The following is a 128,016-nucleotide window of genomic DNA, read 5'->3' as shown; positions in this document are numbered from 1 at the left end:
TATCTTCCATAAAGTTATCCAAAAGTAACTAAGAAACTTGGAATCCCGATTAGACGTAATGGACTAAGGAATGCCATGAAGACGCATCACCTCTCGAAAGAACAACTGAGCAATATGAGATGCATCCTATGTCTTACGATAAGCGACAAAGTGTCATATTTTCGAATACCGATCAACCACCACAAATACATAATCAACTCCACGCTGGGTTTGGGATAGACCCGACACAAAATCCATAGATAAATCTAGCCAAATATTAGTAGGGACATGCAATACTATGTACAAACTCGTGTTTTGGGATTGACCTTTGGAAGATTGACAAACAAAGCACTTGCAAACTATGTTGCCAACGTCTTTTTTGAGTTGTGGCAAGTAGTATCGCTTTGCCAAGCTTGCAATGGTTTTATCATGCCCAAGATGATCGCTTAACCACCACCATGCAGGTCTCTAATGAGTTTTTCCCACAATGAGCAATGTGGAATGCATAAGTTATGCCCTTTGAAAAGAAACCCATCGGTAATGTGAAAGTCAGAAGAAAGATGGGAGCGGAGACACTTTGCCCAAATATCCTTAAAATCATCATCCCCCTTATAAAGCTCATTCAAGAATTTAAAGCCCACAATCTCATGACTCAAAGTCACCAGTAATTGGGCTCTACTGCTCAACGAATTAGCTACGCGATTAAGCGTGCCGGATTGGTGCTTGATGACAAAAGGAAACATTTGGAGATAAGCCACACATCGCATATACATCTTGTTAACACTTTTCTGATTATTAACCCATTTCAGTGCCTGATGGTTGGTGTGTAGGACAAATTCATTCTGAACGAGGTAGTGTTCCATTGGCATAAAGCACGAATGACAGCATAAAACTCTTGAGCGTATGTACTATATTTTTGCCTCACTTGGCTGAGCTTCTCGTTGAAAAATGCAATGGGACATTTTTCTTGAGATAAAACAACTCCAATACCCACACCGCTTACATCACATTCAACTTTAAAAGCCTTATCAAAGTTGAAGGAAATATTTGTGAAAACAAGTTCATTTGAGCAACATCTATGGCATGCAATTAACAATTAAAGGTGGAATCATGCTTGTATGCACCCAAAAACAAAACTTAACCTATGAAATTCAAAGCCTAGTAGTTGGGTGAACCAAGACTCAGCTCAAGAACAAAGTGAGTTGAGAAATCTTATACCTTTGTTGATTCCTCTTTGCATAAGCAAAGGCTAATCACCCAAGGAGAGGGCCTTCATTCCTTGCTTCTTAGCTCCATGGATTTCTTGGAGGATGATGGTTGAAAGGATTATCCAAGTTCCCAAAATAGAGAACCTTTAATTTTTCCACACCAAGGAGAGCATTGATGAAAAGATGAGTGACCTAGGAAGATTTAGATGCTAGTAAAACCTTCCTAGGGTGGCCGGCTTCTTAGAGAGAAAAGGGAGCTTGTGTTCTCATCTTTTCTCCAAAAGAAACCCTAAGGATGAAATAGCTATAACGTTGCCTTTATACCACCTCACAATGTAGTGGCAAACTTGCAATTAAAGCAAGTTCACTACCCTTTCTCTATATGGCCGGCCTTAAGGGTTTATAGGGCTTACAAGCCCTTTGTGTTTTCAAGTTGTCATACAACTTGAGTTATTGGACTTGACATTCAAGTCCAATTGGGCATTGTGGCCCAAAACTAACCCGAGGTTTAAAACGAACTTATTCGTTTGATTAATCATCATATTAATTAATCCTTGCTATAAATAATTAAACCATTTAATTATCCTTCCTCATCTCCGTTATTTCTTCAATCTCTACCTTACATGGTGTACGATCCATTAGGTTCCTTTTAGTGAGGCAGTGGGCGATTATAACTCTTCATATCGATTGTGAATTGAAACTTACTTTCAATTCTCCCTTTAGTGATTATACACGTTTAGGGTTTCCACAAACCATGAGTGACACCAAGCAGTATGTGATGGTTATCCAAGCTAATCAGAAGAGGTAGAGAACCTATTCAATTTAGGATTACAATGCAATACGGTCTTTCTCTAATACAATACTCTTGACCACATTGTTTGGTTTGATAGTTTATTCATGTCTACTATCCAATGTGATTCTTTTACTTATAGGATTACCGTGAATGTGATTTGGAACGACGATCTAAATCTCATTCATACTCTGGCCAGAGATTCTTAATCATATCATAGAATATTCTCCCTCAAACAGTTTGAGTTTAAAAATGCTAATTATTTGAGCTATTTTACTATTTTTAATTATTATAGTCCACCCAATAAATAAAAGTTGTAACACTAAGACTACTTTTAGGAGAATTAAGAGTTAATAAATGTTAAATAAATTGTTTAGTTTAATCAATACCAACATTTAATAATATTATATTACAAATTATACGCACACGCGTCTTTAGAGAGTAAAATACAATACTAACCTTAAAAAATTGATTACTTTGTTCAATTTACAAAAGACACGTCTCCTGGATTTCCTATGGAGTAGTTAGTAGATTTTAATATTTTATTATTTTAGGTTTTTTAAGAGTAATAATCAACTTCTACAAGTGTGAAAGTTTATCGATTTTTCTCACCAATAGGTAAGTTTTTTACCACTTTATTCTTAATTCTTAATGAGTTTATTTGTTATTGCTTGAATTTTAAGAGTTCATCCATGAAAAACTCAGTTTAAAATTTAATATATTTTTTTTATGATAGATTTCTTAGAAATATAATTTATTATATAAAGTTGTATTATTGTTGCTCAATTTGTTATGTCAAACATTAGTTCAATGAAGAGGTTAAGAACCATTGATTTACTCTTTGGAAAAAGAGATGATGGTGATAAATTAGAAAGTGATGGACCTTCTGCATCTAATGGTAATCCACTAGTACCAATTGAGCAACCTTTAATATCTTCAATAATGCAGTAGATTTTTAGTTGGTAGAGCTAAATAGTATGTTTAGTGAGGAGGCAATGAAACTTCTTATTCTCAGTTCAACTTTATAACCAAGAGATGCTTTTAAGGTGTTTAACATTGATCAGATTGGCATGCTTGCAGAAAAATTTATCCCCAAGATTTCACTGAAAAAGAGCTACATATGTTGAGGATTATGGATTAGTTGAAACAAAGAGGTCTGAAAGGTACTATTTGATTGATAGGTTAATTTGACTTGTATTGACTCTTTCCATTTCTACAACAATGATCTTTTTCAACAATGAATCATGTTGAAACAAGATTTCACGACAAGATGGAGAGTGAATTTATAGCAGATTCAATGGTTGTCTAAATTGAAAAAGAGTTTGCCAAAAAGGTTGATTAAGATGAAATAACAAAGGATTTCCATTTCATTAAGGATTGAAGGATACAACTTGAATAGGTACTTTTTCTTTTTATTTGCTAGGTTGTTATGACAAGATTGATGATGTATGTTTCTTTCTATAAGTTGCACCTTTAAATGCTTTCCTTGTTAAATCTGATTTATTTAGAGTTAAATTTCTTACTTCAAATTATTACTTTCAAGTTTATTATTATCAATGTTCTAAAAATGATAGGTGCTAGTCGGGCAGCGGGCAAAGGCCTAGCGCCTAGGCAGCTAGGCGGGGCCTGGGCCGATTTATATAAATTTATTATATATCTTGTAAATAAGTGCGTATTTACACTTAAAACAAAAAAAAAATAGAAGTAGAAGAATACACAAAGTGCATCCATCCAACTAGTTCAATATTTAAAAAACAGTAAGCACATAATCATAATGATGAGTATTCTTGGATGATAGATTAAATTCTTCTTGTTCATAATCCTTGCATTGGATTGAACATAGACTAAACTATTTAACATTGTTGTATCTAGTTTATTTCTTTATTTTGTATGTATCCCCTTAAAAGTTCTCCAATTCATTTCACAATTGGATGAACTTATAATCAATCCATCCTTTGCAAATTCGGTACACCATTTCCATAAGTATACCACCATGAAACTAAACGATAAAAAAAGCACACAATTAATATAAAAACAAATCCGCCTAGGAGCTGCCTAGGACTGCTTAGGTGGTCGCCTAGCTCCAGATCAAATTTTCAAGACGATTTGCCCTAAATCGAGGTGGGTCTTCACCGCCTAGGGCTTAGCCTGATTTTTAGAACACAGATTATTATATAACTTTATGTAAGTAACAAAAAAATTTAAGCATTTGATTTTGTGGTAATAATTTTAGCTTAGCCCACTCATCAAATAATTTCTTGCTTTGCTATTAATTTAGAAGGATAAAATTAGTGAAGTCAAACAAACCTGTTCCGATGACAATCTAACATACATATTCCCCAAATCTCTACCAAAGTGTATATTTCAGAAGTTGGTGCATGATATTAGATTACGCCTGCTGATTAATCAGCTAGATTAGAGAATAAGGAATTAGGGGGAGATACAAAACAAGGGGAGCTGAGCAAATCAAACTCATACTAGGATGACAAAGTTGTTCTTTTCCCTTTTGATATTTAGTTTTAAAATGTTGCTAACCCCTCCCCTATTTGCGATGAGAAAAACAAACACATAAATGTATGACCTATCTCATATGATGAGGTCACTTAATATCCTTTTTTTTTTGCTTTGTAAAAAAAAAAAAATCTTTATTTGCATAAAAATTCTTTGCACACCCAAAAGTTTTAGAAAGAATACCTTTTTTTGGTCAAGCAAAGAAGATTGATTATATTAGTATTGAAAGTCAAGAGTGAGTATCTGGAGCTATTGGTTAGGTTGATGATTAGGGTGTAGTTGTCACCTTACTTCTAGTTATATCTTGTAAAGATCTTGTATCTTCTTTCCCATACTTCTAGGGTGGTTGTAAGCTTTTTGCCTTACCTTACTTCATGTTCCTTGTTTTATGGAGCTGCCGTGTAGGAGTGATTCAAGGGTGATCAGTTTGTTGATCACTCCTTGCCCTATATATCTTGTATCCTTGTGTTGTTGTTTCCCTATGAAAGATAATACAAACAAAACACTTAAAACTCAACATGGTATCAGTTCAGGAATAACATGTCTCTGTGATACTTTTTTTCTTTGTTTTTCAAGCTTTCTTCCATGGCTAACGAAAACCCAATCCTCGAGTCCGAGGCTGATGGCTTACTTGGAGCTAGTCACCAAAATCAACTCGAGATCGATGTAAATCCAAATCAAAGGTTGAGTTTTGTGCTTCTAAATGAGTTCAACTACTTACCATGGTCGAGGGAAGTTTCACTTGCCCTAGGATGAAGATCAAAGCTAGGGTTTATAAATGGAAGTATTGAAGCTCCTGATGCTTCCTCTTCCACTTATGAATTTTGTCTTAGTAAAGATCAGTTGGTCATGTCCTGGCTCCTCAATTCATTGGAGCAGAAGATAGCGAGATATTCAGCTACTTTGAATCATCCTTCCAGCTATGGAAGTCCGTGCAAGAGATGTATGGAAATCAGAATAATGCAACCCCTGTGTTTCAGCTTAAAAGAGATATCGCGATCATGCAACAAAATGGAAAACCTTTTGTTCAGCTTCTTGGAAGTCTAAAAGGTATGTGGAATGGGTTGGTGGTATACCGTCCACATACAACGGACTCAAGCCTACTTCTTAAAAGGACTGAAAAAGATAAAATCTTCCAGCTTCTCTCTAGTTTAGGGTATGAATATAAGGATATGTGTAGCCATATTCTCATGAATCCAAAGCTTCCCACCTTTGCAAATGTTTGTGCAACAATTGAAAGGGAAGAAGTGAGGAAAAAGGTTATGAACACTAGTACCACAACAACTGCCTTGGAAGCTAGGGCTTATTTTTTCAGTGATAAGAAGTACAAGGGAAGAAATCCTCATCTTAAATGCAAACATTGTGATGCCACCGGACACGTGAGAGACCATTGCTGGATTCTTCACCCTGAGCTCAAACCAGACTTCATGAAAAATGAAAGGTTTATTTAGAAGAAGCCTTTGTTCCCCAGTTACAAAGCTAATCATGCCTCATCCTTATCAACCAGAGGCTCAGATGATCTTCTGAATTTTACCTCCAATCCCACCACACTTATAAATGAGTTCGCTATGTACCTTCAACTAAAAAAGGAAGTCTCTGGGAGTGATGACGCTGGTACCTCTGGAAATGGCAAGTCAGCTGCTTTGCTGGGAAAGTTTACAGGTTTTCTAACCGACTCGAAAAAGCTCACTCAGGACAACATGCAAGGTATATTGACAACTTTCAAAACTACTTTAAATATAAATCAATTGCATGATTTGTGGGTCATAGATTCTGATGCCACAGATCACATGACAAACCAATTTTACAAGCTTCATGATTTTAAAAAACTTCCTACACCTTCACATGTTCCAGTTGCTAATAGGGAGGGAGCTAAAGTGTTAGGAATGGGAAAAATAAATCTTGTGTCTGACAATATAGAGTCTAAAGCCTTGTACATTCCTTCATTCCTTTTTCAACTTCTCTCAGTTGGAAAAATCACACATGCATTAAACTGGTCAGTTACTTTCTCCCTTTACACTGTCATTTTTCAGGATTATATCACCAAGAAGAAGATTGGTGAAGGTTTTTTCTTAGATGGTCTCTATTACCTATCCAAGGAGACTTCATTTCTCAAGGGATTTTAGGTCAAGTCTAGCCTAAGTCAAAGCTAAACTTTATGGCATCAAAGATTAGCTCATCCTTCCTAGCCTATTTTGTCAAGATTGTTCCCAAATCTGTGTAAAGAAGTGATCCAGTGTGATACTTGTCATTTTTGTAAAGCCACTAGGTTACCTTTTGGTTCATCCTCAAATAGGACCAAACAAGTTTTTGAACTTGTACATTTAGATGTATGGGGGCCATTTTTTTAATCTTTTGATGGCTATAAGTACTTTGTAACTTTCATAGATGATTCCTCGAGAGTTACTTGGTTATACCTTTTGAAATCTAAGAGTGAAGTTGTTGAAGCATTCATAGACTTCCATAATCTTGTCAAAAATCATTTCAATTCCCAAATCCAAACTTTGAGATCTGATAATAGCTCGGAATATATGTCACACATCATGAAACAATATTTAAGCAGTAATGGAATTTTGCATCAAACTAGTTGTGTTGGTACTCCATAACAAAACGGCCTAGCTGAGAGAAAGAATCGTGATCTACTTGAAAAGAAAAAAAAGAGCTATAATGTTGCACATTAAAGTACCAAAAAGATTTTGGTCCCAAGGGGCCATGACAGCTATATATATCATAAACAGATTACCAAGTTGAGTCTTGGAGTTTAAATCTCCAATAGAAGTGTTAAAAGGAAGGGATGTTAGTCTGTCACATCTTAAAGTTCTTTGGATGCATATGCTATGTTCATATTTAATCACAGCATAAGGATAAACTGGACCCTAAGGCTAACAAATGCATGTTTCTTGGTTACTCATCTACTCAAAAAGGTTACAAGTGCTATAGTCCCGAGTTAAAGAGAGTTGTAGTTTCAAGGGATGTATGATTTGATGAAACTAACCCCTTTTAAAACAAGCTGTCTGATGATTAGTCACATGGGGAGTCATGTTTTGAGTTTTTTCCCTTACTAAGGGCTGATGAACTATCTTTTGAGATAAAACCTCTTAATGCTCCTGCTAGAGCTGATGAAACTCAAGTTACTAATCACAATCCTGACCAACAAATGCACAATGAAGAATCTCCTCATGAAGAGCCAGAAAGCTAGACAGAAGAAAGATAACAGGTCCAAGGCAAAAGAAATCCAATGCGTGCTAGGCATCCTCATACAAGGCTTCAAGATTATGTGACTTATTCAGTAAGGTATCCAATCAGTGGTTTCATGTCCTACCAGAAAGTTTCAAAAACTTATGCTGCCTATTTGAACACCATCACCAGTCATTGCGAGCACCAAACATTTCAAGAAGTGTGGAGAAATGCCATGGAGGAAAAGCTTCATGCTCTCACTATTCACAACACCTAGAGTGTAGTTAGACTTCCACCAAAAAAAAAAAGGGGGGGGCAATTGGTAGTAAGTGGATCTACAAGATCAAATTCCACTCAGATGGATCGATTGAAAGGCACAAAGCTAGGTTGGTGGCTAAAGGATCACTTAAATATATGTCGTGGACTACAAGGAAATATTTCCTCCAGTTGCCAAGATGAACACTTTGATCGTGTTATTGTCTGTTGCTATGAATAAAAGATGGTCTTTATACCAAATGGATGTGAAGAATGCATTCTTACATGGTGACCTTGAAGAGGAGGTCTACATGAAACTACCACTAGGACATCCTCAATATAATAAGCCTGGCATGGTGTGTAGGTTGCATGAATCCATTCATGGATTAAAACAATCCCTAAGAGCTTGGTATGCCAAGCTCAGCTCGATTCTTAAAGAAGTTGGTTTTCAAAGAAGTCATGCAAACTCATCCATGTTTGTTCGAACATGAGTGGTTAGCGAACTTGTAGTGTTAATCTATGTTGATGACTTAATAAACACCGGGGACAATGCTGATGAAATCAAAAACCTTAAGGTCTCTTTACAACAGAAGTTCTCCATCAAAGACCTTGGAAGGTTAAAATATTTTCTGGGGATAGAAATGGCCTCATCAAGTAAAGGGCTATTGCTTAACCAAAGGAAATATATCATCGATCTTCTCACGAAATCAAACATGAAGGATGCAAAGCCAATTCAAACTCCGCTCGACAGCAAGCTCAAGCTTAGCATGGAAGGAAAACCTCTGCCTAATATTGGTTACTATCAACGGCTTATTGGTAAGTTAATTTATTTAACTATCACACCAGATATTACATTTGCAGTGAGCTTAGCTAGTCAATTCATGCATGCACCTACAAGAGAACACTTCAACCTTGTTAAGAGAGTACTTCGTTATCTCAAAGGATCGATTGGAAGAGGAATTCTCATGAAGAAGAATGATGGTTACTGCGATGTTGATTGGGCAGGAAACCAAATAGATCGAAAGTCTACCACAAGTTATTGTAAGTTTGTGGGAGGAAACCTAGTAACATGGAAGAGTAAGAAGCAAAGTGTCATTGCAAGATCGAGTGCAGAAGCTGAGTGTAGATCGATGGCATCCACATCATGTGAATTAATATGGCTTAAAGGTCTGTTGAGTGATTTGGGGTTTCAAGCAAAGCAAACTATGTTAATGTACTGTGATAATCAAGTTGTAATGCACTTAGCATCCAATCCAGTGTTCCACGAATGAACAAAATATATTAAGGTTGATTGCCACTATGTCCGTGCTCAAGTGCAAACTCAAATGATTCAAACTCTCTACATAAGAAGTGCTGATCAGTTAGTTGACATTTTCACCAAACCATTACCTCCAAATCAGTTTAAGCGTCTTCTATCCAAGCTCAGTTCCATCAACATTCTGGACCCAACTTGAGGGGGAGTATTAAATGTCAAGTGTGGGTATCCGGAGCTATTGGTTAGGTTGATGATTAGGGTGTAGTTGTCACCTTACTTCTAGTTATATCTTGTAAAGATCTTGTATCTTCTTTCCCATACTTCTAGGGTGGTTATAAGTTTTTTGCCTTACCTTACTTTCTGCTCCTTGTTTTATGAAGTTGCTATGTAGGAGTGATTCAAGGGTGATCAGCGTATTGATCACTCCTTGCCCTATATATCTTGTATCCTCATGTTGTTGTTTCCCTATGAAAGATAATACAAACAAAACACTTAAAACTCAACAAGTAGTTGCGAAAAAATTGCAATTCCACACTTAAGAAGAGACATAAAAAAAAATATATATATGAATTTCTTTTCTTATTTATATTGATTAAATAGACATAGCACATGCCACTGGTATTTATTAAATAAAATCACACAACTTTAATTATTTAATCGAGAACATAGTTTTTATATTAGTATGTATCTCCTTTTCAAACTTCTCTATGCGTGGCATGATTTTTGAAATAACGATAATGTAGTCAAGGTTCAATGAAGCGATCCCAATTTGCATATAATTACTCGTGCCCGGCTTCTTTTATAATTATTTTTCATTTTTCCTAGGTACACAATTGTGATGCAAAAATGTAGTCTCTTTAACATTACTTTTTATTTTAACAAAAAAAAAAATTACTTTTAGTTATTTCAGAAACACTTCCAAACATGCCATCTAGCATTATGGTATTGGACACTTTGAGAAGAAAAAAAAATCTAATCATTTTGTACAATTTTTTTTAAGAGAAGCGGTATCAATTTTATTATAATAGTAAAAACTGATACATGTATCACATAGGGGCATTCTGAATAACATCCAAAAGGTACTCAATCCAAAGAACCTGCAACAATCCTTCTACAGATCAAAATCTTAGGTTGGCCCTAAGCATTATGACATACCCCGACCGGAGTCGAGATATGTTGGCTGTCACCTGAAGGTGACGTAACCAAAAAGGAAAGTGAAGTATAAAAATATGGATAAATTTAAACCAAAACTAACTATTATTTAAACTAAAGTAGAGAGTGCGCAATAGTGGGAAGAACCCATAAAGCACAAATGTTTAGAGCATATATGACATAAGTAGTGTAGTCGAAACTAGTTAAGTACTTATTTCACAACAGGAACAAGTTCCTACATTATTTAGATATGTTAGAATCCACCTGAGTTTCCTCATATGCCATAGAGAATTCAACTATCGAAGACTTGGAGGGGCGAAAAACAGAAGGGTAAGTGGGCAAAAGCAAAGGTTTATGAAACACATACGAGTCAGAGTTGCCTACTAACACCAGGTGCAGCAATGATGAGCAGACTACATAAATATAAGCATGCCATAACTATTCAATAATTCTAGTCAACATAATAAACTTACATGCGCATCCCGTAGGATTATTTTAGCATTTCACAACAGTACAACATTTCTTGTAATGTTATTCAATCATGGCATGATATGCATAAATCAATCCAAAAGCATTTGTGAAAACTATAAAATATATAGATATATATCTGAAAACAAATGCCCACTAACTAATACGTGGCAGGATTGTAGCCTCCTTGCCTTGCTTGACCTCATACTTCCTCAGGATAATTTTCTCCTATATGTGAAATAACTAAAATAATTAATTAATTAACACATACACAAAGAGGTTAGGAAAAACCCCATAGTTTGCTCAAACAGAGGGTTTAAATATACGAAAACGTTCTACTCGAAATACATGTCAAACACTCGCCAGCCAGTGGCCAGACACACTCACGCACCACCAGGTCATGACCATAGGCGCTTGACAGACTGATAGACTGATAGAGGAATATTCTGTCAAATATGACGAAATATTCCGTTAAATCTAACGGGGTAAGTTAAATACCTTAACGGCGTTAAAATATAGTGCTCATTTTTCTCCGGTGGACCTCCGCTGCCACCATCTGGTTCGCCGGAAACTGGGAAAATTTCACCAGTTTCTAGAAAAATTTCAAATCTTCATATCTTCTTCATTTCTCAACCATTTTTGACAAAATTTATATGGAAATGAAGCTTATGAAGTGTAGAACAAGTCTATACCTTTTGGAAGTCCAAAAATGGATAGGAAATTAACTGAAAAAGCCTAAAAACCCTCAGCCTTAATTCAAACATCCCAAAACTTTGTAACTCGCATGGGAAAACGTTAGGGAAACTCTACTCGAGTCGGAGCTCTAAGTTGGACACTCAAAACTCGTCCATTTCGTGATCTGTTAGTATGGATCAGTTCGTGGGGATGTGGGGAACATGATCGTGGTTGTTTAAAGGTCAAGATGTGAGGTTTGATGCTGGTGTGTGTGTGTTGCAGTGGTAAGAGAGTCACAAGCGAGGGAGACTGAAGGAGAATATGAGAGAGAGAGAGAGAGAGAGAGAGAGATAGAGAGAGAGAAAGAGAAAGAGAAAGAGAGAGAAAGAACTTTCTAATTGGGCAGAAAGAAGAAAGAGGAGTGATGTCTGATTGGTTGAGAAAAGTGAGGAGAGTAATTGATTGGTGAGAAACGAGGCACGGGTCATATTTTTAAAAAGAAAAATGACAGAGTTTTGTATAGCGGAAATTATGCAAAATCTAATGTGTCTTATAAAAAATAGTGGTTTTCAAACATTGAATAATTAACACGCATGGGTACAAAATCTGCTCGTTGTTAAAGCATTTTGACTAAGCATAACTTTTTCGTTACAAGTCCGATTTGGGTCTAATTCGAGTGCTCATGTGATCGTAACAACGAGTACTATTCAATTATGATAACGAGAAAAATAAATTAAAGCTGAATAACCACGTCCATGTCAATTTTCACTTTTGCCAAAAAAGGCATAAACATCAATTTACACACTCGGGGAGAAAATTACATAGAAAATTAGGGACGAGTCGTCATAATCTACCCCCTTAAGAAAATTTTGTCCCCAAAATTTCAAAATTACTAAAGATCATAATTAAAGAACAGACGTGGATAAAGATTCCTCATACGCTCCTTTGTCTCCCAAGTAGTTTCCTCAATAGAGTGGTTTCTCCATAAAACTTTCACCATGTGAACAGTTTTATTCCTAAGGACTTTGTCTTTCCTGTCAAGAATCGTCACTGAAACCCCATCATAAGTCAAATCTGGGTTAATCTCTGACAGCTGAGGAGGGATCACATGTGATGGATCAGAGACGTATCTCCATAGCATGGACACATGGAATACATTATGCACTTATGACAACTCTGGAGGTAGATCAAGTCTATAAGCAACTTCACCAACTCGATCGATAATTTGATAAGGTCCAATGTAATAAGGACTTAGCTTTCTTTTCTTCCCAAAATGTCCAACGCCTTTCCAAGGTGACAACTTTAAGAATACCCAATGTCCAACCTTATATACTTTGTCTGTTAAATGTCTGTTGGCTATACTCTTTTGTCGATCTTGTGCTGTTTTCAGGTTAGCCTTTATCACTTGGATATTCTATGTCATCTTATCCACAATTTCAGGGCCCACCAAAACCCTTTCGCCTACCTCGAACTAACACAACGGTGTACGAAATGGTTTCCTATAAAGCGCCTTAAATGGTGACATACCAATGCTAGAGTGAAAGTTATAATTGTGGGTGAATTCTATCAAAGGTAAGCATTTGTGCCATGCATCTCTAAACTGTAGGACTGAAGAACTCCACATGTCTTCCAACGTCTGAATAGTTCTCTCTGACTGCCCATCGGTCTGAGGGTGATAGGCGGTGCTGTAGAGCAACTTCGAACCTAAAGCTTCTTGAAAAGCTACCTAGAATTTTGCAGTAAATCTAGGGTCCCGATTAGAAATAATACTAACAGGAACACCATGATACTTAGACAATTTCAGAAACAAAAAGTTTGGCTAACCGACTCAAAGAGTAATTTTCAAGAATAGGTAGAAAATGCACTGACTGGGTAAGTCAATCTACAATCACCCAGATACTGTCATAGCCATTACGTGTACGAGGTAGCTTGTACATGAAATCCATCATGATATCTTCCCATTTCCACTGAGGTGTGGAAAGTGGTTGTAGCAACCCGAATGGTTTCTTTTTTTCTGCCTTAACCTGCTTACAAACCAAACAATGACTCACGTACTCCACAATTTCTCTTGTCATTCCTGGCTAGTAGTAGAAAGGTCGGATAATATGATACATTTTAGTACTCCTAGGATGCATCGCATAAGCTGAGATATGCACCTCATATAGTATTTCTTTCTTCAGTACTTCCATATTCGGTACATACATTCGATCGCCTTGCATAAGCATACCATCAGGCCTTCAAATCCTGAGATCTCCCCAACTGCCATTTAACACTATCTGTTTTAACTCGTAGGATTCTTAGTCATTCGTCTGAGCCACGAAAACGCGATCCAACAAAACTAGTCTAACTTGAAAGTTGGCAAGTAGGGCTCCTTGTTGATCCACTCCCAAAACTGCCCTAGTCGATCTTATGTTGGTCAGAAGAGGAACACGACATGTATAAAGAGCATTAAGTCAGCTGTGAGATTTCCTGCTGAAAGCAGCAGCTACAGTATTCGCACGACCAAGGTGATATTCAAAAGTGCAGTCATAATTACTGATCAATTTCATCCATCTACGTTGCCAGAGATTAAGTTTTTTCTAAGTAAAGATATACTTAAACCTTTTATAGTTAGTGAAGATTCGACATGTTTCCCCCATAAAGATAATGCTACCAAATTTTCAAAGCGAAAACAATAACTACCAATTCGAGATCATGAGTAGGGTAATTCATTTTATAAGGTTTTAATTGTCCTGAAGCATATGCGATCACCTTTCCATGTTGTATTAGCACGCAGCCCAGACCATTCAGAGAGGCGTCACTAGAGATCTCGAAATTCCCACTATCATTGAGAAGTGCCAAAACAGGTGCATGAGTGAGACAGTACTTCAACTGTTGAAAACTCCGTTTACATTCATCATTCCATTCAAAATTAACTTATTTCCTGGTCAACCTTGTCAAAGGCAAGGCTATGGTTGAGAAGTTTTTCACAAAGCGTCAATACTAGCCCGCAAGACCAAGAAAACTCCGAACTTCAGTGACCGTTTGAGGTTGCACCTAATTCTTCGCTGCTGCTACTTTTTGAGGATCCACAAGAACACCTTGAGCTGATATCACGTGTATCAAGAATGACACTTGATCCAGCCAGAACTGGCACTTATTGAATTTAGCGTACAATTGATTCTCACTTAGCTTCTTCAAAACCAAACGTAAATGTCTAGCATGGTCAGCCTTACTCTTAGAATACACTAGAATGTCATCGATGAAAACAATTACGAACCTGTTAAGGTACAGATGAAATACCTGATTCATTAGGTCCATAAAAGCTGTTGGAGCATTAGTCAACCCGTATGGCATCATGAGAAACTCATAATGACCATATTGAGTTCGAAAGGCTATTTTCGGAACATCAGCACTTCTGATCTTTAATTGATAATAACCAAACCTTAGATCGGTTTTCGAGGAAACAAAAACACAACGAAGTTGATCAAAAAGATCATCGATACGAGGCAATGGATAAGGATTTTTAATTGTCACCCGACTTAGCTGTCTATAATCAATACATATCCTCAACGTTCCGTCCTTCTTCCTCACAAACAAGACTGGAGCTCCCCAAAGGGAAATCTTCAGCTGAATAAAACCTTTTTCAACAAGTTCTTGCAACTAGGTTTTTAATTCCCTTAACTCCATAAAAGCCACACGATAAAGAGTTAAAGAAATAGGGTCGGTACCTGGAATTAGGTCAATAGTGAACTCCACTTCACGATCCGGTGGTAGGCCAGGTAAATCGTTGGGAAAAACATCAAGAAAGTGTCTGATTATTCGAATGTCTTCCACACAAGCAGGAGTCTCCTTAGTTATAACTATATAAGCTAAGTTGCCTTGACAACCCTTCCTCAGCATCCACTTCGCTCTCATGGTAGAGATAACTCCATGTTTCAGACCATTACGTTCGCCGATAAAAGTTACCATCGACATGCTTAGTTAATGGAAGGTAACAATTTTCTGGTAGCAATTCAACATGACACGATTGTAATTTAACCAAACCATACCCAAGATAACATCAAAATCAACGATGCTAAGGAAACAAGATTATCTGGCATTACGACATCCTCGATAAGAACGGGACATCCTCGACACTCCCAACTAACATAGCAAATTTCACCCTTAGGCATCGAGAACTCCAACTCATAATCGAGGGGAGTGGGATAAGGTTGAGTCTTTTGAGCAAACGTATGGGAAATAACCAAATAAGTAGCACCCTAGTCAATTCATATTCTAGCAAAATGGCCATGTACATTCAACGTACGCATGATTAAGTCAAGGTTACCCTGAGCATTCTGCAAGGTGATGTGATTGACACAACTCTATGCCTGCTGTCGACTTCCACGACCCTTGCTTCTCTGGTTGCCGCATCCCTAATTACCTCGACCCTGATTGGTTTGATTAGTCTGCCTAGGCGAACTACCACTGCTAAAGGCTACATCAAGATTCTTGGACTGTCTTCCACCATACCACTGCACTCTGCCGCCTTGATACAACGTATAACCCCCTGGTACTGTGGATAGCCTCCCTGGTAATAAGGAACCTCATGCGGGTACTGATATGCTCCTCCTTGGTACTGGGGTATGTCACCCTGATAATGAAAAGTACCCTCATAACATGTCTGCTAATATGTACCAGGTCCTTGAATCTGCTGGAGAAGAACTGTTGGTGGTAGAGTAGGAGGATGAGGTTTCTGATTCATAGGACATTAAGTAGCTCTATGTCCTATCTGACCACAAGTATATCACCCATTATTTCCCCTTTTATACTCACCATAATGATGATTATTGCATCTACGACAGAACAGAGCACCAGAATTGCTAGGGTTCCTTTGATTTTAAAAACGTGAACGACTGGTGGAATTGTCACCCTTTCAAGGCATAATGGAACTTGAACCACCGTTCGACGATCCAGAACTATTACCACTTCTTTTGAAATTCTGAGTCATTCGAAGACCAAAGGAGGACTGCCACCTGTTATTATTCCTCTAGGCATTACTATTATCGTTTTCATCATCGTCATGATCAAGAGCATTCTCAGAATCTTCAACACGAAGCAAAACCTCAAAGAATTCTTGGTAGGTAGAGCATGAAGTAGAAGTTGCCAAAGAACGTAGTTGTTTACAAGTCCCCTTCTTAAAATAACAGCATCTCTCTAGGATTCCTAACGATCTCGGGACAATAACAGGATAAGTCAGTGAACTTTCTGTGGTACTTTGTGACTGACATTTTACCTTGTTTCAGCTTTGTGAATTCTTCTTTCTTTTGATCCTTGTACTCCTGAGGTGCGAATCTAGCCTCAAGTAGGCACCTGAAAACATCCCAATTTATGGCATCTTGAGAAGACAACGGGCGTGACTCCTGAGCCCACTATGATCTAGTTCCCAGACGGAAGAACCAAGTCATTGTCTCAACCCATCTCTACGCTAGAAGATTCCACTATCCCTGCATAACATGGAAAGTCTTTTCAACATGGTCGATCCAAACCTCAGATTTCCCGGGTCCCTCATTTCCAAAGAAATTATTTATCTAAAGATGGGATATGGTCTCTAAGGTAGTCCTCTGGGGAGAACGAAGTGTGGACTGAATGGCGCTAGCAATAGCCTTACTGAGTTGCCCAAAATTGGAAAAAATAGTCTTAGAAGGGACATCTGGCGCTCTACGAGGTGGCATAATTCTGATATAAGAGATAAAAAATAATTAAAACCTATAGCACATACGAAGGATGCAGGACTGCCAAACCTACACTCTGATACCACGCTGACACACCCCAACTGGAGTCAAGGTATGTTAGCTGTCACCCGAAGGTGACATAACCAAAAAGGAAAGTGAAGTATAAAAATATGAATAAATTTAAACCAAAACTAACTATTATTTAAACTAAAGTAGAGAGTGCGCAGTAGTGGGCCCATAAAGCACAAATGTTCAGAGCATAGATGACATAAGTAGTGCAGTCGAAACTAGTTAAGCATTTATTACACAACATGAACAAGTTCCTACATTATTTAGATATGTCAGAATCCGCTGGAGTTTCCTCGTATGCCACAGAGAATTTAGCTATTGAAGACCTAGAGGGGAGAAAAATAGAAGGGTGAGTGGGTAAAAACAAAGGTTTATAAAACACATACGGATCGGAGTTGCCTATTGCAACCTGTACGACAGGACTGGTACCTACTTGGATCCAAGGCGAGCATGCGGTGCGGATGTAAACATATATGTGAAAGACTGGCCCTGGCCCTGGGCCAGCACTAACACCAGGTGCAGCAATGATGAGTCGACTACATAAATATATGCATGCCATAATGATTCAATAATTCTAGTCAACATAATAAACTTACCTGCGCATCCCGTAGGATTATTTTAGCATTTCACAATAGTACAACATTTCTTAAAACTTTATTTAATCATGGCATGATATGCATAAATCAATCCAAAAGCATTTGTGGAAACTATAAAATATATAAATATATCTGAAAACAAGTGCCCACTCATTGATACGTGGTCAGATCGTAGCCTCCTTGCCTTGCTTGACCTCGTACTTCCTTAGGATAATTTTCTCCTAAATGTGAAATAACTAAAATAATTAATTAATTAACACATACACAAAGAGGCTAGGAAAAGCCCCCATAATTTGCTCAAACGGAGGGTTTAAATATACGAAAATGTTCTACTCGATGACATGGACCCGTACGTGTCAAACACTTGCCAATTGGTGGCCGAATGAACCCTCACGCGCCGCTAAGTCGTGGCCACATGAGCCGCCAGGTTGTAGCCACACGTGCCTGATAGACTAACCGAGGAATATTCCATCAAATCTGACGGAATATTTCGTTAAATCTAACGGCGTTAGAATATTCCGTTAGTCTAATGAAATATTCCTCCTTCTTCTCCAGTGGACCTTCGCCACCATTTGCCACCGCTAGCTTCGCTGTCTGGTTCTCCCGAAATTGGGAAAATTTCATCGGTTTCTAGAAAAATTTCGAATCTTCATATCTTCTTCATTTCTCAACCATTTTTGATAAACTTTATATGGAAATGAAGCTTAGAAAGAGTAGAACAAGTCTATACCTTTTGCTAGTCCAAAAATGGTTGGGAAATTGACTGAAAAAGCCTTCAAACTCTCGGCCTTAACTCAAACGTCTCAAAATTGTGTGTCTCGACATTGGCTTACCTTCGAACTTGAACTAAAGGCCTTGGAGAGTTGCGTAGGTACTTCCAAAACTCCCAAACCTTTGTAACTCGCACAAGAAAATGTTGAGGAAACTCTACCCAAGTCGGAGCTCCGAGTTACTCCTAGTTGGACACTCAAAACTCATCCATTGGGCGATCGGTTAGTACGGATGAGTTCGTGGAGATGTGGGGAACACGATCGCGGTGGTTTAAAGGTTGATCTGTGAGGTTTGATGTTGGTATATGTTGCAGAGGGAAAAGAGTCACGGGCTAGGGAGAGAGAAAGAGAAGATGAGAGAGAGAGACAAACAGATAGACAAACAGCTTTCTGATTGGGCAGAAAGAAAAGAAAGGGAGTGATGTCTAATTGGCTAAGAAAAGTGAAGAGAGTAATTGATTGGTGAGAAAAAACAAGGCACGGGTAAGATTTTTATAGAGAAAAATGATAGGGCTTTATACAGCGGAAATCATGTAAAATCTAACGTGCCTTATCAAAAACAGTGGTTTCAAATACTGAATAATTAACACACAAGAGTACAAAATCTATCCATTGTTAACACACTTTAACTAAGCGTAACTTTTTCGTTACAAGTCCGATTCAGATCTAATTCGCGCTCACACGATTGTAACAACAAGTACTATTCAATTACGATAATGAGAAAAATAAATTAAAGTCGAATAACCACGTCCACGTCAATTTTCACTTTTGCCAAAAAGGTCATAAATGTTAATTTACACACTCGGGGAGAAAATTACATAGAAAATTAGGGACGGCTTAACACACCCCGACCCAGAAAGTCCACTTGGACCCTGAATCGAGCTGTGCTGGCCGACACCTGGAAGGTGACGAAGCCATAAAATGTGATAGTGTATAAAAAGTGAATAAATTTGAATCTAAAAGTGTCTAAGTACCAGAGTGCGCTACGAGTGGGAGCGAACCCATTTCACACGCGATGTCAGAGCATAAGTAAGGTACAGTAGTGTGGGTAAGAATCATACCCTTAAAAGTAGCCACTAATACTAAGATTAGCTATATATCCTCATCGATACGAACCCAGCAGTTAAAACCAGAAGGGGTACAAAACAGAAAGTGTGAGTAAGCAATAAAACCAAGCTTCCCAAAACTATTACCTTTCTAATAGTAATAACCCCTCACTGTAATTCCCTTATCGTTTTCTATAGGACAGTACAACATATATACATATATCCAAACCATACTCAGAAATGACCAAAACCACGGTTTGCCATCAACTCCACCATACATTAATAAGTAGGCCAAATGAACTTAATCAATACAAAGTGATGTATCAGTCAGAGTCATCTAAAATGACATGTGCAACTTATCCATATCTCATCAATCATGGCTAGCATATAAGTCGGAGTCACCTATAGTGACCTGTACGACCTATCCATATCTCATCAATCCTGGCTAGCATATAAGTCGGAGTCACCTATAGTGACCTGTACGACTTATCCATATCTCATCAATCATGGCTAGCCAATAGCTCAATAAGTATACCTGCACACGAGTCGGAACCACCTAAAGTGGTCTGTACGACAGGACTGGGTGTAAATAAATACGCTCAAGTGCTACAATCACGTGAAGACTGTGCGAATAATCGCGGGTCACCTACAAGTCGGAACCACCTAAAGTGGTCTGTACAACAAGACTGTGCACTTACCTTGGATCCAAGGTGAGCGTAAGGTGCGGGAGGTGAACATCACGTGAAGGACTGTGCCCTGGCCACGGGCGGGAGCACTAACACCGGGGTGTAGGTTTATGAGCTCTCAATGCATCTCAATATGTGCAACTCATGGCAACCAGTACGACAATATTGAAGTTGCCTAACACATAACTGTAGTCATGCTATAATGTAATCGATTCAACTAATACCATAAACTCACCTGAACTTACCTGGGTGTCCTGAGTTCACCTTTGCACTTGAAAGCATTCCCAATAATTATATGCAAGTAATATACATATGGATATACCATGATGCAATCTAATACTCAACCATGTCGTAGCATTTTCAATTATAAACAATACGGTGTGAAGTGTACAATCAATAATGCCCTACTCCCAAACTACTTATTTTCAGGGATAATTATCCATGACAACCCAATTAACACTAATTTAACTAACTAATTCACAAAACTAAAACTTGCCTTTACTAATTTCTTTCGCATTACTCAATTTCCCAAGCAAGGCTTTTGTCTTAAATATTTTATGGCTGCATGTAACGTCTCGTTAGACTGCCTACGTACCCTAAACAGGGATCAAGCCATTCGTAATTCATATAGGTACTTCAAGCATTCACAATAATTATATGAAGGTAATATACCTAATCAATTTAAAAGTGTCGATAGAACTCTCAATAATATGTACGATAAAAAGGAAAAGATCCATTCACCTGGAGTCCACGCTATGATTCTCTAGCGCACGCATCGAGGCGTCCTGAATGATTGGTCTTTGTGACCAATTATCAAATCACATCTCAGAACTCTTATCTGTAGAATACGTAATTCACATAAAACACAACCTCAACGACATTCTAAAATAGTTTGAGACTCATTGACCACAAGTCAACAGTTGATCAAAGATCGACGGTAGGGTTTACAACCCTGTATAACTTGACCCGGAAGATCCGCATATCAGATTTCCAATCCGTAACTCCCAACGATCCACAATATGTTTCTAGAATAACATATTAAAATTTCGTTACGATCCAACGGTCAGATTTCCGCCAATTGCCTAAAACAAGTGGCCGTGAACATTTATTTTACTAACTTACAAATCCAACTCAGGAAGATCAATAAGTCGGATTCCCGATCCATAAATTCCTATGATCTTTAAATATTACGTATTATAATGTATCCAATTTTGGTGACGATCCAACAGTCGGATCATCGATTCATATTTTTATCAAGTAACGTATCGTAACGAATTTAGGTTCCAACGATCAACCTACGTCATTAAAATGACAAAACTGAATTCAAGACATTCGACATAGCCTAAAAATAGCATTGGCAGCCCACTGGCCACGCGCCGCCGCACGCACCGCCGCGGGTGGCGGTTGGCCGCCCCAACTCGCCGGAAAATCCAACTATTTCCAAAAATTCTCAAACTTCACAGAAATTAAGATCTCAGTGAGTGGAGCAACTTTCATACCTGCCACAAAGTCCAAAAGTGGATAGAAGATTGTCAATTTTGCCCACAAAGCCGGCGGGTGCCTAAAACTTCCCGACGTCAATTCGTCGTCTACGGTGGTCCAATGGGGTCAAGGTTGGTTGGGTTTTGCTCCTGGGATGATGGGCTACAAAGACCAAGTGGTGGCATTAGCCATCGCTTTGCCGATTTGCCAAAAAATCAAAAAGGGTGGTCGGAGCACTATTGATTTTCGTCAACTTTCGTGGCCTCAAACCGCCACATACCATGGTTAATTAAGGAGGTTCTTGGGTGGGTTTTGTAGAGGGGAATGAGAGCTTCAAGATGGTGGCGGTGGCATCGAAAAACTCCACCGGAGTTGGCCGGAATCGACCTTGGAAAATGGGAACTCGTGGTGGGTGCAGGTGGACGGGAAAGCCACTTCCTTTTCCCTTTTTTTTTTTTTTTTTCTTTTCTTTCTTTCCTCCATTTCTGATTGGGCTTCACCCCACAAAGTGGGGATTTAATTTAAATAAACACTAAACCTTGAATAACCAATTTCGAACATCCGTAACTATACCGTTATAATCCGGACTCGCAAACGGTTTTCGCCTATACGTTCGTACCAATGAGTACTACGAGGATATGCTAAAAGAATAAGTCCCACATCTCTCAAGTCGATGGTCAATGGAAGTCAAAGTCCTTACCTCTAGGGCAATTTCGTAAATTCACACTTTTAAAATAAAATAAAAACGTAAAATTTGGAACGGGTTGTCACACGGGTCATCACAATTACCTAAGATTATATTTAGGGTTTTTCGATCTGAATTTTTTCAAAGTGTTATGAACTTATTCTATAAAAAATTTTGAAAATTTTTAATAGTTATTTACTAAAATTAGGTATTTTGTAATCAAGTTTTTTCTTATTGGTTATTTTGGATATATATTATACGCTTATATATTTAAAAGGATATAGTATACCACAGAAATAATTGGATTTATACGTAAACATATACGAAATATTGAAAAGAACAATAAATTTTATATATGGAAAAGTTTGAGAATATTCAAAAACTTGTACAATAAATTTTGGAACTATCTTTCAAGACTTTTTAATTTGAAAATTATGCGAAAACCCTCGCTGTCACATCCCAACCCTCAGCTCCAACTATATTGTCCGCTTTGGCATTCCCTGCCCGAAGACAGAGCTACCGCACGGTTTTGTTTCTGTGGACCGGTACTCAGCCGTAGCCAGCGCCTGCTCTCCCCTCAGGGAGTCCACAAAAGGCCTAATTGAAACTTAAGGTTGGCAATGGATATATAAGGCCCAAAGACCACGCCCTCACGGGCGATGTGGGATACTACAATCCACCCCCCTTAGGGAGCCCGACGTCCTCGTCGGCACACCACGACCGTGAGTCTGGCTCTGATACCAAATTGTCACATCCCAACCCTCAGCTCCAACTATATTGTCCGCTTTGGCATTCCCTGCCCGAAGACAGAGCTACCACACGGTTTTGTTTCTGTGGACCGGTACTCAGCCGTAGCCAGCGCCTGCTCTCCCCTCAGGGAGTCCACAAAAGGCCTAATTGAAACTTAAGGTTGGCAATGGATATATAAGGCCCAAAGACCACGCCCTCACGGGCGATGTGGGATACTACACTCGCGCTATGCAAAACCCTTCTCACAACCCTGAGAAAAACCCTAACTATCCTAACTCTATTTGGACTAATAACACTGTGTTGACAACCTGTGACATCTTCAATTTAGACTAAAATCACTTGGGCCGTAGAATCAAGGAATGATCGACTATCTTTAGTTTGAACTAACATCACTGAATCTAGTTGGTTAGTTATCGATCAAAGTCTAGGCAGGTAAAGAGTTTCCAATTCTTTCACCTAAAGAGGTCATCTCATTAGCTTCTCTGTGAAGTGAGGTGTTACTTAGTTACCTCTTGTTCGGCAAAGTAAAAGCCAAACCAATTACTGAACTTTGCAGGGATCTAGTAACATTGTCTTCAATTTGAGAGTGTTCCTTCCTCGGTCATAATCACTTTTCCGTGCGAAAGTCAATAACTCATTCGACACCACCACTACATTTATTCTATCACCCGACTGAGCTCGGTTGCGAGTCGGCACGTTCGCATTAACAAGAAGGATGTAGTTAGCTCATAGTTTCTCGGCTCGCACACCATGTAGAATTTGTAATTTTTAAGATCAACATAATCATACACTTATAAATTTGAAAGGATATAGTATACCACCCAATTAATTGGATTTATACTTAAGCATATACCAAATATTGAGAAAGAACAATAAATTTTGTGTACATAAAAGTGCAAGAATATTAAAAAAACTTTGCAATATATAAATTTGAAAATTGTGATATGATTAGATCAAATTAGAGTATGAAATTTCAGAATGAAATGGAAAGGTTGATTCCGATTTCATTCGCCCGAAATCATCCTCAGGCGAAGAGTTTGATTCCAAAATTGATATGAAGAAAATAAAATCGACGAAAACGACCATTAATCAAAGATTAAAAGTAAAATGTTTGAATTTTCCTTCTATGCAAATATTATGATGGAAAGTTATCGGCATCGACCATATAATAAAGGCATTTGTAGGTTTGTCCCTCAAATTTGTATAAAGCTGTCAATTTCTCTGATGAATTTTAATTTTAACCAATTATCCTCCTAAACTTTTATAACTAGCCAATTACGCTTTAGAACTTTTATAATTAGTCAATTTCCTCTTGAACTTTAAATTTAGCCGACTATCACAAATAGCCAAATTTCAATTTTGCCAAAAAAGGCATAAACGTCAATTTACACACTCGGGAAGATAATTACATAGAAAATTAGGGATGGGTTATCACAATTACCTAGGATTATATTTAGGGTTTTTCGATCCGAATTTTTTCAAAGTGTAATGAACTTATTCTATAAAAAAACTTTTGAAAACTTTTGATAGTTATTTACTAAAATTAGGTATTTTGTAATCAAGTTTTTTCTTATTAGTTATTTTTGGATATATATTATACACTTATATATTTAAAAGGATATAGTATACCACAGAAACAATTGGATTTATACGTAAACATATGCCAAATGTTGAAAAAGAACAATAAATTTTATATAAGGAAAAGTTTGAGAATATTCAAAAGCTTGTACAATAAATTTTGGAATTATCTTTTAAAATTTTTGAATTTGAAAATTAAGCAAAAACCCTTCTCATAACCCTGAGAAAAACACTAACTATCCTAACTCTATTTGGACTAATAACACTGTGTTGACAACCTGTGACATCTTCAGCTTTGACTAACATCACTTGAGCCGTAGAATCAAGGAATCATCGAGCATCTTTAGTTTGAAATAACATCACTGAATCTAGTTGGTTAGTTATCCATCAAAGTATGGGCGGGTGAAGAGTTTCCAATTCTTTCACCTAAAGAGGTCATCTCATTAGCTTCTCTGCGAAGTGAGGTGTTACTTAGTTACCTCTTGTTCGGCACAGTAAAAGCTGAACCAATTACTGAACTTCACAGGGATCTAGTAACGTTATTTTCAATTTGAGAGTGTTCCTTCCTCGGTGGTAATCACTTTTCTGTGCGAAAGTCAGCAACTCATATGACACGACCACTACATCTATTTTATCACCCGACCAAGCTCGATTGCAAGTTGGCACGCCCTCATTAGCAAGAAGGATGTGGTTAGCTCATAGTTTCTCGCCCTGCGCGCCATGTAGAGTTTGTAATTTTAAAGGTCAATATAATCATACACTTATGTATTTGAAAGGATATAGTATACCACCCAATTAATTGGATTTATACTTAAGCATATACCAAATATTGAGAAAGAACAATAAATTTTGTGTACAGAAAAGTGCAAGAATATTACAAAAACTTTACAATATATAAATTTGAAAATTGTGATATGATTAGGTCAGATTAGAGTATGAGATTTCATAATGAAATGGAAAGGTTGATTCCGATTTCATTCGCCCAAAATCATCCTCATGCGAAGAGTTTGATTCCAGAATTGATATGAAGAAAATAAAATCGACGAAAATGGCCATTGATGAAAGATTAAAAGTAAAATGTCTGAATTTTTCTTCTATGCAAATATTATGATGGAAAGTTATCGGCATCGACCATATAATAAAGGCATTTGTAGGTTTGTCCCTCAAATTTGTATAGAGCTGTCAATTTCTCTAAGGAATTTTAATTTTAGCCAATTATTTTCTTGAACTTTTATAACTAGCCAATTACCTTTTAGAACTTTTATAATTAGCCAATCTCCTCTTGAACTTTAAATTTAGCCAACTATCACAAATAGCCAATTTCCTCCTAGCATAGGATTCTAAAAAATTTCATCCAATTTTTATCCGTCCATTCTTTTTGCCCTCATGCGTTTGTCATGCGTTGTCCACATGATAAACAAAATGATGAAAAACTGGATGAAAAATTTAAAAATCTAGCGTCAAAGAGAAAATTGACTATTAATAAAAGTTCAAGGACGAAAATTTACAACTCTATACAAGTTCTAAGGGTAAATCAAGAAATATGTGGTACAGAAAATAAACCTCTACGCATTCTTTTGCACTTTTTGAATATTCATCTTTTTAGTCAGGTAGTGAATATAACAAACAAATAAAAATCAATGTCATAGTTAGGAGGTGTGGACAAGATGAAATGGGTGTGCAAAAATGACAACCCAAATTCCATGCGTGACACATGATATGTGATCGTACCATGTTAGTGGTGGTGCTGAAAAAAGAGGTGAAACATAATTTAATCCGTGAGGATGATTAGCCGTAGGGACGGACCTATTAAGAGACTTAGATGGTTCCAGGATTACCCGAAAGTTCGAATAAGTGGCTGTGAGGGTCTCCGAGGACCACCCAAGTCTAGGCATGTAGTGGAGGGGGAGGAACGTGGCTGCACAGAATTTCTGGTATTCTGCATTCTGGAAATCGGAGGAAGAAGAAGACTAAATGGTTTTAAGCAAGTCATTTAAGTAAAACGGTGCGTTTGGTTAAATGGTTTGAAAAGACACCCTCCTTTGAGCCTATACTAAAGGCCGTTCTTTGGTATATAGTTTTTATCATTTTTTATTAAAAAATAAAAAAGATTCAAACTTTCAAAGAGATTTGACTTTTCCAATTCCAATACTAACAACCCTAATTGGTTATCCCATTCCCCAATTCCACACTCTTCCTCCACGACCAAGTCCACAGCCAACTAGTCAGCTGTCTTTTTTCCACCACTATTTAATCTCTTCATTTTTAAATTTAAGTAAATTTTTCATTTTATTCTAAATGAATCACGTAGAATGTTAAATTATAGTGATTGTTAATTTGTTATGATTTTTTTATATTGTTTGGATGATGTGTTGGTTAGTTCATTTATATTTTTTTACTTTATCAATTGATATGGTTTTTTTGTTTTGCTTAATTGATATGTGTAGAAATTAGGAGTATGAAATGATATTACAAGCGAAAATCATTAGAATATAAAACCTCGTCATAGAAAAATTTAGTCTTTGTAGCCTGTAATGTTGTTGGTACATATATTATGAATGAAAAATTGTAATTTATTGTTTAATTTTTTCAAAGTTATATTTTGTCCAATGTTCTAAAAAAAGTTAGGAGCTAGTCAGATGGCAGGCAGGGGCCTAGCACCTAGGCGGCCCTAGACGGATTTATGTAAATTTATTATATATCTTGTAAATAAGTGTCTATTTACACTTAAAAAAAAAAAAAAAAACTATACTTGTTTGGATAATAAAAGAATGACAAAATGCAAAAATAGAAGTAGAAGAATACACAAAGTACATCCACCCAACAAGTTCAATATTTAAAAAACAGTAAGCATATAATCATAATGAGGAGTATTCTTGGATGATAGATTAAATTCTTCCAGTTCATGATCCTTGCATTGGATTGGACATAGACTAAACTATTTAACGTTGATGTATCTAGTTCTTTGTTTTGTAAGTATCCTCTCAAAAGTTCTTCAATTCATTTCACAAGTGGATGAACTTGTAGTCAATCCATCATTTGCAAATTAGGTACACCATTTCCACAAGTATACCACCATGAAACTAAAACTAAAAAAAAAAACACACAATTAATAAAAATAAAAAAACCAAATCTATCTAGGACCACCTAGGTGCCGCTTAGGACGGCCTAGCTCCAGACCGATTTTTTGAAACTATTTGCCCTAAATATGGACGGGTCTTCACCGCCTATCTCTTAGGCCGATATTTAGAACACTGATTTCGTCCAATATTTTTTGAAGCATTTACATTGAGACCACCCAATATTAAAATCCTAAATCCACCGCTGATTAGCCGAGAGTCAGGTGACAAAGTAAAATTTGCCCCAGGTTGAATAAAAAGGGAGAAGGAGGGAGGGACAAGAGAAGGAGAGGGAGATGGAGAAAGGAAGAAGCCAACTACCAAGTTGACTAGCTAATAATATCCAATCATGATCGTGGAGAGTCGGAGACATGCCTTTCTTGCAGGCTATTTTTGGTTGAGGTTTGAGGAGGGAGCTCTTGTCCTCCTCCCTAATAACTCACCCACTTCCATCTTTTTTTATTTCTTTTTCTTTTCTTTTTTTCTTGGGAAAATAATATTCTCCCATTTGAAGATAATCTTCATTTCATTCATTACATCTATCTTTGATCAGCTTCCCTTAAAACCCAGAAGGAGATTTTCCATCTGGGTTTTAAAGATTTTGATTATCGGATAAAAAAAATATGGGGGATTGAGGAAGATTCTTTGCTTTGAGTGGAAACTGAAGATTTTTTATTTGTTTTGAATGGAAGATTGAATGGGTTTGAAAAGCTTTGATTCTGTGGAGGAGACAATGGCTTTGATTTCGATAAGGTTTTAACGTTCCTGTCTGTCTTTTGTTGGTTTTCTCCAAGTTGTCGAAATGTTTAACTAATCTGCAGACAACAACATCAATATCTGTATGTGTTGTTTATTGGATGGATTAAGGATTTGATGTCTGACATTTGAGGAAAATAAGGCAAGTGTGGAGCAAATAGCCAAAAATTTGGTGTACTATGTATTGCTCGTTGTAAATCCCCATCTGTTGGGTTTGTAATATTTTGAGGGACATGAAATTTCTAAGCGTTATGGGAAATTCATTTGGATGTTCAGCATCCGGGGAGCGGTTAGTTTCAGCAACAAGAGATGGCGATGTTCAAGAAGCCAAGGCCTTGCTGGAATGTAACCCTCGCCTGGCAAGGTACTCCACTTTCGGTGTACGCAATTCCCCTCTCCATTATTCTGCAACTCAGGGCGACCATGAGGTATAACTCTAATAAGATTTTGATTTCGTTGCGGTTTTGCTTATGTGATAGGATTGTGATTGTATTTTTTTCCTTGTGTTTAGATAGTCTCTCTATTGCTTGAGTCTGGAGTTGATATCAATCTCAGGAATTATCGTGGTCAGGTAAAATTATCGCAGATTATCTGAATGGCGGTATTGCACTTCACTTTGCTGCTTTGAATGGTCATTCTCGATGCATCAGACTCCTTCTGGCTAATTACATTACCGACACTCCGGATTTTTGGACTATGTTGATGCACAAAATCGGCGAGAACTTTGGTACAACAGAAAGTGTCAAGTTTGTGACCTTCGCTAGGTTGCTTTGGTCATTAGGGTGGATAAGTATGTAAATGAATAGAGATAGGGAAGCAAACAACACAAGATGTACATGGTTCACCCAGATTGGCTACGTCCACGGAGTAGAGGAGTTCTCAATAGTTGTGAAGGGTTTACACAAATACATAGGTTCAAGCTCTCTTTTAGTGAGTTCTAGTGAATAGTTTAGTACAAATGACATTAGGGATTATTGTGGGAGAATGATCCCTTTTATAGAAGAGAGTTTCTAGCTTTGTTCTAACATTGACACGTGTCGTATTGTGATTGGCCTCTGATATCAACACGTGTCGCGCTGTGATTGGCTTCTGATACCGACATGTGTCATGTTGTGATTGGCCTCCTAATTGGAGGAAAAGTCTTGTGGATCCTTGACGGTATGCTGTTGACCGGTGCTTAGTAGTTTCGGGATTGGTCAAGTATGGTACAAACAGTGCTCCCCTAAGTTCCCGAGTGAGGGAAGCTCCTCGGTTGGGGACTTGCAAGATCCAAGCCATTGAGTAATCACAAAACTTCCAAGTACCGAAGTGTGGTGTCACCTTCACTTGCCTTCTTTGTCCTGTAAGTAGATGTGGCATCTTCTCTTGGAAGTACTTTTCCTTCATCCAGGAATGGTATCTTTAGTTGGCGTTGACGCACAAGGTAATGTATCATTTTCATTTGAAGCTTACTTGTAGTTTCGGGTTTGGTCAAGTGCGATACAAACCATATAGTAGGAGTCCCCCAAGTCTCTAAGCGAGGAGATCTGCTGAAGGAGGTGACAGGCAAAGTAAGCAATCAGGGTTCCAAGCAATCAGTCTCAGATCGGTAAGTTAATCTTAGGTTCCGGCTAATTGTACTCATTCTTCCTGTCTCTCATTCAGCAACAAGGATAAAGAGAAGAAACAGGGAGAAGAAATGATATGAGGTATTCTTGTTTTTGGAGAAAACGAACGAATCGGCACGTGCTTTGTTGTACTTGACTTTCCACAGGTGTATTCTTGAACTGGGCTGGAGGGTTTTCTGGTTTCCTCCAAAGGAGCGAGCCGACTCTAGAATTTGAGGGTCAAAACAAGTCCATCAAACCTGGAGTATGTTCGATCCTGATGATATGGAATACTTTTGCTGTTTGACAAAGTAGTAGATGTGGTATGGTGAAGCTTTATTCTTCGACAACAGTGTTGGCAAATGGCTGTTGAGGCTTCTCGATCTCTTCAATTAGAGCAATGATGCCAAGCCTGGATTTTTTATTTTGTTGAAGTTTGCATGTTGAAACTTCGTGGGTGGACCCTGTAGGTTGAAGTAATGCTCCTTTAATTTCTTGAGTGAGGAAGATTTCTTGGTTGGGGACTTGAAAAATCCAAGGCACTGAGTAGTCGCAAAATTTCTGAGTACCAAGGTGTAGTGGTATATGGTAGGAGTCCCCTAAGTCTCCAATCGAGAGAGTTGAAGAGGGAGGTGTCTTGCTAGTAGGCAATTTTCCAAACAAAACTTCACAATTTTCCTTTCTAAGTGGTTGCCCAAAATTCCTCCTTCATATATATTTGGTATGAAAGTTGTTAGGCCCAAAGAAGGGGAGGCCTAGGCTCATTTCTTTCTTTCTTTCTTCTTCTTTTTTTTTTTTTATTTTATTTTCGAATTTTTGATATTTTTTTTTAATGGGTGAAGCTTTGTAGGTGAAGCTTTTTGTGTTGAAGCTTTTGTATTGAAGCTTTGTGGGTAAAGCTTTGGTGTTGAAGCTTTTGTGTTGAAGGTTTTGTGTTGAAGCTTGTTGGTGAAGCTTTTGTGTTAAGGCTTTGTAAGTGAAGCTTTTGTGTTGAAGCTTTGTAGGTGAAGCTTTTGTGTTGAAGCTTTTGTATTGAAGCTTTGTTGGGCACCATAACTTGATTTTGCTTCACATTATCTTGATCAAGAGTGTGTGAAGCTTTTGAGAATTGTTGTTGCCCTTCACTTGTTGAAGCTTTTGTTGGCACCATAAATTGATTTTGCTTCACACTATCTTGATCAAGAGTATGTGAGGCTTTTGACATTTGTTGTTGCCCTCCATTTGTTGAAGCTCTTGTGGTGAAGCTTTTGTGTTGAAACTTTGTGGGTGAAGCTTTGAGGTTGAAGCTTTGTAGGTGAAGCTTTTGTGTTGAAGCTTTGTTGGTGAAGCTTTTGTGTTGAAACTTTTGTATTGAAGCTTTGTTGGGCACCATAACTTGATTTTGCTTCACACTATCTTGATCAAGAGTGTGTGAAGCTTTTGAGAATTGTAGTTGCTCTCCATTAATGAAGCTTTGTAGGTGAAGCTTTTGTGTTGAGGCTTTGTAGGCGAAGCTTTTGTGTTGAAGCTTTGTAGGTGAAGCTTTTGTGTAGAAGCTTTGTAGGTGAAGCTCTTGTGTTGAAACTTTATAGGTGACGCTTTTGTGTTGAAGCTTTGTTGGGCACCATAAATTGATTTTGCTTCACACTATCTTGATCAAGAGTGTGTGAAGCTTTTGAGAATTGTAGTTGCTCTCCATTGATGAAGCTTTGTTGTTAAAACTTTGTTTGATGTTGAAACTTTGTAGGTGAAGCTTTTGTGTTGAAGCTTTGTTGGGCACCATAAATTAATTTTGCTTCACACTATCTTGATCAAGAGTGTGTGAAGCTTTTGAGAATTGTTGTTGCCCTTCACTTGTTGAAGCTTTGTTGGCACCATAAATTGATTTTGCTTCACACTATCTTGATCAAGAGTGTGTAAGGCTTTTGACATTTGTTGTTGCCCCTCATTTGTTGAAGCTCTTGTGGTGAAGCTTTGATGTTGAAGCTTTGTAGGTGAAGCTTTGAGGTTGAAGTTTTGTTGGGCACCATGAATTGATTTTGCTTCACACTATCTTGATTAAGAGTGTGTGAAGCTTTTGAGAATTGTAGTGTTTGCACTGTTACAGAGGAGAAATGTCTAAAGCAGATGTAAGAGGGCTGAAGAGCTTGATCTTCGTATACCATGCACTGAAGCCATTGTTGGCTTGCAATAAGACTTTGTTGGTGACTATAACTCTTGTTAGGCATAAGTGCTCCCCTAGTTGAGTTGTAAAGCTTGAGGGTTTTTGATTATTTATGAATGCTAGGAGTTCACACGTACAAGTTGTACCACTCGTCTTCTGGTTGGTGGAATGAATGGTGAGTTGCTTTCATCACTTGGTTAGTCGTACGAATGTGAGTTCCTTTATCACCTTTCATCACATTTCACCACCTGGTTGGTGGCACGAAGATGAGTTCCTTCTTCACTTGGTTGGTGGCATGAGTGGCAAGTTGCCAAATGATGTTAGAGTACGGGTTGTACATTTCATCACCTGGTTGGTGACACGAAGATGAGTTCCTTATTCACTTGGTTGGTGGCATGAGTGGCAAGTTGCCAAATAATATTAGAGTACGGGTTGTACATTTCATCACCTGGATGATGGCATGAAGGAGAGTACGAGTTGTACATTTCATCACCTGTTTGGTGGCATGAAAATAAGTTCCTTCTTCACCTGGTTGGTGGCATGAGTGGCAAGTTGCCAAATGATATTAGAGTACAGGTTGTACATTTTATCACCTGGTTGATGGTATGAAGGAGAGTACAGGTTGTACATTTCATCACCTCGTTGGTGACATGAAGATGAGTTCTTTCTTCACATTTCATCACTTGGTTGGTGAGAATAAGGGCGAGGTGTCGAGGCACATTGTAGCAAGTGTCGAATGACACAAAGTATGTTGAACCCTTTCGAAGCACAGTTAGCTTATGTATGGATGTGTTGGAATGTATAATGTTTATGTATGAATGTGTTAGAATGTATGATGTTCATGTTTATTGACATGAGTGATGCTTATGAATGTTTTGCTATGCATGAAGGGATCCATGCTTTCGATATGTGAACCATGTTGGTTGTAACACTTAGTATCACATACTTCGTGTCAAAGTACGCATGTTGAAGCTCTGAGTTAGAGTATAGGGGTAGGTCAGCGTAGACCAAGTGTTCTAGTGCTAGGAATGCAAAAGACTCAAAATAAGTTGTCTGAATTCCCTCTTCTTTAAATATTTGCCGAATGGCTTGTGTGACAAAAGATCTCAAGTGGTTGAAAGTTAAAACATTTGTAATGTGTATGCCTTCTTATAATAACATTCCTTTCAGTACCCAGTCTTCCACTTTGAAAAAATGAGGCTTGGCCCCATAGTCATAATAGTCAAGGGTACATTCACCCTTGGTTGTCTTCATACGAACTTTTATCCCTCTTGTTGTAATAAGTTTGCTAAGAGTAAAAATTCTTCCTTTTACCAAGAGACATATACGATTGGTGACTTAGCAAGTAGCTAAATGAGGCAGGAGATGATGCAATGGGTGTCTGAATGGCCATGATCTCCTTACTTGGTAGAACTTGACTTCCACTTCCCACTTGCTGATAGGGGTTAACCATATGGGGGTTCCCTTAGTATGTCCTTGCTTCGGCGGAGGCGTGGTTGTAAGCCTGTGCCATCACCCGAGAGTAAGTCTTCCAAGTGTTGGCATTGATCACGTACTTGAAGAAACAATCACGTAGGCCTGCTGTGAAGGCTTTGAGGGCGGTCTTGTCATCTGCCTTAGCGCAGCGAGAATACTTATGGCTGAAGCGGCCGGCATACTTTCGTAGTGGCTCGTCCGGCTTTTGGCGAATAGTGTACAAGTCATCTGCGGAATGCAAGCGATCTGTCTGGAAGATGTGGTAAGAGATAAACAGTTTCCTCAGTTCCTCAAATGAGTCTACTGTCTCAGGTGAAAGACGACAATACCAATTCAGAGCTCCACCAGAGAAGGTAGAAGGGAAGAAAAGACATCGTTCTTCATCGGTGTGCATCCAATATACCATGGCGAACTCAAAGAGGTTAAGGTGTTCAATCGGGTCCTCCCTTCCAGTGTTGAGCTATAAGCCAAGCTTCTGCTTTGTCTTTGCTTGGAGGGGGTGTCGAGGATCCTCCTTGTAAAAAGGCCAGGCCTAGGTTGGTTCCAGTCAGGTATTTTGGCCTGACGTTCGGCCTTCAATTTGTTTACTTCCTCAAGGAGTTGTAGGACAAGGGGTCCTGAGTGGAGTCAGGTACTGCTGGATCCTTCTTCCGTAAGTCTCCATCTCCTCTTGGAAGTAGGAAAGCTTGATCAAGGGCATGAGATTTTTCTTTGGACTCACCGTACTGACTTCCAGGGCAAGCCGGTCGAAACGCCCTCGAGTCCCCTATACCTTCATATTCCTCTAGGACATGTCGCTCATTCCCTAGATTGGCAGTTAGCTTGGGGCATGGGAGATGACTGAATCTTTCAAAAACCCTTGGGTTATTGACCTTCGAGCTTATGTGGATGGGGTTCTCTCGACGTTGCCTCAGGAAGTCCCGACAGTCACGATAAACGGCTTTTGATCCTTCTACTCTTTCTGCAAGAAGGTGCCTTCCTCCACTTCTCCTGCTTTGGGTCGAAGCAGCTGGGTCGAGAGAGGTCTCATGTTGATCAACACCTTGATGAGTAACTTGCTCCCCATTAGGGATATCCATGTTGAAGGCAGGTGATCCCTCGTGTTGGGGGACACCCAGGTGGTGGTTGACTTCCTCAGGGATGATGAGTTCGTGTGTTTGAGTATGCCTAGCTTCATGGAGCATCCTGAAGAGCTTCTCATACTGCTCCTGGAGGATCTCATTCTTTATCGCTATCTTGTTGTTATGAGCCTCTAGCTCATCTACTTTAGCCTGAAGAGCAAACTTCTTTCGTTCTTTCTTTCATTGCTTTGCACTAAGTGCGAGGGGGGTGTCGTTCTGCGTGCTATGGCTCCCTTCACTCCCCATGTTGGAGAGGGGTGCCTGGTCGAAAGAATGTGTACGAATGGTGGAAACCAGCTTGACAAAGCTGGAGAGAGTAGGAATAAGTGCGATTCCCACAGACGGCACCAAATGTTGATGCACAAAATTGGCGAGGACTTTGGTACAACAGAAAATGTCAAGTTTGTGACCTTCGCTAGGTTGCTCTGGTCATTAGTGTGGATAAGTATGTAAATGAATAGAGATAGGGAAGCAAACAACACAAGATGTACGTAGTTCACCCAGATTGGCTACATCCACGGAGTAGAGGAGTTCTCATTAGATGTGAAGGGTTTACACAAATACATAGGTTCAACCTCTCTTTTAGTGAGTTCTAGTGAATAGTTTAGTACAAATGACATTAGGGATTATTGTGGGAGAATGATCCCCTTTTATAGAAGAGAGTTTCTAGTTTTGTTCTAACATTGACATGTGTCGTGTTGTGATTGGCCTCTGATATCAACACGTGTCGCGCTGTGATTGGCTTCTGATACCGACATGTGCCATGTTGTGATTGGCCTCCTAGTTGGAGGAAAAGTCTTGTGAGTCCTTGACGGTATGCTGTTGACCGGTGCTTAGTAGTTTCGGGATTGGTCAAGTATGGTACAAACAGACTACATTAAGGAATGCTGATAGCAATGAAGAATCAATCACAGAGTTTAATCATGAGTACTTCCACTACCATTTCCTTTTGCACCCTCTTTTTTTTCTTTCCCTATACACTTTACTGATTCCTCTTCTATGTTCTGCGCACCAGTGCTTTGTTCCAGATAATTAATAGGCCCGCTGATGGAGGAATCGCTGCGCTGCATATGGCAGCACTTAATGGTCACATTGAAAGTGTACAACTACTTTTGGATTTAGGGGCATCTGTTTCTAAGGTAACTGCGCAAGACGGAGCTACAGTTGATCTAATAGGTAAGTTAATCTATTATTTGCCGTTTTTCAGCAATTATCATTATCTGGTCGCCTTAGCAAATCTACGGAGTTGTATTGTAATTTTGGAACTGGATCATGCATATAACGTATATTCCAAGTCTTCAGGTGAATTTAGTTAATGCATTTGCATTTCTGGTGTTGTTTAGAAAACTATAGCAGAGTCAGATGTATTCAAGTTCCTAATACTTTGCTTAACTTCCTGTTAATGTACTTTCATGTTTAAACATTAATGTTTAAATGTTTCTGTCAGTCCAATATGATTTTGCTGGTCTGGTCATTCGGATGTATTTCCTAAACCATTTTGACAACTTTGCAGGTGCTGGAAGCACAGCCCTACAATATGCTGCATGTGGAGGAAATGCAGAATGTTGTTAAGTATGTACTTTATTCTACACAGGACTAGAAGTAAATCTTGTTACATCTCATACTGACATTTATGTTTTTCTATTACTAATTTTATGCGTTGCTGTTCAGATTTTGATTTCCCAGGGTTCCAGTCTAAGTGCTGAAAATGCGAATGGGTATGTAACGGATTCCAATGACTTTTTATTTGTTTCAAACTTTGGCATATTTATATACTTTGACCTTTGTTTTGTGGACGTAAATGTGAGTGTTAGATTTGAACTTTGTATACATGTGCCCAATTCTCAAACTCATTAATTTTTTTCGTGATTGGGAGAAGTCAACATGCGACATTGGAGTCCTGTTGGAGTTATTTGTGATCAAACTATTCTTGATCATGGCAGGAGATGATCATTTAGCCAGGACCCTTGTTCACTAAAAGCCTGTCAGTACCCTTGTTCACTTGTACTTAAGGTGACAAGAGGTGTCGTTTAGCCAAAGGGCTATTTGCTCTGTGGCTTTTAAGTGCAATTGAGGCAGTGTTCCCTATAATTTCACACGTTCTCTCTGAGTAATGTAGTGCTTTTATTATGTTAACTCTGGCAAGTAACCTGTAAATTTGGACTGTGAAGTCAATAATTAATTAGATAGATGCACAGTTTTAATAATCAGCCATGGGGCTGTAAAATTTGTGTCTTATTATGATGGATCTTGTTTGATGTGATATCAGTTGTTTATCTGCAGTCACAATCTTAACCTTATGATTAAGACTCCCTTTTTTACTTTTATTTATGGTCCTTTACTAAACCACAAACTTTCAACTTACCCCTGGTGTATGTTTTCCCTTGTTTACGGGTGGACTCCTGTGATGGTGGCTCGTTTGTGGCATAGAGACTGGCTTGAGGAAATCCTTACCACTGAAGAAGAAGGCCAGTCTCAGATTCTTCCTTCACCATACCTATCCCTTCCCCTTATGAGCATTATGAAGATTGCTAGGTGAGTATAGGTTTTTAGATATATTGACCAACTTTTTTGCTACCCAATTATTTGTTATTTCTGAATTGGTTCCATTCAAAATTTGTTGTAATTCTGATTTGCTTCAGTCAATAAATCATGTTAAATATAGATAAAAAAAAAAACAACCCAACTATAAATTTATAGTGACTTTAAATAAATTGTGTAAGAATGAAGGGCTTAATTATGAATAACCCCTTAAGTTTTCTTTTGTATAAAATGAGGCTTTTTCCTGCCCTAACTTTTCTCTAGCAACCCCTTCAATAAATTCATTGCTAATCCCTGGTTATGCAAATGAAATGCATGGATGTGGTTGAAGCAGAAAATACTTTTCACTTGCCATTATATATTGCAAGTAGATTTCTTAATAACTTGTCTGCTTATTATGTTTCTCTTGTTTGGCTGCCGGTTACAGAGAATGTGGATGGAGGAACAATGATTGTTTATCTACATGTCAAGATCCATGTGTTGTCTGTTTGGAACAGAAGTGCACAGTGGCCGCAGAAGGTATGTTTCTCTTAAAAATGCATACTATCATGATTATCTATCTCTTTTACGTTTACATGGCAACTCCACTTGATTTGATCCGTATACAAATGGGAAATTTTTTTTTGGATTGTAGAGGTTGGAAGGTTTCTATTATTCGCGTCTGAATCTTTCCAATTAAGATTGTTTCCGGGAGAAAGGGAAAAACGGTGGAGAATGATTGATGTGGAACCAGCTTCATTTAGTTATCCCTTGGTGTAGTAAATTCAAATATATATCCTCACACTCCAAAAATATCCCTGATGATGGTTCATGGAGGTAAATAAAGTAGGGAACCAGTGAGGTACTATAGAGGTAGAGCTTTAGCATCGGTTTGGGCTGAAGAAGGTAGATGCATAAATGAATGCTCTGCTAAGTCCTCAGTACTCATATTAGAATCGAAGCCGAAAAGCCTAACGATAAAGTCTTAAGCAAGCCTTAAGCTGCCAAACCAACTTTAGCTAGGGCAGAATTTTGTGGAACCAAAGTAATTGTAGCCAGTTTCTTGGTGCCTAAATGAAAAGAAATTACAGAGAGATTTTAGTTCCACAACATTAACAGAGAGATTATATTCATACACCCCAAATTACTTCTCTCACACCTTTTTATTTTTTTTTAAATATTTTTTTGATATTCTACACACCACCGACACGTGATAGAAAAAAATTAAAAAATTAAGAGTGTGGGGGAAGTAATTTGATATGTGTGAATATAATCTCTTTAACATAATATCACTAAAAAATAATATTTGAGCGCAAGTCAATAATATTTGTTTAGTATGATTCTTTTTAAAAATGAGGATGGATGAGAGTGGGAGAAAGTGCCAAAAACCCAAAATTATATTCAATCCAAATCACATGCATTACACACATGCATACATATCTCAGTGCTAAGTGAACTCAAAACCAACTTGAAAAATTAGTTACTTATTGAAAACACAAAACATTAGTTTTTAAAGTTTTTTAAACTCATGTCTCTCTCCTCTTCTTTCTATATGATCCTTTTTATTTTTTCTCTCCTCCCTCTCTAATTCCCTCTCTCTTTCTATATGTTATGATTTTTCTCTCGCGTCTCACATCTTCTTTTCTCTCCTCTATCTTCCCATCCTTCTATCTCCTCCCACTCTCTCCTCTCTCTACCTATCGGTTCTGGTTTTTCTCTCTCCTCTCTCCTCTTCCTTTCTCTTCTCTCTCTTTTGCTCCTTGCCCTCAAGCCTCGACTTTCTCTGTCTCTCTCGTATTTTTCACTTTGAATTCTCTCTCCGTTTTCTCTTCTCTCTCCCCTTCTTATTTCTTTAATTGTTAATATTTAAAAGTAGTTTTGAAGTCATACTAAACAAGTTTTTGGATCTTATAAAAAATTGCTCTTAAGAAATGGTTTTAAGAAATACTTTTGGAAATGATGAATTTTTTTTTAGTAGGATACCAGACGACCTTTAGGGTTTGGAAGATTTTAGTGATTTAGAGTTTCAATCTTTTGGGGTTTGTTGGAATCTCTCAAGCTTGAAAGGAGCACTGAAGTGAAATGGGATTCTCTTGTTTCAACTGACAAGTGAGTGACATAAAATGGTAGGGAAAATAAATAATGGATGAGAATATACCAAAGACGCTGAGATTGTGAGGGTTAAAAATATTGGATATTTGGAAATGTAACCACTTTAAAAAACACCTAATGAAACATAGCCTACCTTTTTTACTTGTAATAAAATTAACCAAAATTAAATTTAGAAAGACTTAATTACCCTTAATCTAAAACTCTCTCTTCTCTCTTTCTCTGGTCTTCGTCTCCCATGCTCCATCAGGTTGAAGAAGGAAATATTCCTTATTGCCGAAAAATCTCACAAATCCAATCCAACACAACGCTTTCGCACTTCCTTGTCCTAACACTCGTATTTCCTACCAATTTTTCCCAGAAAATTCCCAACTATTTTTCCAGGAAATTCACAAAAAGTTCCCAACTATTTTTTCCAGAATATTCACAACTTTTCAAGAGAAAATCAGTCCCAAGTTCTCAAATCTGAAAATTAGATAAAGATGTAGAATTGGATGCTATGCCTTCTTCTTTTGTGTGGCAATTAAGAGGAGGAAAGAAAGGATAAATGCTGCCAAGCAGCAAATTGACCGCAGCGATATTTGCATTTCTGAAGAGGTACCTCTTCAGCAAGTTAAAAAGTCAAAGTATAGATTGGAGAAAGAGAGGACGTGGTATTGATTGGGAAGATTTAATTATTGAAACCACCCTCATTCATAAAGTAAAAATGTAAAGGAGGAGGAATCGAGAAGAAGTGGTACAATGTGTTACTGGAATTATATGTATTTTAACTCTGGGTCTGTGTGAGAGCTTCTGCATTTTGGAACAGAAATACGAGGAATGTGCCTGCACGCCTTTGCAACTCCATGATCGAAACAACATTTTTTTACTGAATTTTGTCTAGATTTTGCAAACTTTACAGTTGATGCAATCAAGTTGCGAAAGATGGCCGAATGAAACCATAGAAACAGTGGAATGCAGGTTCCGCTAAATGAGTACGGCAGATCGTTAAGGTAATTCAATATGCCTTAACCTAAGGGCAATTAAGTCCTTTTAAACTCCACTTTTGGTTAATTTTATAACAATTGGATAGTATAGGCTATATTTCATTAGTAGGTTCTCAAAATGGCTATATTTCCAAACTTCCCTAAAAATATGACCTTGGTTTTTGTTAAGAAATTAGGGGGCCTCAAAGTTGAAAGAGGGAAGGCTCTTGAGGGCATGGTGGTTTTCCTGCTTTTGGTTGTTTAGCGTTCGTGGGTTTAGCATAAAAAAGAGGAACACGAAGGTTGAGAGATTTGGGGATGCTCATGATTTGCATTGTTGCAATTTTTTTTTGTGTTTGAGCAGAGCATCCAATGTATCTGGGTTTTCTTTACAGTAGTGACAACACATAACGAGTGCCTAACGACACACAGTGGCAACACAACACCACCTTAACAACATCATTGATGTTAATGGTGTATGTGGTTTATTCATGTTGTTTATATGGCTTTGGAGAGAGGTTGGTATTCTCTTTTGATTTAGTGTGATTCTTCTTTGGCAGTATGTTTTCTTTCTAATGGATCTTCTTAGGTGCCTTGGTGTTTATCAATTGATTAGGCAAATTGTTATATAATTCTCTCTTCCATGTTGTTGACCCTAAAAACTACCAAACCTACGTGGTGAGCAGGTCGAGTAACTAAGAGCTGACTATGTCCTTCTTGCTGTGAATGTGGGCATGCCAAATCACCGTCGAGGCGAGTCAGGTGAGTAAGATGATTGTGGTTGTGGTGTCAAATCAAACTGCAACTTTTGGACCGAGCGACTATAGTTGAGGAAAGAACACTCTTAGCCTAGGATTCTACTAACCTAAAGACAAGGTTGCTTTGACTGTGAAGTTCAATAAATGGTTCGGTTTTCAATGTGCCGAACATGAAGTAACCTAGGAAAGCTTTCTTTCGTTGAGAAAACTAATGAAGTGACCTCTTAAGATGAACGAACTAAGAATTCTTCGTCCGCCAAGACATACAAACAGAGAAGAGTGATGTTTAACCAAATTGAAGGCCTCCTAAACTAGGTAGGTTTTATAGCTCCAGTGTTGTTTAACCAAACTGAAGGTGTCATTGGTTGTTGACATAATGATGTTTAATCAAACTGAATGTCTGCCAACAGGATGGGTTCGCAAGTAGTTAGTGTTTTTCTCAGGGTAGGTGTGAGAAGATTTCACATAGACTGTTGATTTATTTGTTGAGTTGAAGATCCTTTTTCTCATTGCGAAGCCTCTTAATATATATATAGGCAAGGCCTTAAGGTTGAGCAAGTTTCCCGAGGCAGAGTTTTGATAGGATTGAGCCTCCTCGGTATTTCCCTAAATATTCCAACCTATTCTAAAACTTAATCATGATTCAGCCTCAACTTTTCTATTCAAATCAGGACTGTGAACCTAGTCCCTTTCTAAACTTAATTCCTTCTTATCAGATTAAGCATGAATTCTGATCATTTGAACAACTCTAAACTTATCAGAATAGATTATCAATCCTTAACAATTTTAGTCTATATAAGATTCAACCGAGCCTTGCTTAAATGTAACCTACCTATAGTCCTTCAGTCATAAGGACTTGCATGGGCTCTAGTTGAAGGAATTAAAAATCCCACTTTGAGGTATAAGCCAAGCGTACTAGGACTCACTGAGAAGCAAGAAGTTCTCTTAGATAACTTTTAAAATGTTCAAATTAAACAACCAAGCATGAGGTTAGGTCATGAAAAATTAATTAGAGCTTTAGAACAAGAATTTGATAGTTTTGGTTTTAACTTCCACCAACACCAACACCAACATCATATTCATTATCTTGAACATAGCGTCCAAGCCATTTCTAGAGATCATGAGGCATTACTTAACCAATTTACCAAAATGAATCAAGAACACCAATATCTTATAATGCAACAAAATGCAAGTAACACCTTAAAATGAAAATTGAAAATAGGCATAGAAATTGATATGCATAAGAATAAAGACAAAGAGGTTATTGAACCCATAAAACAAGAGGCTAATGAGCCTATAGAAAAGATAGGTTAAAATTGAGATTTTAGAAGAAGATGCTGAAATGGAGCGGTATCATAAAGATGAAGAAAAACAAGAGAGATATGAAAACTATTTTAGGAATATACCATTAGACTTAATAAAAGATGATATCTTATTAGAAGAATTTTAAAAGCAAAATTAAGAATAATGCCACCAGATATGCAAAATGAGATCCTGAGCAGAACATCACAGTCCATGAAAGAGTTACAACTAAAATTGCAATGTGCTTTTTATAAATCTATCAGTGATCCAAAACCTGGGATGTATATTATTACAAAGATATATTCATCATGTCTTTGTGATAGTACATAAAGTTGTACCTGTAAACCAGAGATTAATGTAGATATGGCCAGGGTTATATGAGATATATTAGACCATGACATTTCAGTTATGAGTATAAGAAACAACATAATGTAGTAGAAGTTATCCCAACCTTACTATTAGAGTTTGACTATTTTGATAAAATATTAATCAACCATAGTTCTCAATTAAAATCATTTTTAGAAAAGCTTAAGGAAGTAGCAGAAGATTATTTAGAAGAGTGGAAAGAAATTTATATAAGTTTCATTAGTAGCCTTCCAGATTGGTATATGAATATGCATTAAAAAAAAAAAAAAAGTTAGGCATATAGCCATGATTAATGCAGAATCCTTTAGATTATCATTTATGTATAGATGGACTCCTTCATACAAAAATATCCTAAGATACTAAGGAATCTAAATGTTAGCTTTACATGAGTTAGAAGATTTTAAGTATGATATGATATTAGTAGCAGAAGAAGAAGAAGAAGAAGAAGAAGAAGAAGAAGAAGAAGAAGAAGAAGAAGAAGAAGAAGAAATGTATATTTACAACAAGACAAAAATTCGTCATCAACCCTACTAGAAGCCTCAAAATTTCAAAACATCAGATATGTATTACAAGGTAAAAGAAGATAAAGAAAAAGAGGCAGAAATAGAAGTAAGAGATGAACAATACTGGAAGAATTTGATAGAAGAAGAATTGCATAATATTGACAACATGATCGAAGCATGAAGAGCTGGTAGCAGAGTAGCAAAAGATGAAAAGTAGTACATTAATGCAACGAGTCATATGTACTAATTTAAGTATCAGACAAAAGTGTAAACATCATTGTGGGACCCACTATGATAAAGAAATAATGGCATGAGGGTAAACAAAGAAGAAAGTTTGACCCATTATAGACTTTTCACACCAAAAATGTTCTTATGATTAAAAGTGAATAGCGATATGACCTTTTTATTAAAATTCCCTTTAAAGTAAGCTTGTTTTGGCTGATTTGTTGTCAGTGGTTGAGATTGAATCCAACAGTGTATGTCAATCTACGCAAATGGTTTGCAAAGACCGGTATGCACACTAGAATTGGCGTAACGCAGGTAGTGTTGCCATGTGAGCCCATCATGGGTTGGTCCTTTAGGGCTAATTGAGGGCTAGTAACTTGTTTTCTATAGTTTTTTTTCTTTTTAACAAACGATATTATCCACACTAAGAGATATGGGTGGGCTAAGCCTTACAATGGGCTAGTAATAACATGGTTCGAATTCGCATTTGGGGAGAATCAAACTTAAGACGTAATGTATTAGCTTTCCTAATGTAGTTGACTATTCATAATTATTAGCTTTCCTAATGTACAACATGTAAACCTAATGTATTGTTGTAAGTGTTTTATAAAGAAAAGGTAAATGATAAACACATACTATTTTTTCAGCACATACTCCTATTTAATCCTATTCGTTATTTTAATTTGATTTATTTAATCCGTTTAACTTATTTGAATCAGCTCTTAACAGAAGAATATGATATATTAAATTAAAACTCATAGATTCTTCTTTCTGGGTTTTATTTTAATAGAAAATCAGAGCATCTCTAATGAAAAAAAAAATACGAATTTGACATGAAAGTTTAGATTTGTATAAAAAAAAAAATGCAAAAACGATGTATGCGGTCAAGATGGCTATTTATATTCTCTTTAAAATTATTTATCAAGGAATTTTTCGCCCAACCAAAGATATACAAATTTTTTTTTTGGGTAAATTACACAAAATTACCTCAACTATGGGTCAAACCACAATCTCATACCTCATGTTTTAAAAATTACAATGTCATACCTCATCTTACAAATTTGTTGCAATGTCAGACCTCGGTCAGTTTGTTTGTTAATTTTTTTTTGTAAAATGCTGACGTGGCTTAGAGCAGGACCCACTTCCTGACCTAGCTGGATAAAAATATTAATTAATTAAAGATAAATTATTTAAATATTTTTATTTAAAAAATGTGGGACCTACCCTTATAATTCTCTCTTTCTCCCCCTTTCTTTTGATCCGTTCCAATGTCCTCGTCCATTTGCACCTCCCTCCCATGGAGCTCCCCTCCCTCCTCCTCCTCCATCAAGTCCCTGCCGCTGAATCCACCCCCTATAAACCCATCACACTCATCCATCTTCCCTAATCCAAAACCTCAAATCCATGCCCACTGGCACCAAGATCTTGACTTTACACTCTGGACACTCCCTCTCTGTCACCACGCTACCTTTCGACGTCCCAATCTCTCTCAACAATGTCAAGATAACTCCCGGGTCACCCATTTCTAACTTCTAACGACAAGTTCCTCATCATTTTCGGAATCGGGAACAACCCCAATTTTTATCCCCTCATCGTCATCATCTTCGTAGCCCTAGCCAGTGGCATCTTCTACCTCTACTTTGACCCCCCATCCCAACCTTCTATCTTCTTTCTTCTAGATCCGCAAATTTGACCTCATCCCAGGCCCAACGGACCTGCCTACAAAAAAAATATGGGTTTTTTTTGGTCCAAAATTTATTCTTTTTTATGAGGAGAGAGAAAGAGAATGGTGAAATTTGGAGGATAAAGGTGAAATTTTTCTGGGGAAAGAGGAAGAGAGTGGTGATTTTTTTTTTCTCTCACCCGATTTAAATTTCTGGGAAAGATGAAATGAGTTAGTGAAATTTGGAGGATGAAGATGAAGAATGGAGGAAGAAAGAATCTCAGGGAATTGGATGTGAGAGAGAGAGGAGAGAGAAAGGATGTGAGAGAGAGGAGAAAGAGATCGGATGTGAGAAAGGGGAGAGAGAGAAAGGGTGGGTCCCACATGTTTTTACAAAAATATTTAAATAATTTTATCTTTAATTTATTAAAATGTAATTAATATTTTTATCCACTTGGCGAGGGAATGGGTGACATGTGACAACCCGTCCCAAATAAATATATATTTTCTCCCCGAATGTGTGAAAATGACGATTATGCCCTCGTTGGCTTGCTGACGTGGATGTACGTATATAGTTTTAAATTATTTTTCCCGCTAATGTGATCAAATTGTACTCAACGCCATGAGAGCGTTGACGCAAGTTAGGGCCGAATTGGGTTCGTAGCGAAAATATTACTAAGGAATAAGTGAAATTTGGGTTGGTTTCTTTTTAGTGGGACTCAATTGTTTGAGCCCTAAACATTGTAGCCTGATAGGAGCATATTCATGCGACTTAAATAGCTTGTTCTCGTGCATTTACGTTATGTTTCTTTAGTTATTTTAGTACTTTAAGCTATTTTCGTGTGTTTGTAGGTCCAAAGGGCTAAAGGAGCAAAAAGATGCATTTTGGAGCACTTTTGGGCTAAGGACGGATAGCTTATGCTTGAAGCCAAAGTGTTGGACGAAATTGAAGACCTAATTGGAGCCAAAGTGTTGGAACCTTGTTCTCTTTAGTTTTAGGACATTTAAACCTTTCCTATTCCCAATCATGCCATGCATAACACACATCCATTCTAACACATTGTCATTGCACATGCATTTCCTTCATTAGTTAACCCACATGCACTTATCACTTATCATCACCACTTAACCACTTATCATATCATAACCACATATCATATCACTTATCACTTATCACTTAACATATCATCTACACATTTCAACCATCCACCTACTTCACCTACAACATCCACCTACTTCACCTACAACATCCACAACATCCACCTACTTCACCTACAACATCCACCTACAAATGACATAGCCATATGTTCCCTCCACTACTCCTATAAATACCCTTGCATTCATTCATTCATGGACATCTCATTTCATACACAACACACCATTTTTCCATTTCCCTATTAATCCAAACACCACTCCCCAAACTATTCACACCATCAAACTATCCTTAGACCTTGTGCTACAACAACGAGGAAGAGAAGAGTGCCTAAACGTTCATACAATTCAAGTTTGAGTTGTTGGAATGTTTAGGTGTTTCTTTGATTTCAATGTTTAAATTCAATTCTCTTTGTTTGTACGTATGAGGAATGGAAGAGAAGAGTGCCTAAACGTTCATACAATTCAAGTTTGAGTTGTTGGAATGTTTAGGTATTTCTTTGATTTCAAAGTTATAATAAACTAAACCCCCTTTAGCTAGGGGGTGATTCGAAATATATGTTTATGCTTGCATTTTGATTTGATTAATTCTAATTGCGTTTCATAAGTTGTGGTTCAATTTGTTTAACCGTTTGATTGATAACTTATTTATGAATGTTTATTAAGAATGCGCGCTTAATTTTCATGCATCAATATGACGCTAGAATATAAGTGAGTTTCACCTAATAGTTACGAACTTATATTCACAAGTAGTGGAGGTTGCTTATAAACAATCGCGTTAAACGAATTCTTGGCATAAGTTTCATGCGTAGTCCATAGTAACGAATGCCTCGTCAACACTTAAAGTTTTCATGATGCTTAATGATCTTTGATTGTATCTTTATTGTGCTTTTCACGTAAAGGACTTTTGGAGAATGTTGTGAATTGCGTTGCGCTAACCCATCCAATTCATTAACTTAAGGAAAACTTGACGGTTAATTTAAGCGGACCTAATTGACCCGGGGCGTTGAGAATTAATGATTTGTTGAAATGCAATTGGAAATCGTTTTATTATGCAAGTATAACATATGTGGAGATGAACCCCGTAGCTAACTTTCCATCCATTTGTTCTTTCTTTTCTTGTTTCTGTTTTCATGTTTAATTTAACTTGTTATTCAATTATGTTAAACATGTGAAACTAATTTCTTTTTAGTTAGAGGCGAATTTGAAGCCATGGACATATGTTGGTTATGATTTGATTTACTCCAGTTATGAATTCATGAACTTTAGATGTGGGTTACTTTTCTGTTTTGATTAAGAACTTGTTTATGTATGTGGGTTGAGGGTCGACACTTAATTTGCATGCCTAAGATTTGATGCTAGGATATAAGGGAATTTCACCTAATCGTTATGAACTTATATTCATGAGTAGTAAAAATCGCTAGTCACGATTGTGTTTAGTAAACCCTAGGCTGGATTAACATGCGTATTCCATAGTTATGAATGCCTAGTCAATGTTTATGATTTCCGTTGAACTTAATGATCTTTGTTGAATGTCTCTATCATGCGTATTCCATGTGAGAGACTTTGATTAGGAATAATTTGGTTGTAATGCGTATCCCATTCAATCCAATGAATCTAGGGAAATCTGAAGGTTAATTTAAGCGGACCTAATTAACTTGGAGCATTGTCATTCATCGTTTGTTGAAGTCATAACTGGGAGTCAAATTATATGCTTATGTTCATGTGTGGATAAGGAACCCTCTAACTAGTTTTTCTTCATTCTATTCCATCAATTTCGTTTGTACAATCTGTTTTGTTTCCAAGTTTCTATTTTAGTTTAATTTCGTCCAAAACAAATCCCCCATTTATTTTAAAGTGTTAGATTAGTTAGAAATACATTTATTTTGTGTTTTTACGTTTTTTTGAGTCAAATCCAAGTGATTAACAATCCCTCCTAATCCCCGGTCCAGAACGATCCCTACTTATACATATACTACAATTTGACGAAAAGAGGGTTTAATTTGTGTGCGTATAAATCTCGCATCAAATTTTGGCGCCGTTGCCGGGGATTAGAAAATTTGCTAATCCCTTGGATTGTTTTATTTTCGTTTGTTTTTATTTTATTCCAGTTTCTTAATCTTGTTTTGTTTCTTGTTCTAGGTACTAGTTTATGACTCGGAGTTCTCATCCGATTCGTGAACATATCCTGGAGTGATTGGGTTCTTCGTCCGGCTGCAAGACGTAAAAGAAAGCGCTACTTGGGAGGCAACCCAATGCACCGAATAAAACAAAGCATGTTCAAAAAAAAAAAAAAAAAAAAAAAAAAAAATGGCAGAACGATGGAGGCTTCACAAAGGTTGTTTACTTAAAGACCCACTACGTGGCAAAACTCTTGAAGCGGAAGGCATCGGGATGGAAGGCATCGGGACGGAAGGCATCGGAGCAGAAGACATAGAAGCGGAAGGCATCGGAGCTGGAGGCATCGAAGATAGAGCATTCGAGGCCTCAATACTTGGCCAAACGCTGGATGATCCAGGAAAAAGGTGCCTCTGGAGGAAAGACGAAAACCTTTGACGGTCACTTTGAATCCGACCTTCAGACTCTTGCAGCTCATCAAGCTTCCTCTTCATGCCCGTCGAATAGTTGTTGGCAAGCACGTGCAAACTTCTATTCTCATGCTTAAGCAGTTTGATCTCCTGCTTAAGACTTTCCACCTCTGCCATCAATGATTCCACCTGACGGGAGCGGGCAAGCAGGCGTTGGCCCATGTTGGACACAGAACTCGCACACTGAACACTAAGTGCGAGGGACTCTTGAACGGCCAACTCATCGGACCGTCCTGACAGCAGCCTACTATCTTTTGGAGTGAGGAGGTTCCTAGCTACTATTGTAGCTGTTGTGGCGTCCTGCATCACGGAGTCTTCACCTGTGAGAGGACCGTTAGAAGATAAGAAAGAAGGGCGCCATACGTTACCTTGACGCGGCGCGGCCGTATCACTGCTGAGACTCAATTCTAAGCTAAGGTTCGATGGGTTTGCCATTTTTCAAAAGTGTTCAAAGAGATGGGGTGGATGGAGTTAATTCTCAAAGGGCCGGAGTCGATTTTCAAGAATGGGAATTCTTCAGAGTGTGTTTGTTGTGGTGATCGATAGCTCTATAAGAAGCCAAGGCGACGCGTCCACCAATTCGAAAAGCCGGAATTTCCGGCGTAATTTAGGCGACGCGTTCTCTGCTTTTCAGAAGATGCGTTCAACTTTGTCAAAAGATTTCTGACAAAGCTGAAAACACGTGGAGGCCATCATCGCAACTACACATCTTTAGCCGACAAAGCGCAAAGTTCGGCGATGCTTTCTCTGCTTTTCAGAAGACGTGTGCAGCTTTGTCAAAAGGAGCCGCATCTGCACTACCACGTGTCGTTCAGAAAGCGAAGGGGCGCCTGCTCAGAAATCGAAGAGGCGTATTCAAAGATCGAAGAGGCGCCACTATTTCAAAAAGCCGGATTTGCGGGATCAAAACGTTTGTCGACAAGGGTAAAAGGTACCACCACTTGATATTATCTCTATATATGTCGACCTTCGTCTTTTATGGCAGGGCAAACCTGAAGAAAATGCCCAACTCTCTCTCACCTCTGAGGGCGCACTCCCAGCAAAGCCTTTCGAAATACTCAATTCTTTCTTCTTCCCCAAAGATGATACCAGATGCCTGGAGTACATATGACCCAGGAGGAAACGGCGGATTGAAGCATGTGCTGATTCATTCACCGCTTCTTCAAAGCAAAGGTATCTCATATCATCAAGGTCAAAAGCAAAAATATCTCATATCATGCTCTTTCCCTGTCTTTTTCTTTGTCCTTGTTCTTACTTGCATGGCAAAGTAAAAGAAGCAATCAGCCGGCACTTGGAGTCAGTCTACCGATCTGGAGCCAACTGCCTGGAATCTATTCCTGATTGCTTACCTAGCGTTGCTCTCGAGTAGTCATCTTCAACGGTTGATACACTTCCAGAGAAGGGACCACTCCTGCAAAGATTGAACAAAGAAACAGATAACAGAAGGAAGCTCAGACCTTCGGGGGAAACCAAAAGAACCATCCTGCTGCCCAGTTCAAGAAGTAGCACAAAGGAAAATCAACGATGGGCAGAAACCAGTTCAAGAGTAAGCCTGTGGAATCACAAAGATCAAAGCCTCAATGCAATCACCAAGGAGAAGAGGGAATTTACACTCCATAACCAGATTTGCGTCCCTAAACTCTTCTCTTTGTTAATTACATTCTGCCATGTTTAATATGTTTAGTTGCTTTTTGTGTGTTTACTTATGTTTTGTGTGAATCTATGCTTAAAACATTGAGGACAATGTTTGATTTAAGTGTGGGGGGGTAACTAAAGTGTTTTGATGCAAATTCGTAGGGTTTTATCCACCATAACTTCTAATGTTGTTCCTTGCTGTTTTAAGGTGTTTTTAAGTTGTTTTAGAGTGTTTTAGTGTGTTTTGTTTTATAATTCAAAAATCCCATAAAAATTTGAAGAATTGTTTTGAAAAACCCAAAAAGAGTTGTTTTAAAAGTCATTTTTGTGTGTTTTTGTCTTAGGGTACCTTCCAACACAATGATAAGGATTTGGTTTATAATTGCATGACGGTTAGAAAGAGTTATAAACATAGAGAAAAGTTTGATTTACTCTTGGTATATGCTTGGTTATGGTTATAATGTATGACTTCACATGCAATCATAAAAGAAAAATTCGTTTTTGTAACATGCTTGAAGGAAGAAACTCAAACAAACGCTACATCCCTGTGAGACTCGAGCCATTACTTTCTTTGGAGAGTTATTTTCTGTGATTCTTTATTTTCTAAAGTTGTTGCATGATCTCATTATTCCTTGCTTGGTTGCTACTTAGAATGCAATTGTATCATGATAGAACTAAATGCTAGAACTCATGCCCATTTCATTCAAAGCATGTTATTGATTTGCATAACACATATTCAAGAAGAAGTTGTGTAGTGACCACCACCATAGCCAAATAGCCTTACTTCCCATACTTCGTATATGTTGTAAGTTTTAACCCCGTTGAGCCTTGTTTAGCCTTTATTCTTTGTTTACCCACATTTTCCTCACCTAGCCTAGTTTAGGACAATCCCCACCCTTGTTCTTAAAAGATAGCGAGCATGACTTAATTGAATTCCTTTTGAGTTACATTATGAAAGAAAATAAGTGTGGGGGAGAGAATGTTTAAGTGTTTATGTTTTGAGATTCAAAAGAAAAGAAAAAAAAAAAAAAAAAAAAAAAAAAAAAAAAAAAGAGAAAAGAAAGAAAGAAAGAAAAAAGAGCTTGAAAAAAAAAAAAAAATGAAAGAATAAGTGATTGAAGAAAGGTTCCAAAACACCAATTCTGGGCGTAAATTGTCTAAATTCTCCCTTTTCGTTCAAAAGTTGAGTTTTCATTCGAAAGTGAATTCTAAGTTGATTCAAATGCTTTGCTCACTATTTCTTTAAGAACCTTTGTTTTCCATATCCCTTCTTTGTTATCCACATACCCCAAGCCCCGTTACAACCATTGACTTCTATCTTGAGTGTTGTGTATTTCAATTTGTGGAGTTTGAACTTGGTATGAGCTTATGGTATCACTGGTTCTCGCGTCTAAGTAGTAGCATTCCATTCATGAGATCATATCTAAACATGCTTATTAACTCCAGAAATTGCTTCCTTTGAAATACATATATGTGAGTGTTCGTTTTTATGATTACATCAATCTTCTCACATATACCTAGTGTAGGGTGTGTAGTCAGAAAATCTGTGTGAAAAACGAGAGTACATCTAGTAAGAAATTGAGGGAATTCTCTAAGGCATGTTACTACATTCAAAACATGGTTTTAAATGCTTAATTGTGAACTAGTATGTGGTGACTATGAGTAAGAATGTACTTAAGTGTAAAGATGGCTCAAATCTGTGAGAATAATGATTTTTAATTTGTCATGTGCATTGGAAGTCCCTGATACGATTGTTGGAAGGTGTAGGTTGTGTTTTGTTCGTTTTGTCTAGTTTCGTGTTCTTTTGTTTTGTTTTGCTCGAGGACTAGCAAAAGATAAGTGTGGGGGTATTTGATAGGAGCATATTCATGCGACTTAAATAGCTTGTTCTCGTGCATTTACGTTATGTTTCTTTAGTTATTTTAGTACTTTAAGCTATTTTCGTGTGTTTGTAGGTCCAAAGGGCTAAAGGAGCAAAAAGATGCATTTTGGAGCACTTTTGGGCTAAGGACGGATAGCTTATGCTTGAAGCCAAAGTGTTGGACGAAATTGAAGACCTAATTGGAGCCAAAGTGTTGGAACCTTGTTCTCTTTAGTTTTAGGACATTTAAACCTTTCCTATTCCCAATCATGCCATGCATAACACACATCCATTCTAACACATTGTCATTGCACATGCATTTCCTTCATTAGTTAACCCACATGCACTTATCACTTATCATCACCACTTAACCACTTATCATATCATAACCACATATCATATCACTTATCACTTATCACTTAACATATCATCTACACATTTCAACCATCCACCTACTTCACCTACAACATCCACCTACTTCACCTACAACATCCACAACATCCACCTACTTCACCTACAACATCCACCTACTTCACCTACAACATCCACCTACAAATGACATAGCCATATGTTCCCTCCACTACTCCTATAAATACCCTTGCATTCATTCATTCATGGACATCTCATTTCATACACAACACACCATTTTTCCATTTCCCTATTAATCCAAACACCACTCCCCAAACTATTCACACCATCAAACTATCCTTAGACCTTGTGCTACAACAACGAGGAAGAGAAGAGTGCCTAAACGTTCATACAATTCAAGTTTGAGTTGTTGGAATGTTTAGGTGTTTCTTTGATTTCAATGTTTAAATTCAATTCTCTTTGTTTGTACGTATGAGGAATGGAAGAGAAGAGTGCCTAAACGTTCATACAATTCAAGTTTGAGTTGTTGGAATGTTTAGGTATTTCTTTGATTTCAAAGTTATAATAAACTAAACCCCCTTTAGCTAGGGGGTGATTCGAAATATATGTTTATGCTTGCATTTTGATTTGATTAATTCTAATTGCGTTTCATAAGTTGTGGTTCAATTTGTTTAACCGTTTGATTGATAACTTATTTATGAATGTTTATTAAGAATGCGCGCTTAATTTTCATGCATCAATATGACGCTAGAATATAAGTGAGTTTCACCTAATAGTTACGAACTTATATTCACAAGTAGTGGAGGTTGCTTATAAACAATCGCGTTAAACGAATTCTTGGCATAAGTTTCATGCGTAGTCCATAGTAACGAATGCCTCGTCAACACTTAAAGTTTTCATGATGCTTAATGATCTTTGATTGTATCTTTATTGTGCTTTTCACGTAAAGGACTTTTGGAGAATGTTGTGAATTGCGTTGCGCTAACCCATCCAATTCATTAACTTAAGGAAAACTTGACGGTTAATTTAAGCGGACCTAATTGACCCGGGGCGTTGAGAATTAATGATTTGTTGAAATGCAATTGGAAATCGTTTTATTATGCAAGTATAACATATGTGGAGATGAACCCCGTAGCTAACTTTCCATCCATTTGTTCTTTCTTTTCTTGTTTCTGTTTTCATGTTTAATTTAACTTGTTATTCAATTATGTTAAACATGTGAAACTAATTTCTTTTTAGTTAGAGGCGAATTTGAAGCCATGGACATATGTTGGTTATGATTTGATTTACTCCAGTTATGAATTCATGAACTTTAGATGTGGGTTACTTTTCTGTTTTGATTAAGAACTTGTTTATGTATGTGGGTTGAGGGTCGACACTTAATTTGCATGCCTAAGATTTGATGCTAGGATATAAGGGAATTTCACCTAATCGTTATGAACTTATATTCATGAGTAGTAAAAATCGCTAGTCACGATTGTGTTTAGTAAACCCTAGGCTGGATTAACATGCGTATTCCATAGTTATGAATGCCTAGTCAATGTTTATGATTTCCGTTGAACTTAATGATCTTTGTTGAATGTCTCTATCATGCGTATTCCATGTGAGAGACTTTGATTAGGAATAATTTGGTTGTAATGCGTATCCCATTCAATCCAATGAATCTAGGGAAATCTGAAGGTTAATTTAAGCGGACCTAATTAACTTGGAGCATTGTCATTCATCGTTTGTTGAAGTCATAACTGGGAGTCAAATTATATGCTTATGTTCATGTGTGGATAAGGAACCCTCTAACTAGTTTTTCTTCATTCTATTCCATCAATTTCGTTTGTACAATCTGTTTTGTTTCCAAGTTTCTATTTTAGTTTAATTTCGTCCAAAACAAATCCCCCATTTATTTTAAAGTGTTAGATTAGTTAGAAATACATTTATTTTGTGTTTTTACGTTTTTTTGAGTCAAATCCAAGTGATTAACAATCCCTCCTAATCCCCGATCCAGAACGATCCCTACTTATACATATACTACAATTTGACGAAAAGAGGGTTTAATTTGTGTGCGTATAAATCTCGCATCATAGCCCAACTAGGGCTTGAGAACCTTTTATTTCTGACCTATCCCGTCACATAAACATGTGCCAAACCCTTCCCCCTCTCCTTCTTTCTTGAACCCTCTTTCTCGTCCGTACAACCGTAGACCAATTGTGCAGAAAACCCTCCAAACCTCACAGATCGACCTTTCTAAGACCATCATCACTGTTCTCTTGACTCCACAAGACTAGTGGTACCATTAGTTTGAAGAAAGGACATCGGGAACCCAAGAACTCGTGAGCTCTGGTGGGGTGGAAGTTGTCGAGATTTTTCAAGGTTTTAAGGTCAAAAAAATGGTCCTAACCAACTCTATTGGGACCCTAGGTTAGTTTTGAAGTGACTTGGATGTCGGAATAGGCTAGTTCGCAGAGTTTCAGACCTTGCCGAAATTTTGAAGGATTTTCCGACTATTTTTCGTCGGTTTTAGGACTTCAACTAGGTAAGGTTATGTTCTTCTTGTTGAAAGCTTCAAATTCATATAAGATTTGTTGAATTTGGTTGAAAAATGAATAAGAAAATGAAGTTTTAAATTTTTCCAGAATCCGGTGTTGCAGACAGAGGTTGGCGGCGGTTCCCGACGAGTCACTGGCGAAGGAAAGGGAATATTCTGTCAACTTTGATGGAATATACTGATGACATTAGGTAATTTTAACGGAATATTCTAGGAATTAAATGGAATATTCCGTAATGCCGTTAGAGATTCCGTCAATGTGCCAGGCACATGCCTGCGCGTGGTCGGCGCGTGAGACACCATAAAATTTTTCTAAAAATATGGGGATGCTCGTGGTGTTGAGTTGGCCACTATGGTATATTCAAACACCCCAATTGAGCAACGTATGATAAGTTATTACACGGTTTTGGTTATGTGTTTAAGATTAACAATAAATTAGTTGTATCGCATCTATATGAGGCGTTTCCGGAGGACGAGTGTAGCTAGGCGAGACTCGGGGGTTACGACCCTGCTACATACCAGTGAGTGGGCTTTTGGTCTTCTATATATACGTGTATATGTTTTCCATTTTCCCAAGAATGGTTTTAAATGGATTTACATTTTTAAATGCCATGGCAATTGCATTACATTTTAGTATATGCATCAATATAGATATACATATTATTGCATGACGCTGCAGACGCCCAGGTAAGCTTTAGGTGAGTGCATATTGATGATAGTAATTACAGTGTGAGTGGTTATGTTTAGATGCATTTAGTGCTCATTATCCTGCACCTCGGTTTTAGTGCTCCGCTAGAGGCCAGGGCCTAGCCTTCACGTGATCGTTCACCTCCCGCACCACACGCTCACCTTGGATCCAAGGCAAGTGCCAGCCTATCGTACATGCCACATTAGGTGGTTTCGACTCGTAGGTGACTTGAGATACTTCGCACAACCTTCACGTGATCATAGCACTTGAGCGTATCTGTTTACACCCGGCCTATCGGACTCGTGTGTAAGAATTGGTAGATGTCACATCCCGGCCCAAACCCCTACCACATCTTGGGCTCGACTCCATCGTAGCAAGATATTGTCTGCTTTAGGCCCTAACCACGCCCCCAAGATTTTGTTTCTGGGAGCTCACACAAGAACTTCCCAGTGGGTCACCCATCTTGGTATTGCTCTCACCCCCAACTCGCTTAACTTCGGAGTTCCAATGGAACCCGAAGCTAGTGAACTCCCAAAAAGCCTCGTGCTAGGTAGAGATGGGAATATACATATAAGGTTTACATGATCCACTCTCCTGGGCAATGTGGGATGTTACAATCCACCCCCTTAGGGGCCCGACGTCCTCGTCGGCACACATCCGGCCAGGGATTGGCTCTGATACCAAATTGTCACATCCCGGCCCGGGCCTCCACCACATCCCGGGCTCGACTCTACTGTAGCACGATATTGTCCGCTTTGGGCCCCGACCACGCCCTCACGGTTTTGTTTTTGGGAGCTCACATGAGAACTTCCCAATGGGTCACCCATCCTGAGATTGCTTTCGCCCTCAACTCGCTTACTTCGGAGTTCCGATGGAACCTGGAGCCAGTGAGCTCCCAAAAAGCCTCGTGCTAGGTAGAGATGGGAATATACATATAAGGCTTACAAGATCCACTCCCCTGGGCGATGTGGGATGTTACAGTAGAGGAGATATAGGCTCAGCCATACAGGTCACATTAGGTGACTCTGGCTAACATATCAATTTACACTGAATTATTTCACCTGGCTTACTTAATTCATTGCTGAGATACTTGACATGGCATATACTTGGTTTTCACTACTCTTGAGCATGATTTCTACATACATATGTATTACTATTTTCTAGGAAATTATATGGGTTTTACGGTGAGGGGTTATTATTTTTGGAAAGGGAAATGGTTTTAAAAAGTTTTGTTTTGCCCACTCATGTTTTCTGTTTTGCGCCCCTCTAGGTTCTAGTCAGTCGTTCATGCTAGTGGCTTACGAGGACTCTACGGCGGTTCTAATAGACTTTAATTAATGTAGGAACTTTATTTCATAACCTGTATAATTAATACTTAGCTTGCTGGACTGCACTTAGGTTACCTATGCTCTGAATATGTGTATTTACACTCTAAATACCTTCACTCGCACTTATATATTTGTCTAGTGTAAGTTAGCTAGTTTGGTTTTTGTTCACCCACATTTAGCATTGCACACATGGCTACGTCACCCTCACCCTCACGTGACAGCCAGCATGCCTCGATTTTGGTCGGGGTGTGTCAGTTTGGTATCAGAGCCTAGGTTTGGCAGTCCTGTATATTTTGTGGGTATTCTAATCATTTTGAATGTCTTATGTCAGAACCATGCCGGCTCGTAGAGAGCCATGTACTTCCTCCGAGTCTAATTTTCCAGACATTGCCCAACTTGGTGAAGCCATAGCTAATGCCATTCAGTCCACAGTTCACCCTCCCCAGAGAACTCCCTTGGAGACTGTATATAACTTAAAGTTGAATAATTTTGTTGGTATTGAGGAGCCCAAGGGAGCTGAGCGTTGGCTCAATCATGTCGAGAAAACCTATCGGGTGATGCAGCGACAGGGGAATTTCCCTGAGGATAGATGGGTCGAGATGACTACTTGGTTTTTGGGTGAAGAGGCTGCATCCTGGTAGAGGCAAGAATCTTTTCAGTTGTCACTGGAAGAAGCTGCAAATTGGGAGGTTTTTAAGCATTTATTCTAGAAGAGATTTGTATCTCCAGAGTATTTGGATCGTAAGAAGGAAGAATTCTCACGTTTGAAACAGGGGAAAATGTCAGCTAATAAGTACTATAGAAAGTTTATTAATTTGTCCCAATATTGTCCAGAGATTGCTGAAAATCCTGCCGAAATGCTTCGACGATTTAAGTGGGGTACCTGAAAGAAGTGGCATTCTATGACGACTACGACTCCCTGCTCTACATATCAGGAGTTTTATGAAGTTCTACTTCGGGTTGAGGACTCTGAGAATGCTCCAGATGATAGTGAGGAGGAAGAAGAAAAAGATAATAACCAGAATAAAAATAATAATAAAGATAAAGGCCATTCATCATATGGACTTCGCAAGACGCAGAGTTTTAAAAAAAGTGGTACTAGTTCTGGTTCTTCTAATGGGGGCTCGAGTTCCATTGTACCGCGGAGGGGTGGCCGTTCAAGAGGTTCCCGCTTCCAGAGACAAAGAGATTTTAGTGGTTCTGGTGGTCCATTCTACCGTAGATGTAATAGTCGACATTTTGGGGATTGTAGACAAGGCAACAAAGGATGTTTTGTTTATGGTTAGACGGGACACCAAGCTAATCAATGCCCACATAACCAACAGAAGCCCCAGCCACCTGCCTTGCCACCACCAGTTCCTATTCAGCAAGTCCCAAGGCTTAGTGGTTATACCCCGACGGGTTATAGGGGTGCATATCATTATCAGGGAGATATAACTCCTTATTTTGGATGACTGTATCAGTACCCACACGATCCGTATCACCAGGGAGGACTGTATGAAAACAAATGCAAATCAACAGTAAATCTAGAAGTATGTCACATCACAATATCTCAACAGTAATATAAGCAAAATCAGGTGTTTAAACGATCTATACTAACACACTTGTTGGAGTCACCTAATGCGACATGTACGACTAAACTGATGCTCATCAATCTATGCTAGCACACGAGTCAGAGTTGCCTAATGCGACCTGTACAACAAGACTTTGTGTAATCATAATACACGCGCTAATGCTACAATCATGTTAAGACTGGCGTTAATCGTGGTCACCTACGAGTCGGAGTTAACTAATGCAACATGTACAACAGGACTGGCACCTACTTGGATCCAAGGCGACCGTGTGGTGCGGAGGTGAACATACACGTGAAAGACTGGCGCTGGCCCTAGGCGAGCACTAACACTGAGGTGCAGCAATGATGAGTATGCTACATAAATATAAGCATGCCATAACGATTCAATAATTCTAATCAACTTAATAAACTTACATGCATATTCCATATGATTATTTTAACATTTCACAACAGTACAACATTTGTTATAACGTTATTTAATCATGGCATGATATGCATAAATCAATTCAAAAGCAATTGTGCAAACTATAAAGTTTATATATATACACACACACACACACACGAAAACAAATGCCCACTCATTGATATGTCAATGGATCGTAATCCCCTAGCCTCACTTGTCCTCGTACGTCCTCGGGATAATTTTCACCTATATGTGAAATAACTAAAAGTAATTAATTAATTCACATATACTAAAAGCTAGGAAAACTCCCTATAGTTTGCTCAAACGGAAGGTTAAAATATACGAAAACACTTTACACGACGTCACGGACCCATACGTGTCAAGCAATCACCGGCTGGAGACCGAACGCGCCCTCACGAGCCGCCTAGCCCACAGCCACATGCGCCCCCACGTGCAAGTCAGAGACTAACTGAACGGCGTTACCTGACGCCGTTAGAATATTCCATCAACTTTGACAGAACATTCTTCATCTTCTCCGGTGAATCTTGCCGTCCGCCGGCGTTTAGTTCACCGGTTTTTGGAAATTTTCGCCAATTTCTGGGAAAATTTTCAAAACCTCATAACTTGCTCATTTCCCAACCATTTTCAACGATCTTTATATGGAAATGAAGCTCTTGAGGAGTAAAACAAGATTGTACCTTTCAAAGTACAAAAAGTGGACAGGAATGGACTGAAAAAGCCTTGAAAGGTTCGGCTTATTTTTCGACTCCTCGAAAACGTGTGTTCTCGCGTTAACTCCATTCCAAACTTAGTCTAGAGACTCCAGGGAGTTGACTAGGTGCTTCCACAACCTTCAAAAACTTGTAACTAGACCGGGATCACGTCGGAGCAAACTTGTCCGAGTTGGAGCTTCCGAGTTGATGAGTCAAAACTTGTCCATTTGAGAATCAGTTTGTACGGTTGGGTTCGTGGGTTCGAGAAGAACATGATGGTGGGGTTTTTAAGTTAGATCTGTGAGGTTTTAAAGGTGGTCCTTATAATTGTAGAAAAGAGAAAGTGACGGGTGAGGAGAGAGATATATATGTTTTCTGATTGGCTGAAAAGAAGAGAGAGATTGCTGTCAGATTGGCTAAGAAAATGCGGGAAGGTGACTGATTGGTGGGTGAGGGAAAAAGAGCAGGGGTTCAATTTTTAAAGAAGAAAATTGATAAGGTTTTGTACAGCGGAAATCCAGTGAAATCTAACGTGCCTTATAAAAAATAGTGGTTTTCAAACACTGAATAAATAACACGCACGTGAATAAATCTACCTGTTTTTAACACACTTTAGTTTAATGTAACTTTTTCGTTACGACTCTTATCTACACATACTAATTAATTATGATAACCAGGAAAATAATTTAAAACCGAATAACCACGTCCACGTCAGTTTGCCAACAAGGACATAAATGTCAATTTACATGTTTGGGGAAAAATTACATAGAAAATTAGGGACGGGTGGTCACAATCTACCCCCCTTAAGAAAATTTCGTCTCAAAATTTCAACACTACTAAAGATCGTAGTCAAAGAACAGACGTGGATAGAGATCTTGCATACGCTTCTCTGTCTCCCAAGTAGCTTCCTCAACATAGTGGTTCCTCCATAAGACTTTCAGCATACGATCGGTCTTGTCCTAAGAACTTTGTCTTTCCAGTCAAGAATCGTCACTGGAATCTCATCATAAGTCAAATCCGGATTCATCTCTAACGGCTGAGGAGGAATCATATGTGACATATCAGAGACATATCTTCATAGCATGGACACGTTGAATACATTATGCATTCTCGAAAACTCTGGAGGTAGATCAAGTCGGTAAGCAACTTCACCAACTCGCTCAATGATTTGGTATAGCTCGATGTAATGAGGGCTTAGCTTTCCTTTCTTCCCAAATCGTACAACATCTTTCCATGGCGACAGCTTTAAGAATACCCAATCTCGAACCTTATATACTTTGTTGGTTGAATGTATGTCTGCTATACTCTTTTGTCGATTCTGGGCTGCTTTCAGATTAGCTTTTGTCACTTGAATTTTCCATGTCGTCTCATATATGATTTCAGGACCAACCAAAACTCTTTCGCTGACCTTGGACCAACACAAAGATGTAAGACATGGTTTCCCATACAACGCCTCAAATGGTGACATAGCAATGTTGGAGTGAAAGTTGTTGTTGTAGACGAATTCTATCAACGGTAAGTGTTTGTGCCAAGCGTCTCTAAACTACAGTACTAAAGATCTCAGCATGTTTTCCAGCATCTAAATAGTTCTGTCTGACTGCCCATCGGTTTGAGGATGATAGGCGGTGCTATAGAGTAACTTCGACCCTAAAGCTTCTTGAAAAGCTTCCCACAATTTTGAAGTAAATCTGGGATCCCCGGTCAGAAATAATACTAACTGAAACACCATGATACTTGACGATTTCAGAGACGAAAAGTTCGACCAACCGACTTAGTGAGTAATTCTCATGAACAAGTAGAAAGTGCGCTGACTTGGTAAGTCGATCTACTATCACCCAAATACAGTTATTGTCGTTTCGTGTATGAGGTAACTTGTACACGAAATCCATTGTGATATCTTCCCATTTCCACTGAGGTATGGGAAGTGGTTGCAGCAACCCGAATGGTTTCTTTCTTTCAGCCTTGACCTGTTGACAGACCGAACAACGACTCACGTACTCCGCAATTTCTCTTTTCATTCCTGGCTAGTAGTAGAAAGCTCGGTTACTATGATACATCTAAGTACTTCTGGGATGCATCGCATAAGCAAAGATATAAGCCTCATCAAGTTTTTTTTTCTTCCGTTCTTCCATATTCGGTACATACATCCGATCGCCTTGCATAAGTATACCATTAGGCCTTCGAATCTTAAGATCTCTCCTATTGTCGTTCAACACTGCCTGCTTTAACTCCTTGGCTTCTAAGTCGTTCATCTAGGCCTCGAGAACACGATCCAACAAAACTGGCCTAACTTGGAAGTTAGCAAGTAGAGCTCCTTGGTGATCCACTTCTAAAGCCGCTCCAATAGATATTAGGTCAGTCAAAAAAGGAACACGACATGCATAAAAAGCATTAAGTCGGCTATGAGATTTCCTGCTGAAATCATCTGCTACAGTATTCGCACAACCAGGGTGATACTAGATAGTGCAATCGTAATCGCTAATTAATTCCATCCATCTATGATGTCGAAGATTAAGTTCTTTTTGAGTGAAGATATACTTGAGGCTTTTGTGGTCAATGAAGATTTGACACGTTTCCCTATAAAGATAGTGCCTCCAAATTTTCAAAGTGAAAACAATAGCTGCTAATTTTGAGATCATAAGTAGGGTAATTCATCTCATGGAGCTTTATTTGTCATGAAGCATACACGATCACCTTTCCATGCTGCATTAACACGCAACCCAGACCATTCAGAGAGACGTCACTGTAGATCTCGAAATTCCCACTGTCATCAAGAAGTGCCAAGACAGGTGCATAAGTGAGACAATACTTCAATTGTTGGAAACTCCGTTCACATTCATCACTCCATTCAAAATTAACTCTTTTCCTGATCAACCTTGTCAGAGGCAGGGCTATGGCTGAGAAATCTTTCACAAAGCATCGATAGTAGCCCGTAAGACCAAGAAAACTCTGTACTTCAGTGACAATCTGAGGTTGCTCCCAATTTTCCACTACTGCCACTTTCTGAGGATCCACGAGAACACTTTGAGCTAATATCACGTGTCCCAAGAATGACACCTAATCCACCTAGAACTGGCACTTACTGAACTTAGCGTACAGTTGATTCTCCCTTAGCTTCTTCAAAACTAGACGTAAATGTCTAGCACAATCAGCCTCTTTCTTAAAATACACCAAAATGTCATCGATGAAGACAATTACGAACCTATCAAGGTACATACGGAATATCCGATTCATTAAGTCCATAAAAGTTATGGGAGAAATAGTTAACTCGAATGGCATCACGAGAAACTCATAATGACCATATCGAGTCTGGAAGGCTGTTTTAGGAACATTATCACTTTTGATCTTCAACTGATAATAGCCAGACCTTAGATCAATTTTCGAGAAAACACAAGCACCACGAAGCTGATAAAAAAGGTCATAGACACGAGGCAACGGATAACGGCTTTTAATCGTCACCTAATTCAGCTGTCTGTAATTGATACATAGCCTTAACGTTCTATCTTTCTTCCTGACAAACAAGACTAAAGCTCCCCAAGGGGAAATCCTCGGCTGAATAATCCCTTTTTCAACAAGTTCTTGCAACTGGGTTTTCAATTCTCTCAACTCCGCAGGAGCCATACGATAAGGAGTTAGAGAAATAGGATCGGTACCTGGAATTAGGTTAATGGTGAACTCCACCTCATGATCCGGTGGTAGATCAGGTAAATCGTTGAGAAAAATATTAGGAAAGTGTCTGACTACTCGAACGTCTTCCACATGAGCAGAAGTCTCCTCAGCCACACTACATGAGCTAAGTAGCCTTGACAACCCCTCCTTAACATCCGCTTTGCCCTCATGGCAAAGATAACTATATGTTTCAAACCATTTAGTTCACCAACAATAGTTACCATAGGCATGCCCGATCGATGGAAGGTAACAATCTTCTGGTGACAATTCAACAATGCATGATTATAATCTAACCAATCCATGCCCAACATAACATCGAAATCAACGATGTCCAAGGGAACAAGATTAGCTAGCATTACGATATCCTCGATGAGAACAGGATGTCCTCGATATTCCCAACTAATATAGCAAACTTCACCCCTAGGCATTGAGAACTCCAACTCATAACTGAGGGGAGTGGGGTGAGGTTGAGTCTTTTGAGCAAACGTATGGGAAATAATCGAATGAGTAACACCCGAGTCAATTAATATTCTAGCAAAATGGCCAAGAACATTTAATGTACTCATAATCAAGTTAGGGTTACCCTGAGCATCCTGCAAGGTGATATGATTGACATGACCCTGTGCTTGCTGTCAGCCTCCACGACCCCTACTTCCCTAGTTGCCGTGTCTCTGGTTACCTCGACCTTGATTTGTTGGATTAGGCTGCCTGGTCGATGCACCATTACTAGAAGCCACATCAAGATTTTGGTACTGCCCTCCAACATACCATTAAGCTCTGCCGCCCTGATACGGCGTATAACCCCCTGGTAACAAGGATCAGGTGGGTACTAATATGCTCATTCTAGATACTGAGCTATGTCACCCTAGTAGTGGTAAGCACCACCATAACTTATATGTGGGTAGGTACCGAAACCTAGAATCTGCTGGAGATGAACTACAGGTGGTAGTGTAGGAGGCTGATTTTGTTGACTCTGTGGACACTGATTAGCACTGTGCCCCATCTGACCGCAAGTATAGCACCCATTACTTCCTATTTTACACTCATCGAAATGACGGTTACTGCATCTGCGACAGAGCAGAGCACCAGAATTGTTAGGGTTCCTCTGATTATGAAAGTGGGAACTACCTATGGACTTGCCACCCCTGTTGCTACATAACTCAAAAAGTATTCTCAACATGGTCTATCTAAACCTTGAATTTCTCAGGTCCTTCATTGCCAAAGAAATTATTTATTTGAAGATGGGATACGTTCTCTAAGGTAGTCCTCTGGGGAGGACGAAGTGTGGACTAAATGGCGCTGGCGATCACCTCACCGAGTTACCCAAAATCGGGAAAATTAGTCTCAGCAAGGACAGGTGGCGCTCCACGAGGTGGCATGATTTTGACATAAAAGATAAAAAATAATTAGGACCTATAACACATATGAGGAATGCAAGACTGCCAAAACCTATGCTCGGATACCAATCTGACACACCCCGACCGAAGTCGAGGCATTCTAGCCATCACCCGAAGGTGACGTAACCAAAAGTGTAAGTGATGTAAAAATGTGAATAAATTAAAACCAAAACTAGAACTTATTTAAACTAATAAAGTGAGTGCGCAATAGTGGGTAGAACCCATAAAATACAAACATTCAGAGCATAGATGACAAAAGAGTGTGGAGTCGAAATTAGCTAAGTACTTAATACACAACGGAATAAGTTCCTGCACTTAAACAGGGATATGTCAGAATCGCCAGCTAATCCTTGTACGCCATAGAGTAATTCAACTATCTAGGACCTAGAAGGGTGAAAAACAGAAGGGTGAGTGGGCAAAAACAAAAGTTTATAAAATCCATTTATTTTCTGAACATACTAACCGCTCACCGTAAAACATGTATAGTTTCAAAAAATCATACTACGTATAGGTATGAAATCAAATGCAAATCAACAGTAAATCCAGAAATATGCCACGTCACAATATCTCAACAGTAATATAAGTAAAATCATGTGTTCAATCAATCTATACTAACACACAAGTCGGAGTCGCCTAATGCAACCTGTACGACTGAATTGATGCTCATCAATCTATGCTAGCACACAAGTTGGAGTCGCCTAATGCGACCTATACAACAGGACTGGGTGTAATCATAATATATGTTCTAGTGCTATAATCACGTGAAGACTGACGCTAATCGCGATCACCTACGAGTTAGAGTTGCCAAATGTAACCACATGTGGTGTGGAGGTGAACATGTACGTGAAAAACTGGCCCTGGCCCTGGGCGAGCACTAACACCGGGGTGTAGCAATGATGAGCATACTACATAAATATAAGCATGCCATAATGATTCAATAATTCTAATCAACATAATAAACTTACCTGCGCATCCCGTAGGATTATTTTTGCATTTTATAATAGTACAACATTTCTTATAACGTTATTTAATCATGGCATGATATGCATAAATCAATTCAAAAGCATTTGTGGAAACTATAAAGTTTATATATGTATATATGAAAACAAATGCTTACTCACTAATACATTGATGAATCGTAGCCTCCTAACCTCGCTTGTCCTCGTATGTCCTCAGGATAATTTTCATCTATATGTGAAATAACTAAAAGTAATTAATTAATTCACATATACTAAAAGCTAGGAAAAACTCCCCATAGTTTGCTTAAACGAAGGTTTAAATATACGAAAACACTCTACACAACGTCACGGACCCGTACATGTTAAGCACTCATCGGCCGAAGGCCGGACGCACCCTCAAGTGCCGCCCGGCCCACGGCCACACGCGCCCTCATGCGCAGGTCAGAGACTAACTCAACCAGGGAATATTCCGTTAGAGTTGACTAAATATTTCGTTAAATAGTAACGGAACTTAAAGGTGTTACCTGATGCCGTTAGAATATTCCGTCAACTTTGACGAAATATTCTTCGTCTTCTTTGGTGAGTCTCGCCATCCACCATCGTCTAGTTCGCCAGTTTATGGGAAATTTTTCAAAACCTCATAACTTGCTCATTTCTCAACCATTTTCAACGATCTTTATATGGAATGAAGCTCTTAAGGAGTAAAACAAGATTGTACCTTTCAAAAGTCCAAAAAATGGAAGGGAATGGACTGAAAAAGCCTCGAAGGGTTCTGCCAAATTTTCTACTCCTCAAAAACATGTGTTCTTGCGTCAACTCCACTCCAAACTTAGTCTAGGGACTCCATGGAGTTGACTAGGTGCTTCCACAATGTTCAAAAACTTGTAACTCAGCTGGGAGCACGTCGGAGCAAACTCGTCCGAGTCGGAGCTTTCGAGTTGACGAGTCAAAACTCGTGTATGGTTGGGTTCGTGGGTTCAAGAGGAACATGATGGTGGGGTTTTTAAGTTTGATGTGTGAGGTTTTGAATGTGGTCCTTGTAGTTGCAAAGAGAGAGTGACAGGTGAGGAGAGAGAGAATATGAGAGAGAGATATGTTTTCTGATTGGCTGAAAAGAATAAAGAGTGCTGTCAGATTGGGTAAGAAGATGTGGGAAGGTGAATGATTGGTGGGTGAGGGAAAAAAGGCACAGGTTCAATTTTTAAAGAAGAAAACTAATAAGGTTTTGTACAGCAGAAATCCTGTGAAATCTAACGTGCCTTATCAAAAATAGTGGTTTTCAAACACTGAATAATTAACACGCATGTGAATAAATCTACCCGTTTTTAATGCACTTTGATTTAACGTAACTTTTTTGTTATGACTCAAATTCGGGTCTAACTTGCGCTCACACACTTGTAACGACAAGTACTAATTAATTATGATAATGAGGAAAATAATATAAAACCGAATGACCACGTCCACGTCAGTTTGCCAACAAGGGCATAAACATCAATTTACACGGTCGAGGAGAAAATTACATAGAAAATTAGGGACGGGTCGTCAGAGTGGACCCCACCTCAAGCCACATCAGCATTTAATAGAGAAATTGACAGACAAACTTACGGAGGTCTGACATTGCAACATATTTGTAAGATGAGTTATGACATTGTAATTTTTAAAACATGAGGTATAAGATCGTGGTTCGACCCATAGTTGAGGTAGTTTTGTGTGATTTATCCTTTTTTTTCTTGCGTACAAGTGTAAGGCAAATTGTAAATAAAACTACAACTCGGGACTAGTTTGGTATTGCTGTACTTTAAAAAAAAAAAAAAAAAAAAACTACTTCTATTGTAATGTGAGAATAAACAGCTGTAAAATAAAGTTGTTGAGTGTTTGGTAAACCTCTTTTTCTTTTTTTTCTTTTGTTTTTCTTTTTTCTTTTTTTTTTTTGTAAAAGTGTTTTTAACAAAAAGAAAAAACTTTTATATAAAATTGATAGGAATATGTTAAATAACTAAAAAATATATGATATTTAATGTGATATAATAATTGCTGAAGATCTTAATGCAGGGGCAAAAATTGTAATTTTGTATAATATGCGGGGGTGCACTGCCATTTGATTTTTTTTTTTTTTTTTTGTCAAACGATAAATTTTGTTATATTATATGTTACATTATCATTGACGGGGTTCGAACCTACATCGTCATGCAAGGGCTCAACAAGTTTTCACCACTGTGGTAAAGGGCCACTTGTCTATTTGAAAATTTCATTAAATAGGCACTGTTTACTATACTTTGAAAAAAAAAAAAAAAAAAAACGGCACTTTTTATAAAAGCATGGTAGATCCTACTTTTGTTTTTCTATGTTTTTGTACTGTTGTTGACAACATTTTTTTTTATTTTTTTCAAAGCACCACAATCCAAACCATCTCTTGATAGCATCTGTTTTCACTTGTAAATAGAATTTTGAAGTTTTATTCTCTACCACGATATTGTTGTGTATTAAAATAAAATAAAGAAGTATTTGTTGATTTGTCTCCTGAGCTTGTATGCATCTGTCAATTTCTCTCAAGAACTTTAATTTTAACCAATTACCCCCTTAAACTTTTATAGTTAGTCAATTTCCCCCTGAACTTTTATAAATAGCCAATCCCCTCGGTGTTAGATTTTTAAAATTTTCATCCTTTTTACCCTTCTACAGTTGTTATGTGTTGTTTCCGTGATCAAAATGGATTAAAAATTTTAAAATCTAACGTCAGGAGGAAATTGACTATTTATAAAAGTTTAGGGGATAATTGACTAAAATAAAATTCAAGGGGGAAATTGGCTAATTATAAAAGCTTGACAGGGTAATCGGCTAAAATTAAAATTCATACGAGATATTAACAGCTTCGTACAAGTTCAGATGATAAATCGACAAATATGCCTAAAATAAAATAAAATAAAGGACAAAGGCAAATTCGAACAAAAGAAAAAGTCCCAAAGGCTAAGACGTGAAGCATCAACCATAGAAAAAGGATAAAACTGATAGTAAACAAAGCAAAATTGAAAATGGCGCTTCTCTCTCCCCCTCATCCTCTCCCAGCCCAATTCTCTGTTTCCACCGCCTCTCTACTCGTCCGCCGCCGCCCTACCACCGCCTGCCAAGTATGTACCCCCAAGGAAGCCGTACACCGGGTCGACCCGTCCGCGCTCACTCTTGCCGAGAGTTTGTCGGAGAACGAGCTATGGGCCGCCGCTTGTCTCCGCGTTCGCTCCTTCTACCAGTTCAAACCCTCCACGTTCGGCCTCCAAGTCTGTCCCTCCAATCACGTAATTAATCCCTAATTTCCGTAATTAATTAAATGTATTGATGGGGTTTTTGGGTCGTCAAGTTGTATTAGGATCACAGAAGGTACTTGGCGGAACGGGAGTTTGAAGCGATGAAGGAACGTGTTGGTGGAAAGAGGAAGGGTTTCAGAAGAGTTTCGTGCATAAATGCTTCAGTCCCTTTGTCACAAATTTCTAGCCTTTCTGTTTCAGATGAATTTTGTGCTGAATGTAAGGTTTGTTTGCTTCAATTCCCATGTTTTCAAATTTTAATTGTTTCCATTAATCCTTCTGTATAGAAATTTTTAATTTTTTATGTTTGGTTTTTGTGTAGTTTAACAAGGATGGAGAAGATCGAATGGTGGTTGGGACTCTTGATCTTAACCAGTGTGTGAGTCTTCCAGATGAGATTACAGGAATCAAGCCAGAGGTATTTCACTTAATTATCTTGTTTCAGCCTTAGAAGTCAACCCATTAAAGAGTTAATGGTCCAGTACAGTAACAACTAACAAGTGCATATTCTTATATGCATATATCGATTCCCTGCCATTCGAGATGAATGGATGGTCTTGGAATATGTTGTAAAAATCTGAATTAGAAAGAAAACAACTATGGTTGCTAAATTATACATGATTTCTTTAGTGTATACAATGTTGTTTATATACCGAGTAAGATTTTAGCCTACTTTCAGCTTTGTTGGTGTAACAAGATTAGATAATAAACTTGGCATTCAATGACCTTAGTTGAATGGTCTTTCTTTCACATGCTATATCAATAGATTTCTTCGCTTCAGAAGGCTTTACACCATTGGTCTCTACACTTTTGCAAATGTAACGTAGTTTCTGGTGTTTTGACCGAAAGAATGTTACAAGACTGACAGACCTTTAGAATTGCATTTGAACAGGGGATTGGAGCTGATTTTGCAAGGGCATACCTGAGTAATGTATGTGTTGCTAAAGAACTGCATAGAAATGGGCTAGGTTATGCTCTTGTTTCAAAATCAAAGTTAGTTGCGCAAGAATGGGGTAAGAGATTTGACACTATTTATCCCTATGCCACTGCATTGGTTAAACATCATTCGCATATGCTCCCAGTTTTGTACTACCATGCCTCCTTTACTTCTCTCTTGATTTTTGGCTCTATAGATTTTTATTACCCCAAATATATGTCCACAGCAATAACCTAATTAATCAAAATGTTTCTCTTGATATATGATGCTCTTGCATTGTTATGCTTCACTTGGTGAGTACTCATGGATATTTTACTTTGAGGAAAATGAAGGGAACAAGGAAACTAAGAGAATAAAGTGACAGTTTGAAAAGCTAGAGCTGTAGAAATCTTGCTGAACATTTTGTATATTTAGTGTATAAAATGAAGGGAACATGTAAATGATCGCTTCACTAGCTGCTTTCCTTACTGAACATTTTGTATATTTAGCGTATATATGCGTTACATAGCAATGTTAAATGGATATCCCTTTTCTTTTTGGTTACAATGATGCTTGTGATAATTTGATAAACACTTAGAAGATGTCATGTACAAGAGATATCAACCGATTAGAGGAGGTTCGGACCTCGAGGATTTGTTGTGATTGTTAGTTATTTACAATTTAGAGCAGGAAAAGTGAAAGTGAAGAGAGACTTTTGTGCAATTGAATGGATCATGGATCTGTAGCCCGGGTATTTGTTCAACGAAATAAGAAATAAGCATCATGAAAGGCTTTCCATTTTGAAAGTTCCATATGTGTCTGAAAGTGCTAGGTCGAGAAGATTATTATTTCTGCTTGTGTTGGGATTCTGAGGAAGTGCTGCGGACTAGCACATGGACTGAATCTTTAGAGACTATTTTTTTTCGTAATCTCTTTAGTCTTTGTGCTCTAATATATGTTTAGTTTCATTCTTTTGGATCTTGATCATGTTTAATGGAGCATATGCTTATTGTTGGTTTCCTGAAATTTGACAGGCATAAGTGATCTTTATGTTCATGTTGCTGTTGATAATGAACCTGCAAAAAAGTTGTACATGAAGAGTGGTTTTGTTTATGAAAATGACGAGCCTGCATGGCAGGCGAGGTTCCTAGACCGGCCACGAAGGATACTGTTGTGGTTTGGCATCCCAGGGCTGCAACTATGACTTGCAAGTTGCAACGCTTGAATACCAAGTTATATGATTTTAGATATTTCTCTGTTTTCTTTAATATGCGTTTTTTGTTGTGGCAGTGATGCAAATCATTTTTAGACACTCACAAGACTGAACATAATTGTTGTTTTCATCATTGAAGTGTAAATGTTTGTCATTATATTGGTTTATAGACACTGAAAATACCAGCAACTTTGCCAATACCCATGGATTGCACAACCTGGTGATTTTGAATATACATTGGAATGGGACGTGTCTGAATGTCAAAGCAAGGCCAGGAGTAAGCACCGGCTAAACGTATGTTTGTTGGGCTGGTTGAGATAGATTGTGACCAATTAAAATAGACTTAAGTCCAGTTATTTGTTTGTTGTGTTAAAATGTGAGTTGGACACGGGTGGACATGATGATTTATAAGTGGGTTATCTAGCTTATCTTTAGAAATGGGTTACAAGTCCTGTTTTTACAACTTTATATCTATTCTTATTGTATCCCTAAGTTCAATTTCATTCAACCCACCAAACACGCTTGTTTGGTGGGCTGGTTGGAATTGAGTCTTACGGATAAGATTTAATTGGCAGAGGCTTGTAAAATAAGACTTGTAACTCATATATAGAGATAAGTTAGATAACCCACTTTATTGTGAATTCATAATTCGTTATGTTTAGTTTTGTTTATCTTACATTTTGATATAACAAACAACGGATTGGATTCAAGTTTATTTTAACTAATCACAACATATCTCATCCAACTTACCAAACGGGGCTGAGAGAAGAAAGAGGGAAGTTGGTTAGTCTGGGGACTTTTGGATGAACAAATGACCCGCCCTCAATTTGAATTGACCAGACCCAAGAATCCTAACAAACCTCAACTGTTAGAATGAGGTGTCCATTGAAGAGTATCCAGCGGCTCTCATCTCTTTCAGTGATGCAAATGAGTGTTGCTTTTGCACTATGACGTGAGTTCGAATCTTGTTGGTTTATTAGTCTAACAAATCTATCGTTTTATTAAAAAAAAAAAAAATTAAAAAAAAAATAAATAAATAAACAAATCCAAGCCCTCGGAAAGGCCATCCCGTCGAAGGGCACAAATCCCTTGTTGCATAAAAATAAATTTGTATAATTAAAAACTTAAAAAAAGTTGAACAGCTATCTGCCCTTCCCAATTCAAGACCTTCATTACCTCTTTCGTGAGGAGACAACCACTTGGCCCTGATGTACTCGGCTTTTCTCCACGGTGGAACGTGCATCCCCATTTTCGTCAAGCTCCGCTTCGCCCCCTCCGACATCACCTGTAACACTTGAAGAAAAAAAAATATATATATATATATATAAGTAAAATTATTTTAACTTTTAAATATTAAATAAGAAAAAAAATAAAATAGAATAGACAAATGATGAGCTATATGTGTAGACATCCCAAACTTTTCCTTTTCTTCCCAACCATCACACGGTGGGGAACCAAGAGAATCTAATTTTGTTCATAAATTTTGGGGTGATGTGGGGTAGTTTAAAGGGGTGAGTAAGCATTCTAAAACAGAGATGTAATGATGGGGTTAGAGAATATTTTTTTAACTCTCACAGAAAAACTAGAGTAGAGCGAGAGGTTTTGGAGAGGGAAAAGTAGGAAAACATAAAGAGGAGAGTAGAGAGTGTGCTTGGTGTGTCCTTCAATTGGTACAAAATAACTCAAATTAGTTAATTTTCTATTTTTTTACCATTGCAACTTTGATTTCTAGAAAACTGTAGTTTGTGAGCCATACTTTGGCTCTTGTTTTCTCTCAATCCATTACATATTTTTAGAAAGTCTTCTTATATATTTGAAATTAGACATGACAAGGAACAAAGCTCAATTTATTTCACCAATTGTGGTTAAGATCTTCTATGGAAAAAAAAATATGATTTGAAAATGTGAAAAGAATCTGAAAATCTGTAGATTCTCTGCAGAAAAACTATTTGTGAACTCAACTTTGGAGCTTGATTATTTTCTCCTCTTAATCCATTTTGAGAAACTCTTATTAGATTAAAAACTAGGTTTGTTAAGCTTTAAAATCCAAGTAATTTCATCCTTTTCCATGGAGTTTTGAGGGATGAAAATGGGGTCACAATATGGGAACTTAAACTTGGTTCATCACGAGGTTGTGATAGATGGGTATATTTGGGTAAACTTTTGATAGGCTGAAATTGAATCTTCATTTCAGTTTTATACTAACTTTTATTATTATTTATGTGATTTTAGGCCTGGGAGTGACTCCAGACACTTTTGAGGCAGAGAAAGGTATTCTAGTTAGCTGGACACGAGGTAGGGACTCTATTTCCCGATGATAGGTCTATATCATGTTTAATCTTTGTGATATTAGTAATTATACCTGATACAGTAATCATTTGATTGTCATGGTTGTATTATGGGTTGATAGTTTCCTCTCTGGTGTACTTTATATATCGACTATGTTAAATGTTATTATGTTTTGATGAGTGGTTGAGCTATGTAAAATTGTTGGATTGAATATGTTGAGGTTTACAATTGTATCTGTGAAATTGAAATGCTCAGGTTGCATTACATGATACAGAGCCAAGTGTTGGGTTGTGTAAAGTTTTGGTTAAACAAAGTGTTGGAAACTTATATATGTTTAAGCGTTGGGGGAGGGGCTTGAACGTATAGTTAGGCGTCAGGGGAAGGGCCCATATTAATAAAACTAAAACTACTAATAAAATTCGAGGTTAAGGGAGGAATGAGAGTTAACTTATATTATATGGTGTTCGAAACCAAGTGGTATAAGCATGGTATAAGACGTGCGGATTTGGGTGCCATAAATATAGGTTAGATGGGATTAGAAGGGAGTGAGTTCATGGGTACTTCTTTGTCATATCATTTGTATTTTACCGTATTGTTTGATGCATGACACTTTGATTGTCATATCATTTGTAGTTTACCATATTGTTTGATGCATGGCACTTTGATTAACTGTGATAAATGAACTTGAAGGGTATATGGTTCCTATTGGGCATAAAATGCTCACACCTTATTAGTTATTGCAAGTACCGGTATTGAGGAACAGGATGATGACTCGTCTCTAAGTGAATAGCCATATCATATGCGTGTTGGTTCCTAGTTGTACTTAAAATAAAGTGTCTTAGTATCTTAAGAGAGTGTTATAAGAGTTGAACTCTTTAAACTCAAGATGTATTAAATAAATACATCTAAATGAAATTTTAGATGGCTCTAGTTTCATCATACTTTTGTTGTAATATTACAATTTTTTTTTACTAAGATACTATTCATGCCCTATTTTGATTATCATCCTTATTTTCGGATTGGGGCCCGACATCACCACAATGATCCTCCTTAGCCGGTCAGGCTTCCTGACCAGATTGTATGGAAGCTTCTAGAGAACCACCTTGCAGCTCTTCGTCAGCCGTGTAATCTCGAATTTCGATCTGAAGTGGACGTCAATCAACAGTCTCTCTCCTTTATTATTTAGAATGAGAGATAAAGGAGAGAAATAGTGACTTACAACTCTTGTGATCAGTGATCATGAACTAGGCAAAAGAACCAAAGGCAGCAAAAGACCTAACAGGGTTGCCGACTTTAAAGTTAGAGACGGTGATCGGTGATGATGAACGAGGCAAAAGAATCGAAGGCGGCAAAAAAGCAAATGGGGTTGATGACTTTGAACTTGGAGACGGTGGGTCTGCCGGCGTTGATAGTGTCGTGTTTTCCATGTTCGTATTGTTTTCATGTCATACTTGATAACTTAACGAGTCATGTCGTGTAATACCCTTTAAAATGAACGGGTAATATGATCAGATCAGACTCAACTCGTTAATATTAATAGAGAATATGACTCCACCCATTATTCGTTAAATAAAACCCAAACTCGACCTATTAATATTAACGGATAATATGATCCCACCTGACACACCCCGACCTCAATCGAGGCATGTGGCCGTCACGAGAGGGTGACGTAATCATGTGCGCCGTGCGGAAGCGGTAATGATATGAAAATGCGAATAAATAAAAACCACTAATTATCTTACCTTAGACTAGCCTATAAGTACGAGTGAAAGTGATTAGAGGCAAAACACACACAACTAGAGCATAGGTATCGACGTGCAGTCCAGAAGACTAAGTAATAATTATACAGATCATAAAAGAAACCCTACACTGGTGTATGTCTGTTAGAACCGCCGTGAAGTCCTCGTGAGACACCGACACGAACTTCTATCTAGAACCTGGAGGGGCGCAAAACAAAAAGTGTGAGTGGGAAAAACAAAGCTTTCAAAACCATTTATCTTTTCAAAAGTAATAACCCCTCGCTGTAAAACCCGTATAAGTTTCCCATAAATAATACTGTAAACATGTATGAAAACTATACTCAAGAATAACCGAACGTTGTGTATGCCATGACAACTACCTCAACCATGAATAAGTAAGCCAGGTGAATTGCACTTATATAAAGTGACATATCAGCCGGAGTCACCTAACATCACCTATACGGCTGAATCGATAACTCAACAATCAAATCAAATCCTGCACACGAGTCGGAACCACCTATGTGGTCTATACGACATGCTAGGTGTAAATAAGTACGCTCAAGTGCTACGATCACGTGAAGGCTGTGCGAAGTATCTCAAGTCACCTACAAGTCGGAACCACCTAATGTGGTTTGTACGACAAGCTGGCACCTGCCTTGGATCCAAGGTGAGCGTGTGGTGCGGGAGGTGAATGATCACGTGAAGGCTGGGCCCTACTCTCGAGCAGAGCACTAACACCGGGGTGCAGGATATAATTCACTAAAATAAATTCATCATAATCATACACACTACCATCACAACTATCACCATATACTCACTTCAAGCTTACCTGAGCGTCCATAACGTCGAGCAGTAATATGCATAACTATATTATAACATATACTAATATGTAATGCATACGACATGGTACTTAAAACATAAAAACCATTTAAATGGTTTCTGGGAAACATAAGGCATATATATATATATATATATATGTATATATAACTAAAAGCCCACTCACTGGTATGTAGTAGGGTCGTAACCCCCAAGTCTCGCCTGATTGCGCTTGTCCTTTGGAAACGTCTCACCTATATGTGAAATAACTAATTTAACGTTATTTTAAAGCACATAACCATCACTATGAAATAACTTCTCATACATTGCTCAATTGGGGTGTTTGAATATACCATCGTGGCCTACTCAACACCATGAGCATCCCTATATTTTTAGAATAATTTTCCGACGTTCCACGCGCCGGTCAAGGCACGACCACACGCGCGGCCACGTGCCTGGCACATTGGACGGAGTTTTTAACGCCGTTAAAGAATATTCTGTTAAATAATGAAATATACCGCTAAATATACCTGACACCGTTAGGTATATTCCATCAAACTTAACGGAATATTTGCCTTCTTCCCGAGTGGTTCGCCAGATTTCGTCGCCGGCCGCTGACTATGTCATTGGAAACTGGAAAAGCTTAAAACCTTAACATCTTCATCATTTCTGAACCCAATTTCATGAAATTTATATGGATTTAAAGCTCTCAACAAGGGGAACACATCCATACCTGTTAAAACTCCAAAATCTAACAGAAAATGGCTGGAAAAATCCTTGAAAAACAACTATTCCTGCATACCCACTGCCGAGCTTATTTCGACATCCAAACTTAACCAAAACTAGTCTAACTTGCCAGGGAAGTTGAGTAATTAACTTACTAAGCCTCAAAACTAACTAAAACCTTCGCGATCACGTCGGAGAAAATTGCACCCCTTGCCAGAGCTCGGGTATCTCGATTTCTACCAGTCTTTTCCTCAAACCAAGGGTACGGCTCGACTCGTGAGGTCGAAAGAAGCACAATGATGCTAACCTTACACTCGATCTGTGAAGTTTTGAAAGGATTTTGGGAGCTGTGAGCTCAGGTTGTAAAGAAAGAGAGAGTTCGAGAATGAGATAGCGTGTGAAGGAAGAAGGGCATGTGTGGTGTATGTGTGTGTGACCTTGTCCAGATTGGGCAATTTTAAGTTACCATAATTTCTATTGGGCTACAACTTAGGGCCACCAATTTGGTCCTAAACAACCCTACAATTTTAATTGGATCTCAAGAGATAGGAAATAAGGTAATTGGTCCATTGTCTTGGCCCTTTTATTATTTTCTTAGTCCGCTTATACAACCACCACACATTGTTTCAAGGGCAAAATCGTCATTCCCATGCTTTTGAAGATAAAATATATTATAATTCGGGACAGGTCGTCACACCACCTACTATTCGTTAAAGAAAGTAAATTTTAAACCAATAAATAATTATAAGAAAAACATAATATTAAATTAGTATATACATACCAAATTGTCATATAAATATTACTTCAAAATAAAAAATACATTTGTCTTTCAAGTTTTACTGTGACATCCCACATCACCCAGGGGAGTGATCCTTATATGTATATTCTCATCTCTACTTAGCACGAGGCCTTTTGGGAGCTCACTGGCTTCGGGTTCAGTAGGAACTCCGAAGTTAAGCGAGAAGGGGGCTAAAGCAATCTCATGATGGGTGACCCACTGGGAAGTTGCTCGTGAGTTCCCAAAAACAAAACCGTGAGGGAATGGTAAGCCCAAAGCGGACAATATCGTACTATGGTGGTGGAGCGGGCCCGGGAAGTGGTCCGCCCCGGGCCGGGATGTGACAATTTGGTATCAGAGCCTAACCCTGGCTGTGGTGTACCGACGAGGACGTCGGGCCCCTAAGGGGGGTGGATTGTGACATCCCACATCACCTAGGGGAGTGATCCTTATATGTATATTCCCATCTCTACTTAACACGAGGCCTTTTGGGAGTTCACTGGCTTCGGGTCTCCGAAGTTAAGCGAGAAGGGGGCTAGAGCAATCCCATGATGGGTGACCCACTGGGAAGTTGCTCGTGAGTTCCCAAAAACAAAACCGTGAGGGAATGGTAAGCCCAAAGCGGACAATATCGTGCTATGGTGGTGGAGCGGGCCCGGGAAGTGGTCCGCCCCGGGCCAGGATGTGACATTTACTTACTCCAAAATATGAGCCTAATGAAAAACATTAGTATTCGCACTTTAAATTAATTATTATAATTTTTTAAATGTGTTCGGAATTTTTAAATTACTTTGATAATTTTATTTTTTTTAATGTTTTTATCTCACTTTTAAGAGGATAAAATATTTATAAGTATGACTGTATGAGAGAGCAAAAACTTTGTTACGACGTTGACTCTAAAATTAAATGTCTGTTTTTTTTGCCTATACTAATATATGAAATTTGGACAACAGGTCAAGTAAAATGTATCCTAATAATAATAATAAAAAACTTTTATATCAAACTCAGGAGGAGTATCCCAAAGTATACTCCCTTGATCTTAATATACTTTTTTTTTCCTACGATTATGAGCAATTTTTCCTTTGGATTTTTGCTACTTGACAAGGTTTTGACAAGGCACCCATCCTAAGTTGGTTATATCCTTGACGTACGTCCAGTAGACGTTTAATTTGGCTTTGCACTTTCTCACTAACTTTTCCTTAGATTATGGGTTTTTGTCCCGCCTTGGATTCTACCATAGCCATTGGGTTTTTGTGAGACTTAGTTCCATATGCAAGTTCCTTTGCCTGAGACTAGCGTGTTCCTAGATCAGTGCCAATGAGTCAACTTCCTCAACTCTACCTGATGATGAATCTACTTGAGTATTTACACACTCAAGAGGGAGTGTTATAGATATTATATTAAAGTGAGATTGTGTAAATCCTATATATATTTGGTTACCAGTTATTCTTTCCCAACTAGAATTGTATTTACTGAGGATAAGTAATTCCTCTCCTCTTTACTACTATAAATAAAAATATTGCGTAGGGGAAATAACACATCTCATACATGGTGGCATTTAGATACTTTAAGAACTTGATCAACCAGATCAGTAGACTACATTTATATATGTTATATTGTTGTCAACATGGAGTATTAATATACAAATTAAGGAAGCAAGAATTACTTGCAGGATTAGCCATGAGGTTAGGCAACCAACGCAAACTCTTTTGAACGAATTGCAAAGTTAATGTATCAAAACCTTTGCAGTGATCTTCCCTTCTCTAGGACTCAGAATAGCTTCACTCTCAATAGGGGTACTACATATAAATGTCTGAGAAGAGAGACCATACTGCAGTTATATTGTTTGCGTGAGATTACAACTGCTCCTCCTATCGTGGTAACAGTTGTGTTTGCAGTTTTAAGAGTTTGTAACCAATTCTTATTCCATTATCTTTAATTCTAATAATTTCCCTCGCATGTATTTTATCATGATTAAAATACTTATATGTTCATTATTAATATAAGTCCAATTAATCCTCATAACATATTCGATATCATGGTTTTATTATAACTCACATTCCTTTGAAAACCTTACAATACAAACAGAGAAAGCCGTACACTTTCTCCACTCCCTCTTGCTGCAGCTCTCTATACCTTGTTGGTTAATATAGGCCACACCAACTACCTTTTTTTAATGTTTTATATTGAGGTATTTTCAGATTTTGTATGGCAATGTGAAAAAGTTGGTTTTTTCTGCATCTAAGATATTTTTTGAATTTCTTTTCTTAGCTTTTCTGATGATTGTTGTAGTGTGTATTTTGGGTTTTCAATTTTATATTTGCATATATGTATGCATATGTGTGTGTACACATTTTGGAAATTTTCTAGTTTGTTGAGTTTGAGCAAATGGGTTCTGTGGAATTTTAATTTGTGTGCAAGCAATGGCAATAAATGGTTTAATGTTTTACCTTTTTTTTGGCATTTGAGGAAGTTGGTCAATTTAACTGACCAACCGAATCAATGGACAGTTTGATACAAGAAAAAATTCATGAACAAATGAAGGGAATAGGATACTATCTAGATCCTTTTGTGAGGATATCGTGGATCACTTCATTGTATTTGTTCACCTGTCATCATGTGCTATAAATCATTTTAAATTTTTTATTTTAAAATTAAATACAAACAATACTGGAAGAAAATTGGCTGCCCGATGTAATGAACGGACATGGTAAAGTAATCTCCGGAATCCTAACAAAGAGGATCTGGAAATGATCCTCATCCCAATCGAAGAGATATGATCCTCAACGGATCCTCTTTGTGAGGATCCGAGGATCCTTTAATCCTATCTGTTATCGTACATCGTGCGGGTCAGTTTTCGTCAGGTACTAATTGTGTTCAATTTTAAATAATATAATTTAAAATAATTTCTGACCGTACGATGTATGATAAAATGACAAAATTAAAAGATTCACGGAATTCTCACAAAGAAGATCGGGAGAGAAGCCTATTTCTTGTTCAAAAGCCAACCTCGATACAACAGATAAAAAAAAGTAGAGATCCGATTTGGTGCATTGCACTCTATTTCGTTGTGAAGGCATTTAAGTCTATTTGCAACAAAAATAGTTAAAATTATAAGATTTAAGAAAAGTAGGCTAAATAAAATATGTTAGTATTCCAATTTCCCATTTGAAATTCCGGGACTCTTCCGCTCTACTCTCCCTTCCTCGGCCAGTTTGTGTCTTTCAGGTACGGCGGACGCCGTTGATGATTGACCTCTCCCAACCCTTGTCTCCGTCTGGATCGATGTCATGGACCTCTCCACAAGCTCATCTCTCACATTCGTTAACGCGTAGTTTTTCTCTCTCTCTGAGATTCTTTGATACCCGGTGAATCTGCACTGAGTTCGACGCCAGTAAGCCTCTCTGTTCAAATTCTGTGAAATAACGATATTCATTTGTTTGCAAAGGGTTTAGGGTTTAATATTTCAATCAATCTCCGTTCGTATTTTTGTTGATTTTATTATTATTGTAATAATTATTAATTTTCATTTATTTGAGTGATTAGAGGAACCCTGTAAAATTCATTTATGTTGCTGTTATATAATTGAGTAGTTGAATTAAATTCCCTGTTTATCCAATAATGCAATTTCAAAGCTATGAATGCCAATTTTATAGATTTGAAATTCATTGATTCGGACAAGCTTTTGCATTTCTAATTTAAAATTACTAAAAATTCAGTTTAGACAAGATAAATCTTTATAATGAGGCAAAGGCAGAGTGCTGCTGTCTTACCAGCAGCAGAATCAGTCAAAACCGAAAACCCAGTTCCTACGAAATTAGGTCCACAGCAAAAGGAATCCCCGCCAGGTGATTTTCTAGGCTCCTCCAGGAAGGTCTTTGCACTCTGTTTGGCCTTTCGAATGGTAAATGCTCTGTTGATTCAGACCTATTTTAACCCTGATGAACACTGGCAAGCCCTTGAAGTTGCACATCGCATCACTTTTGGGTACCCCTTATTTCTCCTTTTCTTTTTCAAGGCAAAGAGTGAAGATTCTTGATTTAAAAGGGTAAATAACTAATCCTCAAATGGGTTTCTATTTTTATTGTTGTGTAATGACAGGTATGGCCATTTGACGTGGGAGTGGAAGAAGGGGATTCGTAGCTATTTGCATCCTTTTCTCTTTGCCTTCCTTTACAAAGCTCTTGCAGTGTTGGGTCTTGATACCCCATGGCTCATGGTAATCGTTTTATAATTATGGGCAATGTATGCCTTAGTTAAACTATAATGCTGTTATTATATTATATGCAAGGGAAGGAAGAATGGTTTCCTGGGAACTGTATCTTTGGCAGACTTGTGGATATAAAAGTTCATACTTGTTACAAGTTAAAATGATCATCGGACAGATGCATCACTTGAGAAATTAGCTTATTCTGATTTTGAATCATTATAGTTGCCTACATAGGTTTCTAGGAGTTATTATGAATTGTTGTCATTAAGTGATTTAAATGTTTTTTCACGTGCATTGGTATTTGTTATAGAAAGGTTTCCCTTGATTTCCTTATGCTTACTTTGCACCCCCAAATCACATTAAACTTCTGCTGCATGAAGTAATTCCATTTCTCCTTGTTGTCTTTTGAAGTTCGTATTGTCATCTTTATTCTATCTTCTGCAGGTCAAGGCTCCGCGGCTATTTCAGTCTTTTTTAGCTGCCTTTGGTGATCTATACTTGTATAAACTCTCTGTCATCCTCTTTGGTGACTGCGTTGCTAAATGGGCTGTATCCTTTTGTACAGGAGTTCTTTACTCCTTTAATGGTAATAGTTATGTCTAACTGTATGTTTATTTCAGATAGTCAATTTCAATTACTATTATTGACTGAAAACACTATTGTAAACATCAGGCTCTTTCTGGTAAAGTATGTACTTAACTCAATTCCAGCTGTTCTCACAATTGACAAATTGGTTTATGTTTTACTGCATCACTCGTACATTATCAAATAGTTTGGAGACTGTTCTTACCCTTGTGAGCCTGTACTACTGGCCCTGTATGAGGGCTTCTTCCAGCAAACTTCCTTTGGAATCAAGGAAGTGGGGTTTGATTATTGCCGCATTAGCTTGTGCTATCAGACCAACAAGTGCTATCATATGGCTGTATGTTGGGCTTCTTGAGCTATTTTTGACATGTGATAAACTGAGATTCATTTTTCTGGAAGTGGCTCCTATGGGGTAGGTATTTAGCCATCTCCCACTGAGTACTTGTTTTAAATAGTGCTTATATTAGGAACTTGATCATGAATTGTTGGTGCTTCTGAGCTATATCATAGGTTATTCTCATAATGATTTTTGTCCTGTTTGTTTTCTCTTTTATTTCGGCAGTGGACTAGTAATTGAAAATGAAGCTTGAATTGTGAATTTTTGAAGTTTGGCTTTAATGGTAACATGGAGTTATAGTTGATGACTCTGCAATGCTGCAATTGGATAGATGCAGACGCAAAAAAATAAAAACAAAGGAGTGGCAGCTGTAGGGTTATTGGTGATTACTGAAATTTGATATGCACGTGATAAAAGGTGATGAAAACAATAATGATACCTTGAAATGTCTGTCACTTAAAACCAGTTCTGGGCTTATATAATTCTCCGAAATGAGTTTTAGCCGGGTTATGGAAATAATTTGTAAATCATGTCTTATTTTCGTTTTAGTAGTCTCCATGTATTAAGTTAAGGAACATCTAGGAAAGACGTCAGCACCACTGCAGGGTGACTAAAAATCTTAATGAATCGTGTAAGCTCCTATGGAGGCAGGTCAAGCATTCAAGTCAGCTAATGTGTAGTTTTGCATAATTGAGTTGACGTTATTATTGTTCTCTTTACTCTTTTTGACCTAATGTTTCAGGGTCCTGGTGCTTGGTATTACATTTTTATTGGATCGTTTGATGTACGGCTCATGGGTCTTTGTACCTCTTAATTTTATAAGATTCAATTTTCTTTCTGCTGGTGGAGACTATTATGGGACTCACAAGTGGCACTGGTACTTCACTCAGGGATTTACAGTCATGATATTCACTTTCTTACCATTTTCTGTTGCTGGAATCATACAATCCAAAAATTGGAAACTTTCTGGCCTTATTGCATGGGTTTTAGGACTTTATAGTGTGCTCGGCCACAAAGAATTCAGGTACCTCTTCTATTAATTTATACAATTGAATATGGTTCTTTGACCTTTCATTCTGTTTACAATTAATACTCTTCTAATTTGACCTTACAGGTTTGTTCTGCCTGTACTTCCTATAGCTTTGATATTCTCTGGACATTCCTTAGCTGCATTAAGACCATCGGTTTCTGCATATGGTAAAGGAAAAGAATCATTAAAGATTCATAGCAAATTCCCTGCAAAAATGCATTTGGCCATCTTTTTCTTGCTCGCTACCAATATTCCAGTGGCCCTGTATATGAGTTTGGTTCATCAGGTACTCATTTTGCTTTTTGATAAACACAAGGGCTGGGTAGCTTTTTATTGTTCTTTGGCAAGTACTCGCTTTAAATGCTAGACTTCTATCTCAAATGTTTTCATTTAAGTTGTTTTACGGTCCCTATTCCACTTCCATCCTTCCTTTTGGATAACACTTTTGAACATGCTAGACAGAGAGGAACTGAGGATGTTACTTACTATCTATCCAAAGAAGTGCTTCACGGAAAAGTGAGAAATATACTTTTTCTGATGCCTTGCCACGCTACACCTTACTACTCTACGGTGCACCGTGACCTTCCGATGAGATTCCTAGACTGCTCACCAAGGTTTGATCCTTAGCAACGTGGATGGAATTATTTTCTTTCTTGCAGCTCTTCATGAGAATGGTTTTGTAATTTATAATTTGTTGGAAATTTTGTCGACAGTGAAGAAAAAGGAATCCCAGATGAATCAGACCAATTCATGATGGATCCTGTTAGTTTTACATCAGAGCTTGCAAAGAATTGGTCTTTACCTAGTCACATTGTAGTATTTGATTCGGAAGAAAAACAGTTGAGGGATTTTCTGATTTCACATTCTTTCAGAAAGGTGCATGCTACAACTCATAATTTTAGTGCTTAATTGTTGCATTTATGCTAAATACAAATAAGTTACTTCTTAAATTGCTTTCCATGGTTGCACTGTACTTATATCTGGCCTATGATGACAGATAAAAAGGTTTTTCCATGCGCACTTCAAAGTGGACCGTGATCTGCAAGCGTCAGTTGTTGTGTACGGTTTGACAGGCGACTGATTATTGTATGTGCAACTAGAACCACTCCAGTATGATGAGCTGGAAGAATTTATTGACTTTATGTCTTGATGAATGGAGTGAATGGCCAGAGCATGGGGGTTTATTGGATACATGCCTGCCTCAGCAGATTCCAACTTCAGATCGTCAATTAGTATGTAACAATTTTTTTCCATTCATTAACCCCGGATTTTATTAAATGTTTTGTTTCCTTTGTTTTGTCTGCGTTTTTGTGTGTCTATCTATGTTGTGTTAAAACTTGATTTTTCAACTGGATAAAGCCTGTGAGCATGGATAGGCTGTCCTGGTTAAAATTGATATCAGTTTTGACCCCTTTAGCGATGTGGTCTGAAAATGTCGTACAAATAGTTGTGTCGTCATCATACATAAGCTTTTGTGTTCCTATAATTATTTGCTATCACATTGTAGTTATGCCTTGATAATACATTAGCTTGTTGTTTAGCAGAAATGATTGCTTTAAGCCAGAATGGCGAATTGATTATAGTTACAAGTAGAGGGCAAATAGGCACATAGGTGCAGCAATACAATGATCATCGGGATATAGCTCATAACACTAGTTCTTTTTTGGTCACTAGTTCTTGTAGTATTGAAGATGATATTTCATAAATGAAGTAGAGACCATGAGCGTATTGTTAATGGTTGTCGCCCTTGTCTTATACCGTTGATAGTCGGCTTCCATGTCTAGCTTGAACGCCCCCCCTACTTGTCGTTAACACGATGAGATAACCCATACCATTCTCACCCGCTTCTGAATCTTTATTCAGCTCTGCGTACATGTCCAGTATGATACCTATTTACGTCATAACGAAAAGCAATTAGAATTGGAAAATAGTTTCGGACTCAGATTCTTTTTCGAACCATCTCACGTGAGATGCGATTCACATTGTAACGAATTTTTCATTTACGTACTTTCCTTCGTGTTTTTGAAAAGACTGAGCTTCCTCATTTGAAGAACCTGTAGAGTTGAATTAAGAATTGAAGGTTAGGCTCTAATTAAGGCTTTAGTTACTTCCATGGATTTACAAAATAGCAGTGAACAAGTGTAACTTGCAGATGTTGGCTTCACTGTTGAGGTTGACAGACACCAATCTAACCTTGCACTTCCCTGCAAACACAATTTGCAAATTCAATTAGGAATTCGAAACCAAAATCCATGCTCATTCGAGATTCGGAGAGTCGGGATGCAGTAAAATTACACTACACAAAGAAATGGTATGTTCGTCGGAATGATGGAAATACAGATTCCACTTGCTAAAATGATCAGTTTTTGATCGATATGTCACCGATATATAATTGAGTTTTGATCAGTTCAACAGTTGAGATTTATGAACTCGTCATTCCATCTAATTTATCAAAAGAAAAACCTGAATAAATGAAGGTATAAAATAGGATTACAAACCGTCAGGTGTTTCGGTGGTGAGCTGGGAACCTATTGCAAGCATTGATCTATACTTGTCAAAGTCGAAATCGACCTCCTCAGCGTCAGGGTTGTTCTCGATAGGCATCACAGGTGCAGTCCCATTTAGTCTCTTCTTGCGGCATCCTGATCTTTCTTTCAATGTAGCTGCTCCCTTCAATGCTATATGTTTCAAACGACACCAATGAAAAAAAATTATGTTGTGCTTCTAAAGTATAAATACTCTAGGTTTTCTATTGGCATTATTATATAGAACTGTTGTTCCTTTGTCGTTGGGTTAGGTATGGATGGCTGAGATGCCCCTTTTATGTGCATCTTTAACCGTCTATACCTAGTACAGATGAGCTGTGCTATATTTAGTTACCGGTTTCTAACATTTGATGCATGTGGGCCCACAATACACCGCTTGTTAGGATTCGCACGTGCACATGAGAAATTAACCGTAGCATTCTTCAATACCCATATTACACAAACCACACACATGTGGGTTATCTATATGTCAAACCAAGGTAGAGAACAAGGATAAGGGATATAGGATATTTACATGTCGTAGCTGCAGCTGTTAGAGTTAAGATGTCACTTGCACTTGTGCTATCCATGGCCGAACCTATTACACTGTTGAGCTGCCCCTTCCTTGCCCCCATTGCTTCTGCAACTTTTGCACACTGGGCCGCCACCAGCATGGCTGCAGAAGCGATGGCAGCTTCCTTGGCAGTGATTGACCTATCATTTTCTGATTTTTCAGCTGCAATAGCAACAAGTGCAGCCGCTACACCCGCCATTGATACTGCTACATGGACTTCAGCTCTTTGCAGCCTCTGCTCCTCTTTCCGCCTTTGCTTAATGTCTTTAAGCCATTTCTTGATCGACATGTTCTCCAATGGCACTATCTTCCATGACATCTGCACAAAAGAAGAAAGTATGACCAAAGTAATTGTCCCAGCTCAACTTCTTACAAGAACGTACGAGCCAATTCTACATACCCATTTTTTCCGAAGAAAGCCGGTGTAGTTCAATTCTGGATGCATGGCTTGTTGCATCCACATAAACGATTAAAGAGGAAAAAAAAAAACAGTATGTTATCAGCATAATTGGTTTTAAGATACTCAATTAGCTGAGATGTATTTATATGCATCGTATACATGTTTCACCTTCACGTCATTGGATTTCTATGGTGGTGGAGGCTTGAGATCTGCATCATCCATATCTTGTCTAGATTCTGAGAGTTGTAAAATCAATCTCGTGAACTTTCTTATGGTATGACATATCAAAAACTGAAATTGCGACAAATTTGACCTACCGCTCAAGGACTCTTGTTGTGGCTCTTAAACTTGTCAATCGGATCATCGAGTAGAACCACTGATCGATCTTGCTGGTCTGGTTGGAAAGCTTGCACTGCAAAGTTGCACCATGCAAGCGACAGAAAATCCGTTGCCTCAGGATGTGACTCCGGAGTTGAAGTAGTGAAATTTGAATCCATGCAACTCAGCAGCAACTGGGACCTAAAAGGGTACTTTGGAGATGGAGTTTGACAGAATATGAGATTGGAACTACTCAGTGTCAAATAAACATATAAATAGACATGCAAAAATCACCATCATATATAGCCACGTAACTTCTGATGTGCCTAGTCTTTTCACTGAGAACATCTTGTTCCCTGTCCTCGTTGATATGATTGGACATACGAGATATTATAGTTGGAAAGCCAGTTTAGATATGTCACCAATACGTTAATCGACATTTAAGTTATATTTGGTTTAAAAATTTAATTTCCCTAGCATTACCTTCAAATAATAAAATGTAGTTGCCTGACCAACTTGATGTCGGAAGTTTTCATATAATTAAGTTGGTTAAAACAATTTGCTCCATTAATAATATTACAGGAGTCGGACAGTGATTGTCTATCTTTATTTTACATTTTTTTTTTTATAAAACTAGTGTACTTCTTATGTGCACTCGAATTTGAATTTATTTGGAGATAAATAAGTTTTGATTAGAGCATCCAAACATGTAATTAGAGAGCACACATGCTAACCACTATAGAGCATTAGAGGGATGTAGGATACAGTCATAAAGAGAATCAATGAGGCCTTTCCTTTTGTACCTTTAAATGAAATGTGATAATCCGTCCTTAATTTTACGATTTTATAAATTTTAAAATGCAAATTTACGAGAATACCCTAGTAGCGAGGGTATTGATTTTCGTTGATCGCTAGTTCATGACGCGCATGAACTATTACCTTACTGTATTCCAAAAGTATGTTGGTAAGGATTGTTATTTATTATTTCATTCATTTCATATTATTATTATTATTATTATTATTATTATTATTATATTTATTATTAAGGGTGGTTGGAAAAGAAAGAGAGAAAGAAAAGGAAAGGGGGTCTACGGGGAGGAAGAAGAAGGGAGAACCGGAGGAGAGAAGTGGAGAGGGCTACTGCCCTATCAGAAATAAGGAGATGAGGATTGGACGAATTAGGAGAAGGGAGAGGTAGAAGCTGCCCAATCAAAAAGAGAAGAAAGGAGGGAAAAGAGAGAAAAGAAAAGGAGGGAGAAACGGGATCACCTGCAGACTCGTGTACTTGGCGGTGACCCGGTTTGATTCCGGCCGATTTCCACCATATTTTAGTTGAAATTCACCATTCCTTCACACAAAATCTATTCCACAACTCCCTATCTACCACCTTAGCTCAAATTTGAGGGTATTGGAGTTCAATTTCGTGAAAGAAGAAGCATGATGTCGACTACATCATTGACGGTGATCCGCCATTTTTGAATGAAATTCCATCGATCTCCACCATCATTAGCCTCCCCTTGAGCTCTGGAACAAAGCCCAAGCATTGGTTGGGGCATTGGAACGATTTTGGAGTCGAATGGAAAACAACCATTTCTAGGGTTTCCAACAGGTTTGAGAGAAATTGGGGCTTTTCCAGGCCAAATTGGCCTTGGCTGCAGCTATAAAGTTTGTTCTACTCTTTGAGATCTTCATTTCTGTAATTTTTGAGAATTTTTAGATATAGTTGGGTTTTTTCAACGAGCTGGGGCGGCCGACCGACACTCACGGCGGCACGTGCGGTGGCGCATGGCCAGAGGACCGTCAATGTTATGTTTAGGATAAATTAGATGCCTGGAGTTCAGTCCTGAGGGTCGTATAACGTAGATCGTTGGAACCTAAATTCTCTACAATACGTTAAAAGGTCATTATATGAATCGACGATCTGACCGTTGGATCGTTACCAAACTTTAATACGTTATAGGACGTAATATTTAAAGGCCACAGAAACTTACGGATTGGGAATCCAACATATGGATCTTCCCCAATTGAATTTGTAAGTTCATAAAATAAAATGTTGACCGTCACTTGGTTTTAGCAATTGGTGGAGATTCGATCGTTGGATTGTAATGAAACCTTAGGACGTTGTTCTAGAAACATAATGTAGATCTTCGAAATAACGGATCGGAGATCTGTGATGTAGATCTTCTGGATTGTATTACGTAGGGATATGTTTTATGTATTCTATTGGTAAGAACTCTGAGACGTGATTTGATAATAGGTCACAGGCGACGATAGTTCATGATGTCTCGATATTTATGCGAGGGAGTCGTAGTGTGGACCTAAGGAGAGTGGGTCATTTCCCTCCTATCGTGTATATATATATATATATATATATATAAGATTGACATCTCCACAAATGTTTATAAATTGAATATTTCATACAATTTCTATGAATGCTTTGGAGGACTAGTGCGAACTATGAATGGTTTAATCCCTGTTTAGGGTACGTAGGCAGTCTAACGAGACGTTAGATGCAACCATATAATAAATGAGACTAAATAATTGAGACAATAACCTTGTTTGGGGAAATGAGCAATGTTAGGGACATTGGTGGAAAATATGAGATTTAACCTTATGATTTGGTGGTTAAATGTTGGTCATAAATCAATGTGTGAAGAAGTAAGAAATTGAAGTAAGGAGACATAGGTAATGATAGTTAATTAAGCTAGTGTCTAGTTGGGCTTATCACTGATAATTATTCCCAAAAATAAATAGTTTGGAAGTGGGGCGTTATAGATTATGCATTTCACGCCATGTTGTGTGTGTGTGTGTGTGTGTGTGTATATATGAAAACACTATGTTATGGTTGAGTATTAGATTGCATCATGGCATATCCATATGTATATTATCTGCTCATAATTATTATGAATGCTTTGAAGTGCAAAGGTGAACGCATGACACACATGTAAGTTTAGGTGAGTTTATGGTATTAGTTGAAATGATGGAGTTATGGCATGGCTACATTTATATTTTAGCAACTCCGACATTGTCGTACATGTTGCAATAATAGGCAACTCCGACCTTGTCGTACAAGTTGCCCATGAGTTGTACATGTTATATTAGATGTAGTTAAAGCTCATAAACCTACACCCTGATGTTAATGCTCCCGCCCATGGCCAGGGCACAGTCCTTCACGTGATGTTCACTTCCCGCACCTTGCGCTCACCTTGGATCCAAGGTAGGTGCACAGTCTTGTCGTACAGACCACAATAGGTGGTTCTGACTCGTAGGTGACCCGCGATTATTCGCACAGTCTTCACGTGATCGTAGCACCTGAGTGTACTTATTTACACCCAGTTATGTCGTACAGACCACTAAAGGTGGTTTTAACTCGTGTGCAAGGATATGTGATGAGCTATGGATTCAACCGTACAGGTCACATGAGGTGACTCCGACTAGCATGTTGATGAGCTATTGATTCAGCCGTACAGGTCACGTGAGGTGACTCCGGCTAGCATGTTGATGAGTTATGGATTCAGCCGTACAGGTCACGTGAGGTGACTCCGGCTAGCATGGTGATGAGCTATTGATTCAGCCGTGTACAGGTCACGTGAGGTGACTCCGGCTAGCATGGTGATGAGCTCTTGATTCAGCCGTACAGGTCACGTGAGGTGACTCCGGCTAGCATGTGGATGAGCTATTGATTTAGCTGTACAGGTCATGTGAGGTGATTCTGGCTAGCACTTCGATGAGTTATTGATTCAGTCGTATAAGTCACGTGAGGTGACTCGTACAGGTCACGTAAGGTAACTCTGGCTAGCATGTTGATGAGCTATTGATTCAGCCGTACAAGTCACGTGAGGTGACTTCGGCTAGCATGTTGATGAGTTATGGATTCAGCCGTACAGGTCACGTGAGGTGACTCCGGCTAGCATGGTGATGAGCTATTGATTCAGCCGCGTATAGGTCACGTGAGGTGACTCTGGCTAGCATGTTGATGAGTTATGGATTCAGCCGTACAGGTCATGTGAGGTGACTCCGGCTAGCATGGTGATGAGCTATTGATTCAGCCGTACAGGTCACGTGAGGTGACTCCGGCTAGCATGTGGATGAGCTATTGATTTAGCTGTACAGGTCATGTGAGGTGATTCTGGCTAGCACTTCGATAAGCTATTGATTCAGTCGTATAAGTCACGTGAGGTGACTCGTACAGGTCACGTGAGGTGACTCCGACTAGCATGTTGATGAGCTATTGATTCAGCCGTACAGGTCACGTGAGGTGACTCCGGCTAACATGTTGATGAGCTATTGGTTTAGCCGTATAGGCCACAATAGGTGGATTCAGCTGACATACCATTTCATATTGATTTATTTCACCTGGGTTACTTATTCTTGTTAAGATATTTGACACAGTATAACTGTAAGACTGTTATTTTGGTTATGGTTTTGAGTTATTGTCACGCCTGTTGTTTTTTGGGAAATTATACAGGTGTTATGGCGATTTGCTACTGCCTTTGGTAATTGAAGTTGGTTTGAAAAGTTTTGTTTCACTCACTCACATTTTCTATTTTTGCACCCCTTCAGGTTCTAGTAGCAAAGTTCTGTATCGACGAGGATTTATGGCACTTTTCAGTACAAATGTTCTCTTATGATGGTATAATCATTATCTTACCTTACTGTACTATACCTATGCTTTGTATCATGCGTGAAATGGGTCTAGAACCTTTCACCGCGCACTTGTGTACTTAGGCACTTTTAGATTTTAATTTATTCACATTTTATACATTATTACACTTTATAGCTTCGTCACCTTCTAGGTGTCGGCTAGCACGGCTTGATTCGGGGTCCTAGTGCACATTCTGGGTCGGGATGTGTCATGAAAAGCATGAATTAAGGTTAAGCATGCACTTGGTGAAATGATTGATGTGAACATTTGATCAAAAGCAAGTAAACATGTATCACTAAATTTAAAAGAAAACTACTGAAAATAATTTGAAAATTTTGAGTTTTAATGATAATGACAAAATAAAAGGTAAAGTGAATAGTACCATGATTGAAATTTTTTTTTTGTATAAAAATGTGGTTTTTTTGTTAAAGTGAATAGTACCGGGGGTTTTTCGTTAAAATTACCTAAATTTAATCATTATTTGATTAGAATAAGGATGTGCTTGATTAACTAATTGGTATGCACTTAACAAAGAATAGCTTTTTTGAGCTACTAAGGGACTTCAATGGATGTGTCTACTGTTTAGGCTTGAGAAATAATTATGGGGTCACCTTCCTCCATTTTTGTCGATGGGCATTGACGGACTTTCAAGAATTGGTTAAAGGTGTGCTCATTAGGCTCATGTGATGACCAAATACTTATTAACCTTAGATGCTTTATTATTGAGTGCTTTTCTTATGGGGGATTATTTATAACGAAGTCATTTAGTATTACGGTCTGATAGTATTACTCTTTATTTGTAAGTGAGGTTTTAAGTTCGAATCTTGTAGATGGCGAATTTGATACCAAATTAAGTTGTCAATTATGTGGCTTAGCCAAACTTCTTCCTCCCTTAATTTAAAATATATCGTTGTCCTAAAAAAAATTATAACGAAAATCTCAATATGAATCTAGGGACAGTGGTGGAGCCATGATCTTATATCATGAGGGGCCTTTCACAAATATGAAACTTTATTTTTTTACGCCTAAAATACGGTATATATTGATTGTATTTCTATTTATTTATCTCAACTCACATGGAGAGACGTCTTAGGTTATTATGCAAGATAGAGGTAGATTACAATTTTCATAATGCATCGACCATATAATCACTTAATCCAACTAATATTTAAGAGCAGTGGACTAGAAGTTCAAGCCAACAAAACAATAAATAAATAAATATCAGCCAACATTCTTAGCTTAAAAGCAGTAAGTGATAAATCTTGACTATTAGATCCAGTTACCGCACTCGAAAACTTCAACCCAGTTTAATCTCCTCCGCCCAAAGATGAACGTGAAGTAATTAACAAGTAGAAGAAGCTGCATCATTATAACTAGAATAAGACAATCCCAAATCCATGAACTTCAAGATTGCAACTAAACCAGAAATAAAAGGAGGTTATGCTACTGTCTAGGGACGATGTACTGCATCTTGACTAGTTAAAAGGAAATGATTTTTACACATTATTTTCTTTATGTACACAAAATTGCTTCTAAATCAAATAAATTAAAATAGAATTAACGAACAAAAATTAACAAAAATAAGTGTCCAGAGAAAAGGGTTGTCAAGAAATGGTTTCCTTAGTTTAATTTAATATTCGGATAGCCAATACCAGTTTGATAAATACAAAGGCAACGTAGTAGGTATCAAGAAAAATATAAAAGTTAGTGTGTGTGCGAGTTTACTTTTTATATTTAGGAATCATGAACTTGAGTTTCAGCAGTAAGTGTGAGTTTGTAGAGATGTGTCCTATTTATTAATTTTGAGAGTTATTGTCCCTCTTTCTCTTTAAAAATGTTAGTTGTTTATTGTATAGATATTAAACTCACAAATTCAATATTAAACTCAAGAATTGAAATCACTCATAATGCTCAAATTTTTTAAACTACTGTAGGAGTTTGATTTCTATAAAATTAGAATCAAATTTAATTTTTTCTCCCTACTATGGACGACCTTAGTCCCTTCTTGCTTAGATTTAGATGCAAATATCAATGCCCCTAATAACTTATCTAACAGGTCATACTTTAATTCACTTGAACTTGTCATTATAATCATTGAAAAGTAAAGTAACTTAGTCAAGTGAATGTTCCTAACCATAAGATTGTCGATTGTGTCTAATCCCGAATAATACAAGAAAATTGGTTGTTTTAATGATTCTACAACATCAAAGTACTGATCTAACTAAGTTAAAAAATGATGGGTCTATGAGACTAAAATGATGGGTCTACAAGGGATGGGTCTATAAGAAGAGAAGATGGGGCTATTAGGGATGGGTCTATAAGGATGTTTAAGAAATTTGACAATCAAGATTTTTGATAATTTTAACCAATTTCCGATAATATATTCTAATTTGTTGTGGTGTATATTTAACTGACAGGGGAAGGGGACTAGCAGTACAGAGAGAGATTAGAGAGAGATGTGTTTGTAGGATTGTGTAGAGGAATGTGTGTGTTATTCCCCCTACGTAGTGCTTTTATTTATAGTAATAAGAGAGAAGAAATCCTTCTCCTCCAAGGAATAAAAGTCCATATAGGAAAGAAGAACTAGAATCAAATCTAATCTAGGATTTACACAATCACACTTAAACTAGAAGTTTACAGCACTCCCCCTTGAGTATGTAAATACTCAAGTAGATTCGGCATCATGTAGTAGTTGAGGAAGTCGACTCGTCAGCACTGATTCATGGAACACACTATTCTCAAATAAGGTAAGAACTTGCATAAGGAATTGAGTCTCACAAAAATAAGAAATAAAAAACCCTAAGGCTATGGTAAAAACCAGAGTAGGGACAAAATCCATAGTCTAAGGAAAAATGCGTGAGTAATGCAAAGTCAAATGAAACATCTACGGGACGGCATCAGGGATATGATCAACCCAAGGTGGGTGCCTAGTTAAAAACTAATTAGGAAGAAAAAAACCCAGTGGGAGAAATGCTCCTAATCTTAGGGAAAAAGAGTACATTAAGATCAAGCAAGCATACTTTAGGATACTCCCCTTGAGTTTGACACAATTCCAAAGAGAACTAGCAATGTTACAACTCAGAAAGTTTACACATACCAATTCCTTGAACAAGCTTCTGAAACGTCGCTTTCGGTAGTGATTTGGTGAAGAGGTCGACCAGGTTGTCTTATGAATAGATTTGCATGACTTCAATCTTCTGATGCTCTTGTTGTTGATGTGAGAAGAAGAGCTTCGGCACAATGTGCTTGTGTTGTCACCTTTGATATAACCATTCTTAAGCTATTTGATGCATGCTGCGTTGTCTTCATAGATCATCGTCGGGACATCAACGACAGGGTAAAGATCATAGGAGCTTCGAATATGGCCTACAACTGCTCTCAACAAAAACCATTCCCGAGTTGCTTCGTGTAAGGCAAGAATTTCAGCATGGTTAGACGAAGTGGCAACTAAGGTCTGTTTAGTTGACCTCCAAGAGATTGCGGTGCCTTGAACAGTAAAGACAGAACTTTTTTAAGAACACGCCTTGTGTGAATCAGATAAGTATCATGAGTCGGCATAACTAACAAGGCGAGAATCGACTTGAGGTAAGGGGGGGGGTGCAGCATTGATCCATAGAGATAGAACAAGCCCAGATCTTTAGTACCCTTAAGGTAATGGAAGATGCCTTTAACACCAGTCCAATGTTTGCGTGAAGGTGCATTACTGTATCTTGCCAAAAGATTAATAACGAAGGAGATGTTGGGTCTAGTGCACTGAGCTAAGTACAATAAAGTGCCTATCGCACTTAGATAAGGAACTTCAGGCTCCAAAATCTCTTCATCATCCTCCTTCGGATGGAAGAGATCTCATTTTGCATTTAGCGATCAAACGACCATAGGAGTACTCGAAGGCTTCGTTTTATCCTCGTTAAAGTGACGCAACACCTTCTAGGTGTAGTTCGTTTGATGTACTAAGATTCCATCCGAACAGTGCTCTATCTTGAGAACGAGATAGTATCGAGTCTTCCCTAGATCTTTCATCTCAAATTCTGACTTTAGGTGTGTGGCAGTTCTCACGAGCTCTTCAGGAGTTTCGATAAGGTTCATGTCATTGACATAAACTGCAACTATCGCAAAACCGAAATGTGACCTTCTTAATGAACACACAAGGGTATAGTTCGTTGTTTACATAGCCCTTACTAGTCAAATACTCACTCAGATGGTTATACCATATTCTTTCGGATTGCTTCAAATCGTAGAGTGAAATCCTCAGCCGAATTGAGAGCGTGTTCCGAGGTTTGGAAATATTTGATCTAGTAAATGTAAGTCATTTGGGAACTTTCATATAAATTTCCATATCAAGATCCTTATAAAGATACATAGTTACTAAGCCCATCAGCTGCATGCTTAGGTTTTTTTTTCAGAAACTACCAAACCAATATTGTAGCAAAAAGTAATCGCATCCGTAACAGGTGAATAAGTTTGTTCATTCTAAATCCCGGGACGTTGTGAAAAGCCTTGTGCAACAAGACAGGCTTTGTAACGTACAATTTTGTTCTTTTCATTATGCATCAGAACAAAAACCCATTTGTAGCCAACGAGCTTCACATGTGGAGGAGTAGGAGCTACTGGTCCAAACACCTTATGTTTCGCAAGCGAATCAAGATCGACTTGGATTGCTTGTTTCCAGTTTGACCAATCGGTTATACGTCGACATTCATCAACGGAAGGGGGTTCAATGTCATCGCTCAACATAATCTCAGTAGCTACTGCATATGCTAATGCATCATCGACAATCATCTTATTTCTACACCAAACATCATCTAAGCTAGCATAATAGACCGAAATCTCATGATTCTCGTGAGGTGGATTCATCTCTTCAAGGATGCTTCCGTAATCCAGAATTTCTTTATGAGTTGGATAGAATGAGTGGGCGACAGTCGGATTCACGGTAGGCTCTTCAGGTGCCTGTGTCGTGGGTTTGCTTTTCCAGGGGTATGAATCTTTTGAACCAAGAGGCCTGCCATGCTTATGTTTAGGGGTAGATGATTGGCTAGTAGCTAATGTACATGGATTGCCAAAGTTGGCGTCCTGGGTCTCTAGGAAGGAAGTCTATTGTACATTTGGTACATCCATCTTTGTAGGCACATTCGCAACTGGAATATGTGATCTTGTCACTCACGCTAGATCAATGAAAGCATTTGGCATGTTCTGGAGATCTAATGTGCACTGCATTTCAGTTTTAGACTAAGTGGTGCGGGGATCTAAATGAGACAAAGTGGGAGTCGTCCTTGATAATTTGCGTCGTTCTTCTGGAACTTTGACATTCTTATCTCCCCCTAATGACAGGAATGATGTCTCATAGAAGTGACAATCGACGAAACGAGTGGTAAATAGATCGCCTATCAAAGGTTCTAAGTAACGAATGATTGAAGGAGAATCATATCTGACATAGATTCCCATCCTTCACTGAGGCCCCATTTTTTGTACGTAAGGGCAGCGAAATCGGCAAATAGATTGCACAACCAAAAACCCGTAGATGCGATATGTCGGGTTTGTATCTGGTAACCAAATGAAGGGCGTTATATGGTTGGGTTGCAATAGGCCTCAGGCGGACCAACATGGTTGCGTGCAATATTGCATTTCCCCAAGCAGTGATTGGGAGCTTGGCATATATGACCAATAATCAAGCAATCATTTGTAAGCGCTTAATGAATGCCTCTGCCAGTCCGTTCTGGGTGTGAACATAGGGTACTGGATGTTCAACTTCAACCTGAACCGACATGCAATAGTCATCAAAAGTTTTAAATGTGAATTCTCCAGCATTATCCAATCAAATAGATTTGATCGGATAATCAGGATGGTGAGCCTTGAGCTTCATAACCTGAGCCAACAGTTTGGAAAATGCAGCATTCCTTGTGGACAACAAGCACACATGTGACCAACATGTGGAAATGTCAACCAAAACCATAAAAGAATCTAAATGGTTCGCAAGGAGGGTGAATTAGTCCACAAATGTCCCCCTGAATCATTTGTAAAAAAATAGGAGGATTTGAGCGAACCTTGTCATAAGAAGGCTTAATAAGCTTTCCCATGGAGCAAGTTTGACATGTGATTCCTTGAGTCAAACCTAAACTTCGAGTTAGTGGATGCCTGTGTGATGATTTAAGGATACAACGCATCGCTGTTTGTCCAGGGTGTCCCAAATGATAATTTCGTGCATGGTCCTAGAGGTAGGGCCGACCACATAGCGACTTTCTATAGGGTGTATGGTCGTAGTATATAGACCACTCGGGATACGCTCCATCTTCTCTAGAATGTGCTTCTGACCATATTCGTAGGAAGTTATGCATAGAAATTCAACTTCGTTTTCTACATAGGTTTTAGCGTGCTAATTATTATTTTAATTTCCTTAAAACTCAACAATGTTCTTCTAGAACGTGGAGAATAAAGTGCCTCATTAATGGTCAAAATTGTACCATTGGACAACATTATATGTGCCTTACCGTATCCTTCGATCAGGTTGGATGGGCCTGAGAGGATTGTCAGAGGTGTATTCTTAGGTACGAAGTTAGTGAAATAGATGCGTTCACGTAAAACGGTGTGCATGGTTGCACTATCTGCCAAACAACTAACTTCCCCACTAGTCATACATAGAATGAAAATTAATTTGAATCAGTCACATGCATACAAGTTCTAAAAAAAATATCCATTCAAAATAAATTTAAGTATTCAAGGACGGTAATTAATTAAAAACTTAATATCCAAAAACAAATCACCAACAAATAATCCAAATATAAAGGAAAATTGTTCAAAAATTAACAAGGGGGTGTTCGGCCACTAGGTGGAATTCAGCCCCATTGTCTAAATTTCAGCTAGAAAAATAGTTTATGTCTAAGATTCTAATCTTGCATAGGTGTGGTATCCTCTTGAAAATCAGAAACTTCCATCTGAGTACTTTCCGGTTTATCCACTTGCACAAAGGTTGATTCAAACTTCTTACGACGAGAATGATATTCAGCTACAACCTTCTGGGGAGCTCGGCAAACACGGGTCCTTTGAACCACAGCGATAACACATGTCTGCATCCATGGTTTCAGGTGCTTTGCCCTAATTCTTGAAGTTTGGGGCCTTGGGACCGAGGTTAGGGCGCTTCTGGGCTACCCCTACCACGCCTCTTTTGGCGTTTTGGGCGTTGGTTCATGCTATAGTGTGCTTCAAGCACAACAGTCGTCCTAGTAGGTCGAGCTTGATGAATTTTAAGCAACAGTTGATTTTACTTTTCAGCGAGAGGTAAAACAGAGATCAAATCCGAAAACTTAGTGAACTTCTGAGCCCTATATTGTTGCTGTAGGACAATATTAATTGCAGAGAAGGTCGAATAGGTCTTCTCTAAGAGATCCTCTTCGATCAAAGTCTCATTACAAAACTTGAGAAGTGATCAGATTCAGCAAACTTCATAATTATATTCATTTACAGACTTAAAGTCTTGGAAGGGCACTTAAAGTCTTGGAAGGGCAAATGCTGCCAGTCATGTCTTGCTTCAGGCAAGAAGATGTATTTTTGGTGATCAAAACGATCAGCCAAAGCGACCCATATTGCTCGTGGATCCTCTTCAGCAAGGTACTCGGTTTGCAGTGTGTCATGAATATGTCTTTGGATGAAGATCATGGACCCACTTGAGGTAGTTTTTTTCCAAAGACCTCCAAAGCGGTGAAGTCGAGTTTGTTCAAATTCGACATATTCCTATCACAAAATCGATGGACAAGATGTGGTTAGTGTAATGGAGAAAAAAATCAATCCAATCACATAGGAGTAGAACATTCAGGTTCTAATAGACATGTACTGGTTTAAATTTGCATGAAAAACTTCGGGTTTTCAAGGGTGATGTTTGTAAGGAAAAACTTCAGGTTTTCAAACAAGGCATGTTTCTAGAAACTTTAGGTTTCGAGATAATTATGAACTTCAGGTTCATATGTTCTTGCAGACAAATGCAAATATATACATAGAAAAATGCAAATAAAACTTCAAGTCTATAATTATAATTGAATTAATTATTTGAACTTCGGGGCCAAATTTAAAATGTGGGTGAAAAATTATAAAACCCAAATTGCCTAAAAAAAAATAATAAATAATTAAGCTTGGGGCCTAAAAACATGGCCCAAAGCCCATGGGTGGGCTGAGAAAATTTGAGCCGTGTGGCCCAGGCCCAAAATTTGGTTGGAATAGGCTTGGGCCTAGAATGCAGGCTTGCCCAGCATCACAAATTTGATGGGTTGCAAGCGCAAGCCCAAAAAATAGAGGCCTGTGAAGGGCTCTGATACATCAGCGCATAGGCTAGGATCCAGTGCGACGCGAATGTTGAGGAACACCAAGAACCAGCTTGCGCTGGTGTTACGCTGGTCGGGAGTCCAATAGAAGCCCAATTGGCTTGTTTGATATAGGCTGTAGCAGCAAAAGCAAACAGCAAGCCCAAAACGTCTGAGGCCTACTAGGGCTCGGGTTGAGAAACTCAGGATAACCAATTTGAACCAGAAAAAACTCTGGCGTCACTTCAGGTGACTTTCCACGGGTGGTTATGGCATGGCGATGCATGGGGTGTTCAATCAAGTTTCAATGTTGGGGGATCTGAGAAACCTTTGAGGATTCGAAGAATCTGTCGAAAAATTCACTGATTTTCATCGGTTTTTCAGATAAAAATTCATTGTCGTCGATGATGGTTTGGTCCCAAGCACAACTGCAGGTCGTGATTTCCCAGGGAAAACGGCGGTGAGGCCGTGGCCGACCACGGGCGGTGTTGGGTCATGGGTTCGATGCCAAAAATAGCATCGTGTCAGATGAAGAATGGGTTGGCTCGATGCATCGCGGCCGGGAGAGGTTTGCTTGAGGTCTGGTGTGCGTCACAGGTCATGGGTTCGATGAACCCTAAGAGTTTCCGATTTTATTTTATTTTTTCAGATTATAATTCAATGCATATTGACAAATAATTTTAATGAAGGAACATATATTTGATGCAATTCATGGCAAATATCAAATTCACATAATTCAACAATTATGGATATAATGCATACACAATTTATGTAGAATCTAAAATTCGAAAAATGTAAAGTTGGATCATGTATTATGGTGAATATTCATGCTATTAGGGCTACAAAAATATCAAGATAAAAACTGTTGTTTTGGAAGAACTTGATTACGTGATGATATTGGATGAATTGGTTTGATGCAGAAAGCTTTCACGTCAGATTCCTAAGCGTAGTGGTAAGAGTGTGCTAATAACGTGTTGTGGCCTATATTTAACTGACAGGTGAAGGGGGCTAGCGGTACGAAGAGAGATTAGAGAGAGATGTGTTTGTAGGATTGTGTAAAGGAATGTATGTGTTATTCCTCCTACACAGTGCCCTTATTTATAGTAATAAGAAAAGAAGTCTTTCTCCTCCAAAGAATACAAGTCCATATAGGAAAGAATAACTAGAATCAAATTTAATCTAGGATTTACACAATCACACTTAAACTAGAAGTTTACAACATAATTTATTCTTAATCATAGGATTGTCAAATTTTCGTTGACTTTCCACTAAGACATGTATATTGTTAGAATGACATGTCTCATTTCGTTGATTTTTTTTTTTACACTAAAATGAATACATAGGTGCTCAATAGAGATTAAGCCCACTGAACGAGATCTTTTAAGAGTTCATATGTGTATATTAGGTACAAACTCATGTCAATAAGAATTCAAACGTTGCAACAATGAAAAATAGTTTTTAGACATGAGGCATCATAGTTGTCTTGCAAAAAGGTTATTGACTTTGTGATTCTGCACCAGAGCCATAAGGCTTGTTTCATAATCGTTAGAGTCCCTGATTTATTCATTGAGCCATTTAAATACTCATTGATATGATTTAGTAGTCTCTGGCCAAACCATATAATCTTGATTTTGAGAAATAAATTTCAAATCACAATTGGTGGATTCATTAGATGATCAATTAGGCAGTTAACATCAAATATCAACTCTATTTGTTTTCAGTTTGTATTCAGTGTTGTTTACTGAATAACATTGAGAAATCACAATTTAGCATTCTGTGTGTTTATGAAAAATTGTTTCTGCTCTGCTGCATACTTGTTAGTTTATTCCTTCCAAAAGCACACTATTATTTTGATAGTGAGACATTTCACTAGTACACAATCTGATATCTTACTTACAAAATACGTGTAGTCATACCATTTCTAAATCCAAATTTTAAGATATTCTATGACCATCTTTGAACCAACATTATACGGAGACATGGGAAAAGGTAGTTTCATCATGAATGCCATCTCAAACACAACTAGTTTGGTGAAGCATTACCAAATTTCACGACCTCTTTTACAGATACATCATTAGTGACTTTATCATTGGGCAACACAAGTTGGGCAAAGAACTTAAAAGAATAACCCCTTTGTGTACAACACATGTCTTCTTTAATTCCACTTCCTTAGTGGTGTAGATGCACACCTTTGTTTTTAGATCTCAATTGGCTTTTTCAGTCGTTGTCAATTGACAATGAAGATGTTTGCTTTCTCGCACGTGTTTATTATTTCAAAACAAAATAGGCTGGGTAGAACATTGTATACCTAAAAATATATGCTTTGAAGGATGCCTTGCGTCTCTTTTGTTAGAGTACACCTGCTTGTTGGCTGACTTTTAAATTCTTTGGCAGGGGATGTATTCAAGGTGATTGGATGAAAAGATTTGGAAGTTGGTGTATTAAAGAGGTCTGGAGGAGGAAATTTGATAGTTGGTTGTATTAAAGAGGACTGCAGGAGGAGTTTTGGGAGTTGGGTGTATTTGGGGGTTCAGATGGTAAGAAAGGTTTGGATGGTTTTTTTCTTTTTGTTTGAATGAACGGTATTATCTACATTAAAGGGGAGGGGGTAAGCTAAGCCTCACAATGTGCTAACAATAATATGATTCAAATTTACCTTTGGCGAAAATCAAACCAAAGACTTCTCACTTACAAGCAAAGAGGAATAACACTAAATCGTAGTACTAAGTGGTAGGGTTTGGATGTTGCATGAGAAGGAAAGAAGGGATTATCCTGCAAAAAGTTAATTTATCACCCCTAATTCCCATTACCTGATTTGGCCACATGGCTGGCCAACATAAGTCCACGTGTAATTAATTTTTATACAATAAATCATAACACATTAAAAAAAATCAAAATTATTAATTTAGAAGTGGGAAAAATATAAAAAAAAAATGATGCCAATGTTCAGGATCACATCTTGTACGTTTTGACGATGATTAGATTGTCATTTGGATTTTTTTTAACTCCTCAAACCCTCATGAATAGTGTTTTTATGAAAAAAAATAGTAATAATTAATTTACAAGTGTGAAAAATGCAAAAAAAAAAAAAAAAAAAAAAAATGCAAAAAAGAAAAAAAAAAAAAACAAAGAAAAAAAAAAAAAAGATGCACAAACGCTCATAATGACAAGCCTACAACTTTTGTAAAGGAGTCAGCTCTGAAACTTGACACCATAATCCATAAACCCTAGTGAGAATCTCTAACCGTTTGATAGTCATTTACGTTTAGCTTTAATTGTTCATCACCATAAAGTGTTTTTGGGATTTTATTTTTTGAAAACATGGTCATGTAGTGGATACAAAAAGATAAGCGGTTCGAACCATTTGTAACATCCCACATCGCCCAGAGAAGTGGATCCTGTAAGCCTTATATGTATATTTCCATCTCTACCTAGCATGAGGCCTTTTAGGAGCTCACTGGCTTTGAGTTCCGTAGGAACTCTGAAGTTAAGTGAGTTCGCTGAGAGAGCAATCCTAGGATGGATGACCCACCGGGAAGTTCTTGTGTGAGTTCCCAGAAACAAAACCGTGAGGGCATGGTCGGGGCCCAAAGTGGACAATATAGTGCTACGGCGGAGTCGAGCCTGGGATGTGGTGGGGGCCTGGGCCGGGTTGTGACACCATTAGTATCACGTTCTGATTTTTAATGTTAGTGCAAATATTGCTGGATGTTATATTGTCTTAAGACCTTATAAATGTTGAGCAATATTTGCACTAACATTAAAAATCGTAACGTGACATCCATGATCCAAACTGGTGATCTTTTTACATCCAACACAAGACCATGTTTTCAAATAATAAAATCCAAAACAAGACCATGTTTCTCACTATGGTTTATGAATAATGATTTCACATTTTGAAGTTGACTCCTTGATAGGAGCATATTTAGGCGACTTACTTAGCTTGTTTTCGTGCATCTATGTTGTTAATTCATAATTGTTTTAGTAGTTTAAGCCATTTTCGTGTGTTTTTAGGTTCATATGGCTAAGGAAGCAAAAAGATGCATTTTGGAGCATTTTGGAGCAAAATTGGGCTTGGAATGGATAGCATATGCTTGGAGCCAAAGTGTTGGACGAATTTGAAAGCCTTGTATGCACTTTGGACATAAAACAAAGGGCCTAGCCCAATCAAACAATCCTTTGAGCCATGCAAAACCTCTAGCCCAATCAACAACCCTTAGCCACATGCATTCACATGCATCACAACCCCAAAACCATCAAGAAACACCATTCACACACATGCACTTACTCTTTCATCATTGCACCACCATTCACACACACATGCACTTAATCCTTCATCATTACACCACCTTCTCCATCTTTATTCCACATGCATTCATCATAATTCACCCTAGCTACCACCATTCACACACACATGCACTTACTCTTTCATCATTGCACCACCATTCACACACACATGCACTTACTCTTTCATTATTGCACCACCAATTCAACACATGCATTTCCACCTTCCTACTTCATCATTTCATCCACATGCACTCTCAATCATAACAACCACATTCACTCTTAAACAATCACCCACATATTCTCCCATTCCCCCTATAAAAACCCATGCATTCATACACAAAAATCACATCTCATTTTCATACACAACACACCACAAACACATCCAATCTTCCCTTATAATCCAAACACCACTCCTCATCCATTTCCATAATTCCCCAATCCATTCAACACACCAACAACATCCCTTAGACCTTGTGCTACGACGAAGAGGAAGATAAGAGGGCCTAAACGTTCATACAATTCAAGTTTGAGTTGTTGGAATGTTTAGGTGTTTCTTTGATTCTCTTTGTTTTGTACCATGAGGAACTTCCTCTCGGCTTCATTCCATTAGATACACTCTCCCATTTCTTAAAGGATTTCGACATCAGTTTTGCTTCAAGGGTTCTTTCTTCTTAATCCTATGTTCACTCATGTTATATATTTTGATGTCAAACCTTTTGTAAACATGAAGTGTAACTAATCTCTCTCTAGGGATTCGATGTAGCCTTGCAAGATTGCCATGTAGTTAATTCGGAATTCTCATTTAATCTATCTATTTCTTGTTTCATTCTCCGATTTAATTGTGACTTAGTGTGTTGATTTTAATGCTTGATCATCATTTGAATTAACCACAGGTTGTTTAGCCAAGATTAAAGCACACATCATACATAATCTTGGTAGATATGTGAATGAATGAAGGGAATGTTTTGCAAACATCCTGCCGAGTGTTCCCTTTGGTTTTGTGAAAGTTTCTTGTGCACTACATAGTCTTGATTAGGAACCAAAGTTGCACATCACAATTAGGCTCATGATTAGAGACATTTGATCAAATCCACACATCATATGGCTGATCATATCTAAGTGAAACAAACCCAAGAAATAAGTAGAGGGATGAGTATAATCTGACTTAACAAGCATGGACTTGGCTTAGCAATGGTGAAATCGAATCTCTAGCTTCATCTCCATTTGTGCTATCTCTTTTTATTAGCTGTGATTCATTCATTTTGTGTTTACTTCATTTCCTTATGCTTTAATTTACAATCTGTCATTTAGTTTAATCAAAACCTAAATCCCCCTTTACCTTATTGTTCAATTTAGTTAGAAATCAATTTAGTTTATGCTTTAAAGCATTTTGAGTCTTTGGTTTGTCTTAGTGTTTTAAAGTTTAGTTTTGCATTCTTTGAGTCTAGTATAGTGTTTTAGATTGTGTTTTTAGCGTTTTTGAGTCAAATCCAAGTGATTAACGATCCCTCCTAATCCCCGGTCCAGAACGATCCCTACTTACATACTTACTACAATTGTCAAAAAGAAGGTTTAATTTGTGTGCGTATAATTCTCGCATCACTCCTTCACAAACGTTGTAGACTTTGTCGCTACAAATATTTATAAATATTTTTTACATTTTTCACATTTGTAAATTAATTATTACTAATTTTAACTCTTTTCAAGTCAATGAAAAAATAATATTCATGAGGGTTTAAAAATTCAAACGACAATCTAACTATCGTCAAAACGTAGAGGATGTGATCCCGAACGTTTGGCATCATTTTTTATTATAATTTTTTTCATTTCTACGTTAATTAGTATGAACTTTTTATTTTGCTTTGGCATTTAGGGAGGGTTTAAAATAAATAATAATGCATAATAATTTATTCAGAAGTGCGAAAAGTATGACGTCGGTTGGTACACGATAAGGAATGTCATATCTTTGACGTGAACTTCTCCTATTTCATTTGAACTCGTAGTCAAGGTTTTATATAGTGTTTTACACCTTTTACATTATTTTATTCTCATTAGGGTTTAGGGTTTAATTTCATAAGGTGTCACAATGCTTCATCCAAAAAATGCCAGCGAGGGCAGTAACGAAATTTGGCATTACACAAAGCATCGTCCAAGGAATCATCCAACACAAAGGCAACATTCTGGAGGGAAAATGTTAAAGCATGCGTTGACACCTTAAACCAGGTGAACTAACAGCATCATTAACATTATCATAAACCCTCACAAGGCTTGCAAAACTTGTCCAACAACATCTGGACTAACATATTCGGTTCTAAAACAAATTCAGTGATCATTCAAAAAATTTCTGCACGTTATGGACCCTATTTTGAAGCAGAACGCAGACACGTTCACGACCTCAGTACATCCAAAGGTAACGTATTATAACCAAACCGCACTATCAATTACATAAAACTTCATGAATATCATGCCACTCAATCAGTCAGCCACTCACCCGTTATCTTGCTGTGGAGCATCGCCCACAACCACAATAGGCCAGGGTCATTCCTTCCCCTTCCACAACAGGTTTTTCTATAGATCCGGCAACATGTGATCAATCGGAGTCAACTTAGAAAAAAATGCTTAGGGTTTGAATTGTATATTTATTATTCTCTCTAGGAGGTAAATATATAGTTGTACAATATCCCACATAATAGGAAATAAGAATCCCTATTATACAAGGAATAAATTATAGGATTACCCAACTTGTCAAGTGAGTCTTGAAACGCCCTTGCTGAAATTGCATGAGTTAACACATCTGCTAATTGTTCTTCAGACCTCACGTATCGAATATCAAGTAATTTGACATCTAATTTCTCTTTGATGAAGTGTCTATCTAGCTCCACATGCTTTGTACGATCATGCTAAATGAGATTATTGGCTATTTCTCTTGCAGCTTGATTATCGCATTATAATAACATAGCTCCCTGAGGCTTGAACCCAATCTCAGTGAGAAGAATCCTGAACCATAACAATTCACAAATCCCATGTGCCATCCCTCTGTGCTCTACCTCGGCCGTGGATCTAGCCACTACATTTTGCTTCTTGCTTCTCCAAGTTACTAGATTTCCTGCTACGAATGTGAAGTAGCCTGATGTGGAACGACGATCATTAATGTTTCTCGCACAATTAGCATCAGTATACCCCTTTACCTCCAAATGTCCATGCTTCCTGAAGATTAGTCCTCTACCTGGTGCACCTTTCAGATAACTCAGTATACGCATCACTGCTGCCATGTGATCCTCACTCGGAGCATGCATGAACTGACTTACAACACTAACTACATACGCAATATCCAGATGTGTAAGTTATAGGTAAATCAACTATCCTACCAATCTCTGCTATCTTTCTTTATTGGTAGGAACTTGATCCTGGTATATCGCTAGGTGATGATTCTACACAATGGGAGTTTCAACTAGTTTACAAGCCAACATTCCAGTTTCAAAGATAAGATTAAGAACATACTTCCGCTGAGACAAATAAATACCATCACGAGAATGTGCAACTTCAATGCCCAAGAAGTATTTCAAGCCTCCCAGATCCTTCATCTCAAATTTTGATGAAAGATATCCTTGCAACCTTTTTATCTCTTATGTGTCATCACCAGTAACTACCATATCATCCATATAGATAATTAACAAAGTAACTTTACCTCTTATGAGTTTGATGAACAGGGTGTGGTCTACATTTCCCTGTCTGTAGCTGTACTTTTTCATTGCTTCAGTGAACCTTCCAAACCATGCTCTGGGTAATTGTTTGAGTCCGTAGCGAGCCTTTTGGAGTCTACATACTTTCCCTGCTTCATTCGGTGTTTCATATCTTGGTGGAAGATCCATGCATACTTCTTCTTCCAGATCTCCATGTAAGAAAACATTCTTCACATCCAACTGTTTCAAAGGCTAGTCCAGGTTAGTTGCTAAAGATAAAAGTACTCGAATAATATTCATTTTTGCGACCAGAGCAAATGTTTCTTGGTAGTCAACTCCAAATGTTTGTGTGTACCCTTTAGCTACCAATCTTGCCTTGTATCTATCAATGGTCCTTCCGCCTTGTGTTTTATGGTGAAGACCCATTTACATCCCACTGGTCTCTTCCCTTGTGGTAATGACACTACATTCCATGTTCCGTTTCTTTTTAAGGCTTCCATTTCTACTCCCATGGCTTTTACCCAATGAGGGTCTCGCAAAGCCTCTTCCACTTTTGTTGGAATTTTAATCCTAGCCATTTGATTCACCATGGCTTAGTACTTGGGTGATAGTCGATGAGTGGACATATACTATGCAATTGCATATCTCACTTTTCCTTCCAGAGAAAACCTGTCAGGTAGTTTCCCACGGTTTTGCCTAGGAGGTAAAATATAGGAATTTTCAACAATATCTGGAGTATGCGAACGTACCTCTTGGATATCTGCAAGGACATGAGTGTGTACTAGTGGAGGAGAATGAGGGTTATTTTCTGTTTACATAGTCTCAATATCACTCGCAGGCCCATTACCTTCTGCTAAATCTATAAATGGTGTAGGCTTACTATTCAACGTTGCATGAGCTATCTCTCGGTCAGGGGTTTCACGGTCAAGATCCACTGGGCTTTGGCTTGTTGTGTCGTTGGCCATTACTGGGCTTTGAACTATTATGTCATGGCCTACTGTTGGGCTTTGATTTGATGTGTCGCGACCCTCTGGTAAGGTGCAGTCAGGTGGGTTGGTCATAACACCTAAGTCTTCAGTCTCGGTCTCGCCTGGACTACTGGGACCATGCCAATTGTCTTATTCATGTGGAATATCAAACCAACTGTAGTCTTTGTATTTACTATTCAACTCTCCCTCAAGAGTACAGTGGGTTTGCTCAGAGATGAAAAACATCTTGGTTTCGGAAAACGTGACATCCATGTTGACATAAAAATGCTTAGCACGTGGATGGTAACATCGATATCCCTTTTGTTGGCTATTAAATCCTAGAAATACACAACGAACAACACATGGATCTAATTTACTCCATTGATTCTTGTGAAGATGCACATAAGGCACACATCCAAATATGCGAGGTGATAATTGAAGAGAAGATGGTAGAGTAACATAATCCGTCAAGACTTCCATAAGAGTTCGGAAGTTGTGAACTCAAGAGGGCATTCGATTAAGAAGATAAACGGAATACGTAGCTGCATCCGCCTAATAGGCATGAGAAGCATGAGCCCCAGTTAGAAGTACCCGTGTAGTTTCCAAGATATGTCTGTTCTTACGTTCTTCCACACCATTTTGTTGAGGAGTTTGAGGACAAGTAGTCTCGTGAAGTATGCCGTGCTCTGCGAAAAATTGTGATAGTTCAGAATTAAGATATTCTCCACCATTATCGGATCTCAGGACTGTGATAGGAAGAGAAAATTGATTTCCAATCATTTGATAAAACTGTTGGAAAATTTGCCTAACATCACTCTTTTGTTTCATGATATAGAGCCAAGTCATTTTAGTGCAATCATCTACAAAGGTAACAAACCACCAAATACTGTGGTGCGTCGCAATTGGTGAGGGACCTATACATTGGAGTGAATTAACTCAAAGGGCACTAATCTTTTATTGAGACTCAAGTGGTAAGAAGTACGATGACTTTTTGCAAGAATGCAATCTTGACACTGAAAATCAGAGTCTGAAACACCATTAAATAAAGAAGAAGGTAATTTTCTTAAATAACCAAAAGATGCATGTCCTAGTTGACGATGCCATAACCAGATTCTCTTAACCTTGTTGTTGTGACCACTGCTCACTTGGTTGGCTTGGCCCGGTACCACATCATCCACATATTATAACCCTCTCCTCTTAGTACCACGCCCAATGATCACTCATGTTTAGATATCCTATAGTAGGCAAAAAGTGGAAAACATGAGTACAACACAATCTAATTGTTCCCTAACTTGACTAACAGAAAGTAAATGATTCGATAGTGAAGGAACAAGAAGAATGTTATGCACAGATAGAGAGGGAGTAAGGGCGATGGAACTCACTCCTGTAACTGGAGCAATTTCACCGTTTGCTATGATAACATTATCTTTGGGTGGCACGATTAAGTAGTGAAATAAGGATTCATTATATGTCATATGGTCTGTCGACCCAGAGTTAATTATCCAACCATAATATTGCTTAGCGGATACTGTGAATGCAGTGTCAATTTTACTTGGATCATCGAATTGTTCTCTAGATGAAATCAAATTCAATAATGAAAGCTGCTGGCCTATACTGTCTGGATCCAAATCTGGTGCATGATTACTATCCGCTAGTGGGTTTGGTAGGCCCAGGGTTGTTTTTCCACTTGGCAAGCTTGCGGTTCCTTTTTCTCCGGCATCACTTATGTCAATACCTCCTGATAGTTGCCCTACTTTGATTGGGGCCTTAGGTTCAGCAAGTCCAGCCCGCTGCTGAATGTTGCTGCCATGTCCGCTAGAAATCAACACTGCAAACCCAGGTGCCGAGTCTGCAATCTTGTCCTGGGCATTCAAACTGGACGACTTGTTTAAACCAAATGTCTTGGTCATGATTAGGACCACGGCTCTATCATCTGCCATAGTTGTGGTTTTGCTTTTATGTTTTAAATGTCTGGGTTTGGGATTTTCAAAGGAAAGTCTGGTTTCTTGTTTCGAGACTTGGGTTTAGGTGGTTAACATAAGTCTCTTACTTCGAGACTTTTGGGCACAATTCCACGTAGCTGTTAAGCAGCCAACCGAGAAGAAATCGAGTTGTCAGTGAACATGATTAGGTTTTAGAGAAAGAGATAGGCCGAAATTTGCTCTGATACCAAGATAAAAGTGCTTAGGGTTTGAATTGTATATTTATTCTTCTCTCTAGGAGGTAAATATATAGTTGTACAATATCCCACATAACAGGAAATAAGAATCCCAGTTATACAAGGAATAAATTATAGGATTACATTCCGAAACTAAATAGTTGACTCACGCCAACACTTCTTTACTGCGTGGCGCACATGGGTTGTGGTTTGTAATGAGTTGTACACACTGGTTTTTCCCTTAACAAGATGAATCACTACAGCCACCCAATGCTTATCAAGGTTGAGTGGCATGAAAACCTTCTCCATCCCATCGAGCCAAGATATACCATACTCTGACCCCTCGCCCTTTGCCGTTTTCACCAAAACCAGCTCAAATCCTTTCAAAGCTTTGGAATCTCTGCCTTATCTTCCTCTTGTTGTTGTCATCGACTCATGGCATCATGTACAATACACCTATGCACATTTCAGAATTTAAAATGACAAATGTCTATTGTAGATTTCAGAACAATAATCTGACAGCATACAAATTGTGCTTACCAGAAAATAGTCATTCGTATTTTGTTGTCACTAGCCAAACGCTTAGAAGCTCATGCTGATGCTTCCTAAGGAGATACAACTACAAAGGGATGTGGTGCCAAAATGCAATGTTAAATTAGACATTGACAAGAATGCGATCCCAAGCTTTGTTAGTCATTCCATGATAAACACTATTTAGTAACTTACATTTGTGGATAGGCAACCTTTTGAGTCAATGATGCGCCACTAAAACTCAGTGTCCCCAAGCGTTCTAATGGCTAACATGGCCACCATACTAAGAACGTCACAAAAACATAATGCTCATCAATGTACTCATGGAGATTTACTTAAAATTCATGCATAAATAAGAATTTTTTTTAAAGAGTAACTTACTTCTTCTCGTTCTTGTTCTCGTTCTCGTTCTCATTCTTGAACTAATAAAAAAAGTCCATCATGTCAACCAGGCATTGTTGATCTACATTTTTGTTGGGGACATCTATGTGCACCACATCCTCCAAAGGTTGACCGACATCAAGCCTTCTGTATTTGGTGAGGCCAAAGACCATCCCGTTTGATATATGGCCACTTTGTGCAGGGTCGGCCCTGAGGGTAGCCGAGGTAGGCTGTCGCCTAGGGCCCCCAAGTTTCGGGGGGGGGGGGGGAGGGGGGGTCATTTTTTTTTATACATCCTGTATATAAAATATAAATAAAGAAAACGTAAGAAACATCACAATTATTTCGATGGTGCAGTGGAAACAGTTTCATTCCGTTTTCATTGGGGTGGGCAGTTCGAAACATCTTGTAGGCATTAGTTTTTTGGCTTTTTCAAATCTATGAAATTAAAGATTGAAATTAAAGTTAAATTGCTCTTTAAAAATTTTAAAATTACAAGAATCAAAAGGAGTTAAAATAATTCAACAAATATTAATTTTGAATGAATTTAAAATTTTCAACTTTAGAAAAAAAAAAAATAACAAAACCTCATGTTAGTGGGTGGTTTATGTTTAAATTCTTATTTATTTTCAAAAATATTTTAAATAAAAATTGTATAAATAGAAAAACCTTGAGTTTCTTAAATAAAAAACATACAAAGGCCAGTTGTCACTCGCCAACATGTGTGACAAGAGGCTAGTGAAATTAATGGCCTCAATTTGTCCAAATGCATTTTTTTTTTCTTTTGCTTTTGAAAATAACGTAAAAAAAATAACAAAAACCAGAATAATCATAACTTTGTAATCCTTTTTCTTTCAACTTCCCTGTCGTTCTATTTCTATTGAATGTTTAAGCAACTGTCACTTGGTCCTAAAGATTGTAATTTGAGGTAACCATAACTTTGACTTTAAATTTTCTTTTTCAATAATTTATTGTTAAACTAGGTTATTCTAAAATTTGATTTGCTAGCGTGTGTTGATTTTACTCTCTTGATCACCAAGACTCTTGACTGCATACACTTAGTGCATTTGTGTCTAAAGACATGTGACATGTAATATTAAGTAATGTTAGTATATCTTTTTTCTTTTGATATTAATTTTTAATGATATTTGATGAAGAAATAGATTTTTTATGTAATTAGCGAATTTTTTTTACTACATACCAATATACAAAAAGTTGGAGGTCTGAGAACTTTAGGGCCCAACTTTGAAGACTCGCCTAGGCCCCTAAATTCTCAGGGCCGGCCCTGACTTTGCGTTCCTGTTTTTTTTTATTCTTTCCAAGTGGCTTAGCTTTGGCTGTCACCCTTGTCAAATAGACCTTCATTTTCGTTCCTAAATGCTCCCCATCAACAGTGATACCACTACGTCATATTCACCATCGGAACCATAAACATCTTCGTACCTGTCTGCAACTGCTTCTTCTAGCAACTTAACAAGTTTTACACAAATATTTGTAGGACTGTCCCAATCACCAGTCCCATGTACTAGCTTCAAACCCTCTTCTGTTTCTTCCAACTCAATGGCCTTCCCTCTGTCCTCACCATCATTCCCTCTCGATTTCTCACTTTCTTCCCCATCAGGATCCTCCCTATCTTCCTCCTTTGCATCGGCCTTCGTTTCTTCCTCACTTTCTCCCTTGTTCGGTTCCTTACCTTCTTTCTCACTGTCTTCCTCACCACCCTCTTCCTCACATTCTTTCTCACTGCCTTCTTCTTTCTCATTGGACTCTTCCACTGCTTTTGTCTTAGCTTCCTTTGTTAATTCTTCCACAACTGTGGTTAACTCTTCGATCTTTCTCTATATTTGCCTGTCTAATATTTCTTTCTCATGTGCCATTCACGCCAAAGATATCTTTAACTGCTTGATCTCTAGTTTCAATTCACCTTCATTATTTGTGTCGAGGGTTAGGTTGTCGGGCATAAGAAGATCCTCATCATCTCCCCACGTCCAATAGGCTTGCTTCTTCTCCTCTTCAGTGGCAAAATGCACCGAATGCCCACAAGTTGTCAACTAACATAACAGTCACCAGAATATAATTTCTCAACACATAATCGTACTTAAAATTTCACACATTCATACACAATCATAGGCATTCACACGGAAAAAAAAACATACATCTCGATTTTCACTGATATACATCTTGAGCTGCTCAAACTGGGATGCTTCATGGTTTTTTTCCACTGGAGAAGTTGCGGGCTGGATTCCAGAACAATAATCTTACAATAACGTAAGGACTTCCCAAATTGGAGAGATACTTCGTATGCCCACACCTGCATGTATACTAATTTTTTTTTCCCAACCACAATAATATATAACCAATGTTAACTATAAACGCAACACATAGTACCTGAAACACATATGTAAAGTCTTTGCAGTACCGTTCTGTTCTCTGCCCCCTCTTGTTTGCCCTCCCTTCTTCTTCCTCGTCATCTTCTCCGTCCACATCCCCTTCCACTTTTCTTCTCTTTCTCCTAAAACCAGCGAAAGAGAGGTTCTCTTAAAGTTGTTCAAACGATATTCCACCCCAAGAATAATCGTTGAACATTTCCACGTCCTTAACGAGGTGGAAGTAGTTTAGATTCACAGGGACATTGCTCCTCGCTTCTATCAAGACACCATCCGCAAAGTAAACCATACCAATCTTTAAGGCATCATCTTCATGTTTGGATTCTTTAAAAGCTCTTCCTAGTTCGGCGCAAGTCACTAAATCTTCTTAGGGTTTAGGGTAAACAAAGCTTCATGAATTTATAAACATCAAGTTCATTGATACAATTATACAAGCTTTCATCAACATAACTCATCCCCAAGTCAGCACTATAACTTCAATGCAGCCAAATTCAACAATATAACATAACATGTCAACCAGTTTTCATAACAATACATCACCCGTGAACAAAGCATCATGAATTTTAGTTGGAAAATAAACTGTTGTTGGGTGCACTGGGTTTTATTGACGGGTCATTAATGATCTAGTTTTACAGTTAGCTTGCTTTAATTGATTTGTTTTCAGCTGTTGAAGTCATATCCAACCGTCTATGTTCATCCGCACTAATGGACTGCGTAGTAGAAAACACGACCAAATTTTCATTTTCTGACAGTTTGCTTCAAAGTTCAGCCCACCCTTAAACCCTGTCCCTGCGCAACACGGAGAAATTAGACGGCCCATTATGCTCCATACTAATGATGATAAGTGGTGAGATGGGTGTGAGGTGTACGCCATGAAATAGGCGGCTGTAAAACTGGACCCTCCTAAAAGTTCAAGTCAAATATACATGGTGGATACAATGATTCGTGGTTGGATATGGCATGTAGGTGCAGTATATGTGCATGTAAGTTATGGTTTCGTGCATGTTGACGTCTTGAGCAACAGGTTAACAGCCTTCAATATTAATTTGCATGGCCTAATAATCTCCTTTCTCGACGACTTTTTTATTGGGTATAATATTTTTATATTTTTTATTTTTGGAAAATATAACTTCGTCTGACAAAAGAGTGGAAAATTCATTGGGCAAAATTGTATGATTTTCATCGTTTAGGATACTATTCTAGCTCATGAACGGGTATTGACGACCAAATGTTGTCGTCGGGCTAATTAGGTTCGTCGGGTCAAGTTGATCAATACACTTGGCCTGACAAAATGGTCATGATAATTTCGTCAGGCGAACATAATTTGCCCGATGAAATTTTATTATTTATCGGCAACATTTGAACAACGACTTTTGCCCCAATAAAATTGCTTCACGAAGTTACATCGGGCAAAAATTAAACGACCAGATCTTATATAGCCTGACAAAATCCATTCGTAGGAAAAAAATATTTTTTTTATGCAGTGTGCATTCTATTCGAGCAAAGATTTCTCTGGAGAAGGATCCTCGGACCTCAGCACAGCTCCCCAAGGGATTGGCACTTTGGATGTGTAGTTGGGCTCTTGCTTGTTGATGCGCTACAAGAAGAGGACAAAGTTAGTTCTAAAAGGTGCCTTTGTGGGGCCTTAGGTGTAGGCCGTGAGGCTCGCAATCAAAACTAACTAAGTGATAGGCACGTCACTGCTATCTCAGTATAGCAGATGTAGAACAAGAGTGTTTTTAGTCGATTACTTGCACCCCAAGTTACTCGGACTTCTTGTTATCAAAAGATTGTCATGGATGGGTTAAGTCCACATTAAGTTCTTTTTGTTGCCTTGTAAACAAGGACTTTTAGTTTATAGTCTTGTATGTTCAAATGAAGGGAGTCCAGGCCCCTTTAAGCCGTTTGCTTGGTTCTTGATTGATTTTAATGATAACATATCCATTAAACTAACCAGATCCAGATGCAAATGGAACTCTTAAAATAGAAAAATTGGTGGAAATAACTTGAATACATACTGGAGAATGCATCAAGTAATAGATCTACAAATTTAGAAAACAAACAAAGAGCGTTAGGCAAGATTTCACCTTGTCTGTCAAGGTTGAACCTCTTACAATCACTTCTCTTTCAATTAACAGGGGTTTATATGATAAAAAAGGATGGATGGTAAACAAGTCTGCACAAGGGAATCAATACCACGCCACTAAGGGAGATAGCAGAGCTTTAAACTGGGCAAGAGATAGCTTGTCGCTAAAAAAGACTGAATCTGGGTTGATTTTAGCTTTTGAATGCAAATCTGGCTTGAGAGCAAAGTTTGTATATTTGTTTGTTTGATTGGTTGAGTGTCCTTGTCTTTGGGGCCTCTTCCCTCTTTTATAGGCCAATTAGCACGACTGCTGTGATTTTGCGCATGCCTGAAAGCATTTGAAGGGTAATGAGTCATCAACTATTTTACTTGTAATGCCACTAGAAAGTATTCTTTGGCTGGTAGTAGGTTAGTCTTCATCACTTTTCTCTTCAATGTAAAAATGTAGCTGTATCTTGGCTAAGAAGGCTTCACTTTGCCTTTGGGCTTGGTTCTGGGCTTCGGGCAAGTCCCCTTTTAGTTGGCATCGTTGGGCCTTTCTTCATCTATGTCCAATATTCAAATATTAACCCAAACAATGCCCCCTTTAATCATTGTTGAGTCTACAACCTAAGAAGCTAATAATGATTAAATAGCCGTGGCAGGTGATTAAATAGCCATCGCACGCCTTCACTTGGGACTTTCACCATTTAAAACAATCGTTGTTAACTAAACTTTTGCATTAACCCACGAATTCCATCATTAAGTAACCACTTACTATATAATTCTCACATAACCCTTTGTTTAAATACCTTAGCAACTTCAAACCTTCGAATTCCCAGAACTTCCCAGAATTCTCAGAGCCTTCAGACTTTGCAGAAACTTTTCTCGTTCTTTAGTTCTTGCCCCCCCTAATTCTGATTTTCTTCCCATCTTCTCCTTAAAATCATCTAATGGCACCCAAAGTTGCTTGAACTCAATCTCCATGGGAGACTGTTAAGGGGATTTCCACCATGCGCCACTTGCTCAATGGCGTTCATCGTCGTCGGGCTTGCCTGCATACTGAACTTTTCTTCAAGAAGGGAGGAGTACATTTCTTGGGGGCCTGCATGGATTTCTCAGGTCCTTGTAGTTGTAGAAAACAATATGCCTCAGGAGAATTAGTATACCCCAACCCATTTCAGGCTAAGTCGGGCATTTCGTCTTTTAAATGGTCAAACCATTGTCGCGGCTTCCTACTGATAAAGGATGAGGCATGGACACAGCCCATGCCCGAATCCTCGCTGAGGCCTTTCCCATCAATCATTCCACCTTCTGTTGCCTCTACTTCTTCAGAGTTTGCAGGACTCGAGTAGACCGGGAATGGGAAGCGTCCGTACTGAGGAGATATCCTTGGTTCTCTGACCAAGCTTTCCAAGATGATTTTGGAGGTGACACTAGCCCCTTCTGTGGAGAGAGATTTATTAACTGCATACAACCAAGGGACCTAACTTGGGGAATAAGCAGTGACCGCTATGAACACGGGCTGGAGGTTTACCATCCCAACTTCTGTGCTAGATAGTTGGGGTTTAGACAAGCTATCCCAATGCCATTCTTTGACTCTGTTCATTGTACATCTTCATTCTCCATAAGAAGTTTCATTCCAAGCTTCCCGACGAAGTCTTGAGGTACTGAGCAAGGTTGCCCGAAAGCCTATGACCTTGAACTTCGAATGCACTTTAAGCTGTTTTTCTTGATGGGAAGCAAAATAGACTAAGAAGTATGGAGGAGACCTGCACAAAGCCCATGATCGCCTATTCAAGCAACTCTCAACCAAATCCTATCCAAAGCCAAATGAGCTTGCAGATTGGAAGGAAATGATTTATCAGAAGAATTAACTCATTCTGATAGGTACCTTTTACCTTTTTTAATTTGTAATTTCATGAATCTGCCTTTTCCTAACACTGTTCTTGGTTTCTTTACATATGCAGCCCAAGGCAACTCTGCAGAAATGGATGTCAGGAAGGATGAAGAGGCTGAGGATGCCTTTGTCCTTCAAGAAGCCGCAGTTGAGGCAAAAAGATAAGGCGTTGGAGTAGGTGGGGATGCCTCTGGGCTACTTGGAGACTCAGAAGGCGAGGTTGAGCCTGTTGTGGAAACTTAGGCCACACGGCGAACTCGGGCAGAAGTAATGGATCTTTAGAGCCCGAGGCCGAAGAGCGACCTCAAGCTCAACTTTCCATCCATGGTCTACTGGCAACCCCTATAAAGAAGAGAACAAGGGCACAGGTCGCCAAATCTTCCAAGTCTTCTGCTTCTATAACTGAGGCGGGCGTGGGTAGGAAGAAACAAAAACCTTCCAGTAAGTGAATTTTTTTTCAACCTTTCCTTCTTACTTGCATTTTGTGTTTAAGAGCTAACAATTCCTTTCTTTTGGGTTTAGGGCCCTAAGCAACCAAGAAGCCTACTGTAATTTCCAAGGAAGAGACATTAGGAGCAAAGTTGTATCAGAAAGACAAGCCTATTCTCGATGTTATCCTTAACGAATTAGAGTTAAAGGTTTGACTATTTTAAGTATCCCACTCTCCTTTATTCTTTCAATATTTGCACTGACTCTTTACTTGTATTTTTAAATAGGACATTAGAGGTGAAGGGTTCTATTCCTCTTGAGGCTCCATCTCTGCATGCTTGACTAATGCATGATTCCCCCTCTCTAGCTAAGCCTTCAAAGGTATATCTCTTTTGCACACTTTATACTTGTATTCCCATCACCATAGAGTTTTAATACTTAACTTTTCTTTTTGTAGGCTAAGGTCCTAGTAGTTGCACCCTCAGTCGGGCAAAACTCTACCTTCATTCCTTCAAATTCGCCTTCATTGATAGTGGCTCTTACTTTTAAGTTTGGCCCGTCAACTGGGGAGATGTTGCACTTTGTGGAAGAGGACAGCAATCCGGTGAGTACTTTTGTCTTAAATCTTTCTGTCTTAATATCTTTTTATTTATATTTATTTTCTGTTCTTATTTTCCCCAGCCATCTCCAGAACATGAGTCACACCAATTAACAGCAACAGCATTTGGGGAGCTTATAGTCCCTAAGATCTCCGTGATCTCAGAGGTAATTAGCCCATAGGTTTCTCTTCATCCAGCAACCATTACAAATGAGCTTCATCTTTCGACTCAAGACCCTCCTCATGTATAGAAGTACCTTCACTTCTACCTTTTTTTCCATAACTTAGTTACTGGTATTTGCGATTTCTCTTTGATATTTATAGGCCTTTGGTAAGGGTTTGGGCACAATTCCTCATTCTCCAGTTAGTGGGAGTGATCCCTCTCCACAACCAAGAGTCATTACCCCTCCTTCCAAGGCCACGAGCTTCATTCAAATATATTGACTTTTCTCATATTACCTTTCTTCATTCTGAATTGTAGTCATTCTCCTAACTTTGTTTTTCTTGGTTTTGCAACAGGGCCCTAGAGATGACTTAGGCAATTCTCCTCCACGTTTGGTGTGCTAGACGGAACTTCCTCAACCTCCTTTAGCTTCTAGGGTCACATGGATTCCTATCTGTAGACCTAAGAAGAAGATTAAGACCACCACTGCTCTTACAATCATCACTGTTCCCACTTCTTGGGCTCCTCCCTCTATTGAGACCTCCTCTATTACTACGCCCTCTAAAGAAACTAGAGCACTGCCCTTTTTTCCTTCACCTATTTCCATAATTGCAACTTTGCCTGAGCTTTTTAAGGAGTTCGGGCAACTTAAGACAAAGCTAAAATCCACAAGGCGTCCCTCTGAATCTTCTGGCTTTCAAGAGCAACACCAAGTCTTTCAAGAGTAGGTGAAGAGGGACTTCTTATCTTCCTTCAGCCTTAAGGCTGTTCACGACATAGAGAACGCCATAACAGATCTGTTCAAGGCTGATCAACTATCAAGAGTTCAGTATGAGTCATTCCTCTCATATTTTGAGAACTTGAGGGCTCTTAGGTATCAACATTAGAAGGCTGAAAGGCAAGCCAATCGAGTGATGTGCTTTAAGGAGAAACAATCCAGTACTTCCATTCATATTCAACAGCTGGCGGATGAAGGTTCAATGACAGATGAGAGGATCAAGGTGGCGACTTTTGAAATCCAGAAGTTAGAAGAGCAACTTACTGTGCCAAAGGCTAAGCAGGCAACTCTCCTTGGTACACTCAAACAACATATCGAAAAAGTGCAAAAGGCAAATAAAGTCTCAACTTGTTAATAGCAACACTGCTTTGGCCGAGCTTACCAAAATTTTTACAACTATGTAGACTTACTACTCTTGAATAATCACTTTGGGTGGAGATGTAAATCTATTAGGCTAGGGCCACTGTAACTTTCTTTTTATGAAATAAAACTATTCTTTGCCTTTACTTGTTTCACTTCTTGCATTATATTGAAGTTCTTACTTCACCATCTAACTTCTCTTTGAAATCACTAACTCTCTTCAATATAACAATCTCTAACATCCCAAAGAGTTGGATGATATTTCTTTAAAAACTTAGCATTAACTGGATGCATTTGCAAGTTTTCCTCCAAATCTGTCAAGTAATATCTTCTCTTATCCAGTTCTTGGTGAATAACAAAAGTTCCTTCCCAAGTAGGACTCCATTTCCCAAAGCCTCTAACTTGAGCTCCTAAAGGCAGAATTGCTTTCCATACTAAGTCTCCTTCCTTGAAGGTCTATAACTTTACCTTCTTGTTGTATGCTCGGGTAACAGTTCTCCCTTTCCTGCTTTATCTCTCTTCCATACACCAATAGTCTTTTGATTAAGTACCTGACTACAACTACTTGGTCATTTATTCTTTGTTCTGATGTTACTACTATTGGGGAGTTGGGACAATATGGGGTCTATCCCATTTTTCCCCGGTGAAGAACAATCTTTGTTCCAAGAGCTTTTGGACCATCACCTTAGTTGGGCGGCCTTTCTTATTAGCTCCTAAGCACTAGAGAATCCCAATACTAGGATTATAAAAGCTGGCTTCTGCCACATTGGCAGTTGGGAGGAATGGCCGTGACTCGGCCTCCACCATCTCCCAAAATTCTGGTCCCTTGGCTCATTCCTCGTGGTAAACTGCTACCTGTTGGTGTAGTGTGGAAGGCACAGAGAGACTCTGATGAATCTAATCTCAGCTTAGTATAGCTCTATAGGTGGAGTACTATCGACAATGAAGAAGGCTAGCATGACTTGCTTATAGCCCAAGTTAACCTCCAGAGACAATATCCCATGAATTCTAGTGATGGCTCCAGAGAAACTGGAAACTGTTAGATCTGTGGGGATGAGATCTTCCTTACTTCTACACACCATTTTCATCTGCTTATATGGTAACACATGGATCGCAACTCTTCCATCAATCAAAACCCTCTTGAAGTCCTTCCAAATGAGCAGTTACATACGTAGGCTTAAGATGGTTAGCTAGGGTCAAACTTGGGCGACTAAATACCATTTTGTTTGAGTACACTCTCTCGAGCTCTCTTTTTGTGAGCTCAAGCAGACATATTCTGCCTGACTCCTCTTTTCCTGCTTCTTTAACACTAACATGTGCCATCATAGGTTCTGTTGCCAAGTAATCACCCTCTATTGTGGTAGGTTGATCATGCTTGGGACAAAACATGGCAGATAGAACAAATTTCATGTTTACATGGAAGTTGCTAGGTTCAGGTAAGTCCTCATTCTTGCCCCCAATATGGTCCATGAATTCATCTAACCAGGCTTGTGATTCTTTTGGCAACATCAGCTCGGGAAACCTTTCTTCCCGAGTTATGCCAAAGTTTTATGCCTGCACTAGGTTTTCATAGAGAGTATCAACTAGCAACGGTAGAGGCATTCTTCTCTCAGGCGAGATAGTTCCAAAACATATTGGTTCCGGGCTCCATCTTGGTGTTGGTATCATTACCATGTCCTCTTGAGCTCTCCTTAGGATTCTGTACTTCCCAGGATGAGGGCTCTATGGCACATGATCTCCTTCCCCCTCAGTCTTGCTATTTGCCTTTTCTACCTCCTTTTTGCTTCTCCAATGAAGTTGATTTCTTCCCCCATGAGGTTCTTTCTCATACTTCACATTTTCATAGGTTTCCGAGGTTTTGGGGACTTTTACTGAGTTCACGTGGGGTTTGTGTTGCCTCTAAGCTCTCCTGGTCATAAAGGCTCTCATTTCTTTGACAGGCCTCCTATCTTTTCTTACTACGTATCATTTTCGCCCGAGTCGGGCATAATCTTTCTTGGTGAATGGGGATATAATGCTCTTTGTTCTTCCCTTCATTCTAACATCATTATAACTTAGTTGGGGAGGCTTTACATCCACCCATTTTGGTATTTTGGCTTCTTTGTCCTCTACCTCTTTGGAGGCTTCGTAATTTCTAAATACCTCTAATAAGCCCTTTGGTTGAGAATCTCCCCTCAACCTTTGGAAAACATTTATGGAAATTTTTTTCTCAACTGCTGGCATGATACTTCTGCAGACTTCTTGTTCTTCTTTATCCTTTCTTCTAATCAATTGTTGATCAATAATGGCTCCTGATGCTGGTACATCTAACTCACATTCACCTTGGCATTTACAACATAACACCAGTCCTTTAACTATGGCTGCTTTGGGTTTCTCGGGCAACTTGATAGTTCGTTCTGTTGGTTTGTCAACTTGCCTTCTTTCTGCTTTCACTTCCTAAGTTTCCCTTTTAGTTTTTCCGCCCAAGTCAAGTTGATCATGTTTATTGGGGCTTCTGTGAAGGGATTCGTGTCAATCATCATATTGGCTTGTGGTTTATCCAATAGCAACTTTCCCTTCACTATGAGGTCTTGTATTCAATCCCTGAACTGGACACATTTGGTTATAAAGTAATTGAAGGTATAATGTAGCTTACTATACTTCTTTCGCCTTAGCTCTTCTGGCTTAGGCATTTTTTTGGTATTGTCGGGCACAATCACTCTTGCCTGCAACAACTCTTCATAGATCTCTGAGGTCTTGGTTAAATAAAAAGAATAACTCTGGTATTTACAAGGCCTCATAGAGACAAATCCACCATCATTCATCACCACTTTCTGATCCTTGGCTGGTTGGACTAACCCCTTCACTATTAAAGGTTTGAAGGGGGTAATCATCTCTGCCGCGCACATGTCCATCCTTTCTTTTCCATGGCCATCATTTTGTTCTGGCTCAGCTCCTTCAAACTCCACTTGGTGAATTACAGTGTTATCTTTGTAAAAAGAATGAGCCTGAGATGAGTGCTTTACTTGCTGTTCCTCAAGCAACAACTTTTCATACTTTGTTGCAGCAATTACCAACTCTTGTAACTCATTAAACTGTTCATCATAAAACTTTTTCCTCAAAGGTAGCCTCAAAGTCTTTTGAGCAACGGATATGAGTTGGGCATGATTGATAAGGAATTGGCACCTCATTCTTGACCTTTTGAACCTCATCATAAAGTCTTTTGTAGACTCATGTACGTATTGTTTCACCTCCACTAAATCATTGATAGACATCTCAGGCTCTATCCTATAAAACTGCTAATGGAAAGCCATCTCCCTTTGCCCCCAGTTAGTAATAAAATTGAGGGGCAACAGAGAATACCATTGAGATGCTAGGCCAACCAAATGGTTCCTAAACAATCTTAACTTATAATTAGGATTGTCTTCGAATACTATGCAATGGTTGGAGAACTTGAAGATGTGATCTCTATAGGATACACTGCCATCCTCCCCAAAAAGTGGGAAACACGGGCATCTTAAAGTTGAGTGGAAAAGGATTATGCTCATCAATATACTCCGGGTATGGCTTCTGGTAGGTGATCCTGAACAGCGGGCAAGTATGGGGTTGAGCATTCTAGTCCACCATCCTTCTTGACTCAGCTAACTTATCTCTAAGCTGCTGGTTAACTGTATTATTATATGGTGTATGTGAGGTTCCTCATTTCAGGCTGTGATCATTGCTTGAGAAGGTTTCCTTCTTTAGGTTGGGTTGTCTCCACTTGACATCCCCTCTTTTACTGGCTAATGGTAGGGGCCTATAAGGAAGAGATTTGTTTGTCTTAGTAAGCTCGCATTTTCCACTAGATTCTCCGATTAACTGGGGCATCCCATACTTCTTTCTTTCTTGCCCGCTTTGCCCCTACTACCTATTGAAAATAATAGGGGGTCGGGTAACTCTGTTTCCAAGATCTTCTCCAATATTGGCTGACTAGCTCTAGATTCTTCCTTGTTTTTTCCTTTATGGTTCTTTTCCTCAAGCACAAGAAATAAGGGGATAACTGGTTCTTTCTCAAGGCTTTCTTCCCTCATCATTTCCCTGGCATAACCACTCTTTGGAGTAAAGTACTCCAGATCTAATCTTTTTTGCAGACTCTTTGTTAAGGAACAGAATCTGCTTACTTCTCCTTTGGTTTCCAAAGTGATCTTTTCCATACTTTTCAGCACTTGTACCATGGTGGCTTGCAAATCTTCATTGGTTACCTTCCCTCCTGACTTCTTGGATGAAGTCAAGCTTTCTAGAATAGTTGGTACTTGCAGGGAAGGAAAATCCTCTGGATGATTTGTCATGCTCGATCTTGGTAGACAATGGGGTGGCCCGTATTCTATGTTCCACCTGAAGGTTTTCTCCTTCCTTCTTTTTCTTGGCATACAAGACTATGAATGTCCCACTAGGCATGCTAAAACTATGTTTTAGCACAGCTTCCCAAGGGATTGGCACTTTGGATGTGTAGTTAGGCTCTTGCTTGTTAATGTGTTACAAGAAGAGGACAAAGTTAGTTCTAAAAGGTGCCTTTGTGGGGCATTAGGTGTAAGCCTTGAGGCTCGCAATCAAAACTAACTAAGTGCTAGGCGTGCCACTGCTATCTCAGTATAGCAAATGTAGAACAAGAGTGTTTTTAGTCGATTACTTGCGCCCTAAGTTACTCGGACTTCTTGTTATGAAAGGATTGTCATGGATGGGTTAAGTCCATATTAAGTTTTTTTTCTTGCCTTGTAAACAATGACTTTTAGTTCATAGTCTTGTATGTTCAAATGAAGGGATTCCAGGCCCTTTTAAGCCGTTTGCTTGGTTCTTGATTGATTTTAACGATAACATATCCATTAAACTAACCAGATCCAGATGCAAATGGAATTCTTAAAATAGGAAAATTGATGGAAATAACTTGAATACATACTGGAGAATGCATTAGGTAATAGATCTACAAATTTATAAAACAAACAAAGAGCGTCGGGCAAGATTTCACCTTGTCTATCAAGGTTGAACCTCTTACAATCACTTCTCTTTGAATTAACAGGGTTTATATGCTAAAAAAGGATGGATGGTAAACAAATTTACACAAAGGAATCAATACTATGCCACTAAGGGAGGTAGCAGAGCTTTAAATTGGGCAAGACAGAGCTTGTCGCTAAAAATGACTGAATCTGGGTTGATTTCAACTTTTGAATGCAAATCTAGCTTGAGATCAAATTTTGTATCTTTGTTTGTTTGATTGGTTGAGTGTCCTTGTGTCTAGGACCTCTTCCTCCTTTGATAGGCTAATTAGCCCGACTATTGTGACTTTGCTCTTGCCCGAAATCGTCTAAAGGGTAGTGAGTCATTAGCTTTTTTACTTGTAATGCCACTAGAAAGTATTCTTTAGCTAGTAGTAGGTTAGTCTTCATCACTTGTCTCTTCAATGGTAAGAACGTGGCATGCATCTTAGCTAAGAAGGCTTCACTTTGCCTTTAGGCTTGGTGCTAGGCTTCAGGCAAGTTCCGTTTTAGTTGGCATCCATGGGCTTTCCTTCATCTAGGTCTAATGTTCAAATATTAACCCAAACACTTTCAAAGTGCACCAATTTTCTCCCTCCCAAATTCTCTTTTCCGTTGTTACTAGTATATTACTCAAAAGCTCGATCTTTATTAAAAGTAGCTGTACACAAACATGATCAAGTCACAAGTTCGTTTTTTATTAGTGTTCATTTTTATTGTTGTCCTATATAACTATATTGGATAATATTTACATTTCCCAACGACAAAATACACATATTCCACCTTTTGCGAATGGTGTATTTTTATAAATTTTATAGTCGAAATCGTTTAATTTCTTAATGTTCATTTTAATATGATCTTTAGAAAAACCTAGTCAATTAGGGGATTGTATATGCATCTAAATGTATGAAAAATTCAATGGTGTGAGTACCATATATGAAGCCCAGTGACCACACGTGTCCACGTCACCCGATTTATGTTGTTCACATGCTAGGCTTGAAAATTCACCACACTTGAAGGGGCATGTTAAGAGTAAATCACACATTGATGAGATAAGAGACTTTGCATGGGCTTATGAGTAACTTGGGTTACTCCCCATATTGTCAATTAGTTTTATGATAGAACCTCAACTTCCTTGAACTAAGCAATTGAGCGGTTCCGATTATAGAATTTATTATGTGAATATATGTTATTCGAAAGATGTGAGATATGTGCATTCCTTTACGGGGAAGAAGTGTATACATTTAAATTTAGGAGAAATAAATATTCACCAACACAATCAAATTTCGACATGCTAGGGGTTACATGGCATGCACAATGTATCTCACAAGT

The 128,016-nt window shown here is 38.3% G+C and overlaps 3 protein-coding genes and 2 pseudogenes across 3 annotated transcripts; 3 read left to right on the top strand and 2 right to left on the bottom strand.

The window, feature by feature from the left end:
• The first annotated feature begins 28,391 nt into the window (after positions 1 to 28,391).
• On the top strand, positions 28,392 to 55,766 carry LOC137732870 (E3 ubiquitin-protein ligase XBAT32-like; annotated as a pseudogene).
• Positions 55,767 to 61,364: 5,598 nt separating this feature from the next.
• Positions 61,365 to 65,138, bottom strand: LOC137732868 (uncharacterized). The gene is made up of 9 exons (XM_068472128.1): positions 64,868 to 65,138; positions 64,542 to 64,666; positions 64,253 to 64,431; positions 63,810 to 64,139; positions 63,572 to 63,656; positions 62,984 to 63,292; positions 62,581 to 62,745; positions 62,008 to 62,256; positions 61,365 to 61,697 (listed from the first exon to the last, which is right to left on the bottom strand). Exons 1-9 carry the CDS (start codon positions 65,136 to 65,138, stop codon positions 61,365 to 61,367), a joined length of 2,046 nt encoding a protein of 681 aa, XP_068328229.1.
• A 4,174-nt stretch (positions 65,139 to 69,312) lies between these two features.
• LOC137731912 (GCN5-related N-acetyltransferase 7, chloroplastic) lies at positions 69,313 to 71,945 on the top strand. Its single transcript, XM_068471172.1, has 5 exons — positions 69,313 to 69,589; positions 69,679 to 69,840; positions 69,939 to 70,034; positions 70,509 to 70,629; positions 71,567 to 71,945. Exons 1-5 carry the CDS (start codon positions 69,347 to 69,349, stop codon positions 71,734 to 71,736), a joined length of 792 nt encoding a protein of 263 aa, XP_068327273.1. The 5' UTR covers positions 69,313 to 69,346; the 3' UTR covers positions 71,737 to 71,945.
• Positions 71,946 to 81,197: 9,252 nt separating this feature from the next.
• On the top strand, positions 81,198 to 85,737 carry LOC137731283 (mannosyltransferase APTG1). The gene is made up of 10 exons (XM_068470383.1): positions 81,198 to 81,487; positions 81,813 to 82,080; positions 82,195 to 82,312; positions 82,748 to 82,852; positions 83,014 to 83,300; positions 83,968 to 84,249; positions 84,340 to 84,541; positions 84,718 to 84,869; positions 84,969 to 85,131; positions 85,253 to 85,737. The coding sequence occupies exons 2-10, from the start codon at positions 81,836 to 81,838 to the stop codon at positions 85,334 to 85,336; spliced, it is 1,638 nt and encodes a 545-aa protein (XP_068326484.1). The 5' UTR covers positions 81,198 to 81,487; positions 81,813 to 81,835; the 3' UTR covers positions 85,337 to 85,737.
• LOC137732867 (uncharacterized) lies at positions 85,734 to 109,940 on the bottom strand (annotated as a pseudogene).
• Positions 109,941 to 128,016: the final 18,076 nt, after the last annotated feature.

Source organism: Pyrus communis, chromosome 4, assembly GCF_963583255.1.
Source record: "Pyrus communis chromosome 4, drPyrComm1.1, whole genome shotgun sequence".
NCBI classification, from domain to species: Eukaryota; Viridiplantae; Streptophyta; class Magnoliopsida; order Rosales; family Rosaceae; genus Pyrus; species Pyrus communis.
The sequence above is the reverse complement of the archived record's forward strand: the minus strand, read 5'-3'. Positions and strand labels throughout refer to the sequence as shown.

Bases quoted from the DNA above. Each gene is read 5' to 3' on its own strand.
- LOC137732868 (XM_068472128.1), bottom strand. From the start codon at position 65,138: ATGTTGAGAATACTTTTTGAGTTATGTAGCAACAGGGGTGGCAAGTCC. The intron at 64,140-64,252 runs GTTAGATTATAA...TGAAACATATAG, and splicing joins GTTATGTTGGGCATGGATTG to TTATCTTTGCCATGAGGGCA. The intron at 62,746-62,983 runs GTGATCGTGTAT...TGCACTATCTAG, and splicing joins TGTTAATGCAGCATGGAAAG to TATCACCCTGGTTGTGCGAA.
- LOC137731912 (XM_068471172.1), top strand. From the start codon at position 69,347: ATGGCGCTTCTCTCTCCCCCTCATCCTCTCCCAGCCCAATTCTCTGTT. The intron at 69,590-69,678 runs GTCTGTCCCTCC...AAGTTGTATTAG, and splicing joins CCTCCACGTTCGGCCTCCAA to GATCACAGAAGGTACTTGGC. The intron at 70,035-70,508 runs GTATTTCACTTA...GCATTTGAACAG, and splicing joins TTACAGGAATCAAGCCAGAG to GGGATTGGAGCTGATTTTGC.
- LOC137731283 (XM_068470383.1), top strand. From the start codon at position 81,836: ATGAGGCAAAGGCAGAGTGCTGCTGTCTTACCAGCAGCAGAATCAGTC. The intron at 84,250-84,339 runs GTACCTCTTCTA...TTGACCTTACAG, and splicing joins CTCGGCCACAAAGAATTCAG to GTTTGTTCTGCCTGTACTTC. The intron at 85,132-85,252 runs GTGCATGCTACA...CTATGATGACAG, and splicing joins TTTCACATTCTTTCAGAAAG to ATAAAAAGGTTTTTCCATGC.